Genomic DNA, 144,179 nt, shown 5'->3' on the forward strand with positions numbered 1-144,179 from the left:
GGGACTCAGGGGACATCATACAGTATGAGGGCTCTCTAAGGGGTCATCATCATACTATGTGGGGGCACTAAAAAGGCTTTGCTAGAGGCACTATTTTACTGACGGGACATCTTTTCTATTTTTCATACATGGAATGTTTATTTAGCAAATCTTATGGTAATTTACAGCAAAGATGGAATAAATAAAATCTCACCTTCCATTCAATATTATTGTGTCAGACACAATAGAGAGTCAATAAAGACAGTACAAGGGGACATGTTTACTGTGTCACTACTGGGAACAGGGACATAGGGGTAATGTTTCCTTTGGGGAGGCCTTAAGGGGTTAAGCATTGCAAAACTCGTGACCTGCTGGTGTTTTAGGGTGTCAGTCAAGTAGCAGTTAAGGATAAGACCTAATTCTGTTCCCATGGAACCAGTAGGGTGCTGAAGTATGGGATTTTCCAGACTATTAAATTAATGTAAATCATGTAAAAAATGTAATACATTTGAACTACTTCTGGGAGTGCTGTGGTATTTTTCTATTTTTTATAGTTTTTGGACGTTGGTCATGTCCTAGGCTGCATTTCTCCTGAGGACGCCGTGGTATGGCGAAACATGTAGGGAAGCAGTAGCCATATTTTAGTTCAAGATCTATGTGAATCTGACAGCCATGTGGTAAATTTCTTCCATATTTTTAAATATATGGCCGAGGTTACGGCCTTGCGGCTTTGTTGCAAGGTTGAAATTACCTTATCTGACAGGCCCTTTCTTTTTAGGATCTGCCTTTCAGGATCCAAGCTGTTAACCTCAGCTTCTCGAGGTTCGGATGTTCCAGGGGCCCCTGCAAGAGAAGGTCCTTCCTTCCCGGAAGAGTTATTGGATCCCTTATAAGCAATTCCTTCAACAGAGGGAACCAGGCTCTCTTCGGCCAGGCAGGAGCTATAAGAATAAGGGTCATTGAGCATGTTCTTAGCTTCTTCAGGACCAATGGGATCAGGGGAAATGGAGGAAAGACGTACACCAGGTCCATGTCCCAGTCCTGGGACAAGGCGTCTACACCTAGCGGTTTGTCTCTCGGATTTAGAGAGAAAAAATAATTCAACTGGGTGTTCTTTCTTGACGCAAATAGGTCTATTTGTGGGAACCCCCACTGGTGGCAGATCTGTAGAAAGACTTCCCGGTTTAGGTCGAGACTGTCTGTTTAGGAAGTCTGCAGTGGAGTTTTCTGCTCCTCTTAGGTGAACTGCAGATACTGAGAGAACTTCCTTCTCTGCCCAGCAAAATATTTGGTTTGTCAAAGCCTGTAGATGAGGGTTTCTGGTTTCCCCCACCGTTTTAGGTAACAAACCGCTGTCACATTGTCCGACAGGATTCTGATATGGTGGTTGGAGAGAATGTGCTCTGCCTTCTTCAGAGGCTCCCATACCGCCTTCAGTTCTCTGAAGTTTGAGGATCTGTGACTGTCCAGGTTGGACCATCTGCCCTGAAAGTAATTATCTTTCAGATGGGCTCCCCAACCCCACTGGCTTGCGTCCGTGGGAATGACTATGGACGGTGAAGGATTCCAGGCGACTCCTGTCCTTAAATTTTTTGGGTTGGTCCACCAGGATAGAGAAACTAGACTCTGCCTTGATAGCACTATCTTTGAGTTCAAGGAATGATGATCCCTGTCCCATATCGCCAGGATTGCGTTCTGTAAGATCCTGGAATGGAACTGAGCCCACGGAACCACCGAGATACAGGATTTCATTAGGCCCAGAACCTGCATAGCCTCCCTCAGTGTATGGACCCTTCTTTTTTGAAAGGTTTCTATCTTTTTCCTTATCTTTTCCCGCTTTATCCTTGGAAGAAAGGAATATTGTTTCTCTGAGTCTAAGAGAACTCCCAGGAACTGTTTCCTGGTACTTGGTACCAGGTCCGATTTGGCGTAATTTATTATCCAGCCCAGATCTTTGAAAAGGGCGATGGTCTGTTGGACACTGCTTTCTAGACTCTGCCTCATCTCTGCAATAAGAAGGAAATCGTCCAGGTACGGAATAATTCTTATTTGCTGCTGCCTCCACCACTTCTGTGATTACCTTTGTGAAAATGCGAGGTGCCGAGTATATCCCAAAGGGAAGACACTGGAACTGGTAGTGAAGAATTGTTCCCTTCTGGATGATTCTAAACCTGAGATATTGTTGGTATAGCGGATGAATTGGGATGTGATAGTAGGCATCCTTTAAGTCCATGGTACATAAGAGATCCCCTACCGAAATTAGTGGGATTGATGACTTTATGGATTCCATTTTGAATCTGTGGTATACCAACAACTTGTTCAGGGATTTCAGGTTGATAATCATCCTGAAGGTTCCATCTGGTTTCTTTATTAGAAAAAGCCTTGAATAATGGCCCAAGCATCTCTGATCCTCTGGGACCTGAATTATAGCATTTAGTTTGATTAGCTTCTATAAGTCCAGATTCAATTGATTTTGTTGATCCGCTGATTGGAATTTTGTAATGAGAAATCTTTGCGGGGGGGAAGGGGGGGGGGGGAACGCAAAATTCTATTTTCACTCCTTCCCGGATGGTGTTGAGGATCCACAGATTCTGGGTGACCTGGGTCCAGGATTCCCAGAATAAGCAGAGTCTGCCCCCGACTGGCCTGATGTCACTGTTTGCTTGAGCTAGAGTTTGGGTTGAAGAGGAAACCCCTACCTCTTTCTCCTTTGGGGTAACTCCATGTACCTGTCTTACCTTTCCCCCTCTCTGAGGTTGTAAACTGTTTTGAGGGCTTACGAAAGGGCTGCGATTTCTTTACTTTGTCCTCTGGGAATCCCTTCTTTTTATCAGCCGCACTTTTCAGAATGGAGTCGAGGACTTGACCAAAGAGATACGCTCCAGTAAAGGGGATTGCACAGAGTTTATTTTTAGAGGCAATGTCCCCTGTCCAGGATTTGAGCCAGAGGGCTCGTCTTGCCGTATTTGTGAGTGCGTCATTCTTTGCTGCGAACCGTATCGATTCTGCAGAGACATCTGCCATAAATGACACTGCCAACTTCAATAAAGGTAAGGATTCAAAAATTTCCTCCCTGGATGTCTTCATCTTAAGATGATTTTCTAGCTGATCTAGCCATAGACACATGGCGCGGGACACTGAGATGGCTGCAATATTTGTATTTATGGTGACTGCAGAAGATTCCCAGGCCTTCTTCAGAAGCCCATCCATTTTCCGATCCATGGGATCTTTTAATTGTGAGGAATCTTCAAACGATATGGACGTCTTCTTCACCACCTTGGCCACCTGAATGTCGACTTTCGGTATCTCGTCCCAAAGTTTTGTCTCTTCCGGGTTAGGCTACTTTCACACTTGCGTTCAGAGCGGATCCGTCTGGTGTCTGCACAGACGGATCCGCTCCTATAATGCAGACGATGGGATCCGTTCAGAACGGATCCGTCTGCATTATATTTCATAAAAAATTCTAAGTCTGAAAGTTAGTCAGACGGATCCGTCCAGACTTTACATTGAAAGTCAATGGGGGACGGATCCGTTTGAAATTGAGCCATATTGTGTCAACTTCAAACTGATCCGTCCCCATTGACTTACATTGTAAGTCTGGACGGATCCGTTTGGCTCCGCACGGCCAGGCGGACACCCGAACGCTGCAAGCTGCGTTTGGCTGTCCGCCTGCTGAGCGGAACGGATGTCAAACGGTGCCAGACTGAGGCATTCTGAGAAGATCCGCATCCACTCAGAATGCATTAGGGCTGGACGGATGCATTCGGGGCCGCTTGTGAGAGCCTTCAAACGGAACTCACAAGCGGAGCCCCGAACGCTAGTGTGAAAGTAGCCTTAAAGATCAGCCTCCTCTTAAATTCCCTAAGCACATAAAGCTTCTTGTCACCCTCTTCCCATTCATCCTTGATTAGATCTCACAGGTTAGAATTCACAGGAAAGAGTTTCCTCTTCCTGGCTCTTAAACCGCCTAACATCTCGTCCTACACCTTTCTCGTCTGTTCTTCTTCTTCTACCGCCATGGTTTGTCTAACCGCTGTTAGCAGCGAATCCAAATGCTCTGTAGAAAACAGATATCTTCTTGGTTCTTCCGCCAAGGAAGGGGGATGGTCTTCCTCCAATTCGTCTGAGAGGTACCCCGGTTCTTCCTCGGAATCCGAGTCTAACTGTATTCTAGATCGTTTGGAAGGTGGGGAAGAGGGGACCGGAAGGGAAGGGGGCTGACTCATTACTGCCGCCTGTACTTCTTCCCTCACTATGGCTCTTAGTTCCGCCAGAAAGGAAGGTTGTTCCTCCTTTAGGATTTTCGCTAAACAATCTGTGCATAAGGGTTTCTTATATGACTCTGCCAGCTTCCTAGTGCAGGTTCCACACTTTTTAGTTTTTTTCTTGGAGTCACCATGTGGTCTGTGTCCAGTCTCCTTTTCCACCTTAAAGACAAGGGGGAGATGGAGATATATAACAGGGCAAGCAGGAGCTAATCCTAAAGGGAGCACACTACTTACAATACCCTGGACGAGGGGGTCTGCAGAAGCATCTTGCTTAATCAACACCTGGGCCTCCATGATGCAACCAGCCTGCAGCTTAAACATCATCTTTTTAAAAGGACTTACCACCTTGGCCCTGCCGTCGTCGCCGCTCGGATCCGCCTCCTCTTCTGGGAGACTCATTCAAAGAAGAGTCGACCCCTTACGCGAGGCCTCAGAATCCTGAGGCCTCCAGCATGGAAGTATGTGACCAGAAGTGACGCGGAGAAGATGGCGGCGCGCATCCATGCTGGAGGCCCCAGGATTCTGAGGCCTCGCATGAGGGGTCGACTCTTCTTTGAATGAGTCCCCCGGAAGAGGAGGTGGATCCGAGCGGCGACATAGGAAGTCCGCGTCATCAGAGGCGCGCTGGAGCCGCCGCTATGCCCAGAGCTCCCACACCGGAGAAGCGGCAACAACGTCCCGATACCACGGCTTGGATCCAGTAAAGGAAAGGTACCAGGAGCGCTAGGGGACCCCTTCCCAGAGGGGTGCTAGCTTTAGGCCGTGTCTGAGGCTGAAGAGGAGAGGCAAAGGCCCCCGACCAGCCTTGGCCTAGTGTTCCTCCCTACTCCTACAGCAGGGATTCCTCCTCACTGCTCCTATCTCCGTAGGGACAGGAAGAACACTGGTGGGAGGGGTGGGGAGGGGCCTCTTAACCTCTCACGCTTCCTGTCCCTACAGAGATCCAATAGGACATCCTCCAGTGGGTGCTGTCATGGAGGGACGTCCTGGAGACGTCACCTTGTCGGCGGTTCTGCCTCCAGCAGTCCAAATGCAGGCTTTAGATGGCCTGGACTTCCAACACACAGGTCTTAGCTTTTCAGCCCAGCACAGGGCTCAGTACCCACACCAGCGATTGCCAGAGCTCCTCTGTCAGAGAGTGGTAACCACTTCCAGCTGACACTGCCAGCTGGGTTTTTATAGTCCAGTCAAGACCCGGACTGGAATGGGGGGAGTAGTCACCCACCCAGCACTTTTAACTACTCCCAGTAAGAGCCTTCCCGGATCAGCTATACAGCCATACTAAAATAGCAAACTGTCAATCAGCATTAGCTGCCGCTGACACCTGAAAATACTGTCTCTTACTTCACCGAGGCCAGGAACCTCGGTGACAAATACCTTCCGTCAACGACGGACCCTTGCGCATTTCTACAACTGCTAAACACACAGACATCCCATATGTCAGGGTTCCCCAACTCCAGCCCTCAGGGCCCACTTGCCACTCAGGATTTAGGAGTATCCCACAGAATGAATACCTGTGGTAAATCCTGATGGATGGACACTAATTATATCAGCTGCCCAATACTAAGGAAATCCTGAAAACATGACTGGTAGGTGGGTCCTGAGAACTGGAGTTGAAGACCACTGCCATATGTAACACATCAGCCTGGACCATAATATGACTACATACTACATCTATCATACTATTCAATATTGGGACGATATCAGCCACCATGATTAAGGACAATCATTTACAAAGAAATGTCTCAGGCCATGTGACCTAAACGTAAAAATGTCTCATGTTGTAGCATAGATTTCTAGCATTAGTTCTCATGACAAATATACTGTATATACTGTATATCACTGTATGGCACAATAACGCCTCATACACACGACCCTGTGCTGGCCAGGCCCGTGTTGCAGACTGCAAACTGCGGCCCGCAATGCACAAGTACCGACCGCGTACCCGCTGTCTGCGGATGCGCACTCATTCACTTGCATGCACTACTTTTTTGTGTTGGCACGGACAGAAAACCCACTACAATCTGTGTCTCCATTCCGTTCTGCACCACGCAGTATCTATGGGATTGTGGACCCATTTAACTGATGCACACAGCTGGTGCCTTTATATTTCGGACCGCAATACGGGCACGGGCCGCCTACGGTCATGTGCATGAGGCCTTAGCGACAGGACTTTTTTAAAATCCAAATTAACAAGAACACCACACAACATTTTAAACGTCTGTTATGTAACTGAACTGGCTCCATTAGATATACTAGCTGGCGCTGCTGACATCATAGTGCCCCCCAGTATAAGTAATGGCTCCTACCTTGTGCCCCCAGTATAAGTAATGCCCCCCCAATACCCTCAGTATATATAATTTACCTACATTGTGCCCTCAGTAAGTGTGTGAAGGAATTTCCTATTCAATATCATTTTATAAATCTATTGTCTATAACAGGGATCAGCAACCTCCGGTAATCCAGCTGTTCTGAAACTACAACTCCCAGAAGCCTCTTTTCATCATGGTGGGAGTTACGACAAATTGCTGAAATCAACTCACCTGTCTCTGCTTTATTCTGCCGTTAGTATGGACAGCGTAAAGTTGATGACAGGTTCTCTTTAATTGAGACAGCTACATGCTAGAAATTTGCTTTGAAGGAAGGCAAAATTCACCTCCAACTGAATCAATGACCATTTGTAGATACAACAAACAGTCAACAGTATAAACCGTGGCTCTAGGATACCAAAGGTCAAACAAATATTTACAAACAAATCTAATAGCTTAAAACAAACCAATAACAGGAAATCATCTAAATAATGAATCACAGCAGCACACAAAGACTTAAAGGGGTTATCCAAGCTATTTTTGTGCTGTATTTGAATTTGGCACTTAAGGGTACGTTCACACGGGACTGTGGTGCTGCAGAGATCAGTACCACTAGCACCTCATTAAAACCGAGTGTCTATAATAAACATAAAGATTTTCAGATTTTCCAGTGGCTCTTGTGCCCTTAGTATCATAAGGCCATTAAATGATTTTTTGAAAAGAATGCCCTAATTGCACCCCTATATAAATCTGATACAGGTGAAAATACTGCAGCGTGATATCATTTTACTTTCCTGACTGTATAGTTAGGAATCAACAAAAAAAAACAACTGCTGTTACTAGAGTGCACTTCAGGAATGTTCTTACTGTATAAACACTGCAAATATTTAGCCGTCCGTGCACAAGTAGAACTAATGTGTGAGTTCTTGTGTTATCATAAAAATGGTTCCCTGCATCCCTCCACGGAATACTTCACACATATTCACACGTAAGATCATTACAATGATAGATAGGCACGTCTTAAACTACTTATGCTTAGTCTGCTTTTTTCAGTGCATATATTTACCAATAAGGCATATAGCATGTGATAGATGACATTCGTGTGCCTCCCTTTAAATAACCCAGTCCTTGTGACAGCTGGAACTACTCAGGGTACGACCACACAGTCAGGTTTCTACATGCAGTTTTGGAAGCCAATATCAGAAGTGAATTAAAAAAAGAGGAGAAATTGTATCTGTTCTGTATACTGTCTCTCCTTTTATGATCCACTAATAATGTTAAAGAGGACCTGTCACCGCTCCTGACATGCCTGTTTTAATAGCTCCATGCATTCCCCATATAATAACAATTCTGGAACATCTAATCTTATGTCTCTATGTTGTGCCATTCCTTTATTATTTCTCCTAGAAGTTATGAATAAATCGCCAGCAGTCTGCAGTAAGGGTACAGAGGGGAGGTAACCAGTTGGGGCTGTGTACCTGTACAGTCTGAAAATGGCAGCACTGATTGGATAGAGTGAGTCTGCTGTGCAAATACACACCTCCAACTGGTTACCACCCCTCTGTACCCTTACTGCAGACTGCTAGCAATTCATTCATAACTTCTAGGAGAAATAATAAAGTAATGACACAACATAGAGCCATAAGAATAGATGCTCCAGAACTGTTATTACATCCAGAATGCATGAAGCTATTAAAACAGGCATGTCAGGAGCGGTAACAGGTCCTCTTTAACTTCTAAAACCGCTTGGAGAAACCTGATGGTGTGGCTGTGCCCTCAAGGCTTCTTTTTTATTGTGTGAGGTGTGTGGTTATAGACCAGGGATCAGCAACCTATGGTTGTTTTTTTTATTTTTTTGCTGTGTGAATCACACTTTGTGCTGGTCATCTAATAAACCTTATCTCTAAACTACTAAAAGGTCATAAACACTTATTTAAGTAACATTCGTATCAGTAAGATAAGAATTGACCTATACTGAGTGTTTATAATGTTGGAGATCAGAGATAAGGAGCTGCCTGATAGAACAGATTGAAAATTCAGATCCTGTTACTAGAGAAACTCAAGGCTGCACAAAGACAGTGGTTCAACATTTTTATCAAAGACCAATAAAAAATAAATAAAAATAAGCTGAAAATTAGTACAATGCAATAATAATAAAAATTGCCCCTAAAGGTGTTGTGGGAATTCGCTTTGGTAGGCAGGGTGAGCGGACGCAGAACAGAGACACCAAAAACAGTTCTTGCTCAAACTGCAGTGTTTTATTCACACAAGCAGGTTTAACAGCTCAGCAAACAACTTCACCTTAGTTGAAATTCCTGGTGTTCATTCACACCATGCTGCAGGTCCTGCATAAAGAATCCCAGTCCAGGCGTGTGTGTGTTCACACTTTGCAAACAGGTCCACACCAAAGTTTAAGTTCAGGATTTAGTCATCCAGGCACAGGCCTCATACCTTAAGGCCTCTTGCACACAAACGTATTTTCTTTCCGTGTCTGTTCTGTTTTTTTTTAAGGCCATTCACTTCAATGGGTACGCAAAAAAAACGGAAGCTACTCCGTGTGCATTCCATTTCTGTATTTCCATTCCGCAAAAAAAATAAAACATGTCCTATTATTGGCCGCATTACGGACAAGGATAGTACTGTTCTATTAGGGGCCGTATTTTTGTGGATCAGTTTTTTGCAGACTGCAAATACATACGGTCGTGTGCAAGAGGCCTAACACAGACAGCTATATCCCACACTCTAGCTGCCTTTAATAAGAGTTGGGCGTCCGTAAAGCCCGAACCGGCAAGTGAAATCTGGCCCGATGCTTGACCTCACCTTGCTGCAATCAGTCTTTGCAGCATATGCTGGGAGGAAAATACCTCCCATCAACTAACAGACCTTTCACTGTGTCACAGTGTACATAGCCTTGTATGTGTTATTTGCAGCAGTCTGTGGCTACTTGATTGGTCCCTATTTCCGGAATACCTGTCTTATCGTCCTATCCTTCTGTGATGAAATTCCTTGCAAATGTTTCTTTTCTTTTCTTACATTTACTCAGTGCTAAGCCTTGTACAGAATTTTTTTCATCAAGCAGGTGCTGAAGGGCTGTAGGAGAGGGAATCAATGGGATGGGAGAGGTCTGTTCTCATCTACACTTATTGACCAAAAAATAAATAACGCATTAAGAAGTTGTTGGAATGGAATAAAAGTTTATGTGTGTGAATGTAATGATGATATATGTAAGTGATTACAATATAACAGTGAAAGGAGGTTTAAAATGTCATAATGCCTAGCCCTGTCAATCAAAGTGCAGAGGATGCTGCAGTTGGAGAGAGCAGAGCCTCTAGGTGTAATGTCAACTTCCTGTTGCACCTGGAGGTTTATATGCATATATTAAAACATAATTTTTAAGCAATGCGGGCACATAAGAACATGGGACCAACAAAGATGCCTTCAGCTGCCAAGTGCACATGTAACAGGTCAGCCAGTGTCATAGGTACAAATCTGCTGACGGATACCACTTTAAAGCAAATCTCCTCCTTCTTTAGCTCACTTTACTATAAGAATCTATATGGGTACTATGGGAAATATGGGTACATGATACACTCTTTCCAATATGCAACCATGGGGTGGCCCTTCTGCACGACAGATTAAGTTCTACACCTTTTGTATGTTGCTGGACTCACAATACACAAATCCACAATCTCTTCCACAGGATGTGGGTCCTTCCACAGTCTGTCCTTAAAGTATGTTCAGGCACCTGAAGACATATCTCCTGAACAAATCAGCTATGGAGTCCCAAAGTTGTTTTAGATAGATTATATCCAGAGACTTTAGTTTTCTTCACACTGGAATACTATTGTCATTTTCTCTCTTTTTCCACTTTTCTCTGGCTGGTTTACTATCCAGGGCTATGTCTTCATTCTCCTCTCACTTCACTGTCTAGACACACACTGCCTTCTCTGGTCTAACTCCTCCTTTCTATGAGGACAGTGGAAACAGCCCCAACTAGCAACTTGTTACTAATGCCTATTAACTTTATGCCTTTTACACAGGAAATGCATAACATACATTAGCACAATTGTAACCCCTTTGGCAGTGGTCTACTGCCATAGCAGTAGGACCTTGCCGATGGTATATTAGACAGAATAGCTAATGTTGTATAATATTATCTATACATTAATATCTATACATTAGTACAATTGTAACCCTTTTAGCAGTGGTCTACTGCCATAGCAGTAGGACCTTGCCGATGGTATATTAGACAGAATAGCTAATGTTGTATAATATTGCATGTGGTATACACTATGGGGGAATGTATCATGGCACTTGCTCTAAACTTTGCAACTTTTTAAAATTTTCCATCCGCCTTGCCACTTTTACAAAAAGTGGGCGGACCATGCATGGTAGAGAACAGGCTTTTGGCGGGACCTCTGTGGCACAAAACATTTACCAATATATGCACTAGAAAACTGGCGCACATTACACCATTACACCTCCTGAAGATGTGCCAAAATTATTATTTTTGGCGTATCGTCCAGCAGTGAACTTTACTAAGGCCTCTTTCACACTTGCGTTGTCCGGATCCGGCGTGTACTCCACTTGCCGGAATTACACGCCGGATCCGGAAAAACGCAAGTGAACTGAAAGCATTTGAATACGGATCCGTCTTCAAAATGCGTTCAGTGTTACTATGGCACCCAGGACGCTATTAAAGTCCTGGTTTCCATAGTAGTAGTGGGGAGCGGGGGAGCAGCATACTTACCATCCGTGCGGCTCCCGGGGCGCTCCAGAATGACGTCAGAGCGCCCCATGCTCATGGATGACGTGTCCATGCGATCACGTGATCCATGCGCTTGGGGCGCCCTGACGTCACTCTGGAGCGCCCCGGGAGCCGCATGGATGGTAAGTATGCTGCTCCCCGCTCCCCACTGCACTTTACCATGGCTGCCAGGACTTTAGCGTCCCGGCAGCCATGGTAACCATTGAGAAAAAGCTAAACGTCGCATCCGGCAATGCGCCGAAACGACGTTTAGCTTAAGGCCGGATCCGGATCAATGCCTTTCAATGGGCATTCATTCCGGATCCGGCCTTGCGGCAAGTGTTCCGGATTTTTGGCCGGAGCAAAAAGCGCAGCATGCTGCTCTATTTGCTGCGGCCAAAAAACGTTCCGTTCCGGAACGGAAGACATCCTGATGCATCCTGAAGGACGGACTGTCCATTCAGAATGCATTAGGATAATCCTGATCAGTATTCTTCCGGCATAGAGCCCCGACGACGGAACTCTATGCCGGACGACTATAACGCAGATGTGAAAGAGCCCTAAGACTGTGAGAAACATCACTTTTAAAATATTTTCCCCAATGATTTCATGAAATGTAGATATAAGGCTTATCTATACATTTGCTATCAATACAAACTGGAATTTGGAAATATGATGATTTAGATAGTGCAGGACTCTGTGATGCATTGTGTATTGGAGTTTCTATTACTATTTTTGGATTATACGGGGGGATTATAAATGATTAGCATAATGTGTCCAGCCCAGTTGTTGACCTTTTGCCTCGAGAGTTAGCTTTTGCCAGTCTTAGATTAGTGAGCATTCTGTATAAGCCATGATCACAAGTTACTCATGATTCACTCTTTGTTGCCTCCCTGACCCTGTGAGTCATGTAGTCTCCCTGTGATGATCAGATCTTCCCATCGAGTTATTTGTCATGTGAGCTTTATTTTGTAAGAACCTAACATGGTGCTGGTCAGTCTGTCCTCCAGTGAACTACACAGCAATCCATGTAGTCACAAATACTAAATCCATGTAATATTCCCAGGCAGCAGCTATGCACTAAAATTAAACAGAAAACGAGTTATGAGCATTTAATGGATATTATAAGCAAACTTTCATTTTTACAAGTAATATTCGCAATATACATGAAGCCAACATGCAGCAGCGGAAGTGTTTTGGAGAGAGACACTTGGGTAGACTTCTGTGATGCCAATCGGTGCATTAGGGAAACTGCACACAAGTAGTACGTTTTTAACCCCTTAAGGACACAGGGCGTACCGGTACGCCCTATTTCCCGAGTCCTTAAGGACCAAGGGCGTACCGGTACGTCCTGACTTAAAATCGGCATTCCGGCGCCGCGGGGGTTAATCGGAACGGGATTTCGGCTGAAATCATTCAGCCGGCATCCCGTAACAACGCAGGGGGGGGTCATTTGACCCCCCCGTATCGGTGATCGCAGAAAACCGCAGGTCAATTCAGACCTGCGGTTTTCTGCGTTTCCGGTCCATTCGGGTGTCCGGTGACCCGATGAACCGGAAAAAGACTGCGATCGGTGGCGTAATTATACACCACCAATCGCAGTCCGAGGATTTGAGGAGGCGGTGCTGGCCCTGGTGCTGAACACTGCTGTCCAGGGTGCTGATTGGTGCAGGGGAGAGAGGCGCGAGATTCAAACTTCCTGCGCTCCTCTCTCCCCTCCTCTTCCTGTTCTGCACGAGCACCCGGCAGCATCGTCCAGCACCAGCTCCTGTGTCCCCCTAATCGCCATCCATCACCCTCCTGCACCCATCGCCACCCAGGTAGGTTAGGGTCAGTGAGGGAGAGGCATCGTTAGGCAGGGAAAGAAGGGAAAAGTTAGTTAGGAAAAAAAAAAAAACTTTTAACTTTTACACAAAACTTTTTTTGATCCATCTATCAGACCCCAGACCCCCCCTGCCACTTGCCCCCCCCTACCAGCCCCCCACCACCACCAGCCCCCCCACCCCCTCCACCCATCCCCCCACCACTCCCCCCAACCCCCCCCCCCCCACCACCACCACTAGCCCCCTCACCACCACTTTTTTTTCTGCGTTCGCTGACTGGTCGGCACTTTTTAGCGTCCGTCCACTGTTAGCGCATCGCCTGCCCCACCGCTGATCAGCGTTGTACCGCTAATCAGCAACTTTTTTTTTTTCCTAACACTTGCCCTTTTTTCCTTTTTTTAGTACGCGAACACCCGTTGCCCCCACACACACGCACATATAATAAAGTTTTACACACACGCACACCTACACGCACACACACCCATGGCCCGCCGGGTGTTCTCGGCCGAGGAGGCATATGCCCAGATTGCCTCCGACTCCGAGAGCCCCAGTGAGGATGAGGATGACCCCACATTCCTCTTATCATCAGCATCCTCCTCATCATCATCGGATGACGATGAGCCACCAAGGCGGCGGAGACGCCGCCAGGCGGAGCCAGGGGCCGCACATGCTAGGGATCCTGTGGCCCACCCTAGTACGAGCCGCCCTGGGGTTCGTACTGGTTTCCCGGCCCACCAAATAAGTTCACCGGAGACCCCTGCCGATGAACTTAGCTGGTGTCCCCCAGTGGACTTTGAGCCTGAGATTCCGGATTTCGCTGGCAATCCTGGAATCCAGATTCCCACAGTGGGGTTTACTGAAATTGACTATTTTTTTTTTTTTTTTCAGTAACCCACTGGTGAATTTGATGGTGGAGCAGACGAATCTGTACGCCCAACAGTTCGTCGCTCAAAACCCAGGCTCAGTTTTGGCTAGACCCGGTGGCTGGACGCCGGTCAGTGCAGCCGAAATGAGGACATTTTGGGGCCTCGTGCTGCATATGGGTCTAGTCCAAAAACCCAGTGTCAGGCAATACTGGAGTGGGGACGTCCTGTACCAGACCCCACTGTACAGTATGGTCATGACACGCTCCCGGTTTGAGGCCATCCGGAAATGTCTGCATTATTCCGATAATGCAGCATGTCCACCCCGAGGTGATCCTGCCTATGACCGGCTGTATAAGATACGGCCTGTCATCGATCACTTTGGGGCCACATTTCAGCAGGCCTACGTACCTGGAAGGGAGGTCGCGGTTGATGAGTCGCTCATTGCGTTCAAGGGGAGACTCAGTTTCCGCCAATATATTCCCACAAAGCGAGCGAGGTATGGCGTGAAGCTATACAAAATTTGTGAGAGTACCTCAGGGTACACTTACAAATTTCGTGTGTACGAGGGGCGAGATTCCCGTATTCAACCCCCAGAATGTCCCCCCACTCTGGGTGTTAGCGGGAAACTCGTGTGGGACCTTATGTACCCACTGCTGGATAATGGTTACCACTTGTACGTGGATAACTTTTATACCAGCATTCCCTTGTTCAGGTCCCTTGCCGCCAGATCTACGTTCGCTTGTGGGACCGTGCGGAAAAATCAGCGCGGCCTCCCTGCCTACCCCCTCCAGGTACCTATCCCCAGGGGTGAGACCCGTGCACTTACCAGTGGAAACCTGTTGCTGGTCAGGTATAAGGACAAGAGGGATGTCCTTATGCTGTCCACAATCCACGGTAACGGCACCACCCCAGTCCCTGTGCGAGGTACCGCGGCAACGGTCCTCAAGCCCGATTGTATCGTCGACTACAATCGGTATATGGGAGGAGTTGATCTCTCGGATCAAGTCCTCACGCCATATAACGCCATGCGCAAAACCCGGGCATGGTACAAAAAAGTTGCGGTCTACTTGGTGCAGGTTGCCATGTACAACTCTTTTGTACTATCCCGAAGCGCTGGCAGCACAGGGACATTCCTCCAATTCTATGAGGCAGTCCTCAAGGACCTGATCTTTTCGGACCGGGAAAGAGCAGGCCGGAGTACCTCGGGAACTGGAGGCGCCCGGATCGTCCCTGGCCAACACTTTCCAGGTGTGGTCCCCCATACTGGAAAGAAGGGACGAACCCAAAAAAAGTGCAGAGTGTGTCGCAGGAGGGGGATACGGAAGGACACCACCACTCAGTGCGACACGTGCCCCGATCATCCGGGCCTCTGCGTTATCGATTGCTTCAGGGAGTATCACACTTCCATGGAGTACTAAATTTTTATAATCCCCAACAGTTCACTAGAGAACATAAAACACTATGGCTCTCAGACTTTGGAGACACGAAAACTATTTTTCTTTCCCCCAAAAATATTAGTTTTAGTGCAGGCATCCTCAAACTGCGGCCCTCCAGATGTTGTAAAACTATAACTCCCAGCATGCCCAGACAACCTACAGCCATCAGCAGGGCATGGTGGGAATTGTAGTTTTACAACATCTGGAGGGCCGCAGTTTTAGGATGCCTGCTTAGTGTCTCCAAAGTCTGAGAGCCATACATATTGGGCATCGTCGCGTGCGTAAAAGTCGTCGCTATAAAAATAACTTTTGACCAAACGCCTCGGATGAACGGTGTTAAAAATATAAAATAAAAACGGTGCCAAAACACCTATTTTTGGGCAAAATTTCAATTTAAATCCATTTTGCCGGTAATAAAGCAAGGGTTAACAGCCAAACAAAACTAAATATTTATTGCCCCGATTCTGTCGTTTGCAGAAACACCCCATATGTGGTCGTAAATGGCTATATAGCCGCACGGCAGGGCATAGAACGAAGGGAACGCCATACGGTTTCTGGAAGGCAGATTTTGATGGACAGTTTTTTTTTTGACACCATGTCCCATTAGAAGCCCCCCCTGATGTAGCCCAGACTAGAAACTCCAAAAAAGTGACCCCATCTAAGAAACTACACCCCTCAAGGTATTCAAAAGTTACTTTACAAACTATGTTAACCCTTTAGGTGTTCCACAAAACTAAATAGCGAATGTAGAAACAATTTTAGATTTTAATTTTTTTGTTACATTGCCTCAAAAAAGAGTAATATAGAGCAACCAAATATCAAATTTACCCCAAAAATAGTCCCAAAACAACAACCACCTTATCCCGTAGTTTCCTAGATGGGGTCACTTTTATGGAGTTTCTACTCTAGGGGTGCATCAGGGGGCTTGAAAGGGTACATGGTGTAAATAAACCAGTCCAGCAAAATCTGCCTTCCAAAAACCATATGGCGTTCCCCTTCTTCTATGTCCTGCCGTTTAGCCAAATAGTAGTTTACCACCACATATGGGGTGTTTCTGCAAACTACAGAATCAGGGCAACCCATTTTGAGTGTTGTTTGGCAGTTAACCCTTGTTTTACTCCTAGAAAAAATTGATTATATTGGAAAATTTTCCAAAAAATTGAAATTTCATAATTGTTTCTCCATCTGCCATTAACTCTTGTGGAACACCTAAAGGGTTAACAAAGTTTGTAAACCCAGTTTTGAATACCTTGAGGGGTGTACTTTCTTAGATGGAGTCACTTTTTTGAAATTTCTATTCTAGGGGTGCAACAGGGGGCTTCAAATGGGACATGGTATAAACAAAACCAGTCCTGCAAAATCTGCCTTCCAAAACCCATATGGTGTTCCCCTCCTTCTATGTGCTACCGTTCGGCCAAACAGTAGTTTACGACCACATATGGGGTGTTTTTGCAAACTACAGAATCAGGGCAACCCATTTTGAGTGTTGTTTGGCAGTTAACCCTTGTTTTACTCCTAGAAAAAATTGATTATATTGGAAAATTTTCCAAAAAATTGAAATTTCATAATTGTTTCTCCATCTGCCATTAACTCTTGTGGAACACCTAAAGGGTTAACAAAGTTTGTAAACCCAGTTTTGAATACCTTGAGGGGTGTACTTTCTTAGATGGAGTCACTTTTTTGAAATTTCTATTCTAGGGGTGCAACAGGGGGCTTCAAATGGGACATGGTATAAACAAAACCAGTCCTGCAAAATCTGCCTTCCAAAACCCATATGGTGTTCCCCTCCTTCTATGTGCTACCGTTCGGCCAAACAGTAGTTTACGACCACATATGGGGTGTTTTTGCAAACTACAGAATCAGGGCAACCCATTTTGAGTGTTGTTTGGCAGTTAACCCTTGTTTTACTCCTAGAAAAAATTGATTATATTGGAAAATTTTCCAAAAAATTGAAATTTCATAATTGTTTCTCCATCTGCCATTAACTCTTGTGGAACACCTAAAGGGTTAACAAAGTTTGTAAACCCAGTTTTGAATACCTTGAGGGGTGTACTTTCTTAGATGGAGTCACTTTTTTGAAATTTCTATTCTAGGGGTGCAACAGGGGGCTTCAAATGGGACATGGTATAAACAAAACCAGTCCTGCAAAATCTGCCTTCCAAAACCCATATGGTGTTCCCCTCCTTCTATGTGCTACCGTTCGGCCAAACAGTAGTTTACGACCACATATGGGGTGTTTTTGCAAACTACAGAATCAGGGCAACCCATTTTGAGTGTTGTTTGGCAGTTAACCCTTATTTTACTCCTGGAAAAAATTTATTATATTGGAAAATTTTCCAAAAAATAGAAATTTCAAAATTGTTTCTCCATCTGCCATTAACTCTTGTGGAACACCTAAAGGGTTAATAAAGTTTGAAAAAACAGTTTTGAATACCTTGAGGGGTGTAGTTTCTAGAATGGGGTCATTTTTGGGAGGTTTCTATTATCTAAGCCTCACAATATGACTTCAAACCTGAACTGGTCCATAAAAAGTGGGATTTTGAAGATTTCTCAAAAATTTCAAAATTTGCTTCTAAACTTCTAAGCCTTGTAACATCCCCAAAAAATAAAATATCATTCCCAAAATGCTACAAACATGAAGTAGACATATGGGGAATGTAAAGTCATCACAATTTTTGGGGGTATTACTATGTATTACAGAAGTAGAGAAACTGAAACTTTGAAATTTGCTAATTTTTCAAAATTTTTGGTAAAAAATGTATTTTTTTATGCAAAAAAAATAACTTTTTTGACCCAATTTTAGCAGTGTCATGAAGTACAATATGTGACGAAAAAACAATCTCAGAACGGCCTGGGTAAGTCAAAGCGTTTGAAAGTTATGAGCACTTAAAGTGACACTGGTCAGATTTGCAAAAAATGGCCCGGTCCTTAAGGTGAAAATGAGCCCGGTCCTTAAGGGGTTAAAGGAAGGCCATAGAAAAATGCACAATTCGAAAGTCCAGCATCGTGAGGCCCATTAAAACTTGGCTTATTTTAATAATTTTAAAGGCAACTCACATGCACCCAACAAGTGATGTGCAGCAACTCTTACGCTGGGTTCAGACCTGAGTGTTCGCGATGGAGCGCTCTGTATGCGCGATTGTATGGGTGTTTGCAATCGCGCATACAGAGACAAGCGAACGCCCATTGTTGCGCGTTCCCGCTGAAGTCTATGGACGGGAACGCGCGACAAGACGCCCCAAAGAAGCTCATGTACTTCTTGGGGGCGTCGGGCGTTTTACAGCGCGATCGTACGCTCTGTAAAACGCTCAGGTGAGAACCATTCCCATAGGGAATCATTGGTTCTTGCCTGTTGTGCGTTTTACAGCGCGTGGGAACGCGCTGTAAAGCGCTCAGGTCTGAACCCAGCCTTAGATATCATGATGCTCTGCACTAGAGAGCCATAAGACCGCCATCTCCTGCCATACAGGCTGTGTATACACAAACTGGCTGTGTGCATTGGCCTTTAGCTCCTTCATGCTCAAAATGCATGAAGGGTGGATAGAATGGGCATCCGGGCTGAGCCTGCTCCATGCAGGATGGGAATGCTGGCTGTGAATACAGATGGAACCTGCCAGCAATGACTGGGATTGTCATTTAACCCCTCAGATGAGGCAGTCAACATAGCATCTGAGAGGTTAGTCAGGGATACTTGTCTGCTCCGATTAGATCCCCTGTTGTGAAATTGTAGGGTTTTGAACGTTGCTATGTGAAGGCTGTCAGGCCTGTCATAGCAACACAAAGAATTCCCATAAACTGCAATAGCTTACTAATACAGGTATAAGCCATCAATCACATGTTCAAGTCACTTAATAAATACATTGAAAAAAAACATCATTAGTATTGCCATGTTCAAAAATGTCTGGACTATTAAAAAATAAAGGTATTTTTCCTGTACGATGTAATTATGCTGTAATGAGAAAAAAAAATCAAAATGGCTAAATTGACATTTTAGGTTACCTTGGCCCCTGAAAAAATTGAATAAAGTGATCAAATAGTCATATGTACCACAAAATGGTACCAATTAAAAGGAACCTGTCACAATGAAAATGATGTCTGAGCTGCAGAGAGCATGTTATAGAGCAGGAGGAGCTGAGCAGATTAGTATATTGTATTATGGGAAAATATTCTGTATAATTTGTATTTTATTCATTTAAATTCCCGCTCATTCTGGGCTTTAATTTATTAAAGACCGGTCCTATTTTAGTTTTTGCATTTTTGATTTTTCCTCCATTTGCATTTTTTAATGTCACCATTTAATTTACCATGTCTGGTATTGAAAAAAGGGGAAAAATTCTTTGTGGGGTAAAATTTAAAAAACAAAACACAATTCTGCCAAGGTTTTTGGGAGTATGACATCACAGCATTCACTGGGCGCTGAAAGTGACATGACATCCTTGTTCTGCAGCTCTATACCATTGCGGCGATACCAGACTTGTATAGTTTTTATTTTACTTCTTTTTTTTTATAAAAACCTTTGAAAAAAATCTAAATTTTCTTTGCATCACCATTTTCTGACAGCCATAACTTTTTTATATTTCGGTCTACAGAGCTGTATGGGGACTTTTTTTGCGTAACGAACTTTAGTTTTTATTGTTACCTTTTTCGTGGTATGTATAATTTTTGGATCACTATTATTAATTTTTTGGGGGAACAAGATAACAGCTGTTCTGTTCCGCAAAATACAGAATGCACACTGATGTCATCCGCATTTTTAGCGGATCTGTTTTTTGCGGACTGCAAAATACATACGGTCGTATGCATGAGTCGTAGCAGTCACATGGTCTGCAGCTATGGTAGTTATGCCCCTGTCAGAGGGCCTGCCTGAATCCAGACAACCCCTTTAACCCTTTCTACCACGGAGGTTTTTTTGACTTTTAATTTTTCGCTCCCAGCCTTCCCAGAGCCATAACTTTTATTTTCCGTTCACATAGTCGTATAAAGGGGTTATCTTTTGCGAGACAAGTTGTACTTTCCAAGCCACCATTTAATATTGCATAGCATGTAGTGGGAAGTGGGAAGAAAATTCAAAAGGTGGTGGAATTGGAAAAAAAAAGCAATTTTGCCGCTTTTTTTGTAGTTATGTGTGCAGAGCTGTATGAGGGCTAGTTTTTGCGCGGCGATGTGTCCTTTTCATTGATACCATTGCGGGGCGTTTATGGCTTTTTAATCACTCTTTATTAAATTTTTTGTGGGAGGAGAAGCGACCAAAAAATGGAAAATCGGCCATTTTTATATTTTTTGGGTTTTGTCTTTTTCTGTATAGGATTAACACTCTTATATTTTTATAGTACGGGCATTTACGCACATGACGATACCCATGATGTGAATTTTTTTAAACATTTTTTATTTTCATTTTGGGGAAAGAGGGATGATTTTAACATTTTTTTTTAAAAAAATTTAATTTGTAAAAGCTTTTTTTTTTTTTTTTTTTTTACACTTTTCATAGTTCCCTTAGGGAACTATAACAATCAATTATCTGATTGCTGTTATCTGTCACGGTGCGGTTGACCATGACGTGGATTTCTGTGCAGGCTGGCTGCACGCCTTTTGCGTACTGGCTGCGGTGTTGCGTGCAGGCTGGCTGCTAAGGGGAACGTCCTGTATTGCAGCTAGGTAGGCTGTGGTTTCTGGTTACCCCTGACCTGATTTGGTACCTCCCAGTTTTGGTTCTGCTGGGGTTAACCCCCCCAGTTCAGTTCCTGGGTGTGTTCTTTCAGGTGTGCTCGTTAGGCTGCTATTTCTGCCTTTGAGCATGGAGTGTTGAGGTTAGTTTGAGTCACTCTTTGTCATGTCTTGTGGGTGTTTCACCCTTATGCTCTGTCAGGTCTGTCTATGTTTGCCTTGCCAGGTTTTGCCCTTTGCTGCTGACCCAGGGGGTCCGGCCATCTACGTCACAGTATGTGCTGCCTGGTTCTGCATTGTTGTCTTCTGTCCTGTACCATGCAATGCCCATTCCTTGCCTTTCTATGCCTTGTCTGTCTCTATGTCTTGTCCCTGTTCTGTACCATGCCTTGCCTTGCTCATGTACTGTCAGTACCTTGTCTGGTATCTCCTCGCCGCCGGCTCCTGCTGCCACTGACTTGGCTTACGCTCTGGAGTAGCCCCTGGCAACTACCATGGCTCAAGTCTATCCTCACCACCAAAGGTGCTAGTGAAAAACTGGTGTTTCTTAGTTACGCCCCTTTTGCTAGTCAGTGGCAGTGGCACAGTGGGTTCTCACCCACTGATCTGGTTCCGTACATTGAGGTCTTCTATTATTGTCATTGTCACATGTCTTGGTTCCTTTGTATGGTTATGTGTTCTGTGGTCCTTGGCCTGTTTTGCCTTGTCCAGCTCGTATGGTGTCCTGGAGGTCCCTCTTGGGATATCTGGCACATGACATTATCATAGACAAGTGCATTGGAGTCTATGATGATTTTACTACTTTCCTATGGAGCCCTATTACCGGAAAGGGCTCCATAGGAAATACTATCATTCACAAAGACAGGGGCTGCTGCGCACAAACTCTGGCTCTTCCGATCACCATACGAGGGAGTCAGAGCAGAGCGTTTTCAGCGCGCTCAGATGCCATGGTCAGGTTTGACCGTGGCATCTGAGGTGTTAAATGTCCGCGATCGGTATTACCGCCGGTCACGGACATTAGCCGCCAGTGTCTGCTGTAGGAAACAGCAAGGACCGCGTTGCTATGGTGCCTGCTCCGCTCAGGAGCAGGCACCATCTTTAAAGAGCCAATATGTGACGTAATAGTACGTCACATGTCGGGAAGGGTTAAGCATAATGGAAATATATAACGTCTTAGAATAAAATCCACATCTTGCATTTTTTTATTATGGTAACTTGGAGGTACTAATAAAGTATCTTGTTACTTGTGTCCTTGTCTGCAGTGTATATAAAAGGAATCTTGGCATCTATCCTTCTGGCAGATACAAATGTCTGAAAGGAAACTGAAACTTGTTACAGCAAAGCGTCTGCTGAGCATGGTCAGTTCACTATGCTTCATTTCACCTTGACCTGACCTGTTAGATTTAGGCCTCATGCACACGACAGTTTATTTTCACGGTCCGCAAAAACGGGGTCCGTAGGTCCGTGATCCGTGACCGTTTTTTCGTCCGTGGGTCTTCCTTGATTTTTGGAGGATCCACGGACATGAAAAAAAAGTCGTTTTGGTGTCCGCCTGGCCGTGCGGAGCCAAACGGATCCGTCCTGAATTACAATGCAAGTCAATGGGGACGGATCCGTTTGATGTTGACACAATATGGTGCCATTTCAAACGGATCCGTCCCCATTGACTTTCAATGTAAAGTCTGGAGTTCTTTTATACCATCGGATTGGAGTTTTCTCCAATCCGATGGTATATTTTAACTTGAAGCGTCCCCATCACCATGGGAACGCCTCTATGTTAGAATATACTGTCGGATATGAGCTACTTCGTGAAACTCAGATCCGACAGTATATTCTAAGACAGAGGCGTTCCCATGGTGATGGGGACGCTTCTAGTTAGAATACACTACAAACTTTGTACAAGACTGCCCCCTGCTGCCTGGCAGCACCCGATCTCTTACAGGGGGCCGTGATCAGCACAATTAACTCCTCAGGTGCCGCACCTGAAGGGGTTAATTGTACTATCATATCCCCCTGTAAGAGATCAGGGCTGCCAGGCAGCAGGGGGCAGACCCCCCCCTTCCCCAGTTTGAATATCGTTGGTGGCACAGTGTGCGCCCCCCATCGGGCCCCCCGTCCTCCCTCTAGTGTAATAAATCGTTGGTGGCACAGTGTGCGCCCCCCATCGGGCCCCCCTTCCTCCCTCTAGTGTAATAAATCGTTGGTGGCACAGTGTGCGCCCCCCATCGGGCCCCCCCTTCCTCCCTCTATTGTTATAAATCGTTGGTGGCATTGCTAAAGAACTGTCACTTACCAGTAGGAGGAGCTCCCGGCCAGTCACAGACATCGCAGCAGCAAGCAGGTAAGTATGAATCTTCTACTGTTGTACTATTGCTAAGTAACCATGGCAACCAGGGCTGCAGTAGCTTCCTGGTTGCCATGGTTACCGATCGGAGCCCCAGCGAATAAACTGGGACTCCGATCGGAACTCCGCTGCCACCAATGATCGGGGGGGGGGGGGGGGGGGGAGATGGGAGGCCGCACACTGCCACCAATGTTGATACTGCTATAGAGGGAGGGGGGCCGATGGGGGGCGCACACTGTGCCACCAACGATTTATAACAATAGAGGGAGGAAGGGGGGGCCCGATGGGGGGCGCACACTGTGCCACCAACGATTTATAACAATAGAGGGAGGAAGGGGGGGCCCGATGGGGGGCGCACACTGTGCCACCAACGATTTATTACACTAGAGGGAGGAAGGGGGGCCCGATGGGGGGCGCACACTGTGCCACCAACGATTTAACTATTTATAACAATAGAGGGAGGAAGGGGGGGCCCGATGGGGGGCGCACACTGTGCCACCAACGATTTATAACAATAGAGGGAGGAAGGGGGGGCCCGATGGGGGGCGCACACTGTGCCACCAACGATTTATAACAATAGAGGGAGGAAGGGGGGGCCCGATGGGGGGCGCACACTGTGCCACCAACGATTTATTACACTAGAGGGAGGAAGGGGGGCCCGATGGGGGGCGCACACTGTGCCACCAACGATATTCAAACTGGGGAGGGGTGCCGCACCTGACGGGGTTAATTGTGCTATCATATCCCCCTGTAAGTGATCGGGTGCTGCCAGGCAGCAGGGGGCAGTCTTGTACACAGTTTATAGTGTATTCTAACTAGAAGCGTCCCCATCACCATGGGAACGCCTCTGTGTTAGAATATACTGTCGGATATGAGTTTTCACGAAGTGAAAACTTAGATCTGAAAAAGCTTTTATGCAGACGGATCTTCGGATCCGTCTGTATGAAAGCAACCTGCGGCCACGGATCACGGACACGGATGCCAATCTTGTGTGCATCCGTGTTCTTTCACGGACCCATTGACTTGAATGGGTCCGTGAACCGTTGTCCGTCAAAAAAATAGGACAGGTCTTATTTTTTTGACGGACAGGATACACGGATCACGGCCTCGGCTGCAAAACGGTGCATTTTCCGATTTTTCCACGGACCCATTGAAAGTCAATGGGTCCGCGAAAAAAAACGGAAAACGGCACAACGGCCACGGATGCACACAACGGTCGTGTGCATGAGGCCTTAGGTTGAGTTCACTTCACCATTTAGCTTTCCGTCCTTCTGATCCTTCAGAAGAACAAATAAATGAATTGTTATTTTGAACATCAGTAGTGCTCAGTTTGCATTAGTTTTTGTCAGTTCCATCAGACATCAGTTATTTTTGACAGGAGAAATATATTTTAAGATGCCCATAACAGGCCCCCATGTTTAGACAGACAGCTAGAAAATTAATATTTTCTACTAATTAAAATTTCCTTAGATGTTTAATGAAGTCGAGGGGGCAATATTACTAATTCTAATAGTCTAGGGTAGAGAGGGGTTAATAGTTTATGGACAGCTCCTGTTAATCTTAGTGTCTCATCTTTTGACCATTGAAACAAACAGCAATGGGGCATCTGGTCACATGATAGGAGAATCAATGTCACGTTCCGGAGGACCGGCAGACCTCCACAACATCATGCAAACGGGACAAGACAGGTAGATTACAGACCAGGAACCAACAGAATACTTTACTACACATGCAATGGATGAACATGACAATAAAGAAAAGCAGGTTAGGCAATAGTGGTAGACCAAGTGCACCGGCAATGCAGGAGGCCAAACCCAGAGGGCGGAGAGCTAGCGAGCCCCTGGTGGTGGGGATGAACTTGGCCGAGGGATTACTGGTTGCACCTCCAGGAAGGTCCTGGTACATTTGGCCGCTACCTGCAGAGAACCACAGACAACAGGACTGGAACCCAAACAAACTCACGACATAGATCAGATGACAAACTGGAACCAGCACACAAGCAGATGCTCGGACCCCATGTGGAACAGAAGCATGGTGGTCTCAGGCAGAGCTGTACACAGGCTAGATATAGGATCAGAAGCAGTTAGGCACTGCAGTTAAGACATGGAACAGACAAGATCAGAAGCAGTTTAGCAGTGCCAAGCTATACATGGAATCAGACAGACATGGCACAACAACTGTGACAGTGAACCGCACCGTCACAATCAACATCACCGTAAACATCACACGTTAGGTGCACAGGCCAATACAGTGCCCACAGTCTGGGTTTGGCGAATACCAAGAGAATGTAGTTTGGTGGAGAAGGAATAGTGATATTTTGCTGATCTCTGAGGTTCCTTGAGGGCTGATGGTCTATTGCATTTATTATCTTACATATTCTGTAGCTCTGTACAGAAATTGCCATTACTCACATTTAAGTCGTTATACCCATACGTTATATATATTGTGCAAATGTACCCATTTGTTCTATTGTATGAAACCGGCTGTACAATGTAGAATTTGTGCAATAAAAAGAAAATTGACAAAGAAATTGCCATTACTCACATCAGTCCCTGTCCCCATTAGGGTTCACAATTAGTGTTGAGTGAAGTGGAATTCGGTCCAAAGTTTAGGAAAACTTTGATTTGCAACGAATTCGAATTTCCTCGTGCTTCGTGGTAACAAGCATGTGGCGGCTGCACGTGTTGCAAAGTGAAAGTAAGAAGCTTGGGAGCGCGAGATCACTCATAATGCCATGCAGCCAGCCAATCCACAGGTAGCCATCGCCTGTGAAGTCACAGCCCTATAAAACCCTCATCCCTCGCGGTCTCCGTCATTGTCCTGTGAGTTGAGCATAGGGAGAGATGTGGCAAGTGCTCTTGCGCTAGGGACAGTGTTAATGAATACGATTAATAGAAGAATATTGGACAGGGAGAGTGTAGGGAGGCTGCAGGGACAGTGCGGGTAGACTTATGCTGCGTCAGTTTACATATTCCTACAATCTAAACCTATATTTGTACAGTAAGGCCAGGTTCACACATAGTTATGTACTTTCTCTCAGGCATAGTACAGAAATGCTAGAGGGAAAAAGATGCCAGAACTGATCCTATAGTTTTATGTGGAATCAACAGGTGCATCAGTTTTGACACCAGATTTCAAATGGGTCCACATAAAAAAAATACAGGCTGCACGCAGTACGGTGCGTTTTTTCTGTTTGGCGCTTTCAGGCTATGGGCGACAGATTGGTGCCAAGTGCACATACACATCACTTGTGCTCTGTGTGTCCAGCATAAGACAACTGGCCAGACACAACTAATATGTGTGAGCCCAGCCTTAACAAGGCATGCATGACCAGAACTCAGTTGAATGGGTTCACCGATCATGCGGTTTCTTTTGTTTAGGCGTGCCTGTGTGTGCAGCCAAAACTATAGATCGTCAAGTAAAGCGAGGGTTGTGATGTAAGACGTCTATGTTAATTAGCAGTGTGCAGTGCAGCAGACGACATATGATTAAACTCTTATGTAACACATTAAAAACTGCTTACGTAGTTATTAAATAATCAGAGGAGGGATGTATGGCCGAGCTAGAACCTAGCTAAGTAAAATGATTTGTCCTATAATCAGTGTGGTGGGAACAACCAGTCGGCACTCTGAAGTATTCACACGGGGCTTGAGTCTAGGGCAGGGATGGTGAACCTTTTACAGACCAAGTGCCCAAACTGCAACCCAAAACCCACTTATTTATCGCAAAGTACCAACACGGCAATTTAACCTGAATACTAATATAGTGTACTTTATCATTTAGCTACAATAGCTCCCTACATTCAGTGCGCTGCCTGTGCTGTTAATAGTGCGCCCTGTGCTGATGAATGGCAGGAAACGTCTAAGGCATATTGGTACCATAGACTTTTTCCAGGGTGCAGGTGCCCACAGAGAGGGCTCCGAGTACCGCCTCTGGCACCCATGCCATAGGTTCTCCACCAATGGTCTTGGGTCAGGCAAACCCATAAAACTATGGCACAACTGCGTTTTTCTTTTCAATTCCACACTATTTAAAAAAAAAATCCAGCTTCTCACTACATAGTATGCAACATTAAATGGTGCCATTAGAAAGCAGAGCATATAAAGCAAGCTCTTATACATCTATGTGAAGGGAAAAATTAAAAAGTTATGGCTCTGGGAAGGCAGGGAGGAAAAAAACGAAACCGCAAAAACAAGTGTTCATAGATTAGTACAGTGGAGAACAGCCCTCTCCCCTGAGACCAAGCGGTAGCAGGAGAGCTGCATACTGAGCTTTAGGCTACTTCCACACTGGCGTTTTGGCTTTCTGTTTGTGAGATCTGTTCAGGGCTCTCACACGTGGTCCAAAACGGATCAGTTTTGCCCTAATGCATTCTGAATGGAAAAGGATCCGCTTAGAATGCATCAGTTTGCCTCCGTTCCGTTTCCATTCCGTCTGACGAAACTGAACTGAGCCAAACGGATCCGTTCAGACACACAATGTAAGTCAATGGGGACGGATCCGTTTTTTATGACACAATAGAAAACGGATCCGTCCTCCGTTGACTTTATATGGTGTTCAAGACATCTTGGTTATGTTAAAGATAATACAAACGGATCCGTTCTGAACGGATGCAGACGTTTGTACTATCTGAACGGATCCGTCTGTGCAGATCCATGACGGATCCGCACCAGAAGTAGCCTTATCTGTGTCCTGGTATTATCATCCCTGACCTAGATCTCCATCAGTACAATAGAGCTGTCATCAAATCCCCACTGAGCCACCTCATAATGATGAGATAAGTCAGTATGAAAGAACAATGGGGGTCAGTTACTATGTGATATACGTCAGTTTTCTGGCGTATATCTGTTGCAGATTGCAGCGCAAAGGTTATTTTCGTCTCAATCTGCGACTATTCCCCGCTCACGCCAGGTCTAAAAAAGGGGACGTGGCGTGGGAAGAGAAGGGGAGAGGCTGTCTAACGGACCAAGGAAGGTGGCTTACATTTAGACGGGTTGTGGATGTGCCAAAGTTATGTAGAGGCCGGTGCCGCTACATAACTTTGGCGAATCCACCGCCAGCGCAAGGGGTTATTCAGACCGGCGTCTAAAATGCCAACCTTAGTAATAAATACCCTCAATGTTTTATATAGATAGACATATAAAATACCATAAAAATAAAAGCTGGAGTAATAGGTAAATTTCTAAAGATACAAGACGGGGTAATTTCTTCCCATTACTTATAACATATGTCATACACACATTATATGGCTAATGCGTTGTACACAGGAACCTGGAGAACGCAGAGCGAGTCCTCACACACTGAGAACATGCAAACACAGACTAGAACCTAGTACCCCGGCTGTAAGACGAGAGCTTTGTCACCGATACTCTATCCTTCCCGCATTTGCGTAGGTCTCCTCCTGGTACTCCAGTTTCCTCCCACACTGTGCTTGCTGTAAAATGATGTGTCTGGGACTTCTGGGTGATGACCTGAGGCAAACGATGATGGCCACGGAGCTCACGCGAGCGCTAATGAATACCGTTACAAGTAAGAATATGTGTTGTGCACTGGACAAATAGATCTAATTTTGCTAATAAAGTGGCGAGTCCGGCTTCCACAGTAAACCCGACAACTCAGAGGGTTACATGATACCTGAGACTACTTTCACACTAGCGTTTTTTGTGGATCCGTCATGAATCTACAAAAACGCTAACCTGACAGATCCTCTGCCGCTGCTCCGATTCTCCCAGTAGGCTCTGTTTTCCTGGCTGCGATGGTGATCGCGGTCACAGTATGTCAAACCCGAACTTTGACCTGAAGTTTATCCGAACCCGAACTTCCACGAGTTCGCTCATCCCTATTTATTACATACAGAGTGATCTATTTCAAGAGTTTATTTCTTTTAATGTTTTCATGCTGATGATTATAGCTAGGGAGGAGCGAATCGACTTCGGATGAAACATCCAAAGTCGATTTGTATAAAAAAAAAATCTAATACTGTACGGAGCAGGAGCTCCGTACAGTATTAGAATGTATTGGCTCCGATGAGCCGAAGTTATTGCTTTGCGAAGTCTTGCGAGACTCATCTGAGCCAATACATTCCAATACTGTACGGAGGTCCTGCTCCGTACAGTATTAGAACAACGTTTTATGCGAATCGACTTCGGCTGTTTCATCCGAAGTCGATTCGCTCATCCTTAATTATAGCTTACAGCTAATGAAAACACAAAAGTCAGTATCTCAGAAATGTAGAATATTGTAAAAAAAAGTTGTAGTTTTGTAGACTCATGGTTTTCAGAGATTTTTTTTAACTGATGACCTATCCTCTGGGCCATGGCCATGTGATGTCATGTTCATCGGTCACATGGCCTAGGTGCAGCTCAGACCCAGTGAAGGGAATGGTGCTGACCTGTGCACAGTCACTGTACGACACTGTGCTTGGTGAGCTGAGAGAAAGCTGCGGGCTACTGATCAGCGGGCGTCCAGGGTGTCGGACTCCCACCGATCAGATACCGATGACCTATACAGAGGATAGGTCATCAGCAGAAAAGTCTCGGAAAACACGTATTATTCTCCATTGTATACTTACCCAGTAGCAATCCATTCCATAGAATCCATTGAATAGGATCTACAATCATACACCTGTAAACAGGAGAGATACTTTATTTTTCTTAAAGAAGGGTTAAAAAATAAATTAATCTCTATTACAGGTCCCCTACCACTGCTGCTCTGGACCCTGCTGTTTTTCAGTTCTTGCTCCCAGCTTCACACACATGCATTGGCTTGGATTGCCGGGATAACCAGTCATTGACTGCTGATCGACACAAAAAAGTTCATCATTTGTCGACAGCATACTACACGGAAGTCGAACAATTGTAGTAGTGATCATTCATCCCCATAAGACCAGATGAATGCTGAATGTAAATGCAGGTCCGAATGGGCAATGATAAGGCCTCTTTCATACGAGCGAGTTTGCCATCAGGGTGAAGCAAACACACAGCATCCGGACTGAATCCTGACCCATTCATTTCAATCGTTCATTTCTGCATTCAGGAAAAATCGCTGCATGTTCTGTATTCTGTGTTTTTCACGCAGCACTGTCTCCATAGAAGTGAATGGGGCTTCCGGGAAAACGGATTGTATCCGGATGCCGTGCATTTGTCACTGATGGTTACTAGCAGATGTAGATTGTTATTCTTCAGATTTTTTCACGTGTGTGAAAAACGCATTAAAAACTGGTTGCACCTGCTACGCCTTTGCCGGAATGTCTTTGGTGACTTGGGCACATTTGGAGGGTTTGGGGAGGGTGGGATGGGGACTTAGGTGGGGATTTCTATGCAATGTTACAACATTTGCTTCAGCATGGGCAATTTTAACGTGAGCTTTGATGGGACCTCATTTGTTCTTTGTTATGTACTGTATGTATGTTTTCTTTTCCTGAAAAATTTACTTTGCTATACCTCGCATTGTGATGTCACGCCATGATAGGCATGTATTGACTATATTATGCAAAGTATTCAATAAAAAATTATTGAAGATTAAAAACTGGTTGCACCTGCGCGGAAAAAAATGAAACACTGAACGTAATTGCAGACAAAACAGACTAAGGCTACTTTCACACTAGCGTTCGATCGGATCCGTTCTGAACGGATCCGATCATAATAATGCAGACGGAGGCTCCGTTCAGAACGGATCCGTCTGCATTATTTTTAGCATAGAACAGCTAAGTGTGAAAATAGCCTCGGACGGATCCGTCCAGACTTTCAATGTAAAGTCAATGGGGGACGGATCCGCCTGAAGATTGAGCCATATTGTGGCATCTTCAAACGGATCCGTCCCCATTGACTTACATTGTAAGTCTGGACGGATCCGCACGGATCCGCACGGCCAGGCGGACACCCGAACGCTGCAAGCAGCGTTCAGCTGTCCGCCTGTCCGTGCGGAGGCGAGCGGAGCGGAGGCTGAACGCCGCCAGACTGATGCAGTCTGAGCGGATCCGCTCCATTCAGACTGCATCAGGGCTGGACGGCTGCGTTCGGGTCCGCTCGTGAGCTCCTTCAAACGGAGCTCACGAGCGGACCGACGAACGCTACTGTGAAAGTAGCCTAAGACCTCTTTCACACTGGCTTGTGCGGCCCGTTGCCGTATTGTGGCCCGCAAAATGCGGGACGCAATAAACGAGCATGGTCCGTGGAGCAAAGTACGGGACGAAACCCCACGGAGGCACTCTGTAGTGCTTCCGTTCCGCACCAAGTGAATGGGTCCGCATCCGTGATGAAGAATCCCCACGGTGCACACACGCCAGTGTTAGAGGCCTAAACCTGTGTGCAAAACCATCAGTTTTTTCCTGAACAGAACTTGGAGAATCCGTAACACTTGTGCGAAAGAGGCCTAAAGAATGAACATTTATTCCCGATCATTGCTCAGTGTATCGGGCGATGTAATCGGGCCCTAAATTCAAGGTGTGACCTGGTCCACATTGTATTATTCCTGCATACAGTGTTATTGTCTTCCCATGTGTAATGATGTAAAATGCTATTGCAGGATACAAGAAATATCTCGCTACTTGGAATTCACCCAAATATGTTGATGACAGAAGACTAAAAAAAGTAAAAGTGTAATAGAAAATAATTAGATATAACTGCAATAAGTCCTGGTGTGTAATTATAGGCAGTTATATCAGCACGCACATTCACCCAGCAGTAGTTCCACCATGTAACATGTTTCCTTCAGTTACGTTAAGATATGTATACCTTTGGAAGCAATTTTTTTTTTCTAATTGTATTTTTATTGAAATACAACAAAACAATTCTGTTTCAACTGTATGAACAATCGTTCAAGGTACAGTGAACAAAGCAGTATGCACGACATATCCAACAAATGAACATATACTATAACTTCACGTTTATGTGCCATGTAAATCAGACAAGAGCCAATAAAGGTTACATGAGAATCCAGCATCTTGTCGTACTCATTTCTTTGATAAAGATGGATATGGAAAAAAAAGAAAAACAAAGAAAAATAACAAAGTACGTGAAAAAAGAAAGACAATTATCAATGGCGTCCCAACATATAAGTTAGGCCTCTTTCACACTACCATTTTTTTTTCCATTTTGCGGGCTGTTTTTTGCGTTCCGTATACGGAGACATTCATTTCAATGGGTCCGCAAAAAAAACGGAATGTACAGCGTATGCTTTCCGTTTCCGTGTTTCCGTATCTCCGTTCCGTGCAAAGATAGAACATGTCCTATTTTTGGCCGCAAATCACGTTCCGTGGCTCCATTAAAGTCAATGGGTCTGCAAAAAAAAAAATGGAATGCATACGAAAATGCATCCGTATGTCTTCCGTATCCGTTCGTTTTTTTGCGGAACCATCTATTGAAAATGTTATGCCAGGCCCAATTTGTTCTATGTAATTACTGTATACTGTATGTGCCATACAGAAAAACGGAACCGAAACGGAAACACAACGGAAACAAAAAACAGAACAACGGATCCGTGAAAAACGGACTGTAAAACACTGAAATAGCCATACGGTAGTGTGAAAGAGGCCAAACTCTCATGAGGGAGTAGCTACATTGATCTAATATTAGGGTGTGAGTGATCTAAGCTGAAACCTATTTGAATAACACTATATCAACAGAATAAAGAAAGACGTAGACAATACAGATGACACATCAAGGGGAGGGGAGGGGGGATTATACTATACCCTCGGGCTCTTCTCAGGGTTGCCTAGTAGCCAAGTAATTGTCCCAAACATCCCAAATAGCATGAAATAGATCTATTTTGTCCTGGAAAATTGCAGTCGTATATTCTAGGGTCCGGATTTCCGTCTCCCTGGCATATAGGTCGGAGACCTTTGGGGGGTCAGGGCGTTTCCAGAAGCGGGAAATAAGGCAGCGGGCTGCAGTCAGTACTTGTATTAACAGTTTAAGTGAATGTTTCCTTAAATGGGCTGGAGTGATATTAAGTAAGAAGGATATGGGGTCAGGAGGAATACTACAAGCAAAAATGTCAATCAGGAGAGTGCTGACTCTGGTCCAGAAGGGATGTATTAGAGGGCAGTCCCAGAAGATATGGGGTAACGTACCCCCATGTGTCCCGCATCTTCAACAGACCTTGTCAACTGCAGAGTTCAATCTATGGAGGAGATCAGGAGTATGGTACCAGTACATCAGGATCTTATACTGGTTCTCTTGGCAGAGCACTGACATTGAGGATTTCGCTGCTCTCCTCCATATAAGGTCAACCAATATTAACCAGACAGAATAAATATCAAATAATTCGAAAAAACGGACCCCCAAGGAGTCATAATAATCACCAAAAAATGAAACTGACTTTCGTATATATGAAAATACAAAACACTTTATTATAAATATATATGAACAATACATACATGCATAATAAAAGAAGGCAGCACAAGGCAGGACACACAGATGAGGAGCAGGACCCAAGGAGAGGCCGGGAGATCAGTGCACGAAAATAACAACAGGGTATAAAAGAATGCTAGCTAAAAAAGCATACCTCAAAACCTCATGACAGCCACGCCCCAAACAAAGTGCAAAGGAGGCAATAGTAGAGATTGAGGTTGGAGTACAAGGACAAGATTAAACATACCCTAAGTGGTGCAAAGATCTCTCGGCCGACCCCTGACCCAACGCCATTTCGCCAGTAAACCTGGCTTCTTCGGGGGGTATGGAAACATGTAAAAACCTCTCCCATATATAGTGCCCACCCAGGTGTGTGGAAGAAAAGTAAGATTGCAGGACCTGAATGACGCCAACACCAATGGAGTTGAAGCTCCAGTAATTGAGGGCCAATCAGTGGAGGTAAAAGTACCTAGTAGGGGCGGGACTAGACTGACAGGGAGATCATGTGAACAAGCACATGACCGGAGTCTCAGAAGTGTGTCAGAGGGCACGCCCAGACTCCACCAGAAGAGCCAATCAGTAGCCCATATAACCATATGGAGGAAGAACCAGGGGCGGTGCGGTACGCATGTGCACAACGGTCAGGAGTAATTCTTGACCATTCCTCTTTACAGAACTGTTTCAGTTCAGCAATATTCTTGGGATGTCTGGTGTGAATCGCTTTCTTGAGGTCATGCCACAGCATCTTAATCGGGTTGAGGTCCGGACTCTGACTGGGCCACTACAGAAGGTGTATTTTCTTCTGTTTAAGCCATTCTGTTGCTGATTTAATTATATGCTTTGGGTTGTTGTCCTGTTGCAACACCCATCTTCTGTTGAGCTTCAGCTGGTGGACAGGTGGCCTTAAGTTCTCCTGCAAAATGTCTTGATAAACTTGGGAATTCATTTTTCCTTTGATGATAGCAATTCATCCAGGCCCTTACCAGGCAAAGCAGCCCCAAACCATGATGTCTCCACCACCATACTTCAGTTGGGATGAGGTTTTGATGTTGGTGTGCTGTGCCTCTTTTTCTCCACACAGTGTTGTGTGTTTCTTCCAAACAACTCAACTTTGGTTTCATCTGTCCACAGAATATTTTGCCAGTACTGCTGTGGAACATCCAGGTGCTCTTCTGCAAACTGTAAACGTGTAGCAATTTTTTTTTGGACAGCAGTGGCTTCCTCCGTGGTTTCCTCCTATGAAATCCATTCTTGTTTAGTGTTTTACGTATCATAGATTCGCTAACAGGGATGTTAGCATATGCCAGAGACTTTTGTAAGTCTTTAGCTGACACTCTAAGATACTTCTTCACCTCATTGAGCAGTCTGCGCTGTGCTCTTGCAGTCATCTTTACAGGACGGCCACTCTTAGGGAGAGTAGCAGCAGTGCTGAACTTTCTCCATTTATAGACAATTTGTCTTACCGTGGACTGATGAACAGCAAGGCTTTTGGAGATACTTTTATAACAATTCTTAATCGTATTAATTCTTCTGAGAGCTCTTTTGTGCGAGGCATCATTCACATCAGGCAATGCTTCTTGTGAAATGCAAACCCAGAACTGGTGTGTGTTTTTTATAGGGCAGGGCAGCTGTAACCAACACCTCCAATCTCTCATCTCATTGATTGGACTCCAGTTGGCTGTCACCCCACTCCAATTAGCTCTTGGAGAAGTTATGAGTCTAGGGGTTAACACACTTTTTCCACCTGCACTGTGAATGTTCCCATGCAGATGTGCCAGAGTACTGGGAGGAAGTGGCTTTAACTTCCTCCCAGTGCTAGGCAACTGCATGGGACTAGAAACACCGCTGCACAGAAGTCCCACCCCCAAGCCGATCAGCTGGGACACGCTGCCGTCCCCACGCTGATCGGCTGGGCGCAGCGTTGCCGCCTGGAAGAAGATGGGACACACCGCCGCAGCAGCTGATCTGGGCCATGAGGTATTGGCCGTGGTATCGGCGACATTTGCACGAGTACAAGTACTCGTGCAAATGTCCGGTATCGGCCCATGGTGTGGTCAATAAAAACATGGTAACATTTAAGTCTTTGTGTGTTATTAGTTTAAGCAGACTGTGATTGTCTATTGTTGTGACTTAGATGAAGATCAGATCACATTTTATGACCAATTTGTGCAGAAATCCATATCATTCCAAAGGGTTCACATACTTTTTCTTGCAACTGTATATACACAAACTCCCACAAAAGCTCCTCCCCCAATAACAAATTTAACACCTCAATCACCGTATGCTCATTTGCAATCAGACAATAGCAAAAATCTGTCTAACAAATTCCTTACCTGTTTTGAAGCACAGTGTCTGAGTAGCCACCACAAACAAAGCTAAAGTTCTGCTGTTTTGAAGCACAGTGTCTGAGTAGCCACCAAAAACACAGCTGAAGTTCTGCTACAGTGGAAGAGCTCTAAGTTAGTCTCCTAAATATCTCAGATGCACTTAGCAATGCTGCACTTTGAGAATGCTGTATGGGCCACTCCAAATTGCTATATGCCCTTTCATGTAATCTTGCATAAATCACTGTCATTTCCTTTGTCAATGCTGCTAAATTCCTATTACAGGCTGGTAAATGCATTACACACTACCAACAATAGAGGACACTATAACACCATTTATATAGGTCAGCCACAGGAAGTTAGAGAAGAGATTAGAAGTAAGGAGTTAGGAGGAGAGGAGACAGACTTGTCTCTGTTCTTCTTGGTCTTGCCCAGGAGGTAAGTACTTGAACTTTTGGAACCCAGAGCAGGATTTAGTAATTCTACATTATAGAGTCAAGGCCAGGCACTACTTGGACTATAGCTCAGAAAACTTTTTTAAAGAATGGAGCAGAGAGTTTGCCTGCCATGAGGGAGACAGCCCTTGGGTTGTATACTTTTAGTACCAGAGGATCCATATTATTGCAAGACTGAATAGCCAGAGCAAGATTAGGAACCAAGTAAAGTATCATCATCACTCCTGCATAAGTTGACCTGGAACCTACATACATCACCTCACAGAGCCTGCTAATTGGGATTTGCAGCTTTATCATCTTTACTAACTTCATGTAAGACAAAGTACTGTTATTGAATGCTACGTATTGCAAGACTACAAGTAAAAATCCTGTTTAGTTCAACTACTGCCTCTTTCATCATTCTACTTCATCTCCTAATTGGCGTCACGAACACAGGGGCCCAGCCACCAAAGCACCTTAAACACCTATACCATCAAGGGCATCTCAACCTCCATCTGGCTGGTGTTGCCTGCAACAGAGAGTGCCCCGGAGGATTTATTGCTGTCTTCCCCTCCACTGCACGCCAGCCCAGGGAGCTACAGAAAAGTGAGTACAACTACTGTACCCACTCGGCACATTATCACCACTTTCACCGTGCACTCATTACACTACTGTGGCCCAGCACGTTGCACTCCCACAGGAGATTTGGAAGGTCTTATGTGCCCTTTAGCCAAACTATCGGTAATATACTCTCTCAGTGCCATTCTTTCAGGTCCAAAAAGGTTATGCAACCTAGATTTGGGCAACTTAGCTCCAGGAAAATTGTTGATAGAACAATCATATTCCCGATGCGGAGGTATCCACTTTCAGAAAATACATTGGTAAAATCAGATATAAAAGAGGGTAATGTTTTAGTGGTTTAAGCAGAAAAAGACGTATTTAGACAATTATCAACACAATAATCACCCTAATCCAGAATCTGTCTCACTTGCCAATCGATGGTTGGATTATGCTTGCTTAACCACGGTAAACCCAGAACCAACGGGGCAGGGAGCCTCTTAATCACAAAACAAAAGATGAACTAATGATGAAAGTCACCCACTCTTAATTGGATGTCATGCACCATCTGAGACAAAAACTTCTGAGTTAGAGCTGCAGAATCAATGACAAAAACTGAAATGTTTTTCTCTAATGTACTCGGTGACAACCCGTGCATACGGACAAACTGACCATCAATCAGATTCACCCCTGCCCCACTTTCAATAAACACCTTAATCCCTACAGTCTTGGACTCTAGCGCAACCTCAGCAGTCAGGATAAATGAGGAAGAGATAAGCTATCTGTCACGGACGGTGTACTGGAAACAAGACAAAGCAACATGCATATATGACTGAGTGGATCCAAAGCTAAGGAACCAAAAGGGAGACCCCTGCACAAGACCTGAGACTTTCCCTGGCTGCTCAGCCTATGCAAAGATCCCAGAGGTGGATGGTTGCATATCCACGTACCTCGACTATATAACCCCTGAACACCCTACAATAGTGAGGGGACACGACCGCCGACTCCCTACACCAGACACAGAGGGAGTCAGGGTCACCTGGGATCCAGCAAACAGAAAATAACAGATAAATGTTCAGCACTTAACTTTGTAGCAGACTGGAAAACAAGATCAGCATGCACACACACTCCAGGAAGTAGTATAAGCTGCCCAGTAATGCACCATGGGGAGGAATTTAAAGGGAAGCAATCAGTCCAACTAGATGACAGCTGAGAGAGGCTAACGAGATGAGGAACTGAACAGCACAACAAAGAGAACTCAAGGAGGAGGTTCTGAAAGGCTTCTGTCAGAGCTTCTCAGCTGTCTGGTTGTGACACTATCTCGAAACGCGTCTGCGTGAACTCGACTGATATTCTTACATGGCCATTTATTGAAACCAACTACACAAGAAAAAGTTTCTGTTTGACTCACGAAAACCTACAGACAGACCAAGTCCTGTGATATTCTGTGACGAGGTCCTGAGAGCTGCTGCAGAGGGAAACCAACACTGCTGGACTGGGATGTGAATGGTGGGACGCCACCTGAAATAATTCCCATGTAAAGAACCTCTCGATCAGCGCCAAAGGTTGCATTTGTTAACTATGCAAGCCTGAAAAGGCAAAACCATGTCTCTTATATAAAGCTCTGAGGACACAGCTTTGATTACTTCCACTGGGACACAGCTTTGATCATTTCCACTGGGACTCACCCATATAACATGGGTTTGTTATACTGGGACTTCAACTGAGAAAAATACTCAGGTCTCCAGAAAAATCGAGTATCTATCGATTAAGGATATTGGTTTTTATTTGTATTTTTATGTATGAATTTTAACCTATTCGATTTTATTGGATCGATTCATTGTAGTCGATTTTTTATAATCGATATTCCATCGATAAAATTGTATTTCTGATGCCAATATACACACTTGATTTATTTTATTGTACTTAAATAAATAAGTTTGGATCCACATTCCTCTGGGTGTTTTGAGTGCCTGTCCAATTTCACTCACCAATTTATTTTAACAAGAGCAAGGGGTGGCTCTTTTTGTCCAGAGCACCTAGCATGATTACTCATAGTGAGCCATCTGTTCATTCTCTCCAAGTAAATCGGGTTCTACCAGTCAAAGACAAATGCACATTCTCTGACTCCCCTCTTACCCCTCCAAGAGTCAGATGGGAATTAGATGTCCCCTTTTCTTTTTTATGCTGAATACATGGACATACGTTGATAAAATGTCCCTTTTGTCCGCAGAAATAACACACACCCTTTCTACGACTAATACTCCTGAAAGCAGATCCAGGAGTAGCTCCCCCTAATTGCATGGGTTCGTCCCCAAATATAAACTGAGGAGTATCTTCAACCAAATTGTCAGAGGAAGACGACATGTTATATGATAGTACAATTAGTACGTCCTGAGAGTGGGGGCCCCTAGATCTCTCCCTCAAGTGACTACGGAGAGCCGGATCGTTCCACTCAGTATCCGTAGCCCAATAGATCTCAGCAGAACGCTCTCCTTGACGAAGGCCACGTAACTTGGTCTCGTCCAGGGAGGTCCGGTCTGGGTCATCATAAATGAGACCCAGAGCTCTGAAAAATTCAACCACCGACCGGAGGGACTGCGATCCAGTCGGCAGACAAAAAGCCCAAGACTGCGCATCCCCTTTAACCCCTTAAGGGCATAGGACGGACTGGTACGCCCTGTTTCCCGAGTCCTTAAGGACACAGGACGTACTGGTACGTCCTAACTTTAATTCGGGATTCCGGCGCCCCAGGGGTTAATCTGAACAGGATGCCGGCTGAAATCACTCCCTCCCTCTGCACGGACCTTGAAAAATATTAAAATAGAAAATCTGCCCAAAAAGTGAAATTTTGAAATTGTATCTCTATTTTCCATTAAATCTTGTGCAACACCTAAAGGGTTAACAAAGTTTGTAAAATCAGTTTTGAATACCTTGAGGGGTGTAGTTTCTTAGATCACTTTTATGGAGTTTCTACAGCCACATATGGGGTGTTTCTGTAAACAGCAGAGTCAGGGCAATAAAGATACAGTTTTGTTTGGCTGTTAACCCTTGCTTTGTTAGTGGATAAAATGGGTTAAAATGGAAAATTAGGCAAAAAAATTAAATTCTCAAATTTCATCCCCATTTGCCAATAACTCTTGTGCAACACCTAAAGGGTTAATGAAGTTTGTAAAATCAGTTTTGAATACCTTGAGGGGTGTAGTTTATAGAATGGGGTCATTTTTGGGCGGTTTCTATTATGTAAGCCTCGCATAGTGACTTCAGAGCTGTAGTGGTCCCTAAAAATTGGGTTTTTATCAATTTCTGAAATTTTTCAAGATTTGCTTCTAAACTTCTAAGCCTTGTAACATCCCCAAAAAATAAAATATCATTCCCAAAATAATTCAAACATGAAGTAGACATATGGGGAATGTTAAGTCATCACAATTTTTGGGGGTATTACTATGTATTACAGAAGTAGAGAAACTGAAACTTTTTGGTAAATTAGGTATTTTATTATGCAAAAAAAATACAAAATTTTGACTTTATTTTACCAGTGTCATGAAGTACAATATGTGACGAAAAAACAATCTCAGAATGGCCTGGATAAGTCAAAGTGTTTTAAAGTTATCAGCACTTAAAGTGACACTGGTCAGATTTGCAAAAATAGGCCTGGTCCTTAAGATTAAATAGGGCCGTGTCCTTAAGGGGTTAAGCAACAAAATAACCACACCAACTCTCTGATTCTCATCCCCAGATGAGCGTTGACGTAGCTTAAAATTCAATTTGCATGCCTCTCTGGACAAAATAAAATTATCACTTCCCCCAGAGAATCTGTCCGGGAGGGCCACTTTTAGTTCAAGATAGGCCTGGTAACCACCACCACCACTGGGACCAGCAGCCTGTGGTCTCAGGATCTGTGAGACGGTCGTGCGGAGGTCAGCTACCTCCAAAGACAACCCCTGCAGCTGTTCAGCCAGTGCAGCGATAGGATCCATGACTGTACTGACACAAGCAAAAAATAACGGTTTGGCAGTTTATAATGTCACGCTTCGGTGTGGTAGGGAAACCTGCACCGAACGTAGGAGGGAAAGGGGTGAGGGAAAAAGGCCTGGAAACTAGGGAAAGGAGTCGGTCACCTCCTAGAGAAACCCTAATCAAAGTCCTGACTGACTGCCAGTATGAACTGACCCCGAAGGTAGGTGAGTTCATACACTGGAACCTAAAGTCCTAACTCACCCTGTAGGACCCTGGTACTAATGTCAGGACAAGAGACAACCTGTTCCTCCAAATGGTAGGACGAACAGGAGTCTCCCTTAGGCCTAAACAAAAACGACAGGGAAAAGAACAACAAAGGAATCCACAAGGAACCTGTCAGATCAAACCATGTGTTGCTACTCTCACTGATTTCCTGGCACCTGTCTCGGGAACGTCCGTGACAGCAACCTCTGGCACTCCAGCAGAAACTACAACTCCCAGAATGCTTCATTCACTTCTATGGGAGATAGAAGAAGAGCTGAGCATGTTTGTAGTTTTGCAGCAGCTCAAGTGCCGAAGGTTGCTGATCCCTGGTATACAGTGTTAGAGCACAGAGATAAGGAGCCCGTCAGCTCCCCAACTGACGGATAAGACAGAAAATCCACAGTCAGCTACTACAGCATTTCAGCTCTGTACACAAAAAAGGATTCTATATTTTTTTTAATAAAGACCAATTGAAAAAATGATTTTTAGCTCAAAATAAGTACAATGCAATAATAAAAAAAAATATGTCCCCAAAGGTGTAAATAGCCTTTAAACCATGGAGCATAATGGATATTTTGTATGTCAGTTTGTTTGAACTTGGTAAATTAGCGCAGTAGACTGACTACACAATTCTCTCTACTAAAAAATCCAGATCCTGAATGAGGTTAACTGATGGACATCAGAAAATCCCACTGAAGTGTATGGGACATTAAAGGGGATGTCCAGGATAAGAAAAACATGGTTGATTTATTCCAAAAGCAGGTTTACACCTGTCCATGGGTTGTGTCTCATACTGCTGCTCATCCTTATTAAAGCGAGTGGTGCTGAGCCAAGGGCAGATTGGCCATAGCCCTACAGGAAAATTTCCTGATGGGCCAGTTCCCATGGGGCCAACCAAGCTGTCCTCACCACCACTAGTTGGGTACATAATGATCTATCCTCTCAGCGATACCATATGTACCTGGCTGGCAGCCACAGGTGCCCTCCTGAATTCAATTGTATCATTGCTCAGTTGAATATTGTGGTGGGACATGGGGTTCTACAGCTCCCTGCCCTGCTGATCACCCTCATAGGCAACAGGCAGTGTGCAAATGGCGCAGGGACACCGGCGTTTCAGGCCACCTGTTTTATTTTTTTATTATTTTATTTTTTCCTTCTTTCTTCTATTTTTTTCTTTTTCACTATGGTTTATAGCTGGCCCTGCCTAATCATGTTGTCCTTCCTTCTGTCAATTTGGACCTGCCTACAACATGGGGCCACTTTTTTTAGAGTTTTTTTTTCAGGACCACTTTATGTTCCCAGTATGCTAATGTGCTGAACTGTAATACCACACAGAACCTGTGGACAGGGGTGGTGCTATTTTTGGATTAAAGCAGCCATCTTTATCTAGTTCTGGACAACCCCTTTAACCGAACAGTTTTTCTATGTTTTCTGTAAAATCAAACAGGATGGAATAATGTAGAAGAACCTAAATTGACTACAGCCTTAGGCCTCTTGCCTCTTTTTTCTTTCGTTCCGTATACAGTCTGTATACAAAACCATTCATTTTAATGGATCCGCAAAAAAAAAGGAAGGTACTCTGTATGCCTTTTGTTTCCGTATTTCCGTTCAAAGATAGAACATGTCCTATTATTGTCCGCAAAACTAACAAGGATAGTACTGTTCTATCAGGTACCAGCTGTTCCGTAAAAAAAGTAATGCACACGGACGTCATCCGTATTTTTTGCGGACTGAAAAATACTGAAAAAGCCATACGGTCGTGTGCAAGAGGCCTTAGTCCACTTTTATACGTTCAGTATTTTGTAGTATTTGCAAGACAAAACCCACGGTGAGTCCAGAACACAGAAGAAGACACACATCGGGCCACCGGTTCAAATGTCTCCACTCAGGTCCTGACCAGATGTGTTCCTGAGTTTTCCTGTTCAGCTTCATATGCCGTGTATACAGCTGAGCAGGAAGACTCGGGAACACATCCGGTCAGGACCTGAGCAGTAGAGCCCACAGCCAGTGTGAACGAAGTGGTCCGATGGAGAGGTAAGTACTGACCAGACTATCTTCCCACAGCAGGGCAGGAGGCAACCAGATTTCTGTTTAAAGGGGTATGCCGAAATGCCGTCAATGTGTGATATGTTCCGATGTTGAGCTTTCCAGCTATCAGATAAAGGGGATTTATAGGCACCACATAATGATGACCTATCCTCAAAATAGGCCATCAACATCTGATTGCTGGTAGGATCAGGTAGCATGGCTGTATTGGCTGTGCCGGGCTGCTGTAGCTTAGCTCAGCTCTCATTCAAGTGCCCTGATGGCTGTCAAAAAGATCTGATTGGTGGGGGTGCCAGTTGTTGGACCCCCACCAATCTTATATTGAAGACCATCAATATCTAAGTACTGCCGGAGAGTGCGCCTCATTTATGATGCTGTGTGTGCCAACGCTGCCCTGCACATCCGGGCCAGGCTGAATATTCTTTCCTAGAAACCCCCACCCCAGTGTCCTCCAGATTTTAGAAAAAGTATTAGAATATATATTTTTTTTTATTCAAGGAAAAAAATAAAAATAATTATACATAAACAGAAAGCATCCACCCTCTTTGTCACTTAAAGACTCAACGTTTTCTAATAGTTCTCCAGCAGTTCAGTGTGAACACGTTGTCTGGGAAGTGCAGGAACAGAGAGAGGTGAGTATGTACAGAATGTGGCACTCCGGAGGTTTTTTCCTAATTTTCCAGGAGAATTTCTCCTTTTTCTGGTTGTCTCCTGGACATTCGGGAAGCCTTGACAAATTAAACACTTGCCATGACTAGATCTGGCTGGATCTTGCTATCATACTGATGTCCAGAATCTTAGCTTTCAAATGATACCAGGCACATTATTCTGGGTACAATATTTGGGGTGCAGCGCTTGAAGGTGGGGAGCAGCATGAAAAGCTTTACTTCCTGGTTCTGTGTGTGTAGGGGTACGGTCACACACCTGTATGTCTTTTGAGGTCCACAAAACAAAAACCGTCTGTTTGCTTTCCGTATTTTGTTGAATGCACACAGCCCGCCCTATGATGGAAATGCCCATTCTTGTCTGCAATTGTGGACAAAAATAGGACATGCTCTTTTTTGTAGGCCGTGGAACCGAAGTACAGATGGCGGACAGCACACGGTGTGCTGTCTGCTTCTCTTGTGGCTCCATTGAATTGAATGAAAATTGTGAAATGGATGCGGAAGGGTGGGGAGAAGACCCCAGCCTGGTGCTGTCATCTCTCCCCGATACAGTGACCCCCCCAAGGAGCGAGACGGGGACTTTTATTCATGTTATCACCCCCTCTTACCAGTGAAAGCCTGTGCCCATTAGTGGTCCCACAGCGCTGATGTCCCCTTTGCAGCATTGTAGTTGGTAAGTTTGGGCAAGTAAGCCCCAAACACCAGGGAACAGCCATGTAAAGTGCTGGGAGGCATTTTCATAACAGTAGTGTACTATTATTTATTTGTTTTGAATGGGGAAACCTACTCCTGACATCCAAAGGGTTAATGCAAACATTAGTGTACATTTTTGAGTATATGTGACAGTAAATAGGCCAGGGACAGGGGTTGCTATGGGCAGCAGTGTGACTCTTCCCCTCAGGCTGGGGGTGAGATGTAAAACCTTCCCCGCCCAATCTCCTCACAAGATGGCGGCGGGGAGGCTACCTGACTCCGTGTAAGCTGTATGGCCCCGCCCTCCTTTCAGACCAGCCCCGCCCCGCCCCGCCCCGCCCCCTTGCCCGGTGGCCGCGCTGAGTGACAGACTGAGACGGGTGCAGCTACAGAGCGGAGATGTCTCCGGCGGTGAAGTTTCCTCTGCAGCCCGAGCCGTTACCGTGGCGAATAGTCCGCAGCGCCGGTAAGAGAACGCCGCCGCCCTCAGCGCACGGGAAACTTAGAGCAACTCTGTAAACTTCGCGGCACCTGAGCCTCGCGCCCCTCAGACTGGCGCGGAGCCAGCTATGCCCCATGTATGATGTATCCACAGCCCGGGGCTGCCCTCTGTCCGGTGCTGCCCCCGGGACAGCTGTGTGTGTGCAGCTACAGGCAAAAGTCAGGGTGTGGTGAGGAAGGCTCATATCTGGTGTGTGCACAGGTGGAGGGAGAAGATTATTTATTATACACTTATAGCGCTACTATATACCGCAGGGCTTTATAGACATCACACTGCCCACAGCCCCCCAGTGGGGCTCACAATCCAAGCTACATATCACTATGTCTCTGGAGTGTGGGAGGAAACACGGGGAGAACATACAAACTCCAGGCAGATGTTGTCCTTGGTCGGATTCAAACCCAGGACCGCAGTGCTGTACGGTATATCTCTGTATATAGGTGGCGGAGGAGCGATATGGGTCTGTATATAGGTGGTGGAGGAGCGATGTGTCTGTATATAGGTGGTGGAGGAGCCATATGTGTCTGTATATAGGTGGTGGAGGAGCCATATGTGTCTGTATATAGGTGGTGGAGGAGCCATATGTGTCTGTATATAGGTGGTGGAGGAGCCATATGTGTCTGTAGGTGGTGGAGGAGTGATATGTGTCTGTATATAGGTGGCGGAAGAGCGATATAGGTGGTGGAGGAGCGATATGGGTCTGTATATAGGTGGCGGAGGAGCGATATGGGTCTGTATATAGGTGGTGGAGGAGCCATATGTGTCTGTATATAGGTGGGGGCGGAGCCATATGTGTCTGTAGGTGGTGGAGGAGCCATATGTGTCTGTATATAGGTGGCGGAGCCATATGTGTCTGTATATAGGTGGCGGAGCCATATGTGTCTGTATATAGGTGGCGGAAGAGCGATATAGGTGGTGGAGGAGCGATATGGGTCTGTATATAGGTGGCGGAGGAGCGATATGGGTCTGTATATAGGTGGTGGAGGAGCCATATGTGTCTGCATATAGGTGGTGGAGGAGCGATATGTGTCTGTATATAGGTGGCGGCGGAGCCATATGTGTCTGTATATAGGTGGCGGAAGAGCGATATAGGTGGCGGAAGAGCGATATGGGTCTGTATATAGGTGGCGGAGGAGCGATATGGGTCTGTATATAGGTGGCGGAAGAGCGATATGGGTCTGTATATAGGTGGCGGAGGAGCGATATGGGTCTGTATATAGGTGGCGGAGGAGCGATATGGGTCTGTATATAGGTGGTGGAGGAGCCATATGTGTCTGTATATAGGTGGTGGAGGAGCCATATGTGTCTGTATATAGGTGGTGGAGGAGTGATATGTCTCTGTATATAGGTGATGGAGGAGTGATATGTCTCTGTATATAGGTGGTGGAGGAGCGATATGTCTCTGTATATAGGTGGTGGAGGAGCGATATGTCTCTGTATATAGGTGGTGGAGGAGTGATATGTCTCTGTATATAGGTGGTGGAGGAGCCATGTGTCTCTGTATATAGGTGGTGGAGGAGCCATGTGTCTCTGTATATAGGTGGTGGAGGAGCCATGTGTCTCTGTATATAGGTGGTGGAGGAGCCATGTGTCTCTGTATATAGGTGGTGGAGGAGCCATGTGTCTCTGTATATAGGTGGTGGAGGAGCCATGTGTCTCTGTATATAGGTGGTGGAGGAGCCATGTGTCTCTGTATATAGGTGGTGGAGGAGCCATGTGTCTCTGTATATAGGTGGTGGAGGAGCCATGTGTCTCTGTATATAGGTGGTGGAGGAGCCATGTGTCTCTGTATATAGGCGGCGGAGCCATGTGTCTCTGTATATAGGCGGCGGAGCCATGTGTCTCTGTATATAGGCGGCGGAGCCATGTGTCTCTGTATATAGGCGGCGGAGCCATGTGTCTCTGACCTCAGAAAGTGTCCGACCTGCTGTGAAGTTCATACTTACCTGGTCCCCGTCGCAGAGTTCCGTCTCCGTTGCTCCACGGCCGTCTCTGCAGCCAATCACTGGACCGCATGTTGATGCCAGAGTACTGCGGAGCTGCAGATGAGGCTGGGGGCAATGGAGCCAGAAAGCAGCGGTGGGGACCAGGTAAGTATAAACCCCACCTCAGGTTAATAATGCTGTAAGACCCTAGATCTGTTACTTGTGGCACATAGAAGTCCTGCGGACAGGATATTTTCCATCACGAAAAACAGCAGAAATCTAACGCTGCTGAAAACCACTGATTTAAAGGAATGGTGATGAATCTGGATGCTTTTTTCACCTTCTTCCTCTGACGGATGCAGATGTGAACATAGCCCGAGCATCTTGTATGAAGACTGTGACGGATGTGAGCGCCGTCTCCCTGCTGACCTGTCATTCCTGCTGGCCTCCGGTTACATTGTCCACACGCTTTGTCTCAGGTCCATCATGTGGAAATTTGCAGCATTCTGACTTGTTCCCAGGGCCGGTGCTACCATAAGGCAGACCAAGCGGTCGCCTTAGGGCGCACCCTGGGGGAGGGCGGAAAAATGTGACACGGAGGGGGAGAAATGTGACATGGGGGTCTGATGGCTGACATTGGGGGATGATGTCTGACATGGGGTTCTGATCTGAGGTCTGATTGGGGCTGTGAGCTGAGGTCTGATTAACATTGGGGGTCTGATTGCTGGTATGACCTGAGGTGTTATGGAAAATATTTTTTTCTTATTATCCTCCTCTAAAACCGAGGTGTGTCTTAGAGGGCGAAAAATATGGTCCTTAAACCAGCCATTGTCCGAAGCAGAGAGAAGATACCAGGACCACAGAGAGGAGAAGCGTGGGGGGGCGCCAAAATGTAGCTTCGCTTGTGTTGGCAAAAATCCTTGCACCGGCCCTGCTTGTTCCTCATGTCCTGAGGGGAACCTAAGATGTCTGCTGACATCTCGTACATCAGGAGATCAGCAACCTTCATAACTCCAGCGGTTGTAAAACTACAACCCCCAGCTTGGAGCTCCCTTAGAAGTGAATAGAGCATGCTGCAGTTTCATAGTGGCCGGAGGTCGGAGACTCCTGATAGACATGGTGGATGGTTTCACTTGACGTAGGTTTATGGCTTAATTGCACTAAAAACGATGATGCTGAGAACCAGATTTATCATGTCCTCGGACCTTCCACTTGTGTACCTGGCGTCCTTGTAAGTGACCCCATTACACTCTGGAATGTGTGCACGCCACCCTGAAGACCCCGATGTCTGCTCGGGCGTAATACTGCCCATTGTTCTCATATCTGTGAAAGATCCTTATTACAAATAAAGGACAGAATGATCGATGGTCCCTCGTGCACACATCTACGTCTCCTCCATGACAGGATGTGGACATTGACCTTTACATATTCCACAAGATCAGTCTGATCAAACACTGCCCCAGCCCTGTCCCTTTTAACCGGTCAGACCTGTTATCTGGTCCCTATTTACTAGGAGGCCAACAATATATTGCATCTGGACATAAGAAGAAAATCTGCTTTGTACCTTTGAGTAATACTCTGAACATACGATACGCTATGGAGGACTTCCTGGTCAGAGCGATGTGAATCATGGTGAATGGAGAAGAGATAAAAGCACCTGTAAACCTCGAATGCCGTGACTAAGCTGCAAAATCCAATTTAAAGAGGACCTTTCATCTGTTTTGCTTATAGGAGCTAAATACCTGTACTTGCAGGGTGCTGATGCTGCCACCCGTTTTTTTTTTTTTAAACATCGCCTCTATGCCCCGCTGCGCCCTCCTGAAGTTTTCCCGCTCAGTATGCTAATGCCGAGCATTGGTACGGGGAGGAAGAGACGCCAGGGTTTCTCAATGGGCGTCTCCATCTCCCTGGCTTTGCCGCGATCCAATCACATCGGAGAGCGTCACAACCAGGTACAAGGAGACGCCCATTGAGAAACCCTGGTGTCTCCTCCTCCCTGTACCGATGCTCAGTATTACGGTAGCATACTGAGTGTGAAAACTTCGAGGGCACAGCATCAGTGAAGGGGGGGGGGGGGGGGGTACCGTGCAAGTACAGGTATTCAGCTCCTATAAGTAAAACACTTCCTTTTTTTTTCTGATTCAATTTTTATTCAGGTTTTTAGTTGATGTGATACAAACTTGTAATAAAGATGCGTTATGAGAGAGCAAACCTGACATTCAGTGCTCAAAAATGGTAAACCATGCAACAACGTGGATTAGCACAATTAAAGAAACATGGAACATAACTGATAAAATAACTTAAAGAAAGAGAGCGACAAATAAAAAAGTTAACAAAAAGACAGTGGTGGGGGAGGTAAAGGGGGGGGGGTTAGGAGCTAAATATGTAGAGTTTACACCTGTATGTTCCGGAATGTCTCCGATGAGCAGAACGTGTCTCGCAAACCCCAGGTCTTCAAGAATCGTGAGGAATCTAGGGCCCCTTGCAGACGAGCGTTCCCCCCGCAGCGAGTCCGCATCCGCAGAACTGAGAGATTCACGTTGTATTATATTGATTTATGATGCTATGTAACCCCTACAGTTCTGGAATGTATTGGTTGAAGGGCTTCTACCACCAGAAATACTGTTATGTAGCGGACTGACATTAGCGATGCGCCCATGTCAGCATTACATAACAGTATGTTTCTAACATTTGTCCCCGCTCCTCTTGATTGATGCCACGGTCCACCGCATCGTTGACGAAATCCCGCCCCTGCGCAGTTCACTTCTGTCTTCGGCGCAGTGAGTCGAGGCCGCTCTCCTGATGCCAGCTTCCTCACTGTGATGTAATCGGCGCTGGCGCAGTGAGGAATCCGGCACCTGGAGCGCATCATTCACTCACTGCGCCGAAGACAGAAGTGAGCGGCGCAGGGGCGGGATTTCGTCAACGATGCGGTGGACCGTGGTGTCAATTAAGAGGAGCTGGGCGGGCAGAACAGGGGACCTGCCCGGGATATACTGTGAGTAGACGGAGCCTCTAGGTGTTGATTTTACGCCCACATAGCACCTTAGAGGCTCATTAGCATATAATAAGTCCTTTTTTTTTTTTTTTTTTACGAAAACGGCTACAGGGACAAATGTTAGAAACATACTGTTATGTAGTGCTGACATGGGCGCATCGCTAATGTCAGTCAGCTACATAACAGTATTTCTGGTGGTAGAAACCCTTTAACCAATACATTCCAGAACTGTAGGTGTTACATAGCATCAGAAATCAAAATAATGCTATGTGACCCCTGGCAGGGATGGGAGGTCAGGCACGGCGCTGAGATGCGGACTCGCTGCGGGAGGAACACTCGTCTGCAAGGGGCCTAAGGGTGTCGCATAATTAGGTCCTCCATTCTCTGGTATAGAGTGATCTCCTCGAACCATTCCTCCGGTGAAGGAGGGGAGGGGGATTTCCAGTGTTGTGGAATATCTGCTTTTGGTGCCTGAATCATGTATTTCAGAAGTGAGTTCTTGTAGCTTCAGGGGAGTTCCGTACAGGGACGCCTGTCACTTCTCTGATTGTTTTGTGTACAAAGTTCCAAAAGGGCGTATGACAGTACAATGCCACCCAATATTGATCATCGTACCCTCGATCTGACACTGTAGGAGACCATTTGTGGAGAAGCGTGGGCACCCTGTACCATCTGGATAAGATTTTATAGCTAGTAGAAATCAGCTCTTTATGGGATAAGAGAAAGCTCCTATTCCACTGAGATGGGGTGAGATGTTTACCTATGTCATGCTCCCTGACCTGACAAAAAGGGGGGAGGTGTGAGGAGCATGGATGTAGTAGTAGTTTGTATACAGTTGATATGTTTCTAAATACTGCCAAGGGGGCTATGCACATTTGTTCGAATGTTGAGGTTTTGATTTAATGTATGGGTCTTATTCATAGAAGAGTAGAAGTGCTGGAGTTAGTATTCAAAGGAGTTGCGTGTTAAAGGGAGGGGGGTCCATAATAATTGAGATAGGGACTTCAGGGAGGATCCCGAAAGGACATAGCAAAATCTAATTGGGCGAGTTTTCGTACCCTGGAGAAAAGGGTAGGTGCGTGCCCTGGAGGACTAGGGGACCTTTAGGATCAATTGGAGAGGTGTGGCGGTTTATGGACACTATTATCGCAACTGTGTGGTGGGCCGTGAAGGAAAGCTTAGGAAAGGTAGAGTGTGAGGTACCTATTAGCCATGGAAGTACTGTTAAAGAGCAGGGAGAAGAGTATCGTGCTATGTGTACCCAAGACTTGGAGGTATCAATGTGCATCATGTCTAAAAGCCGGGCATAGGCAGTAGAATGGTAGAGGCAACAGTCCGGGAAACCAATTGATCCGTGGTTTACCAGGTGACCATACAAATTGCGTGAAGCATTGGCGTATTTGGGACCAGAATATGGAAGGAATACTGAGGGTGATGATCTGCAGGAGATAGAGTAATTTTGGCAGCAAAGTCATCTTCAAAATATTGATTCTGCCAAATCAGGATAAATCACATCGACGCCAGGCCTCCAAGTCTTTCTGGAATTGCTGGAGAAGAGGGGTGAAGTTTAATCTAAAAAGTCAATATAGACAGGTTAGCGGTGATTTTTATACCTAAATGTATTATCACATTTGAGTAAAAGTAGAGGGATGGCACTCGGAACAATTGAGGTATATGGAAAAATAATATTATTTAATATGGAATAGCTGATGATAAAAATATCAAATATAATGTCTGTATATAAAACGCATGTGGAAATATAATCAATATTAAATATAAAAAGTACATGATAGTAATAAAGATAAAAAGATAAATATAAAAATGATGGTGGTTGAGTAATGAATAAATGTCAATTTAATACAATCCTTCTGGAAAAGAGACAATCTTATAGGCCTGTTGGAAAAGAGTCTTATCTTATATTGTAATTACCAATATTATCCTGGTACAATATAATGTCAATAATGTGGAATCCTGCTGGAAAAGAAAAGTGCTCCTGGTATAGGAGGAGGAGAGACAGTCTCGTGAGCCTGTTTAGGAAAAAAAGGGAAGGTCCATTCTCATATATTCCGGTATGGAGATGGGGTATCCTGATGTATGCTGAAGAGTGGATACCTTTCTATAAGGGTCTAATTATAGATCCCAAAATTATGGGGTGGAGACCGATAAATCCGATTCCGTTTTTGGTTGTTATTCACAGATCCAGTATTGGTAAGCTGTGGAATAAAGACTGCTAACAACAGCCTAACGTCACTCCTAGACTGTAAATTTTAGACTGCCACACCATTTTCCTGCTCTATGACCGGATATATATTCATTCAAGGGATCTATCCATCCATTTTATTATATTATAATGTATTGTATCTATATTTGTATTTATCTGAATCTTCACATACTGCTATATACATATACACCTTGTATATTTTTATTCCTCTATTGTATATTCCTCCATTTTATATTCTCATTTTATATATCTTTTGTATCCGATAAACTGTCCACCCATTATGTTGGATTATCCATTTCACTGTTTCTCCTGAAGATTTATTACACAACCTATCCAAAGAAAAGAAGAAAAAAGTAAAGAAAAGTAAAAAAAAACTTTGACCACTCCCATATCTTGAAAAAAAACTTTGACCACTCCCATATCCACTAATTGGACTCAATCAGATGCATATATATTCCCAAAAAGAAATAAGCTACTTATTCCCACTGATGGAGCAGTACGCTCTGAAACGCGTATGGGGCATTAAGTAAGCCTATGTCATCTAGCTAGCAACGAACAAGAAGGATCCTACAACTATAGATCAGCTCCGGAGCTATCTACCCACTTCCCTCCTAAAAAAGCTGCAGCGTTTCTGTTTCCCGCCACCAGCCTCCACGTGGCAAGCTCTAACAGCACTGAGCGGGAGATCCTAGGAACGCAGGTGACGTCACCGGAAGTGACGACACCTAGCAGCAACCAACGGCCTGAGCAGCCAGCGAGCGGGAACGGCACACGTGGACACCGCCGCCCAGACAGGAACCGCTGACCAGCTCATCAACAGCCGCAAGGAGGGTAATGTACCTGCTTACAAAGCAGTCTTTATTCCACAGCTTACCAATACTGGATCTGTGAATAACAACCAAAAACGGAATCGGATTTATCGGTCTCCACCCCATAATTTTGGGATCTATAATTAGACCCTTATAGAAAGGTATCCACTCTTCAGCATACATCAGGATACCCCATCTCCATACCGGAATATATATTATGAGACTGGACCTTCCCTTTTTTTTCCTAAACAGGCTCACGAGACTGTCTCTCCTCCTCCTATACCAGGAGCACTTTTCTTTTCCAGCAGGATTCCACATTATTGACATTATATTGTACCAGGATAATATTGGTCATTACAATATAAGATAAGACTCTTTTCCAACAGGCCTATAAGATTGTCTCTTTTCCAGCAGGATTGTATTGAATTGACATTTATTAATTACTCAACCACCATCATATTTTTATATTTATCTTTTTATCTTTATTACTATCATGTACTTTTTATATTTAATATTGATTATATTTCCACATGCGTTTTATATACAGACATTATATTTGATATTTTTATCATCAGCTATTCCATATTAAATAATATTATTTTTCCATATACCTCAATTGTTCTGAGTGCCATCCCTCTACTTTTACTCATATTCCCTCACCACAAGCGTTGGGTACGCTCTGTTTGGATTGAGCACCATACTCCATCCTCTTGTCAATAGAGAGCCGCCTCACTTTTACTCTTCTATTATCACATTTGATGGCCAGGCAAAGGGGAAAGAGGTTTTAAGAGAAGAGAACAAGGCATTGGGTAGGGAGACATTGAGGGCCTCAGACTTGGTAATATTGATTTTAAAATTGGTCCAGTCACCAAAGTGGGAAATCGAACCAAGCAAAGATGGCAGGGAAATGTGGGTATTGGTTATATAGAGCAGGATCCGCGAAAGCCGCACATTTATATTCATGGTGTGGGGAAACAGCCAGAGAAGAGCAGTCCTGCTTCATTCCCTGTCGAAGTAAACTCAAATCGATATCACCAACTGCTGAGAGGGAGCAATTAAAACAAAGAGGTGCAAGGCGTAAAGAAGAGAGGAGCCGTTGTGGCTACGGGTTATCAGTCCCAATCAGGAACAGCAAGCAGTCCTTCAGGTGACGGTTAGATGGGGATCCTCGTCAGGGACCAGCAGATCGTCGCTGTTGCCGTCCACGAGGAGTTGACATGATCGGTCCAGGGGTCTTGGTGCTGGCGGTCTGGGAGGAACGAGGTTGTCTGTGTTGTTGGAGCAGGTGGGAGGATAGATGGCCAGGGACCCAGGTCGACTGGTGGCAGGTCTAGTTGTTACTACAGTCTCATCCCAGATGAGAGGTGGGCACAATAGGACAGTAGTCCTGATGTGTCATGTTGCGGGGAAATGTCCCCTATGTACCGCCGCCTCACCGTTGATTTCAATAAGTAGGGAGAGCGCTGGCTTATGCCCGATCCCTCCTTTTAAAGTGCGCATTGCTTTACAGCCCCTCCTTCCCGCTTCCTGGAGGCATGCAATAACGTGCTCCTGGAACGCACAGCATGCGTACCACAAACCGGAGGTCGGGGTCAGACAGCATTTGGGTGTGTTGATAGAGATTCAGTCTTTTGTTGATTTACTCACTGTTCTTTTGTTGTTTATTGATAATTTTATGTCATATGTAGTAAGACTTATATTTTATGTTGTTAAGGATACCCGTTCCACAGAGTATATTGGTAGTTTGAGTGTGTCCCTTACCTCGGCACCCTTGACCATAGTGCACTGGTCTTCGTAATTTTCTTATCAATTTGACACCTGGATATGGCTGGTTTTCTCAGCACAGGATTTAGGTTTTTTCCCGATAAAAACTTTTGCCCAAAAAAGTATACACCATCCTTCAGGGTAGCATTCAAAGAATTCAACAAAATCTATAGGGAAGAAATAGTATAGTGGTGGGAGGTTCAGCGTTTACAAAATTACCTAGAGCACAACATTGTTCCAAGAGGTCTCGGAATAACTAACTCCAGCGGCGAGGTGTAGCAATGCTTCTTTGACTGTGGGAGCAGAAGGCGACGAGCAGCTCTCTTCGCTTCATGAAAATCCTACTTGAACAGGAACGTTTAACCTTAGAGAATCTTGATAATAAGTTGAAAGAACAAATCACTATCACTCAATCCTTTTCTCAGGAAGTAGAATTTGTAGCGAAAGAAAAACAACTTCAATCTGCACTCGAACGTTTCCAATATCACTTAAAAGAAAGAAAGCACAAACAGTTTATACGCGATTTGGCTGACTTTAGGGAAAATAGAGCCTACACACTCATTAGTGTAAGAGGGAGGACAGAGGATAGGGACACTGAGTTATCCACTACAGAAACAGAACATTCAGACTCTAAGAGCTAAGTGCAAATCATATTAATAAAAAATATTCAGGAGAAACTCCAGAGCCAACAATAGAAGTATACAGAATTTTTAAGACCCAAGCCCATCCTACCCACTATGCAATCGTACTCAACAAGTACCAATAACTCAGGCCCAAAAATAATTAACGCTTCCTCTAACTGCACTATGGATGAACTAAAGGCCCTAAAAGATCTAGCTAACAATAGTAATATTGTTATTAAGCCCTCGGATAAAGGGGGCAACACTGTTATTCTTGATACATCTCAATATAAACTGATATGTGAAACACTATTAGCCCCACAGGACAGTTATGAAGTATTAACGAGAGATCCCACAGTGGAATATAAACGGGAATTAAAAAAATCTAAACACAGCCAAAATGAATAAAATCAACAATCGGGATGAATATGATTTCCTCTTTCCGCAGCACCCCCGGATAGCTACCTTTTTTTATTTCCTTCAGAAAGTGCATAAAGAGTATAAACCGCTGAAGTGGCGCCCGATTGTCTGAGGAGTTGATAGCTTAGGCCAGAATTTAGGCATCTATATTGACAAGATATTGTCTCCCTTTGTACTTTCCCTTCCATCTTATGTTAGAGATACGGGTGACCTTTTTAAAACAGATTGAGGGGATTTAATTGGAAGAGGGATGTATATTGGGGAGCATAGATATCGAGGCCGTATACTCCTCAATTCCACATGCGCATGGCCTACGTGCAGCAGCATATTTTCTATCCTCGTGTGGACGGCAGTTTGAGGCACACAATCAGTTTGTCCTCACAATAAAATCGGATGGTACACTAGACACGTCCATTTTTCGTAAACCAACATCTACGAATTCCCTCCTGCAGTGGGAGAGTAGCCATCCGTTTCCACTGCGGAAGGGGATTTCACGAGGCTAGTACTTGAGGATGCGGCGTAACTGCTCTCAGCACTCCGATTTTCTAGAAAAGTCTGCTGACTTGAACTAGTTTCCTAGAGCGTGGTTATCCCCTAGGTACACTAAAACCGGCGTATCAGGCGGCTCGGGACCGGGACGTCTCTACTCAATCACACTAATTCACCAACTGTGGGGGCCCAAAACAACACACGGGAGATTTGCCTGATCAGCACTTATGATGAGGCCTCGACCAGTGTAAGGGAGGTTATCCGCAAATGGCATGTCCTGAGAATGGACCCTGACATCTGTGAGGTAACTAACGAACATCCCAGTATCTCCTACAGAAGGGGACAGAGTGTACGGGGCCATCTGGTTAAAAGCCTTTATGGCTTCTCCAACACTGAGAACCTGGTTGGAGAAACGGCTGTGCGGCAATTACAGATGTTCCGGGTGCCTAGCCTGTAAATACCTGAAATGTGGGAAGACGTTTGTAAGCAATAACACGAGGATTGTATGAGATCAGGGATTTCATAAACTGTAAATCCAAAGATGTCCTATACAAAATAACGTGCGTATGTGGTAAAACTACACGAGAGCTGAGGCGGAGAATAGGAGAACGCTTGGGTGATATTGCAAATTCAAGAGATACCTCCGTCTCACGCCATGTGAGGAATAAACATGAGGGCAAAATGGAGCGTCTCTCGTTTATGGGCATTGAGTTGATTAAAAGACCGATAAGAGGAGATAACTGGGATGAGAAAATTCTCCACTGTGAGGCTAAGTGGCTCTATTACCTTAAAACCGTATATTCCAAAGGATTAAACGAACAGCAGAATTTTAGCTGCTTTATATAAAGAGGTCTTTATGTGAAATTGACCCTGAGATAGAAATAATGTTGCTTCCACTTTTTGAAGGGTGATGTATTATCCTATCAGTTATCATCTTATCATGGATATGTAGCTGTGTCCGTGGGTTATATATACGTACGTTGTGGTCTTAAGTACACTATAATTGTGACCATATGATACTTTAAACCAGGGATGTCAAACTTGTGGCCCTCCAGCTGTTGCAAAACTACAACTCCCATCATGCCTGGGCATACTACAGCTATCAGGGAATGATGCGAGTTGTAGTTTTGCAACATCTGGAGGGCCATGAGTTTGACATCCATGCTTTAAACACTAAACACGGTGAATATACAATACTTTAGGCATGACTTACCTCTGGTTCGTCTAGCTAAGTTTGTTAAATTGTATATACCAATAATTGTATCTGAATTATCCAGTCCCTTTAAATCCATTGAGTCTGTTCTTGACTCCAGGTTATTGTAGAATGGCTGTCCAGTATCTGTGACTGCAAGTGGCTGGATCCGGCGCCCTTCCAGTCACTTGGCAACGGAGGACGCCGCGTTCAGGCTTCACTGTGCAGCGTGCGGCCCCGCGATCACATGACCCGACTTCCGGTTTGTGGTACGCACGCTGTGCGTTCCAGGAGCACGTCATTGCGTGCCTTCAGGAAGCGGGAAGGGGCGGTAAAGCAACGTGCACTTTAAAAGGAGGGATGGAGCGTAAGCCAGCGCTCTTCCTACTTACTGAAAATAAACAGTGAGGCGGCGGTACGTAGGGGACATTTCCCCACATCAGAGACGCTGTAATCTACCTGTAAGTAGCAGTGGTTTTATTTTGTACCATTTCTTCTGATCTTAGTATGACCTGAATTTTGAGTAGTGACGAAGCAATATGTTTGTTTCCCTTTGTGTTTTTCAGTTCTCTTCACTAGGCTAGGTCCCCTGATGAGTCCCAAAGCAGGGATGAAATGTGGCATGTAGGGACATAGTGAGGGTAAGCATAGGGAATAGGCCCCAAGTGAGGGACAGGTTCCATTAGGGGTCGTCCCTATCGGGGTTGGTGCTCTGTGTCTGTCAGGCAGCCAATGAAATAGCCCCCCACCCTGCTTAACGAGGGCACTAGGGCGGCATAGGTGAATATTTTTGCGGTTTACCTACAGAGCACGAGTCATCAATATCCTTGGCCACTGTATATTAGGATATATTCCAATCACACAATGGCTGCTTGTCCATGATCCACATGTCTGAAAGTGGTAAGATTTGACCAGACAGCATTTGGGTGTGTTGGAACTCAGTCTTCTGTTGATTTACTCACTGTTTTTGTTTTTGTTTTTATTAATAATTTTATGACCTATCTAGTAAGTTATATTATGTTAAGGATACCCGGTCCACAGAGTACATTGGTAGTTTATTTGGGAGTATGACCCCTACCTTGTCACCCTTGACCATAGTGCACTGAGGGCTTCGTAATTTTTGATTCAATTTGACACCTGGATATGGCTGTTTTTTTATATTTTTTATTCAGGTCTAGTTTCTGTAGAAAGTGCGGTAAGTCCGAAGGATGACTGAGAGCAGCAACATGTTCTTTAGGACCTGCAAATAGGGTGAATGGGTATCCCCAACGAAAACTCCACGGTCCCTGAGGAGATCCAATAGCGGGCGTAGAGCAGCTCGTTATGACAAAGTGTATATCCAATAGTGTGTCCTGCAGTAACGTGATGGGGACCCTTTCATGAGACATTGGGGAGGATTGCCGAGCTTTGTTCAGGATTTGCTCTTTGATGACGTAGAAGTGAATTCTGCAAATGACATGGTTTGGCGCCATCAGGGTTAGGAGGTCTATGGGCTCTGTCGCTCTCTATGTGAGAGTTTGGCGGGCGTCCCAGGAATGCTATTAAATATTCTCACGATCGTGGGCAGTAGATCCGCCGTTGTTATTGACTCTGGAAGGCCTCTAATCCATATATTGTTGCGGCGACTAAGGTTTTCTATATCGTCTAGATGTTGTAAGACATAAAGTTGCGCATTGTGAGTTTGGGCCTTATCTTGTAGAGCTTGAACAGTTGCAGACAGAGTTGCATGGTCTTGTGTGACCGAATTAACTCTGGTTTAAAGCGCAGCCAGCTCAGATCGGACCTGGGGGAATTGCTGTTTACATTCTTGTAGAATGTTGGTAGCAAAACTGGACAGGTCTGCTTTAGAGGGTAGAGAGCAAATAAGGATACACGCAGGTCTGCCATAGTTGGCGCTCTGTAGGCCTCCATCAAATAAATCTGCGGAGGGTGAAAGTCTCAAGGAGAGGTGCAGGGGAGATCCGTGAAGGGGCATAGCTGCAGGATCGGTCGTGACCTTATGACAAAGTGGGGTTGCTCCAGACAACTGCGGATGGGAGTCGTCCCATGAGGATCCAGTGGACCAGCATGGAGACGCTGCCAAGGACGGTCCAGGGAAAGGGTTCTTGTGCAGTGGGAGGGGAAGGGACATGGTGTGGATCGGTTAGGGGACCTTTGGTGGTGGTCCAAGTGCTGTCCCTGGAGATGGAGGCCAGGGTGTGGCGATGACTGGTCAGAGAAGGGCCCCTGGTCGATGTCTGGGTTATTTAGCACTGCAGATGTTTTAGGTGTGTTCCCTCTTGGCCAGAAATAATTAGCGCAAGGCCTTAAAGTAAAGTCCACTGGAGTGGCAGGGCTGGTAACTGTTGGTGCTGAATCCTGTGAGGAGGGAGTGAGCCCCCCGAACTGACTTGTGGTGCACCTATGAACAGTGGTGCTGCAGAGGAGTGCAGGGGTTCCGGCAGGTGGAGGGAGGCAATGCTTGTGTGCGCATGTGGAGAGCGTGATTCAGATGCAGCCGGGGAAGTCTGGTCCAGGCTGTGGAGCCGCTCATGGTGCTCAGCAGAGGCAGGTAGGGAGGGCACCGATGCTGAGCGGCACCTGCATAGTTGTAAAGATGGTCTCCTGGTGCGCTTCTGACAGTGCTTCTGAAGACTGCATGGCCTGGACACCTGCACCAACTTGAGAGCGCATGGCGCGGTCGCCCAGAGCGAGGCCCGGTAAGGTGGATTGCTGGGCGAAGAAGCTGGGAAGATCGCCTTGCGAGAACGCCAGGGGAGCCGGTGGTCTGGCTGTACCCTTTTTTAATGTCTTGCCCATCAGGAGTGCTGGTATGAGGGGAATCTCGCCAGGGAGGCAGCGAAGCTCTAGCAGAGCACGTCCTCACTTGCTCATGGCTGGCCATGCCTCCCTCTCTACACTTCCTTTTTGAATATATGCCAAGAATAGGGGAATTTTTTTAAGGGGTTCTCCCATGACTAATGTAAAAAATGAAAATGAGACATCATATTGTACATGACAACCTCTTTCTAACAAAGCTATAACCAGCCCTGTACCTGACATGGATCCAGAGATCTCCCCATTCATTGCTCTGCTAGATTTATATCAAGCTGGCTGCTCAAGGGGAGTGTCTTCTCTGTTGCAGCTAAGGGGGCGTGTCCATGCTCTGCCAATCACTGGGCTCAACGGTGACATGTTCCCAAGTGGTAAATCACTGCTACTGGTTAACATACTGCTTGGGAACACGTCTGCGCTGAGGCCAACAATTGGAATCTGGGGTGCCCTTGACCCTGTCCAGGCATTAAAGGGAACCTGTTACCGGGATTTTGGGTATAGAGTAGAGTTGTTGCGATACCAAATTTTTGATTCGGTTTCGATATCATGGAAAAGTATTGCGATACTCGATGAAGCGCAGCCCAGTATCGAAAAAAACGGAAATCGGGACAAAAGTATCGATTGGGTATCGAAATTTCGATACCCGCAACAACCCTAGTATAGAGCTAAGGACATGGGTTGCTAGATGGCTGCTAGCACATCCGCAATACCCAGTCCCCATAGCTCTGTGTGCTTTTATTGTGTAATAAAAAACGATTTGATACATATGCAAATTAACCTGAGATGAGTCAGAGCTTGAAAATATGACTCTTCTCTGGTCACCTAAGCAAGATATGACTCTTTTATGTTAATTTGCATATGTATCAAATCATCTTTTTACACAATAAAAGCACACAGAGCTATGGGGACTGGGTATTGTGGATGTGCTAGTGGCCATCTAGCAACCCATGTACTCAGCTCTGTACCCAAAATCCAGGTGACAGGTTCCCTTTAACTGGCTAGGGACCAGAAGGAGCACAAATCAGGCCTTCGGTGCTGGAACGGTCATGTGGCCACGCGTCTAACCGGATGTTGACGTAGATAGACCAGGATCTGCAGAGGATGTTGGGAAATGATGGAACTGGAACCCAGCAGTGGGGATTAGGTAAGTATGATAACCATCTTGGGTCTGAAGAAGGACTTGCCAAAGCTGAACAACCTTTTAAATGTAAATGCGTGGTGACTTTTTGCATTGTATCTATTGCACCCCAGTGGAGGTAAGTAGTAGGTATTCTGCTTGTGCTGGGCACCAGGGGATTTAGCAGTTGGTAACATAGGCATGTTTCATTAGAAGCTGTGTGTTATATAATGTCCTGTGTAGGGATCCCATGCAGGGCAGTGAACACCTATCCATTGTGTACATTTTCGGAGTAGGCTTGCCTTCTTCCTTGTTCTGCCCTTACGTCATCTGTTCCTGCCAACTGCAGAAAACCTCTGGGGCACAGGCCCAAAACGCCTGTTCCAGGAAGCATCACAACTCCCATCATGTGGGTAATACTGTGGGTAAAATATACAATCCCTGCAGTCCAGTGTTCTTCTGTGAGCTGATATGTAAGGTACAAACCTGCTGGTATAATGGCCGCGTTCCTGGAGTCCTTCTGTTATGTTCTATTTTTCATTTGGTATTTAGAAGTATTACCCATGGCCTGGACTTTCCAGAATGCCAATTGTACCCCTATAAAACAGGGGGGGGGGGGGGTGTTATTTCAAGTCCTGCACCCAGAAGGCTTGTCGCAAAAAGTTGAAAGTAGTTTTATCTTTTTATTTTCTTCTTCTTTTGAGCACTGAGGGTTCCAGCAGCACCTACAGATTTGGAGTGAATATTCAGACATAATGTCAGATTAGATAACTTCAAGGGGTTATCTAATAGTACAAATACCCTCCATAATGCCCGGACCCCATACCAGCGGATCATCTGAAGTGCGCAGTTTGAATATAAATCCTTCCACTTTCTCTAGATGAGTGTTTACATGAGCCGGGTAGCTGCTACTTACTGATAAAGAACTGTGCAGGAGGGGGCGTTACTCCACATGCATCACCCCCCTTCCCGGCCCCACATGATGAATGGATGATGGGAGCAGCTTCCCTTCTGTATTGTATATCAGTGCACAGGACGTGGGACGGTCACTGTATACAGTAATTCTACATGTCTACTAAGCTGGAAACTGACCGGTGAGGGGCCAAGAGTGTCCTTTTTTTTTTTTTTTTTTTCTGGGAAACCATATCATCCAGCTATTTATTTTTTTACATTTTTTTTTTTTTATCCCCTATTTTATCAAGTAAAATTTTTAAAGGGTCACTAACTTTTCACTAAACTGTTGATAGTCTCATAGAGTTTAGATTGGTGGGGGTCTGAGCGCTGAGACCTCTACGATACCTAGAACCAGGGGAGAGAAGAATAGAGATGGGCCCATAGACTTCTACCGAGCCTGTCTTGTGCGGTGAGGAGTGCCGGCCTCGTTCTAGGGATCGGCACGGGCCTCAGCACTCAGACCCCCTGATCTAAACTTTTGGTATGTCTCTGACATATCCAGAGTTTTGTGAGAAGTGAGTGACCCTTTAGCTTGTGAAAAGGTGATATATCTGTGTATTTTATCTTTTTAGAAAGGTATTTGAAAAGAAACGCAAGAGGAGATTTACCAAAACTGGTGTATAGGAAAACTGTCTTAGTTACCCACAGCAACCAATCAGATTCCACCTTTCATTTTTTACAGCTCCTTTGGAAGATGAAGGGTGGAATCTGATTGGTTGCTGTGGGCAACTAAGCCAGTTTTCCTATAGACCAGTTTAGGTAAATCTGCCCCATTGGGTTTAGCTTCGGGGGAATGAGGGCCACTTGTCCAGTATAGTTACTGCAGTCGTACATAATTGCTTTTGAAGACCCATCTTTTATTAGTCTGTAAAATATCTGGGACCCATCTGTGATGTCTGTATTCCTATTGGTAAGGGGTACGTCTGCGGCAGCCTGCCGGATTTCGCAGGATCCAGCATTGCCATATCCCCATTGACTATAATGGGATCTGTCAGTGATCTGGCCACTTTCCAGCATGAATGCTGTGTTTAGGCCGCACAGAAACGGTTGCATTTGAGCCGGATCAGACATGCCGCCAATGCGAACATACCCTAACCCGTGCCTATGGAAGCGTCCTCCACTACATGCCTGTCTAGTGCCTCCTTCATTTCTCTGCAGACCTGCTCTCAAGCTCGCCATGAGCTTTTGTTGGCGGACAGACCATTCGCCCTCCGAGATAAACAACCCCAGTATCTGGCAGCAGATTTTCTCCCCTCTTTCGTAAAGAGGCCCTGTCCCCTCTCGTGTCATGTCTGTTTTATTAACCACGTGCATAACAATTCTGAAGCATAGTTTCTTATAACTGTTGTGTTCTTCTATTATTCCTGCTAGAAGTTTATCAATGAAGTGTCTGCGGTTTACAATAAAGCTCGTTCCATTTGGGGGTGTGCACAGTCCGACATTATCCAGTCATTGCTGCCAGTGTCACTGTGCACGGACACACCCCAAACTGGTAACACCCAGGATGACCTTTAATGCAAACTGCTAGCAATTCATTCACTCAAATTTCCAGCAGGGCTAATAGAGGAATGGCACAACCAGAGGTCGCAATAACTCCTGTACAAGTGTCATAGACGTTTTACCAATACACCTTAGACTGTTCCCCTACATTCAGCAGCGCTGTGAGCGGCACAGGCAGTGCACCGATGCTGCCTGTGCCTGAAATAAAGAATAGCAAAGCTCCATACAGTGAGGAGCTTTGCTATTGGATAGTTTGGGCAGGCGCCGGAGTGATGCAGCACCCTGCAGCAGGGCAAGCCGGCGGGAGCAGAAAGGAGGAGGGGCCGGCTCCTGAGTCCTGATGTATGAGGAGAGCAGGGGCAGCGCTGCGCCGGCAAACATGGCGTGGAGCTGAAGAGGAATGAAGTGTTGGACGACTGCAGGGGAGCCCGGACATCCCGTCTGACCTACACCACAAGGTGAAAGTGCAGCAATGTATCCATATGCAGGGCTCCAGATGGCGACCAAAATGGTCGCCAATGCGACTTAGAATTGCTAAATGGCGACTTTGTAGTCTTGTCACCATTTGCGCCTAGACCCTCCGCTGCTCTGCCTCTCACACACGAGGAACTGACATGGGATGCGCCATGTTCTTCTCAACAGCACAGGGGAGAAGGAGGCAGTCCCTCCCCCCTGCACCGCTGCCACCAATGGGCTGATAGCAGGGAGGAGCTGTGTCCACTGCGCCACCAATGAATATAGTTTATGCTGCGGATGCCGGACATATCCCATACCCGGCACCCAGCTTCTATGACTGCACGCTACGATCCACCGCTATTAACCCCTCAGGTGCCGCAACATTTTGGTATCGTGACAACCCTAGGTAAGACGGATGTGTTTTTTTTATTTATTTTTTTATTATACCGTAATTATATGTATTTTAAATTTGGCTCCTACATTTTTCAGGTTAGGAGCCAATGGCTCCTTTATATTTTTTATTTTAGTCTGGAGCCCTGGTATGTGTAATGTATGTAGTGCACCCTGCACCACCCGGATGTATGTAGTGATGTGTGTGTTGCAGTGTGTAGTGAATGCAGGCAGGCTATTATAGCCAAGTGATAAAGTACAGGGAAGATCCGCCATATTGGACTGGACTTCATCACTTTGCCATAACTGCTTCATGTTATTTAGACAGTAATGCATACCCACCTCTTAGGCCCCGTTCACACCACCACTATTTATTTCTGTTGTTCTGCTCTGTTAGATGAGCAGAACAATAAAAATAATGGAAGGGTTGGATTTTTGTCATATGTTTAACGTATACAAAAAAACCTGTATGTTAATGGCCGTCTCAGACAGAGGCCATACTGTGGCATCCATCACCATAGAGTTCCATTGTAAAACGAAACCTATATACCAATGTATATTTATTTATTTTTTACAGGATGGGAAATCGTAGTGTACCACGTCTTCCCATCCTGCAAAGTCCAGAAACAAAAATACATTGTACAATGGAATTCTATGGTGACAGATGCCACAGTATGGCATCTGTCTAGTATAATTTTTTTCATGTACGTTAAACGTATGACAGCAGCATGATGTGACCCGAGCTGAACAGACTCCAATGACTATGATGGGATCCGTTCAGTTTCTGTTTGGGATCCTCTCTTTTTACCAGACATCCTGCATGTAAGGCTGTTTTGTCCTGTCTTTAACAAAATCTGTGACGGAGGCTCCAAACGCAGACGTAAACAAGTGCAGGCTACGTATTATGTATTTAAAATGACTTCAACTTCCGTACTCCTCCTCGGCTACAAATGCTCCTCCAAAGGGGAGTATTTTTGCTCTTCCAGAAAAAATGTAGCGCGTCCTCTGGGCACAACATGAAGTTATATGTAAAGGTGCTCCAGAATGTTTGTGGGGAGGGCTCGTCTTTTAGTCCTGGTGCACTCTGTGGCCACACATTTACTGCAGATATTGCGGTTTTGCTAGCACTGGAGCCTCACTTATGACTTGCTTGTATTATTTGCCCTAAAGCCGTATCCTTTACTGGTATAATTTATCTTATACGCTGTGTGCAGGTCTTCCGCCTGCGTGGTTCTCTCCTACGTGTCTGCACTGCACAGATGAATGTGATACTACCTTGTAGAAGCGTGTCATGGAGTAATATATTACATTTAATAAATGGCACGTAATCAAACCTGGCTGCGGTCTTACAGAAACTGCGCCGCGCCTGTCTGTGGATTGTCTGGTGTTTCAGCTTCGCCCCACAACCATCGTTATGACCTCCCCAAAAACCTTTGTCTCAAGCGAGCTGTTCTCACTGAGGGCTCATGCACACAAACATCTTTTTTTCCACATCTGATACGCATTTTTTGCGGGTCAGACGTGGACCCATTCACTTCAGTGATGCCACAAAAGATGCGGGCAGCACTCCATGTGTTGTCCGCATCCGTATGTCTGTTCTGCGGCCCCACAAAAAGATGGAACATGCCCTATTCTTCTAACCGTTCAGAAAGAATAAAATAATATTATAAATATGTAGAATAAAATATATATGAAATATGGCAATTCTCTTCAGACGGGTATAATCATTAATCAGAATTCATCAATATAGTGATCGAAAATTCGTCCACAATTCGGCCAAGTGAAAGCAGTAGATGTTATCCACAGTGGGACCAGAAGATAAAAATAATGAAAACACAAACGTGAGGTATATAATAAAACGTGAAACCACCAAAATATTATAATAAATTCATAAAGTGAGTCCACCTATGGAGAAAAATCATTCATTTGGATATAGGATGTTTCCACCTATATATGGAAAGTTTTACCTGTAGAGTAAGGCCTCATTCACACAGTCAGTGTTCGGTCAGTGATTTCCATCAGTGATTTTGAGCCAAAACCAGGTGCGGCTCTAAACACAGAACAGGTGCAGATCTTTCCTTTATACCTTATCTCTGTGGAGGCTCCAATCCAGGTTTTGGCTCACAATCACTGGTGGAAATCACTGACTGAACACTGACGTGTGAATGAGGCTTAAGGGGGGAAAAAAGAGGGAGGATTCCACCTCTATATGATAGAAAGCTGTGTGTAAAGATCGCAGTACAGCGGAGGGTCAGCCAGTATACTACGTGTCTGCCGCAGGTGGTATTTTTGTTGTCCCGGTGTTTAGAGCGGTAGGTTAGTGCTGTTTGTGCCTGTGGCCACGGCGTCTCAAATCTGTTTTTATACTCAATAAAAGCACACAGAGCTATGGGGACTGGATATTGCTGACGTGCTAGCGGTCATCTAGCAGCCCATGTCCTCAGCTCTATACACAAAATACTGGTGACAGGTTCCCTTTAAATGTCCTATCTTTGTCGGCAGGCCGTGGAACGGACTTATGGGTGCGCTGTCCTCATCTTTTGCGGCCATGTTGAGATGGGTCCACATCTGATCTGCAAAAAATGTGGACCAAAACCAGGATTGTGTGCATGAGCCCTTAGGGTGTCTGCACACAAGGCGGATTATGCACGGGTTTTCGGCGTGGCTTTTCATTTGGAAGAACTGCAGTGACCATACCAGCAAAGTGACTGAGATTAGACAAATGTCACGGACACTTTCCTCAGTGTCAATTGTGCGTTTTTCTTGTGCAAATTTACCCCTTTTCAATGGAAGGGTGGTATCTTCGAAAAATCCGCATCAAAAGCCGCACAAAAAAGGCACCAAACACACAATTAATAGGGTGGATTTATGTGCGTCTTTTATGTAGATTTCCTGCACATAAATCTGCAGCCACCCGTAGGGTCCTCTTTCTAATACATCAGAGTTGCTGGAGGGCTTTTCTGTAATTGTTGGGTCTGACCACGTAGTCTGAATGTCCAGATGCCCTTGTCCGCTGTATAGATCACATTAAGAGGGGTTCCTATATTTAGGACCCCTTATCTTGAAGCCAAAGCTGTAGAAGAATGGCTCTCGCTCTGCCAGCATTTTATTTTTGTGTACTTAAAGGGAACCAGTCACCGGGATTTTGTGTATAGATCTGAGGACATGGGTTACTAGATAGCCGCTAGCACATCCGCAATACCCAGTCCCCATAGCTCTGTGTGCTTTTATTGTGTCGAAAAAACGATTTGATACATATGCAAATTAACCTGAGATGAGTCCTGTCCCTGACTCCTCTCACATACAGGACTCATCTCAGGTTAATTTGCATATGTATCAAATAGTTTTTTTTACGCAATAAAAGCACACAGAGCTACGGGGACTGGGTATTGCGGACGTGCTAGCGGCCATCTAGCAACCCATGTCCTCAGATCTATACACAAAATCCCCGTGACAGGTTCCCTTTAATGTATGACTGATCTAAAAACCCCCCCAGATGATATGGGACAGAAATGGAGCCCCCAGAAATCTGCTGTGCGCAGTGAGCGGGTTGTCCCTCGAACCCCCTTTAGTCTTCTATGTATTTTAGACACTTTTATGCAGTGTTTTTATAAAGGGACGTGACTGAGGGGAGTCTTGTGCCCCATTTTGTGTATTCGTGTGCGGCAGCCATGAGGTGAAGAAGGAACATGGATGCGTCTTCTGAGCTATGTGTCAAGCCTTTTGTGCCATTTTCACTTCTCATTAAAGGGGTATTCTGGCTATAGTGTTAGCGGATAACTATTAGATTGGTGGGGTCCTACCGCTGGGATTATAACCAGAATACCCCTTTAATTCACCCATCCTACCCCTAGTAAAGAGGTTTTATGAGAATAGGATGGCGCGACCATTGTCCATAGGCAGTGTCAGTTATTACTGCCCAGTTCTATTCACATGACTATAAGGGCTCCCGCACGCGAACATATTTTTTTTTTGTCTGCATCCGATCCGCATTTTTTTGCAGGTCTGATGCGGACCCGTTCACTTCAATGACACTGTGTGCCGTCCGCTTCTGTCCATGGCATCCACAAAAGTATTGAACATGTCCGAATCTTGTCCGCGTTATGGACAAGGATAGGACTGTTCTACTATGGCCCAGACAGTCTGTTCCCCAAAATGCTGAATGCACACGGCCGATATCCGTGTTTTGCAGATCTGCAGTTTGCATGAACCCTAGGTGAGTGTTCTGGTAAAATCTTTCCGCTATGTTCTAGATGGTTGCCATTCATTGTAAGGCTGGGTTAAAAAAAAAGTGTGTGTGTATATATGTATATATGTATTGTGTGTGTGTGTGTATGTATATATATATATATATATATATATATATATACACACACACACTCACCTAAAGAATTATTAGGAACACCATACTAATATGGTGTTGGACCCCCTTTTGCCTTCAGAACTTCCTTAATTCTACGTGGCATTGATTCAACAAGGTGCTGATAGCATTCTTTAGAAATGTTGGCCCATATTGATAGGATAGCATCTTGCAGTTGATGGAGATTTGAGGGATGCACATCCAGGGCACGAAGCTCCCGTTCCACCACATCCCAAAGATGCCCTATTGGGTTGAGATCTGGTGACTGTGGGGGCCATGTTAGTACAGTGAACTCATTGTCATGTTCAAGAAACCATTTTTCCAGTCTTCAACAGTCCACTTTTGGTGAGCTCGTGCAAATTGTAGCCTCTTTTTCCTATTTGTAGTGGAGATGAGTGGTACCCGGTGGGGTCTTCTGCTGTTGTAGCCCATCCGCCTCAAGGTTGTGCGTGTTGTGGCTTCACAAATGCTTTGCTGCATACCTTGGTTGTAACGAGTGGTTATTTCAGTCAACGTTGCTCTTCTATCAGCTTGAATCAGTCGGGCCCATTCTCCTCTGACCTCTAGCATCAACAAGGCATTTTCGCCCATAGGACTGCCGCATACTGGATGTTTTTCCCTTTTCACACCATTCTTTGTAAACCCTAGAAATGGTTGTGCGTGAAAATCCCAGTAACTGAGCAGATTGTGAAATACTCAGACCAGCCCGTCTGGCACCAACAACCATGCCACGCTCAAAATTGCTTAAATCACCTTTCTTTCCCATTCTGACATTCAGTTTGGAGTTCAGGAGATTGTCTTGACCAGGACCACAACCCTACATGCATTGAAGCAACTGCCATGTGATTGGTTGACTAGATAGTCGCATTAATGAGAAATAGAACAGGTGTTCCTAATAATTCTTTAGGTGAGTGTATATTACACACACACACAGGGTGGGCCATTTATATGGATACACCTTAATAAAATGGGAATGGTTGGGGATATTAACTTCCTGTTTGTGGCACATTAGTATATGTAAGGGGGGAAACTTTTCAAGATGGGTGGTGACCACGGCGGCCATTGTGAATCCAACTTTAGTTTTTTCAATACCAAGTTAAAACCAAGCACACCATTGTTTTTCTTGTGAAATTCCCAATAAGTTTGATGTGTCACATGACCCTCTTCCTATTGAAAAAAAACAAAAGTTGGATTCTAAATGGCCACCATGGTCACCACCCATCTTGAAAAGTTTCCCCCCTCACATATACTAATGTGCCACAAACAGGAAGTTAATATCCCCAACCATTCCCATTTTTATTAAGGTGTATCCATATAAATGGCCCACCCTGTGTGTGTGTGTGTGTGTGTGTGTATATATACACACACACACACACACACACACACACACACACACACACACACACACACACACACACGATGGTGGCACTGGATGAAAAAAGATGGCGGGTGCTAGGTCCAAGGGTGTAGCTGCTTACCCAATATTATAGACCGGAAACTGGAGGACAGCACTCAAGATAAAAAAATATATGGTTGGTTTATTCACCCATGTGGTGTAGGCAACGTTTCAGCTCATACAAAGCCCCTTTTTCAAGCAATGCAGTCCTGTAAAAAAAAAATATATATAACTGTTAATGTATACTTTATTTTTATTTTTTTATACAGTGGTAGGGTCCATTCACACATTCGCAAATGGGTCCGCATCCGTTAATAATTAAAAAAAATTTTTTCAACATATCACTAGAACATGATGTGAACCCAGCCTAAGGCCCCCTTCACACAGTCCGCAATTTCATTCCGCATTTTGTGGAATGGAATTACTGACCCATTCATTTCTATGGGGATGTGCCTGGATCTAGAAATGCGGACCCGCACCTCCGGGTCCTCATTTCCGTTCCCCCCAAAAAATAAAACCTGTCCTTTTTCTTGTCCGCAATTGCGGACAAGAATAGGCATATTCTATTAGTGCCGGCGATGTGGTGTCCGCAAAATGCGGAACGCCAGTGTCAGTGTTTTGTAGATCTGCAAAACACACTATGTACGTATGAGTGGAGCCTAAGAGGCGCTGTGTAATACATTTCTTTCATTAGATTTCTCATAGAGGTTGCGAGCAGGGTTTTCAGCTGGTGGGTGTTTTATATTGTGGGGTGTCTTTTTCGGGGAAATGTCATCTCTGGTTGTTTAATTTTAAATTTTTTATTATTTTTTTTCCTGCAGAGTTTCAGCCGTCTGTTGACCCTTTGCCGAGTACAAGTGACAACGTTAACACCTCTTCTGGTGGCCATCCAGAATATGTTGCCTTCTACTTGGTTCCTATTTTCTTCATCATGGGTTTGCTTGGCGTACTCATCTGCCATATTCTTAAAAAGAAAGGCTATCGCTGCACCACAGAAGCCGAGCCCGAGGAGAAAATCACTGTAGAGAAAATCGGTATGTACCAGCAATGAATCGCTGATGTTTATAGCCATGCTGAGTGCTCTACTTGGACTAGAGCCTCGTGCACATGGCGTAGGAGCTCCGTGGAGGCTCCTTACAGTGCTTCTGGTGGAGAAAAGCTCTGTATGTAAGGGCTCTTGTACATTGGCAGAAGAATTTCCCATAATTAGTGTGTCGATGAACGGTAGAAGAAGTTGACTTCTGCCAGTTTACTTTTTATTTTCCTAATACATGTAAGAAGGTACAAGGAATCATTGTGGATGACAGGTACGTGTCACCGAGGTTCCTGGCCTCGGTGGAGCAAGAAAAGGTTTTTATGTGTCAGCAGCAGTTGCTGTTTGACACCTTAATACTTAGTATGGCTGTAATAGCTGATCCGGGACGGCTCTTACTGGGAGTAGTCAAAGTGCTGGGTGGGTGACTACTCCTAATGTTCCAGGCCGGGTTTTGCCAGCACTGCCAGGTGAGGAGGATTACCTCAGTCTGACAGTGGAGCTCAGGAGGTGTGTTTGCTGGGATCTGAGGCTTGTGCCGTGCTGGAGGGCTGAGACCCATCTATAAGGGAAACAGGCCCCCTAAAAGCCTGCTATGGACTGCTGGAGGCAGAACTGCCAACAAAGTGAATTTTGCTATGTGGACTTTCCATTGTGTGTGAACTAAGACTGCAAAGTCGCGTTTTGTTTTTGCTTTATGTGTGAATAAACACGGAAGTCTGATTTAAGAACTGGTAATTTGCTTCTGTACTGTGTCCGCACACCCTGTCTACCAGAGCGACTCCCCACATACATTATACTGTATGTATGCCAAAATGGTGCCATTTAAAAATTAAAAAGATAAAAAAATATATAAATCTGTAGGTTTGTATTTTATGCACTTTTAGCTTATGTTCACAACTTCACATACCGTATTTTTCGCCCCATAAGACGCACTTTTTCTTCCCCCAAAATGGGGGAGAAATGCCCCTGCGTCTTATGGGGCGAATGCTGCCAGTTTTACATCGCAAGCTGCGATGTATGGGCAGAGCGGGGACTCGGGGAGGGACTGTGAGGAGGAGCTGGTGGCCGGCAATAGCGGCGGGGCGGTGCAGTCAGTGTAGTATAGCACCGCCCCGCCGCTCCGGTATAAGATCTTAAATTCAAGTAATAGATATTAACCACTTCAGCCCCGCTAGGTGAAACCCCCTTCATGACCAGAGCACTTTTTACACTTCGGCACTACACTCCTTTCACCATTTATCGCTCGGTCATGCAACTTACCACCCAAATGAATTTTACCTCCTTTTCTTCTCACTAATGGAGCTTTCATTTGGTGGTATTTTATTGCTGCTGACATTTTTACTTTTTTTGTTATTAATCAAAATGTAACGATTTTTTTGCAAAAAAATGACATTTTTCACTTTCAGCTGTAAAATTTTGCAAAAAAAACGACATCCATATATAAATTTTTCGCCAAATTTATTGTTCTACATGTCTTTGATAAAAAAAAAATATGTTTGGGCAAAAAAAAAAAAATGGTTTGGGTAAAAGTTATAGCGTTTACAAACTATGGTACAAAAATGTGAATTTCCGCTTTTTGAAACAGCTCTGATTTTCTGAGCACCTGTCATGATTCCTGAGGTTCTACAATGCCCAGACAGTAGAAAAACCCCACAAATGACCCCATTTCGGAAAGTAGACACCCTAAGGTATTCGCTGATGGGCATAGTGAGTTCATAGAACTTTTTATTTTTTGTCACAAGTTAGCGGAAAATGATGATGATTTTTTTTTTTTTTTTTCTTACAAAGTCTCATATTCCGCTAACTTGTGACAAAAAATAGAAAATTCTAGGAACTCACCATGCCCCTCACAGAATACCTTGGGGTGTCTTCTTTCCAAAATGGGGTCACTTGTGGGGTAGTTATACTGCCCTGGCAATTTAGGGGCCCTAATGTGTGAGAAGAACTTTGCAATCAAAATGTGTAAAAAATGACCGGTGAAATCCGAAAGGTGCACTTTGGAATATGGGCCCCTTTGCCCACCTTGGCATCAAAAAAGTGTCACACATCTGGTATCGCCGTACTCAGGAGAAGTTGGGGAATGTGTTTTGGGGTGTCATTTTACATATACCCATGCTGGGTGAGAGAAATATCTTGGCAAAAGACAACTTTTCCCATTTTTTTTTTTTATACAAAGTTGGCATTTGACCAAGATATTTATCTCACCCAGCATGGGTATATGTAAAATGACACCCCAAAACACATTCCCCAACTTCTCCTGAGTACGGCGATACCAGATGTGGCACACTTTTTTGCTGCCAAGGTGGGCAAAGGGGCACATATTCCAAAGTGCACCTTTCGGGTTTCGCAGGCCATTTTTTACACATTTTGATTGCAAGGTTCTTCTCACACATTTGGGCCCCTAAATTGCCAGGGCAGTATAACTACGCCACAAGTGACCCCATTTTGGAAAGTAGACACCCCAAGGTATTCCGTGAGGGGCATGGCGAGTTCCTAGAATTTTATTTTTTTTTGTCACAAGTTAGCGGAAAATGATGATTTTTTTTTTTTCTTCTCTTTTCCTTACAAAGTCTCATATTCCACTAACTTGCGACAAAAAATAAAAAATTCTAGGAACTCGCCATGCCCCTCACGGAATACCTTGGGGTGTCTTCTTTCCAAAATGGGGTCACTTGTGGCGTAGTTATACTGCCCTGGCAATTTAGGGGCCCATATGTGTGAGAAGTACTTTGCAATCAAAATCTGGAAAAAATAACCGGTGAAATCCGAAAGGTGCACTTTGGAATATGTGCCCCTTTGCCCACCTTGGCATCAAAAAAGTGTCACACATCTGGTATCGCCGTACTCAGGAGAAGTTGGGGAATGTGTTTTGGGGTGTCATTTTACATATACCCATGCTGGGTGAGAGAAATATCTTGGCAAAAGACAACTTTTCCCATTTTTTTACACAAAGTTGGCATTTGACCAAGATATTTCTCACCCAGCATGGGTATATGTAAAATGACACCCCAAAACACATTCCCCAACTTCTCCTGAGTACGGCGATACCAGATGTGTGACACTTTTTTGCAGCCTAGATGCGCAAAGGTGCCCACATTCCTTTTAGGAGGGCATTTTTAGACATTTGGATCCCAGACTTCTTCTCACGCTTTAGGGCCCCTAAAAAGCCAGGGCAGTATAAATACCCCACATGTGACCCCACTTTGGAAAGAAGACACCCCAAGGTATCCAATGAGGGGCCCTGCAAGTTCATAGAAATTATTTTTTTTTCGCATAAGTTAGCGGAAATTGATATTTTTTTTTTTTTTTCTCACAAAGTCTCACTTTCCGCTAACTTAGGACAAAAATGTAAATCTTTCATGGACTCAATATGCCCCTCAGCAAATACCTTGGGGTGTCTTCTTTCCAAAATGGGGTCAGTTGTGGGGTGTTTGTACTGCCCTGGCATTTGAGGATCTCCGCAATCATTACATGTATGGCCAGCATTAGGAGTTTCTGCTATTCTCCTTATATTGAGCATACAGGTAATGAGATTTTTTTTTCCGTTCAGCCTTTGGGCTGAAAGAAAAAAATGAACGGCACAGATTTCTTCATTCGCATTGATCAATGTGGATGAAAAAATCTCTGCCAAAAAAAAAAATGGAGGGGAAAGGCGTCTGTCAGGACATAGGAGCTCCGCCCTACATCCATACCCACTTAGCTCGTATGCCCTGGCAAACCAGATTTCTCCATTCACATCAATCGATGTGGATGAATAAATCATTGCCGGGATTTTTTTTTTTTTTTTTTTTTTTTATATATATATATATATACAAAGTGCTTGCCAAAGCATAGGAACGCCGCCTCCTCCTCAGCTCGTATGCCTCGGCAAACGTATCTGTCACTGCAGAGGAGAAAATCCCGTCTTGCAGCGCCGCATACACCGACTTGCGTGTAATCTGACAGCAGCGCAATGCTTCTGTCAGAATGCACATCGGTGCTGCAGCTAGTCGATCGGTTGGTCCACCTGGAAGGTAAAAAGACAAAAAAAAATAAAAATTAAAAAACCAGGCCACAACGCAATAATTTTATTAACTTTGGAACAGAACATGTAACTTTAACTTTTTGAACTAAACATTAACCTGTTTGCTTACCTGTTTTTTTTTTGTTTTTTTTTACCTTTATAGAACAAACCTCTCCTTCCCCATGGGTCAATGTGCAAAGCGCAAATCGCCCAAAGATGTGGCGAAGTGCGTTATGCACTTTGTCCCATGTGAAAGGAGACGTTTGCAGCAGCTGTGAGTGAATGGGCCCTAATAGCCCTGTGTGCCTATCCTGGTGAGATGATCCCTATGCTAATAGTGTACCTGTGAGTGGTACTTCCGGAAACACTCTCCAAAGCATAGGGCAGGGTGGTCAGGGCAGTCAGGACAGAAATAGCGGGTGTCACGCCTTATTCCACTCCTGCTACAGACACATTTTTTTCGGGGTGGCGGTCGGTTTGAGGTACCAGCAACGACACTGGGGAAGTGTCGCTCGTGTAGACGGCTAACTACACTGGTGGATGGGGCCACGGAACCTCCTGGATACAGGAGGTTCGCGATGATCTCTTCCTGAAATTTGAGGAAGGATCCAGTTCTCCCAGCCTTACTGTAGAGAACAAAACTATTGTACAGAGCCAATTGAATTAAATATACAGACACCTTCTTATACCAGCGTCTGGTGCGTCGGGAAACTAAATACGGAGCCAACATCTGGTCATTGAAGTCGACCCCTCCCATGTGGAGGTTATAGTCGTGGACTGAGAGGGGCTTTTCAATGACACGGGTTGCTCGCTCAATTTGGATTGTCGTGTCTGCGTGAATGGAGGAGAGCATGTAAACGTCACGCTTGTCTCTCCATTTCACCGCGAGCAGTTCTTCGTTACACAGTGCGGCCCTCTGCCCCCTTGCAAGACGGGTGGTAACGAGCCATTGGGGGAAGCCCGCGCGACACCACAGGCGCCAATCCGTTCTAGAAACAAATGCCTAAAGAGGGCCACACTTGTGTAAAAATTGTCCACATAAAGATGGTACCCCTTGCCGAATAAGGGTGACACCAAGTCCCAAACTGTCTTCCCACTGCTCCCCAGGTAGTCAGGGCAACCGACCGGCTCCAGGGTCTGATCTTTTCCCTCATAGACCCGAAATTTGTGGGTATAGCCTGTGGCCCTTTCACAGAGCTTATACAATTTGACCCCATACCGGGCGCGCTTGCTTGGGATGTATTGTTTGAAGCCAAGGCGCCCGGTAAAATGTATTAGGGACTCGTCTATGCAGATGTTTTGCTCTGGGGTATAAATATCTGCAAATTTCAGGTTGAAATGGTCTATGAGGGGCCGAATTTTGTGGAGCCGGTCAAAAGCAGGGTGGCCTCTGGGACGGGAGGTGCTGTTATCACTAAAGTGCAGGAAACGCAGGATGGTCTCAAATCGTGTCCTGGACATAGCAGCAGAGAACATGGGCATGTGATGAATTGGGTTCGTGGACCAATATGACCGCAATTCATGCTTTTTTGTCAGGCCCATGTTGAGGAGGAGGCCCAGAAAAGTTTTAATTTCGGAAACTTGGACTGGTTTCCACCGGAAAGACTGGGCATAAGAGCTTCCCGGGTTAGCGGTTATAAATTGTGTGGCATATCTGTTTGTTTCGGCCACAACTAAGTCTAAAAGCTCCGCAGTCAAGAACAGCTCAAAAGATCCCAGGGCCGAACCGATCTGAGCTGTCTCAACCCGAACTCCAGACTGGGCAGTGAAAGGGAAAACTACGGGTGCGGCGGAAGTTGGGGACTGCCAATCAGGGTTTGCCAGCACCTCTGGGATTCTAGGGGCTCTACGGGCACGTCTTTGCGGTGGCTGCGACGGGGTCACTACTGCACGTGCCACCATACCAGCTTCAACTGCCCTTCTGGTGCTCGCTACTTCACCAGGTTGTACGGCAGTGCTGGTACTAGGTCCAGGAAGGGCTGGGCTGCTGGTGTATGCCTCACCACGTAATCCGACAGCACCAGCCCCACTCTGCTGCTCTTGAAGCGGATCCTGCGCAACCTGCGGTCTAGCGACACGGGGCCGGGTACGCCTGGTGCTATCAGGGACCTCAGCCTCCTCGTCCGAACTTTGGGTCAGAGAGCCACTGCTTTCTACAGGTTCGTATTCTGACCCGCTGGATTCATCAGATGAGGGTTCCCACTCCTCATCCGACTGGGTCAGAAGCCTGTAGGCCTCTTCAGAGGAATACCCCCTGTTAGACATGTGGGCAACTAAATTTCGGGGTATTCCCTGAGACTACCCAAGAAAAAAAAGCAAGCCTGTCTTACAAAGGGGAGGCTAGCGAAGTACCGGAGGCCGCTGCGGTTGATAAAAAATATCAAAACTGATTTTATTATCGCCGCAGTGCGTGTAAAGTGAATGTGCAGTGATCAAAAAAAAAATAATTTTTGTCACTGCGGTGGGGCGGGCGTGGGCGAATGCACGTGTGGGCGACCGATCAGGCCTGATCGGGCAAACACTGCGTTTTGGGTGGAGGGCGAACTAAAGTGACACTAGTACTATTATAGATCTGACCGTGATCAGTTTTGATCACTTTCAGATACTATAAAAGTACAAATGCTGATTAGCGATATGCTAATCAGCGAATAACGGACTGCGGTGCGGTGGGCTGGGCGCTAACTGATCGCTAACTACCTAACCAAGGGACCTAAACTATACCTAAAACCTAACGGTCAATACCAGTGAAAAAAAAAAAAGTGACAGTTTGCACTGATCACTTTTTTTCCTTTTCACTAGTGATTGACAGGGGGGATAAAAGGGGTGATCAAAGGGTTAATTGGGTGCTGGGAGGTGATCTGGGGGCTAAGTGTAGTGTGGTGGGTACTCACAGTAATGATGTGCTCCTCTGCTCCTCTCCTGGAACCAACCGACCAAAAGAAGGAGCAGAGGAGCACAGCAGCCATATAACCCCATCATATTTACTAATATGATGGGTTATCTGGCTGCTGATTCGTTTTTTTGAAAATCATCAACCTGCCAGCCAATGATCGTGGCCGGCAGGTTGATGACGAACTTCTTCTTTGAATTTTGCCGGCCCGCGATGCGCATGCGCGGGCCGGCATACCCGGAAATCTTGCGTCTCGCGAGAGGACGCACCGGCGCGTCCACCCAGAACAGCACGACCGCCGCGAAGACGCAATCCTGCGTACGGCGGTCGTGAGGAGGTTAAACATGCCCCCCAACTGCTATTACTACCTTACATCCTAATCCTTCTGTAGAATTCAGGCCGGGCGGGCGGCAGCGTAACTCGTGTCACTGTGCCTGCGCCGCCTACTTTATGAATGAAGTAGGCGGCGCAGGCAAGTGACGTCAGTGACACGCGCCGGCCGCCCGGCCTGAATTTTACAGAAGCGATTACCGTAGGATGTGAGGTAGTAATAGGAGTTGGGGGGCATGTTTAATATCTATTAATTCAATGTGACATCTTATATTTGTATGGCGGCGGGCGGGGGGGGGATGGGGATTCGGATCGCGATCTGTGGATGGCACTGTTACAGGGTGGGGGGTGATCTGTGAATGGCACTGTTATGGGCTGGGGGGTCTGTGGATGGCACGTACGGTATATAACAGTGCCATCCACAGATCCCCCTGTAACAGTGCCATCCACAGATCCCCCCCTGTACCAGTGTCAGCCACAGATCCCCCCCCCTGTAACAGTGCAAGCCACAGATCCCCCCCCATAACAGTCAGTCATCCACAGATCCCCCCATAACAGTGTCAGTCATCCACAGATCCCCCCTATAACAGTGTCCGTCATCCACAGATCCCCCCTATAACAGTGTCCGTCATCCACAGATCCCCCCTATAACAGTGTCCGTCATCCACAGATCCCCCCTATAACAGTGTCCGTCATCCACAGATCCCCCCTATAACAGTGTCCGTCATCCACAGATCCCCCCTATAACAGTGTCCGTCATCCACAGATCCCCCCTATAACAGTGTCCGTCATCCACAGATCCCCCCTATAACAGTGTCCGTCATCCACAGATCCCCCCTATAACAGTGTCCGTCATCCACAGACCACCATTAGTTCCAAACCCACCAAACACACAGCACACCTTTTTGGTTAAAAATATTTTTTTTCTTATTTTCCTCCCCAAAAACCTAGGTGCGTCTTATGGGCCGGTGCGTCTTATAGGGCGAAAAATGCGGTAGATGGGGCCCATGCTTCCAGTAGATGAGCATTTTTTTTTTTTTTTAAAGGTTTTATCTAAATTTAGTTAGTATGACTCTAATATTTTACTATTTAAAGAGGACCTCTCATTTCTGACATGTCTCTCTTAAAGGTGTTGTCTCATCACAGACAATGAGGACATACCACTAGGATTTGCCCCTATTGCCTTATAGGTGCGGGTCACACCGCTGAGATCCGCACCTATATCTAGAACGGAGCCCCGAAAGTGGTGGAGGCCGCACTGTGCATGCACAGTCACCTCTATTAATTTTCTATGTGGCTGGTGAAAGTAGCTGTGCATTGGCTCGGCTATTTCCATCTGGCCCATAGAAGTGAAAGAAAGAGGTGGCCGGTCATGCGTGGTACGCTCCCATTCACTTCTATGGGGAGAGCACTTGGTGGTGGCCGAACCAGAGTCCTCCAGCCACGGCTTTGCAGGGCTCTGTTCTCGATATAGGTACGGATCCCAGCGGTGGGAATGCACATATAAAACAAAGGGGGCGTATTCTAGCGATAAGCCCCCATTGTCTGAGATGAGGCAACCCCTTTAATAACTCCCATCTGGACCTTTATTGCATACTGCTATTAATTAATTCCTAACTTCTAGAGGGAATAATAAAGAATGGCACAACAGTCATATGTTGGGATGGAAGTAGTTGTTAAAGCAGACATGTCAGGAGAGGTGACTGCTCCTCTTGAAGTGCCCTGCTGTCTCCTGCTCATCCTATAAGCCAGGCCAGGTCTCTGTGTGTTCAGCCATAAGTCATGTTCTCATGATCAGGGGACCAGCAGTGATCGCATCTCACGCTCCACTTCTGCTTGTAAAAACAGTTTTTGGATGTTATCCACCAGCTGAAGGCTCCTGTGAAATCCTGGGGTTAATAGTTTCACAGCCACAGTGTGCCCTGTGGCTGATGTATAAGACCAGGGAGATAAAATTGGTTTAGTTTAGACCTAATGGGGGAGATTTAACAAGACTGGTGTTCCCAATGCGCCACACACATGACTCTTAATAAATCTGGCTAATCTCCGGCCCTCCGTGAGCCATAAACTCAAATTTCCTCCAGCTAGGGGCTGGGGGAGACTTGATGCCACCTTTTCTCTCTAGAAAAGTGTTGAGAAGCTCTAAAAGCCCCAAATACTGCATGGGCCACATTTTGTGATTTTTGAACAGTACCGTGAAAGTGATGTTAAATCTCCCCCAATATCAATTCCTCCAAATCTTTTGTTTCTAATCCTTAAAAATGAATAATTTTTTTAGGCCTAGACTAGGGGTAGGCGATATAGATGATATGCGATATAAACAATATAAATCTGGCCAACGATAGAGATTTAGTTTATTGTCAGATCGCAGTAGAACATGGCATGCGCCGCTCTCGGCACGCACCGTGTTCTCCTGAGCCTGCACAGTGGAGAAGGAGAGAGTCCCTCCCTCCCCACTGTGTGCGGCTGCCGCTGACCACCAATGGGAACAGACTAGGAGGAGGGGAGGGACTGTGGCCACTGCACCACCAATGAGATGAGGAGGAGGGGAGGGACTGTGGCCACTGCACCACCAATGAGAGGAGGAGGAGGGGAGGGACTGTGGCGACTGTGCCACCAATGAGAACAGAAAGGAGGAGGAGGGGAGGGACTAAATACAAACGTAGACCTCTAGTAGTGCTCACCGTGATCTCCGGCAATTAACCCCTCAGGTCCTGAGGGGTTAATTGCGGCGGATCACGGTGCGCACTACTAGAGGCCAGGTATGGGATATGGCCAGCACATGCAGGCTACATTTCTATTCTGGCATATTAACCATATTCATTGGTGGCGCAGTGGCCACAGTCCCTCCCTTCTACTCCCCCTCTTCGAAGTATTATATTAATTGCACCCTTCCCTCCACACGATTAAATCATTGGTGGCAGTGGCCCAAGGGTGGCAGCTTCTGATTGTAGCCCCAGCAGTGTAATCGCGGGGCTCCGATCGGTTGCACACCTATGGGATGAGGTTTTCGCCCTGCACAATCGTGTATATATATATAGAACGAATGTGGATGCTTCACCTGCCATAGCCCTACTATCAATTTTACCAGGGCGTGTGGCTCAGGTCAAAAAAGGGTCCCTGTGATTGTTTGTTCTAGCCGTAAAACAAATAATCACACGCAAGTGGAGATCGGCCGAGAGCTTGGAGAGGTCCCAATGGGTTGTTGCTCTTGACTCCCTGGTGCACATGGAGGAATTGGGCGCCACGGATCGAAAAGCCTCACAGGCCTTCTTTAGGATATGGGACCCCTGACACCTCTTTTGCTCTTCAGTGGTGTTCTCAACCTGGGTAGCTTCTGGTACCTTACCCTCAGACTCACCTTACCCCCCCCCCCCCCCCCCCCATATGTCACGTGTAGGTTGTTGTTGTGTTCAGACGTTAACAGCAAATATACACTCACCTAAAGAATTATTAGGAACACCATACTAATACGGTGTTGGACCCCCCTTTTGCCTTCAGAACTGCTGCTGATAGCATTATTTAGAAATGTTGGTCCATATTGATAGGATAGCATCTTGCAGTTGATGGAGATTTGAGGGATGCACATCCAGGGCACGAAGTTCCCGTTCCACCACATCCCAAAGATGCCCTATTGGGTTGAGATCTGGTGACTGTGGGGGCCATTTTAGTACAGTGAACTCATTGTCATGTTCAAGAAACCAATTTGAAATGATTCGAGCTTTGTGACATGGTGCATTATCCTGCTGGAAGTAGCCATCAGAGGATGGGTACATGGTGGTCATGAAGGGATGGACATGGTCAGAAACAATGCTCAGGTAGCCTGTGGCATTTAAACGATGGCCAATTGTCACTAAGGGGCCTAAAGTGTGCCCAGAAAACATCCCCCACACCATTACACCACCACCACCAGCCTGCACAGTGGTAACAAGGCATGATGGATACATGTTCTCATTCTGTTTACGCCAAATTCGGACTCAACAGAAATCGAGACTCATCAGACCAGGCAACATTTTTCCAGTCTTCAACAGTCCAATTTTGGTGAGCTTGTGCAAATTGTAGCTCTTTTTCCTATTTGTAGTGGAGATGAGTGGTACCCGGTGGGGTCTTCTGCTGTTGTAGCCCACCCGCCTCAAGGTTGTGCGTGTTGTGGCTTCACAAATGCTTTGCTGCATACCTCGGATGTAACGAGTGGTTATTTCAGTCAACATTGCTCTTCTATCAGCTTGAATCAGTCGGCCCATGCTCCTCTGACCTCTAGCATCAACAAGGCATTTTCGCCAACAGGACTGCCGCATACTGGATGTTTTTCCCTTTTCCCACCATTCTTTGTAAACCCTAGAAATGGTTGTGCGTGAAAATCCCAGTAACTGAGCAGATTGTGAAATACTCAGACCAGCCCGTCTGGCACCAACAACCATGCCACGCTCACAATTGCTTAAATCACCTTTCTTTCCCATTCTGACATTCAGTTTGGAGTTCAGGAGATTGTCTTGACCAGGACCACAACCCTACATGTATTAAAGCAACTGCCATGTGATTAGTTGACTAGATAATCGCATTAATGAGAAATAGAACAGGTGTTCCTAATAATTCTTTAGGTGAGTGTATATACATGTTACCAGTCCTTTACACTCAATTGCTCTGTTACGTGTAATAGGTTTGTTTTGATTTGATTTATTATCATATATCATACCTGATGGGGGTTGATTTAACTCACCGCTCTCTTATTTGGAATACTTTGATGCATATGCATTCCCTGATATCAAAGTCCCTATATCACAAAATTGTATAAGTAGCTAGATATGCATGGTAACGGGAAGTTTTTCTCCTCCATATACCTGCAATGTATGGCATTATACTTGATTGTGCTATTGTGTACTCATACAACACTGGAGAAGTGTCTTGATTCAGATCGCTCCATGACTTACAAATGTTTGTAAAGCTTATTGTTAAAATGCTGGGTAAAGCCTTTGAATAATTTTGAGAAATTCCGTTTATTTTTCGCTCTTCCATCGCATTTTGCCTGCGACCCAACGTTTTGTGTCTGGGCGGAGGAGGATGTGCTGTATCTTGTGTGGCATCGCGGAGGGGAGTTTGCTTTTTGCAGACAGTAAACTATTTGGATGACATAGCTGATGCAGAAGGGCATGTGATATATACAGATGTATATCTACAGGATGGCCTGTCTCCAGCCATAGTATGAGAAGACAAACTGATGGATTGTGAGCCTTTGCTCACAGTTGGCTCCTTCATGAACCCGTGCCAGTGAGGTGCGGCAGGTTGCCTCATCTTGTTGGAAAAAAGCAGGGCATGTTTTCTTCTGCAGCATCACAAGCGGCATCGGCCGACAGAATCCGACCTGCCCAAAGATGCACAGATGTGAACGGGGACCACTGTCTGCTTCTTCTGTGACTTGTGGGTAATTTAAAAACCACAAACAAAAAAACAATCTACTTGTTTGTTTAACTTGTCACACCATCACTATCACCGGAGGCGGCTACTTTTTCCCAGTATGTGTGCGTGTATATATATTTTATATATCTCATATATCTCTAATCTTACTGAATGTACAATGAAGCACCGTCGGCTACTTGCCACTGATGAGATTTCGTGTGCCTCCTAATACGAGGTCTGTAACTGGAGGTGTATATGCAGATCATACACATCTCTCCTGATCCCCACTATAAGACTGAATGCTTTAGGCCCCTTTCAGACTCGGGGGTCCTATAGCATGATATTGATTTATAATGCCATGTAACCTTTAGTGGTCTGGTATGTATTGGATAACACTAACATAATGCTGTCAGTGTTATCCAATACATTCAAGACCTCGAAGGGTTACATAGCATCATAAATCAATATCATGCTATACGAACGACGGCAGTGCTGGGAGGTCAGGACGGGTGCTGCACTGCAAGTCCGGAGCGTGACACTCTCTCGTCTGAAAGGGGCCTTAGAAGAGTTTGGGATCAGCTGCTGGCAATGGGGGCATTCACAAATTACACATATGTTGCCTCTAAAATTGGTTGATAATTATTTTTTTCTCTCCCTCAGAGACACAAGAAAGTGTCCGAGACACAAATAATGACACTGTCGGGCAGATTGTGAGCTTTATAATGAACAATGAAGGTACGTTCTGCTTCATACAATGCAATATAGACTTCTGATTACATCCAAATCGTATTCACTCCAATGTATCTGCAGTGGTTCTCGGACACTGGCTACTTGTGTCATGTCACAAATAAGACTGTACAGTGATAGAGGTCACTTATGTATGAACACGGACAGGAGAAGCCTTATACAGCGCATCTGTCAGCAGATTTGTACCTATGACACTGGCTGACCTGTTACATGAACACTTGGCAGCTGAAGGGATCTGTGTTTGTCCCATGTTCATATGTGTCCGCATTGCTGAGAAAAAATTAAATATATGTAAATGAGCCTCTAGGAGCAACAGGGGTGTTACCATCACACCTAGAACTTCTGCTCTCTGCAACTACTGCGCCCTCTCCACTTTGATTGACAGGGCCAGGTGTGATGATGTAAAAGTGCCATACTAGTGCCGCCATAACAGCCATACACAGTGCTTCTATAACAGTGCCACTATAACTGCTATGCAGTGCATCCATAACAGGGCCGCCATAACAGAGCCATACACAGTGCTTCCATAACATAGACATATATACGGTGCTACCATAACAGGGCCGCCACAACAGAGCCATACACAGTGCTTCCATAACATAGACATATATACGGTGCTACCATAGCAGAGCCATACACAGTGCTTCCATAACAGAGCCACCAAAACAGAGCCATACACAGTGCTTCCATAACAGGGCCGCCACAACAGAGCCATACACAGTGCTTCCATAACATAGACATATATATGGTGCTACCATAGCGGAGCCGTACACGGTGCTACCATAGCGGAGCCGTACACGGTGCTACCATAGCGGAGCCGTACACGGTGCTACCATAGCGGTTGCACAGAGCCATTTTTGGTTGTTAATTTTCACTCATACCTAATATAATCCAGTGCCTACTTGCTCAGTCTTTCTCTATCCCTTATAATTGAGAGAAAGCGGAGCAGAAATTCTAAGCATCTTTAGGTGTGGGTCAGTCTTCACATATAGGCTGATGTGGGTATCTAATGTCCTATATGTATAGGGTCTGTCCGTGTGTCCCTGCCGCTCTATACACAGTGATGGCGCCATGCCTTCTCCTGCACAGCCCCGGTCACTGCGGTGCTGCGCTTCTCCTGCCTGTGCTGGGTCAGTGCCACCGCTTTCTTGCTAACATGCCGATGTGTAATAGAACGAACTGGCCCCACAAATGCCTGCCTGGCTGGCTGGCCGCCCCTATCTTTTACCAAATTAAAGAGCTGCCATGCAAATTCAACTCTTCCCTGATGTATCCCTAAAGGCAGAGCACCCACCCCGAAAGTGGCGACCCCACCTCTCGGCGGCAGAGACTTCTAGTTTGATTGATGGCACAGGCAAACCTGTGCCTGCGCGTTCCTACAGCGGCTAGTTTTAGCTTCCTGATGATGGCAGCTGGGTAATGAGCTCCCAGGGCTAAAGCGCAAGCCCTGCAAGTTTATTACATGTCGTCAGTCACATGACAGCTTGCTGTAGTAATGTGTATTACAGATCCCGGACCTGTAATGCTTTCTGTCTGTGAGCAGCTAAGAGCTGCCGGGGAAGTACTGCGCATGCCCAGAAGCAGTTCTATACACAATGCCAATGATGATGGGAGGTGGCCGGGAGCTTGTGCGTCTGTGCGCCTATGCGCACTCCCAGCCACTATAGAGGACGGAGACATGTCTGGCGGTGCGCAAGCGCGGCCACCACAGCCAGATTTCAGCGGTGGCCGTAACCCCTGACAACAATCGATGAATAAAGGGGTTGAATTATTAAGAAATTAGCCAAAAGGAGGAAGTTTGGGTAAAGGACCTATATTAGCAAGTGGCTTCTATTGACAAGTTGGACATTCTGGGAGCCATTTTATAAGGTGAGAGAACCCCTTTAAGCTGGCTGACATTAGTGATGTGCTAATGTCAGCTGAACATAACTATATTAGTGCCATCTCACTGCCTAAAGCCTTTATTGAGAAAAACTAACTTTTATAATATGCTAATTAGCCTCGGGGTGGCGTTACACCTGCTCCTAGAAGCTCCGTTCACCCACCTCTTTTCACGCCCTTCTTCTCTTGATTGACAGGACCAGGGCAGTGCTGCTCTCCTCCCGCCGGCCGTGTCTGCAGTGTAAATCTTCAGTGAGGGAAGGACGCTCGGCGGCTGCGGAGTTCCTCACCGCGCCTGATTTACACTGCAGACGCGGTGTTTCTCCCTCTTCTCTGACCGTCTTTATGGTGATCTGCTCATCAATCCTTTGAAGCTTAGGATCGCCTGCCTCACATCGAACCGAGATTGGTTCATATACATACATAGTGATCTTCTGTGATGGGGATCTGAGTGGGACGTTATTTTGTGTCCCCACAGATTTATATCCATCCCCTAATATTGGGACAAGCATTTATCTTATCCACTGGCAGGGTCACAGTAGGTGACAGCAAGGGCTTAGCCGCAGAGAGGTGGGGTCGCCCCTTTCAGGGGTAGCCTTTAGGGATACATCAGGACCTCACTTCTCGTATGCCAAGTATCCGAGCCCTCTGTTGCATCTTTGTTTATTTGGATGGTATTATTCTGGAAATATCCAAAGTAAGACGTGGCCTTGTTTATGTGGCACAGTATGTTTTATTTCTTACATGTTGTGGGGTATTATTTTGATATCTAGAAGTAAAAGTTAAGTTTTATATGAAAAGTCATTTCTCTCTGTGGTGGATGGAGAATGGGCCTCACTACAAAGGCTTTTATGTGGCCTTTTGCACACAGGGGACATTAGCCTAAGTAATTGCATCTACAACAGGCGCCTCTCCCTCTGTGTGGGGGTGGATCTTCCATGTTCCCTGCAGAGACATTGGCGCCTACGGCCTTGCCCATAGTGGTTGGCACCTAGGACATGTGGCATTGTAGTCTGCAGGAGGCTGTATGTATGTGCGCTCTTCAGGCTGCCCCTGTAGCGGATGCTAGAAGAGGTTACGACACCTATGGCAGATATGGTCACAGATTTCTTTCTTACAATGTGGATTCATTTATCTTTGCAGCGAATGCTGATGTCCTGAAAGCCATGGCTGCCGACATCTCAGCGATGGGAGATAACAGCATGTTTGATCCAGAAAGGTAACAGATCTACTTCCTATGATATATTTCATGAAAAGAAATGACGCTGTGTTAGGCATTACTGTTAGGCTGGGTGCACATTGTGCTTTTGTCCCTCCACTATACTTTCCATCTGGGGTGTACATTTAAATACCCGAAAAATGATACTGTGATGTAAACGGCAACACGTACATTCGCTTTAATGGGTCAGCCGGAGTTTGAAGGATTCATCTTTGGACTCTGACCTTCTTTCTGTCCAGCTTTTTTGCAGTACGGAGTGGCTCAGTCTACCACGTTATTGATGTACTAAGCATTGTTAGCTACACATAGCGGAGATTTATCAAAGCTGGTGTAAAAGAAAACTGGTTTATTGCCCATAGCAACCAATCCGATTCTGCATTTCATTTTCCAAAGGAGCTCTGTAAGGTGGAATCGATTATCTTGCTTGTTTAACAGGTGATCAGCGGCGCTCTTGCACGTGTTCATAGGAATATTCCTTCCTGATAAGTGGTTTGATACTTGTCTAGTGTAAATGGGCCATTCACCCAGTCACCCACTGCGCAGGAAAGCTCAGCACAAGTGACCAGAACTGGGCTGCATTACTCTGCCCAGCCTGTGAGCAGGAGCACCAATGTGTAGATGACTAGTTCTGGGACCTGGTCTTGTTTGGGATCAGTGGTGTCCCATAAGGGCTCATGCACACAAACGTATTTTTGGTCCGTATCTGATCCACATTTTTGCGGGTCGGATGTGGATCATTTCACTTTAGTGGGGCTGCAAAAGATGCAGACAGCACACCGCGTGCTTATCCGTATGTCCGGTCCGTGGTCCTTTGCACAGCTGCAGCCATTCATTGTCCTCAGCAGTTATTTGTTCCTGAGTGGCTGCAGTGGTGAATGTGACATCACACGAGGCCTTGTTTATGGGAAGTTTAGTTTTAGTTTTTTATTGTAAGCACATTCTAGCACTTTAATAATTAAGGTAGGGGTTGCTTTTAAATTGGGCTACTTTCACACTGGCGTTTTGAAATCCGTTTGAGATCAGTTTCAGGGCTCTCGCAAACGGTTCAAAACGGATCAGTTCAGCCCCAATGCATTCTGAATGGATAAGGATCTGCTCAGAATGCTTCAGTTTGGCTCCGTTCCGCCTCCATTCTGCTGTGGAGGCGGACACCAAAACGCTGCTTGCAAAAGATGCGACAGCACTCCGTGTGCTATCCGCATCCGTTGCTCCATAAAAAATAAATGTCCTATTCTTGTCCGTTTTGCAGACAAGAATAGGCATTTCTACAATGGGCCAGCTGTTCTGTTCCGCAAATTGCGGAAGGCACACGGGTGGCTTCCGTGTTTTGCGAATCCGTCTTTTGCGGTCCGCAAATTCCAGAACGGTCGTGTGCATGAGGCCTAAAGCTAAGAAATTGACCAGTAGTGTGTGTGTTTTTTTTTTTTTTCTGTCTGCAGTTAATATACTGTCTTTTTTCTGGCTGTTTTCTGTGTCTTATTTTTCGTGTTAGCAGCCATATTTGATAGTAACAATTAGGCTAGGGCTACACAGCGACATTTGTTGATTGACAATAAAGTCGCTTATCATTTCATGTGATGTATTTTAATAGTGTTGCCATGTGACATGCTGCTACTGTGACACCACAGTCGCCAAAACAAAATCAGACTTGGATGTTTTAAAAAATATATATATTGCATGAAACATTGCGTGACTTTTTAGTAATGTAGCCCTAGCCTTAAAGGCGATATCCAACCCGGGCACCTCATAAAAGTCATACTTAACTCACTCCCTGGCACCCGTGTCGCTCCTGATGCCCGCACAGCCGCAGCTTGTTGCGGGGATGAAAAGATCCAGAGGGTGGGGGAGGTTCGGCGTACTAGCCAATAGCAGGCCCTTAGGGGAAAGAGCCTCCCTAGCGCCACACGTGGCAGTAGGGAGGCTTGTTCCTGTTGCAGACTATTAGCTACCAACCCCCCTCCCGTCACCGGATGTTTTGATCCCCCTGACAGGGAATGCAACGGCAGTCGTGCAGGAATCAGGAGTGACGTGGGTGTCGGGGAGCGAGGCAAGTATAATCTGTATGAGGTGTCGGAGCATTTTGGGGGGCGTTATAGGGGTTGGATAACCCTTTTTAATATTCCAGAATAAACATACAAGCAGCACGCTCACGTAGATTTGCCAAGTCATTTATCGTAACACTGTTTTTAATCTTAGATTGTTTGTTTGTTTTTTCTTTGCTGTTCCGTTGGAAGACTTGGTAAGTGTCTTTCCTTTCTAGAGGGGGGTGGGGGAGGACAGTCATGAGGCTTGCACAAGGCACAGCAAATTGCCTGGTTACTTGCTTCTCTTTCCAACAACCTGGGATACATATACATTGCTCTTTTGAGGTCTATCCACAGATGTTCAATGATGAGATCAGGGAACTGTGAGGGCCATGGTCAGCTTGCACCTATTGAGATAGTCTCTTGTGGATTTTGAGGTGCGTTTAGAATGATTATCCATTTGTAGAATCCATCCTCTTTTCAGCTTCAGCTCTTTTACAGTTGGTGTTTGCTCCCAGAATTTGCAGGAATTTGATTGAATCCATTCTTCGCCCAAAGCATGACTGATCCACCCCATGCTTAATGGTTGGAGAGTTATTCTCATGAAATTCTGTGCCCTTTTTTCTCCAAACACAGCTTTGCTCATTGTGGCCAAATACTTTTATTTTAACCTCATCGGTCCACAGGACTTGTTTCCAAAATGCATCAGGCTTGTTTAGATATTCTGTTGTAAACATGTGATGCTGAATTTTGAGGACGCAGGGAGGTTGTCTTCTGGTGACTCTTCCATGAAGACCATATTTGTGCAGTTTTTGCGCAACAGTAGAACAATGTACCACATCTCCACAGTCTGCTAAAACTTCCTGAAGGTCTTTTGCAGTCAAGCGTGGGATCATATTTTCCTTTCTAGCAATCCTGCGAGCAGCTGTCTCTGAAATTTTTCTTAGTCTTCTAGACCTTCTCTAGACCTCCACTGATCTTGTCATTTCTTAATGACATTTCAAATTGAGGAAATGGCAACCTGAAACTACCTGAAAAGGCACAAGCTGAAGGTTTTACCATGGCCCTCGCAGTCCCCCTGATCTGGACATCATTTAAAATCTGTGGATAGACTTCAAAAGAGCAGTGCATGCAAAATGGCCCAGGAATCTCACAGAATTGGAATACTTTGGCAAGGTAGAATGGATGAAAATCCTTCAAACAATGGAATTGGAATCGAAAGACTCTTGGCCAGCTACAAAAAGCATTTACAAACTGTGATACTCGACAAAGGGGGTTCTACTAGGTATTAACCATGCAGGGCTCCCAAACTTTTGTGTTGGGCCTTTTTTGTTATTTTGAAAATGAAAAAGATGAAAAAAAAATAAAAAAATTTTGCTTAAAGTACAAAGGGAATGTGTCATCTTTAAATTTGTCTTTTGGAGATCACTTTATCCTGAACTTGCTTAACTTTTCACATTAACAGCAATTGTGACATATATATATATATATACACATATATACACACACACTGTATTTTTCACCCTACAAGACGCACCTGTCCATAAGACACACCAAAGTTTGAGGAGGAAAATTTTCATCAGACCCCTAATGTTAATCAGACCACAAAACACCCCCAATGTTAATAAGGCCCCTGTTCAGACCTCTGATCAGACCCCCAATCAAATCTTAGAGCAGATGCCCAATTTTTGTAAGACCTCCAATCAGACCTCAGATGAGACCTCCCAATCAGAGCTCCATGTGAATAAGCCCCCACGTGAAGCAGACCTAAGATCAGACCTCCATGTTAATAAGCTCCCATGTGAAGCAAACCTCAGATCGGAGAGAAAAAAAAAAAGCTAACTTACCTCTTCTGCCCGGATGCTGCCACTCCTAATATTCAGCTTTCTTCCTGGTCTTCTGTGCTGTGATCCAACTTCACCCAGTGTGTGGTCACAGAGCACCAACATCCTCGCTCTCTGTGTGTGCAGTCATAGCACTGCGGGTGACCGAGGACCAGGAATCGTTGAGTACAGATCCCGGAGAGCGCTGCATTCACCACTTCATGGTCCTCCTGTACTAATGAGTGCTTACATAATAGGAGTGCTCATTAGTATTTGCCCCATAAGACGCACTAACATTTTCTGCCCAGGTTGGGGGGGGGCGAGAGAGAAAGTGCGTCTTAGAAAGTGCGTCTTCACTCGACCTTAGTGTTTTTGTTGATCCACAAAACAGATTCCGGCCTGTGTGCGTTCTGCAATTTGCGGACCGCACATGGCCTCCACTATCATAAAAATGCCTTTCCTTGTCCGCAACTGCTGACAAGAATAGGACAGGCTCTATCTTTTTGCGGGGCCGCGGAACGGAACTACGGATGCAGACAGCACACAGTGCGCTGTCTGCATCTTTTGTGGCACCATTGAAATTAATGGGTCTGCACCCGTTCTGCAAAATTGCGGAATGAATGTGGACTCATTCATACGATTGTGTGAATGCACCCTTATAGGGTGCAAAATACAGTATATATAAATACATACTTGTCTTTGTAGCCACAACCAGTCCCAATCTTTTTATAGCTCATTGCTTTTTGTAACCAGTTTACCAGTGTCCATACGTGGCTTATATTGTTGCGGATGGCACCTAATTATAAATGCTTCTTGCCCAGAACTGCATCTTCTGTACCTTCTATTGCTTTAAATGCATAATCTAAAAATGAAGGTAACATCTGCCCCCTAGTGGATGTTTTTGGAACTGCAAAGGTCTGCAGCGTGTGTGCCAGATCAGTATAGAGTAAAATGGTTAAATTTTCAGGATATTTCATTGTGGGCTTGCAAACCCGTAGAAATTGATGGTTCTGTGTGCTATCTGCAAAAAATGCGGATCGGAGCCCGAGACAAAATATGGTTGTGAAGCCTTACAGCCATTTCCCCTGATGCCAGCCTATGATTATACTGATGTTACCATTGATTTACTATACGTGCAAAGTATAGGTTCACCCTCGATAAACCTACACTTATGCATCAGGAAACTTCTTATGAAGCAATTCCTTAAATTCTGCATTTGGTCTTTCTTGATGCTTCTCTGTTCTGTGATTGCTGTGTTCTGCCTCCAAAAGGGGAAGAATCTGAATACTTTGGATTACTGCTCTATATACTGCTCCCTAATATATAGATATAGGTTTACTACTTTAATAGTGTTACAAAAAGCTAGAAAAACTGGAGCTCATAAACAGCCAGTTTATGAAAAAATACTTTATTGTTGCATAATAAATATTAGGGCTGCAACGATTAATCGATGTAATCGATTATATTCGATAACTGCATTCGTTGTCGACGAATCCAGTTATCGAATAATCGCCGATTCGTTGCTATGCGGGCGGGCGGGCGGGCGGTCGCTGCATCTTTATTTTACCTTTTTACAATGACGCTCTTGTAACAGCCAGGCAGAGCGGACGGCGGCGTAACGTCACTCACTCACATGACACGCCTGCTCCGCCTCCTTCATTCATGAAGTGGGCGGAGCAGGTGCGTCACGTGAGTGACGTTACGCCGCCGTCCGCTCTGCCTGGCTGTTACAGGAGCGTCATTGTAAAAAGGTAAAATAAAGATGCAGTGATTAGTCCGACTTATAAGCATCGGGGCCGGGGCTGTTATGGGGAGGGGGGAGGATCTGTCTATGGCACTGCTATGGGGAGGGGGGTCTGTGTATAGCACTGCTATGGGGAGGGGGGAGGATCTGTCTATGGCACCTCTATGGGGAGGGGGGGGTCTGTGTATGGCACTGCTATGGGAAGGGGGATCTGTGCACTGTTATGTGGAAAGGGATCTGTGCACTGTTATGCCCATAACAGTGCACATATCCCCCTCTCCATAACTGCGCCACCCACAGATCCCCCTCTCCATAACTGCGCCACCCACAGATCCCCCTCTCCATAACTACGCCGTCCACAGATCCCCCTCTCCATAACTACGCCGTCCACAGATCCCCCTCTCCATAACTACGCCGTCCACAGATCCCCCTCTCCATAACTACGCCGTCCACAGATCCCCCTCTCCATAACTACGCCGTCCACAGATCCCCCTCTCCATAACTACGCCGTCCACAGATCCCCCTCTCCATAACTACGCCGTCCACAGATCCCCCTCTCCATAACTACGCCGTCCACAGATCCCCCTCTCCATAACTACGCCGTCCGCAGATCCCCCTCTCCATAACTACGCCGTCCGCAGATCCCCCTCTCCATAACTACGCCGTCCGCAGATCCCCCTCTCCATAACTACGCCGTCCGCAGATCCCCTCTCCATAACTACGCCGTCCGCAGATCCCCCTCTCCATAACTACGCCGTCCGCAGATCCCCTTCTCCATAACTACGCCGTCCGCAGATCCCCTTCTCCATAACTACGCCGTCCGCAGATCCCCTTCTCCATAACTACGCCGTCCGCAGATCCCCTTCTCCATAACTACGCCGTCCGCAGATCCCCTTCTCCATAACTACGCCGTCCGCAGATCCCCTTCTCCATAACTACGCCGTCCGCAGATCCCCTTCTCCATAACTACGCCGTCCGCAGATCCCCTTCTCCATAACTACGCCGTCCGCAGATCCCCTTCTCCATAACTACGCCGTCCGCAGATCCCCTTCTCCATAACTACGCCGTCCGCAGATCCCCTTCTCCATAACTACGCCGTCCGCAGATCCCCTTCTCCATAACTACGCCGTCCGCAGATCCCCTTCTCCATAACTACGCCGTCCGCAGATCCCCTTCTCCATAACTACGCCGTCCGCAGATCCCCTTCTCCATAACTACGCCGTCCGCAGATCCCCTTCTCCATAACTACGCCGTCCGCAGATCCCCTTCTCCATAACTACGCCGTCCGCAGATCCCCTTCTCCATAACTACGCCGTCCGCAGATCCCCCATAATAGTGCCGTCCGCAGATCCCCCATAATAGTGCCGTCCGCAATTTGTTTTAATATGGCCTTTGAACATAATTTTTCAAGTAAGATCATATAAACCTCTCTGTTTTGTAATTTTGTCGTTTTTCCCGATTAATCGATTAATCGTAGAAATTAATCGGCAACTAATCGATTATTCAAATAATCGTTAGCTGCAGCCCTAATAAATATTGTTATAACCGAAATACTTCTCAAAAACAATGAGAAAACAATGTGTGAGCAAAACTCAAATGGATCCGATAAACAACAACACACACATACGTAAATCAAAAAATATGTTTTCTCGCCCAATTTCCTTGGGGGACACAGAAGACCTTGGGTATAGCTCATCTCCCTAGGAGGCGTGACACTAAGTGAAAACTGTTAAGCCCCTCCTCCACAGCTATTCCCTCAGCCTGGAGAGAGAGACTGCCAGTTTTTGCTTAGTGTCCAAGGAGGCAAGACACTCCCTGCTACTGCAGGGCTGTTTTCTCCTTGTTTAAATTTTGATTTTTACTTTTTTCTTTTCTTTTTGTTCCAGATCATCAGGGACAACAGAGTCGCACTAGACCTCTCTGTTTCTCCCGGGGTTGAGCTGCGCCAGTGCCGGTCATCCGCACTGCTGCCTCCCCCACAGAAGACAAGGTGGATCAGGGCAGCCCAGCTCCCCTACATCCCGCCAGCGCAAGGGTCGCCCGCACGCCAAGTCCCTCTCCCAGCGTCCTGCCACTGCGGTGCCAGTAGCTGAAGGGGCGACCCTGCTGGAATGGACTGAGGGTGAAGACGACTATGGTGAGAGAGTGGCTTCTCCAGCCCTACGTCCCCCACCCCCCACCCTGGTCTCCTGCGTGCCTGACCCCCCATACTTGGACCCTTCGGTCACTGCTGGACCTAGGCTGGCCCCTGGGGTGCTGCGGGGCGACATTCCACTCCCTGCTCCCTCTCCTCCCTTCTGGCCCTCATGGGACATTTTAGCAGCAGAATGCTGCGAATAGGCAGTCTCCCTTCACTTATCAGCGTCCCTCCTGGAACGCTGTGCTCGCATCCTCACGGGCACCCGGTCTCAGGGTCCCCCCATCCCCTCACCGATGCGCTGCTCTGGACCGGGGGCCTTTTCCTGAAGGCAGTGCTGCTTGGGCGCCCGCACCTCCGGCGCTTCTTCCCGGCCTGCTGGGCCGTACCTCCCAGCTGGGCCGCACTCTCCCGGCCCCCGACTGTTCCGGCCTGCGGGGTAGACTCCCGCGGCCGGCATTGGCTTGAGCACGATGCTCCTACGATTCCGGCCGGCCGTCGGCGACTTCCGGCCGGCCGGGCGCCGTAAATTTAGGTCCAGGCTCCGGGCCTACTGGGCCGCATTCCGGCGCTCCACCCGGGCCTCTGACGTCCGGTCCGCGGGGTGGGCTTCCGCGGCCGGTTTGTCCAGGCAGTCCGCTCCGGTTTCCTGTGCGGCCCCGGTCAGCCGGGTGCCGCAGAAACTTTAGGCCCCGGCTTCACGGCCTGCTAGGCCGCAAACTTCCGGCCTCTGTTGGAGGGGGCGGGAACTTCTCCGGGCGCGAATTCTTCCCGCCTGGAGGTTCCCCGCCCCCAGGGGATCGCGGCGTCGCCTCCTCCTCCCTTCCAGGTTGGTGGCTGTTAACCCTTCGGGTACCGGCCCCCGTGTTTTTGTTTGTTTTATTCGGCTGATGGGCCTATATGGCTGGCGCGCCCCCCCCCCCCCCCTCTACTTTATGCTGGGCACCTGTATGGTGGCACTTCTTTCTGCCTCAGTGAGGCTATTTTTTATTTGGGAATGCATGACATGGTTAAGTTAATGGATTTCTTGTGCGCTGCACAGGACGCTGCAGCCTTATCTCAGTAGCGCCGCCTGTATGCGTGCTCCTTCCATGAGCGGCATGGTGTCGCACTCCCCGGCTGGTGCATGCTTCCCTTCTTTGGCCCTCTCCGGGATGCAGCGCTGGCCAAGTGCATGCGCCCTCCAGCTATGGTAATTGCCATGTGCAGACAACCCCTTCCTAGGCGGGAGGATACTGCACTCTCTCGGGCTGCAGGCTTGCCTGGTGCATGACCCCCCGCTTAGCTGGAATACTGCACTCTCACCGAATACGGTGTTGGCCATGTGCACGAGAACGCTGCACTCGTTGGATTCGCTGCAGGCCATGTGCACAACCCCCTTCCATAGGCGGAATGCTGCACTCATTGGATTCGTTGCCGGTCTTGTGCATGTCCTCCTTCCATAGGTGGACTCTGCACTCTCACCAGATACGGTGTTGGTCTGGTGCACGACCCCCTTCCATAGGGGACCGCTGCATTTTTACTGGATTCACTACCGGCCATGTGCGTGATTCCTTTCCATAGGCGAAATCGCTGCTCTCACTGGATTTGATACCGGCCATGTGCATGACCCCCTTCCATGGGCGGAATGCTGCACTCACTGGATTTGATACCGGCCATGTGCATGACCCCCTTCCATGGGCGGAATGCTGCACTCACTGGATTCGCTGCCGGTCTTGTGCATGACCCCCTTCCATAGGCGGAATGCTGCACTCACTGGATTCGCTGCCGGTCTTGTGCATGACCCCCTTCTATAGGCGGAATGCTGCACTCACTGGATTCGCTGCCGGTCTTGTGCATGACCCCCTTCCATAGGCGGAATGCTGCACTCACTGGATTCGCTGCCGGTCTTGTGCATGACCCCCTTCCATAGGCGGAATGCTGCACTCACTGGATTCGCTGCCGGTCTTGTGCATGACCCCCTTCCAGGGGCGGAATGCTGCACTAGCTGGATTCGCTGCGGTCTTGTGCATGACCCCCTTCCTCTAGGCGGAATACTGCACTTTATTGGTTATGGTGCTGGGCAGCCGGCCGTGTGCATTACCTCCTTCCATAGGCGGTATGCTGCATTCTCATTGGATTCGCTGCCGGCCTTGGGCATGCCTTCTTCCCTCAAGCGCCATGCATACTCCCTCACTGACTGGGGTCGTTCTCTCGCTGATAAGTTGCTGGCCGCGTGCAGGACCCCCTTCCATGGTGGGATGCTTGCAACTCAGTAAATCCACTGCCGGCAGTGTACATGTTCCCCCTTCCGTGGGCGGTGTACGGCACTCTTACTGGATTCGCTGCCGGCCATGGACATGTCTCCTTTCCTCAGGCAACATACACACGCTCTCACTGACTGTGTTTGTTCTCTCGCCAGTGTGCTGCTGGCCAGGTGCCTGACCCCCATCCATGGCGGGGTGCTCGCATTCTCCCTGGTTGCAATACTGGCCATGGGCATGGCTCCCCCTTCTGGGTAGCATACTGCACTCTCACCAGATACGTTGCTGGCCTCTAAGTTGGGTGAAATGCTTGCACTCCCATTGGATACGGTGCTGGCCTTGTGCGTGACCACCCCTCATTCCATGGGTGGACTTTTTGTACGCTCACAGGACTCACACCTGTCCTTGTATGTGCTGTGCTGGACTTGTTCTTGTCCCCATTCATTGGCGAAGTAGTTGTACTCTCACAAAATTCGGTGTTTGGATTATTGCACACTCACTTAATGCTAGGCTTACCCTGTACATGTCCCCTTTTCTCTAGGTGGACGTCCTGCTGGATGCGGTGGGGCCATGTGCATGGCCCTCTTCTGGGCGGAATATGGTATGTCTTCCTTCTCTGAAGTAGGTGCTGGTCTTGGGCATCACCCCCTAGTTGGGCGGGCTTTGCACGCTTGCTGCCCGCACTGTTTGCCAAGTACATTGCCCTCTCTTCTGGGCAGACTGCTTGCGCTCCGTCGCATGCCATACTAGTCTTGTGTGTGTCCCCCCTTCCGGTTGCACTTTGCACTTCTGTGGGGCTCTGTGGCTGGCCCTCCTTGCTGTATGACTATTTCGCAGTGGGCGGACGCTCTTGGGGCTGCTACTCTGTGCGTTGTTGGGCCGTGTATGCCTTCTCCTTCCGTAGGTGGGTTGGCTTTCTCACTGCTTATGGGGCTGCTTGTACATATGCCTCCATTCTTCCTGCGACTTGTCGTTTTTCTCTTGGGATACGGTGATTGCCGCCGGCCTGGCACTCTTCTCTGAGGAGATCTTTCTGTTCACCTGGCCTGGACGGGCTCTATTGTTCTCTACTGCAGCGAGCTGGGTGGTATCCGTTCTCTGTTCAGAGGGTATATTTGGTGTTTCCGTTGTGACGGTATCCACCATATTCGTTGGCCCTTCCGTCTGGGGAGTGTTTGTGGTTCCTGGATGCGTACCCATTAGTTACCCTGTGGCGTTGCTTCCCAGCGCAAGCGGTCACATGGTCGAGAGTGCTGTCTCCAGCGTCCCTCGCAGTCTACGTTGGCTCTGGCCGGATTACGGTTCCCTCGCCTGTTGCCATTCCTCCTCTTGGATGCGTTTTGGTTTGAGTCCTTCCTGTTGGCACCCTCCGTGCTTCAGTTTGTTTTGCTACCAGGTTCTAGCCGCTCTTTTTGAGCAGGTCACCCAACTTCTCTTGGTTGCTCGATTACCGAGGTCAGGGACCTCCACTTTCGATTCGTTAGGGTATTCGCCTCCTGCGAATTGGTGAGCCGGACATCTCGGAGTAGCGGAGTTCTGCTTTTTGAGCGGTCCTGTGGCTTCCCTGTTGCCCACTTCTCCTTGCGGTTGGAGGGTGTCATCCGTCTTCTCGGCTATATTTTCTCTCGACGGCTCTGTTTTGGCTTCTCCTGGGTCAGTTTCACTCTGATGTGGCTTCTGCCCGGCCAGGCTTCAGGGGCTGTTCCTTCACTGCCCTCCCCCCCTGGGGAGACCAAGGTTGTTCATATGGATGGTCCCGGTGTTCCTTATGACCTCGTACTGTCTCCATTGTTCACACTGGCTGTACTAGCTGTGTACCTATTACTGGGTTTGCCGCATTCTGTCCTCCGGCTGGGTGCAGATTGCTTTTACCATTCTGGGCGCTGGTCCTGCTTGGACTTTACCTTCTCGGTAACCTGGCGTGCCTACTTTCTTCTGTCAGGATTACCCTTCAAGCCCCCTCTTCGGGTCGGTAGAACACCTTCCTGTGGTGGCTACAACGACAAGGACTTTAGCCTGACTTGTCCTGGAGTCTGTTGGGAACTGGCCGGGTCCCTTTCGGTTCCTTCCGTTTGTCCATCTGCTCCCCCACTCCGCGTGGATTCGGGACGGCGTTGCTCGGGGCCGACGGGACCAGTTTTCCCAACCTTTTTGCCGTGTCACTGATTTGCGCTTACTCGCATTGGATTTCCTCCCGTCTGCCCAGACGAGTCCAGCGAGCACACTAGTGTTCGCTCCCGGCCGTGCTTCGTCCAGGTTCTGTTGTCTGACTTAGGGTCTTCCCTGGGGTTCTTTAGGAAGCTGGGCATTCACCCAATTCTGCCTTTCTCTTCCCGTGATTCGGTCTTCTCCAGTCTGACCTGGACCTGCGACTGGGACTCTGTTACTTGAAGTGTCTGCAGTTTTTTGCTTGGACATCTCCGACTCTTGTCGACGCTCTGTCTCTTGTTTCCAGGAGGTCCGCGCCAAGGTTCACGGCTCCTGGGTGCTTTCCTCCGCTTAACCACGTGGCTATTGCTGTGGTTACTGCTCAAGGGCAGGGCTCTGTTTTTATGGTGTCACCGTTCATTTCACCAGAGCGGTTGGTGCCTCCGGGGCGGGAGGCATGGGCTTCAGCCATGTCATTGTGCAGGGTGGCCACGGTCTTCCTTGCACTCTTTACCAGGTTTACCTGGGTGCGTACTCTGGCTTCGGCGGCGGTTGCTGCCTTGGGCCGCCTGGTTTTTGCAGGTGGCATTTCCTTGCTGCCTTCGGGTGCTTCGCCTTGGTGCTGTGGTCCCTCCCCTCTTGGACTGCTTTTGAACGTCCCAAGGTCTTCTGTGTCCCCCAAGGAAATTGGGCGAGAAAACGAGATTTTTGTATAACTTACCAGTAAAATCTCTTTCTCGCTCTTTCCTTGGGGGACACAGCACCCACCCATTCATTGGTTTTTTTCTGCACGGTTTCCGAGTTTTGTTTACCCGTTGGGTAGTTGGCTTGTTGTTTCCACTGGTTGGACTTTGCCTTTTCTTACTACTTGGACACGCAACTGGCAGTCTCTCTCTCCAGGCTGAGGGTATAGCTGTGGAGGAGGGGCTTAACAGTTTTCACTTAGTGTCACGCCTCCTAGGGAGATGAGCTATACCCAAGGTCTTCTGTGTCCCCCAAGGAAAGAGCGAGAAAGAGATTTTACTGGTAAGTTATACAAAAATCTCGTTATTAATTCATCACATAAAAGACTTCTTCTGAAGAAGCTGAGCGAAACGCGCGTCAGGGGTCACCAAGGTTGGTTCCTCTTTACTTGTTTTTATGTGTGTTTTCCATTCTGGTTGTGTAGTGTTATATGTTGGATGCATATTGCATGCTATTGTGCTGCTGCTGGGGTGGATGACCCACACACTGCATCCACTTATATTTCCATTACAGCTAGCATGGTAACAGCTGTATTGTTACTGAAAGCCCACGTTTCCACCTGGCCTGTGTATGAGAACTTTGTTCTCGTTTTAGCCATGCGGCTTGCTCAGGCTAGCAGGTGATGTGCGCTTGGGGGATAGATCTATATTGTAACCTTGGTGGGGCGCTGATTCGCAGTGCTGCCACATTACTGCTGCTATCTATATATTTATTCATGTTTACGGTTTTTGTCTTTTATGTGATGAATTAATAAAATATTTTGTGATTTATGTATACAGGTCCTTCTCAAAAAATTAGCATATTGTGATAAAGTTCATTATTTTCTCTAATGTACTGATAAACATTAGACTTTCATATATTTTAGATTCATTACACACCAACTGAAGTAGTTCAAGCCTTTTATTGTTTTAATATTGATGATTTTGGCATACAGCTCATGAAAACCCAAAATTCCTATCTAAAAAAATTAGCATATCATGAAAAGGTTCTCTAAACGAGCTATTAACCTAATCATCTGAATCAACTAATTAACTCTAAACACCTGCAAAAGATTCCTGAGGCTTTTAAAAACTCCCAGCCTGGTTCATTACTCAAAACCGCAATCATGGGTAAGACTGCCGACCTGACTGCTGTCCAGAAGGCTATCATTGACACCCTCAAGCAAGAGGGTGAGACACAGAAAGACATTTCTGAAGGAATAGGCTGTTCCCAGAGTGCTGTATCAAGGCCCCTCAGTGGGAAGTCTGTGGGAAGTAAAAAGTGTGGCAGAAAACGCTGCACAACGAGAAGAGGTGACCGGACCCTGAGGAAGATTGTGGAGAAGGACCGATTCCAGACCTTGGGGGACCTGCGGAAGCAGTGGACTGAGTCTGGAGTAGAAACATCCAGAGCCACCGTGTACAGGCGTGTGCAGGAAATGGGCTACAGGTGCCGCATTCCCCAGAAACAGCGGCAGAAGCGCCTGACCTGGGCTACAGAGAAGCAGCACTGGACTGTTGCATGTCATTTGGAAATCAAGGTGCCAGAGTCTGGAGGAAGACTGGGGAGAGGGAAATGCCAAAATGCCTGAAGTCCAGTGTCAAGTACCCACAGTCAGTGATGGTCTGGGGTGCCATGTCAGCTGCTGGTGTTGGTCCACTGTGTTTTATCAAGGGCAGGGTCAATGCAGCTAGCTATCAGGAGATTTTGGAGCACTTCATGCTTCCATCTGCTGAAAAGCTTTATGGAGATGAAGATTTCATTTTTCAGCACGACCTGGCACCTGCTCACAGTGCCAAAACCACTGGTAAATGGTTTACTGACCATGGTATTACTGTGCTCAATTGGCCTGCCAACTCTCCTGACCTGAACCCCATAGAGATCAAATCTGTGGGATATTGGGAAGAGAAAGTTGAGAGATGCAAGACCCAACACTCTGGATGAGCTTAAGGCCGCTATGCTAAGCATCCTGGGCCTCCATAACACCTCAGCAGTGCCACAGGCTGATTGCCTCCATGCCACGCCGCATTGAAGCAGTCATTTCTGCAAAAGGATTCCCGACCAAGTATTGAGTGCATAACTGAACATAATTATTTGAAGGTTGACTTTTTTTGTATTAAAAACACTTTTCTTTTATTGGTTGGATGAAATATGCTAATTTTCTGAGATAGGAAATTTGGGTTTTCATGAGCTGTATGCCAAAATCATCAATATTAAAACAATAAAAGGCTTGAACTACTTCAGTTGGTGTGTAATGAATCTAAAATATATGAAAGTCTAATGTTTATCAGTACATTACAGAAAATAATGAACTTTATCACAATATGCAAATTTTTTGAGAAGAACCTGTATGTGTGTTGTTGTTTATCGGATCCATAATAAATATTGTGTATAATGCCATTAAAAAAGGGCGCGTAGGAAACACCATCCCGGCATACTACAGATCACTAAACACAAGTAAAGTGCATGTAGTCAAACATTCAGCAATCAAGTACATTGCATAATAATAGATTATAAAGGTGAGCCCTCAGCAATCAATGATGTGAAAAGGACAGCAGATGTGCATGAGCCCTTAAAGTGGTATTCCCTTCTCAGATATTTATGGCATATGCACAGAATAAGTGGGGTAACATCTCTGGGACACACATCTGTTTTGTGAACATGGGACCCCCAACGTCTGATGAGGTGGCTTTTCACATGTCCTGGAGTTAGGACCCATATCTGTTTTTTAACCCCTAAATGTTTGAGGTTGGAGTACCTCTTTATGACCGATCCCAACGCTAACCGTCCTTAAGACCTCAAAAGCAATAAATCCAGGCCTCATAATGAATACAGACCCCTCGCCCAACATTCCCCAATTGTTTATGGAAGCTTTAGGAGGGTTTCCACTCCATGCCTGTTTGGTAGCCAAGGACTCCTCAGGCATCCATGCTCCCTCCCTGCCCACCCACCCACCCACCCACCCACCAGAAATCACAATCAGGTTTGTTTGTCGGCTGTCTGCAAAGTTACAGATGGTTGGCAATCCTGGCGTGATTCTGGCCCTATAAATGCCTATTCTACAGGCAGTGCTTCGTCTGTGTGTAACCTGCCATGCTCTGGGGTCTTGTGATTGGCACATTTAAAAATGTGTGTTACTAAGGGTTATTTTATTTTCTTCTAGCCCAACAACACCAAACACTCCTGTGAGCCCGACGTCTCCAACTAGTCCAGCCTCTCCGGGCGGAACACCATCCAAGCATTCCTGTCGCGGGCACCATCTTCATACTGTCGGGGGAGTGGCAGAGAGAAACGCGTGCAGTCGATGCAACAACAAACGCTGGAATTTAATCAGGTCGCCACTGAAATCTAAAGAGTCAAAGAAAAGCAGACAAGGAGCCGTCACAGTCCTTTCTGTAGGGAGGTAATTAAATCGGGATCAGTATAGCGATGTGTGTATGTCATTCATCTTACCGCTAAATATTGTTCCTACAATCATAATGGCCTTTAAGGAGTTGTCTGGATCGGGGGTGGGGTGGAAAGTTGTTTTTTTTCTTTCTTTTTTTTTATAGGCTCCCAGCAGATTGGAAAAATGTGAAAAGTAACTTGTACGGCACCTACTGAGTAAAGGTAACATCATTTTTAGCACACAGTAGAAACCAAAAAAATAAACAAACAGCATTTTTTTTTTTCACCCTACAAAGAATTTTTCCCCCTTATTTTTTAATACAAGATATGAAGCATTAAATGACACCATTAAATATATAACTTGTCCTAAAGTGTCCTTTATATATACAGCTAAAGTGAAAAAAATGATGGCGCTTGGAAAAAAGAAAGTCCTGTCCTGCCTCGGAGCTGACCATCCAAATGCAAAAATAAAAAACAAAATAAAATCACATTGACCTGTCTGCAGTCAGAGCATTTGGTTGTTCAGTTCCTATGCCATAAGGGCTATAGCTTCTTTCGCATTCCTCCTCACAGAGTCGCAGCAGAAAACTTTTATTTATTTATTTTGCACTACAAGTATTTTTAATGGCACCATTTAATGTACCATATCTTGTGTTATAAAAATAAATGGGAAAAATCCCTTAATTTTTTAGTTTTTGTTTGTATGTTGTGCACTGTGTTCTAAAAATGCCTTTACCTTTTATTCAGCAGGTCTGTATGCTTACAGGCATACCAAATTTGTAAGGTTTTTTGCATGATTTACTTCTTAAAAAATTGTAAAAATTAACTTTGACACTATATTCTAACACTTATAATTTCCATCTACAGGGCTGTATGAAAGTTTGTTTTTTTGTTGTAGGGTGAGCTGTAGGTTTTATTGGTACAATTTTGGGATCACATTTACATACTTTTTTTTTTTTTCATACGTTTTTCATATTTATCATTTTTTACTTTTCATTTTAGTACCCTGTAAGGAATTTACATATATGATAATTTTATCATTTATGCCATAGACTGTAATACTATAGTATTGCAGTCTATGGCAATTATGGAGTCCCTCTAATATGTCCTGCTAAAGGCAGATTAGTAATACAGGTTGAGTTTGTGGTTGACAGGTTTTGCCTGTTTTGAGGTTTTGTCCAAATTTTCAATTTCTCATCAGAAATGGGCATGTTTCACACTTAAGTTGTGACTTTCCAGTTTTGAGATCCTGCAGAGGACTTAAAAACTGGAACTAAACAGATCCGTGCCATTTAATACATCTGGATGCAATCGTTTCGGACGGATCCGGTTGTATTAAATCTAAATTGAACAAACCAGATCCGGTATGAAAATCATTGTAAGTAAATTTTTTTTTGCTAGCAAATTGCAGCAGTTTTGTGTCCAGCCAAAAAAAGGAACGGAATGCATCCTGATCAGTTTTGTCCCCATTGACAATGAATGGGGACAAACCTAATCTGTTTTGTCCCGGCTTTGAGATTCTCTGCCGGATCTCAAAACTGGAAAACCACAATGCAAATGTGAAACTGGCCTTAGGCTGGGTTCACACGGGCGTGTCCGGATTAGGTCCGGATGCGTCCCGGTGTATTGCGGCAAACCCGCGCGATTAGGTACGCTATTGCAGTCAGTTTTGACTGTGATTGCGTTCCGATGTCCAGTTTTTATCGCGCGGGTGCAATGTGTTTTGCACTCGCGTAAAAAACCGACTGTGGTACCCAGACCCAAACTTCTTCACAGAAGTTCAGGTTTGGGTTCGGTGTTGTGTAGATGTTATTATTTTCCCTTATAACATGGTTATAAGGGAAAATAATAGCATTCTGAATACAGACTGCTTAGTAGGTGATCAATTGAGGGTTAAAATAAAAAAGTTAACTCACCTTCTCCTCTTGATCGCGTAGTTCCCGGTCTCTCCTTTACTTCTTTAATGATGAACTACCGGCTAGGACCTGTGGTGACGTCAGATCACATGCTCCAATCACATGGTCCATCACCACGGTGATTGGAGCATGTTATCTGACGTCACCAAAGGTCCTTTAGCCGACAGCTCATCAGAAGAGACCGGGAACTACGCGATCAAGAGGAGAAGGTGAGTTAACTTTTTTATTTTAACCCTCAATTGATCACCTACTAAGCAGTCTGTATTCAGAATGCTATTATTTTCCCTTATAACCATGTTATAAGGGAAAATAATACAGTGAATAGACTGTCACCTAGCAACCATGCATGAAAATCGCACCGCTTGCGGATGCTTACGATTTTCACGCAGCCCTATTCACTTCTATAGGGCCTGCGTTGTGTGATAAACGCACAATATAGAGCATGCTGCGATTTTCGCGCAACGCATAAGTGATGCATGAAAATCACAGCTCATGTGCACAGCCCCATAGAAATGAATGGGTCCAGATTCAGTGCGGGTGCAATGCGTGCACCTGCGCGGAAATCTCGCCCGTGTGAACTCGGCCTTAGTCTTCCAATGTCAGATCAAAAGTAAGTCCGGACAGGATGACATGCATTCAGAGGAATGTGTTCTGTATTGTGATGGGCCTTTTAATCTCGCCGCCCTGTGAGCAGATGTGTCCTGTGAGTGGATCGTGGTGACTTGAGCAGTCTGCGCATATCTAGCCTTTTTTTCTTCATGTCTAAAAGTTTTTTTTTTTTTTTTTATGCCTAATCTATGATTTCTCTTCATTGCATTTGCAGGTTCAGAGTCACAAAGGTAGAGCCCAAGTCTAAAGAAAGGAAGCGGTTAATGTCTGACGGAAGAGACGCAACAAATGGTGAAGTGCCATCTACACCCGTCAGTGTGGACACCAGGCAGAGAAGCAGCTCAGAGACAGAGGTGGGGACACCGGGGCAGTCAGTGTGCCCTCCATTCCCATCTTGCAAAGAGGTCTTTTATCTCAGGAACCATTCCTCCGAAGTGATGGCATAGCAGCCGCGCATGCACGGCACCCCTTCCTTCACCTTTATGGGAGTTCGGAAAATAAACGAGCGCTGGCTTGTCCATTTGACGCCAGTCCCATAGCAGTGAATGGGGAGACGGCCATGCATGTGTGGCTTGCTTTCCATTCACTGCCGTGGGACCTTTTAAGAATAGCTGAGCTTTTGGAAGTATTATGGCAGTGAATGGAGAGCACACAGTGCATGCGCAGTATGCTCTCCCTCATTTCAGAGGCCCCATTCTCCAGGTGGTATCCTACAGGTGGAACCCGCACCTATTTGACGTTTGTGGCATATATTCTAGTGATATCCCATAAACGTTTCGAAGACTCCTTTTAATAGTAATGTTAATTATTCAGTGTATAACGCACTAAACGCTTTTTGAATGTATGTTCATGTTTGGACACAGTCTTGCAGATAGTGGGGATTTATATAATTGGATGTATGACTGTCAAAAAGCCACAAATGTTTGCTTAGACTGCATTTTTGTAGAATTTTGCCATTTTACCCAACTTTTTATCCAATTGTGGATTAGCAGGAGGAAGAGTGGCCTCCTTTGGCCACACACTGGCTGAAATTCTAGTTCAATTCTAGAGCAGCAGATTATCACTAATGTAGGTTTGATTTTGTGGCACATGGACAGCCAGAAGACGTACTGAATTTCTTAAGCCTCTTGATTAGGCTTGTCTTACTCCAGCTCACTTGAGAATGGTGTATGGAAAGGCTGCCTTAATAAATCCCTCTCCATGTGCCCATATGCATATACAGGTGAAACTCGAAAATTTTGAATATCGTGCAAAAGTTCATTTATTTCAGTAATGCAACTTCAAATTTGAATTTTGTGAAAAGGTTCAATATTCAAGGCTCAAAGTGTCACACTCTAGTCAGCTAATTAAGGCTACTATCACACTGGCGTTTTGGCTTTCCATTTGTGAGACCCGTCATGGGCTCTCGCAAGCGGTCCAAAATGGATCAGTTTTGCCCTAATGCATTCCGAATGGAAAAGGATCCGCTCAGAATGCATCAGTTTGCCTCCGTTCTGTCTCCATTCCGCTCTGGAGGTGGACACCAAACCGCTGCCTGCAGCGTCTGTCTGACGAAACTGAGCCAAGTACTGAGTTCTGACCCCGAATATAAGTCAATGGGGACGGATCCGTTTTCACTGACACAATGCAAAACTGATCCGCCCCCCAGATCTGTTTTGGCAATGTAAAAGATAATACAAATGGATCCGTTCTGAACAGATGCATGCGGTTGTATTTTCGGTGCAGATCCATGACGGATCGATATCAAACGCGAGTGTTAAAGTAGCTTATTCCATATTCTCTGAACAAAGGGGACCTGAGATTGTGACTTTGGGGTTTCATAAGCTGTAAGCCATAATCATCCAAATTTACCAAATAAAGGCTTGCAATATCTCGCGTTTCATGTAATAAGTCTATCTCATATGTTTGTTTCACCTTTTTAAGTTACATTACTGAAATAAATTACATTTGCACAATATTCAAATTTTCTAGTTTCACCTGTAAAAATCAAATGATAGAAATGACGTATTAAGTTAAAAGCTGTTAACATCTTTTGGGCATTTTTAATTTTTATTTGTGCTTATTGTGGGCCAATGTTACTTTTTTGATAGTTTTATATAAAAAAAAATCCAGTTTTCATTTTGCAGTACTGTGCAGGTCGTTGGCTGCAGAATGAAAAATGTTCCGAATTTTCTATAAAACTGTTATAAACATTCTTAGCCCTTCTTGTGGACGAGATGAAGTAAAATTTAATTCACTTTGCTTGGACTGTAAAACGCTGCAGATTTTCTGCTCCCACACCTGCAGCAGTTCTTCTTGTGAACATATCCTAAGTATGCACATAAATAGTCAGTCTTGCAGATATGACCTAAAGCGGGTTTGTAAAAAGTTGCCATCTCCGGCTGTGTTATCTTAAGAATGTTACTATGTCTTGTTTTAAGTCTGGTGATGAAGAGATGTAAAGCTGCACATTTCTGCCTTCATTACAGAATCCGAGCACGGTGGACACCTGAAGCGTTGCGGGTATGTAATGATTTATGTCTGACACGGGAGCTGGGGCGATACCGTTTAGGCTACTTTCACACTAGCGTTTTAGTTTCTGTTTGTAAGATCCGTTCAGGGCTCTCACAAGCGGTTCAAAACGGATCAGTTTTGCCCTAATGCATTCTGAATGGATAAGGATCCGCTCAGAAGGCATCAGTTTGCCTCCGTTCCATCTCCATTCCGCTTTGGTGTCCGTCTGATGAAACTGAGGCAAACAGATCCGTCCTGATGTCCCGTTTTCTCTGACACAATCTGGCACAATAGAAAACTGATTGACTTTCAATGGGGTTCATGACTGATCCGCCTTGGCTATGTTACAGATAACACAAACAGACCCGTTTTTGACGGATGCATGCGGTTGAATTATTGTAACTGATCCGTTTTTGCAGACCCAAAACGCGAATGTGAAAGTAGCCTTACTTAGACTTCCATGTTGTGCAGATCTCACACTGCTTAGCCATCTTTGTGGAATAGTCCCTCTCCTTTGGGTAGAATCTCTCTACCATCTACCCTTGTGAAGAAAACGGAGGAGTGTATGAAGTCCATTCATAAAGGTTGCATACACACGACTGTATCCGTTTTGCTGTACGAAAATCTCGGATCCGCAAAATACGGATGCACTCCTTGGTATCCTTCATTTTTTGCAGACTCCTTTTGTAAAAATGCCTAGGTTATGATGTGGTCCTGCCTATGATATGCCACAATGGCTGAACAGCCCAACAGGATTGTTCACCAATGTGTATTATGTGCAAGTGCCAGATGTTCAGTTATTCTGGGGCCAGTACACCACGGCATTATTGTTTTATAACCCTCCCTTTCTTTACCTACATCTTTTGGGTCTCAAAACCCCCCTGGAAATGGTTAGAGCTAAGTTGTTACATGCTTTCTCTTCAAATATGAATGGTACAGGAAAATGTACCCGAAAACATGTACATGACGAGTGAATTATGGGCAAAGATATTTATTGTGTTATATGGATATAAGCAGCACTGCTGCTGCTCAAGAACAGATCTACCCCATCATCCCTCCCTATCAGACCCAAACAGGACTTGGTTTTTCCTTCATCTCTGGGGTTCCGCAGAAGTGCAATTTGGGCCTATATGCAACATTTTTTATTTTATTTTTTCAAATACATTTTTCTCTTTTTTTTTTTTTTTTTTTTTTAGGCTAATGTGAGCAGCCATCTTGCCCCAACTGCTGCACATCATTTCCTGGAAATATAAAAATCATGTCCAAAAGTGTTGTGGGTATGCCCTGCGTCATTGATCAGAGGAGAGGGAAGTGAGCTGCCCCATTACCTGTTAGTGGTGAAGCCAGGATGGTCATTCTGCCCTCTTATATCAATGAGATACCTGCTGACCCTGCCTCCTGTGCTCCTGTGCACACAGCCCAAGAAGCTAAAATGTGACTGGGAGTCTTCCCCTCTGTGAGGCTCGGTGTAGGAAGTGCAATATAATGGGTTTTTAAAAAAAATAGATGGCAAAGAACAACCAGAATTTGTTTTCGATACATATTAGCACGAAAGTACAGTACGAAAAAGTGGGATGAAAATCCCCCAGGACGCTGACCCAGAGGCCTCATATGTAGATATTCCAGAAATGAGGCAACACATCCAAAAATGGTAAAACAAAAAATGGAAGAAAAAAAATCCCACTTCCATTTTTTTTCTTCACATTTTGGGATTTTTTTGTTTTGTTTTTGTTCTTTTGTTGAGTAACTTTAGTTGTCTAGTATTACATTGTTCACCGCTCTTTTACAATCACACGACTGTATTTTTTATCTCCTTCATCTTGTGTCAGCAGACATGTGAGCCCAGACACGTTTTTTCCCCCCTCTGCTCTGGTTAATGTAACTGGTCCTATCGGTAGACGAGCCGTTATATGCATCCATACTAACGGGCACAGAGCCCGCACTGCAGTGTTCCACATAATGACGAGGTGCCACACTTCATGTTGTTGTGGCTCTGGGGAAATGCTTACGTCACAGGTAGTGAGATATGAATGGCGCAGGCAGAGCATTGACCACATTCCCTCCTTTGTTTTTCTTGCAGTTCTTCCAAGGGATCAGCAGCACTTGGGCCATTTGAGAAGAGACTGAGGAGGAGGTTTTAGAAAATCATTTCAAGCGGAGTTGTCCTGGCGCACGGCCCGTGTTCAGAACGCGTCAGTCTTCTCTTTTGAGTAGTACATCGATTTTGGATAAATAAAAGGAAATGTATACATTTTTAAATAGGATGCTTCTACGGAGGAAAGCACATTTTTACATTGTATATAAATGCTGTCTAGTAGTACAACACTACATGTATATATATTAATCAGAATTAGTGTATAGTAACGTTCTGGACTATTACATTGTGTAGAGTTCACGCTTCTGGAAGTAAACTTACTGCTGTCTTAGGCTGTGTTCACATCAGGTTAATGGCCTCCATATAACATATCCGCCAGGACGTGACGGGGGTATCTGTCGTTTTAACTAACTGCTGACATGTCATAATGACATTACAGAAGTTTTGATCAGTGAGGGTCTGGGTGAGAGAGTGTAGAGAGCAGAGTGCTGCTCCACGGAAAGTGTATGGACGTTCCATGAGGCCTCGTTCACACTTCAGTGTTTAGTCAGTGATTTCCATCAGTGATTTGTGAGCCAAAACCAGGTGCAACTCTAAACACAGAACAGGAGCAGATCTTTCCCTTCTACCTCATGTCTGTGGAGGCTCCACTTCTGGTTTTGGCTCAAATCACTGATGGAAATCACTGACCAAACACTGAAGTGTGAACGAGGCCTGAATCTGTAAGCTACTTGCAGAAGAGCCGAGCATAGCTCAACAGAAATGAAGGGCCACAGCTTTTGCATCTTTTATTTTTTTTTATTTTTTAGGCCAGACACAGACCAAAGACTTCACTGTGAGAAAACTCCCTTCCTCTTCTGACCGGATCACACAGCATTATATTAATTTATAGTGTTGCATGTCCCTATTAGACCTGGAATTGATTAAATTGCACTGACATAATGCGGTCATTGTAATTCAGTAGAAGCAAGACCATACAGCATTGTGAATCAGTAAAATGCTGTGCGGTCAGCGGAGCAGAAGTCAGAAAGACTCGCACTGAGACGCAGTGAGTTTCTCACATTGAACTCGTTCATCTGTATCTGGCCTTAACCATTGGTGGGGGTCTCGGCACTTTAGAAATGTCAGAAGTTTGTTAAAATGATAGTCAAGCTTGAAACTTATTTTTTATTTTTTTCTTTCAATATCACTATTTGCCATTGAATGGAATAGTGTTGTCTACTTCACATTTCCAACTATTGTTTTTGTTCTACGGTATATTAGTTTCGTGGAATACTGATGTGTACCAGCCAAAAGACCACTCCCAACATACATGCTGTGCGGATATCACAACCCTGTTGTGAACCATGCCTTAGACAATCACCTGGAAAAGCTGTATGGAATAAAGCTGCCATTCAGTTTGAAAGAGGTGCCTTTTTTAATGTAGCATCCTGCCAGAAAATATGATTTATAATTAAAGGAGTTGTGAAGCCTGATTAAAAACAGAAAACAAAAAAACTAATGGGTGGCAGGAGTGTGTTCAAGAATGTGTTTTTTTTTTTTTTTTTTTTTTTTTTTAAGAATAGTCTTTCAAAATGCCATCCGCTCTAGTGCTGCAGAATCCCTCGTTCCCTGCCGGACCTGGGGTGACTGGGACCTGTTTTTGGTCACGATCGCTAAAGCCACTCGCTGGCCTCAGTGGTCACATTTGGGAGAGTGACTCGTCATTAGAAATGATGTGCTTTTCTTGTGCTTGTTATTGCTGAGGCCATTGACACAGCGATGTCATAAGCAAGAATCGTGGGACCATTGGGAGCCGCAGCTCTGGAACGGAGGGCGCTTTAAAAGGTGAGCGAGTTTTATCTATTTTTGGACATAGTCCTGTACCCATTATTAATATTATATATATTTTTTTTTATGTTAATTAGTGAAAGTGTGTAAATATATATCTTACACCTGCTTGGTTTTGGATTTTTGATAATGTGAAAGTATTCTGGAGCAGTTCCAATTAGGAGTTCTTTTAATAGTGTTTTTCTTTTGGATGTAGTTTTTTCTATTTTTCCTGTAATTTAGTTTGTGTCACTGTAATTTAAAGGGGTTGTCTCATCTCCCAGTTCTCATTTGTGCTCCTGTGCCTACCACTCCCTTGTTATTCTGTGACAGTGAACCTCAGATGTGATTGATAGCGCAGGCAAGCAGCGCTATGATGACAACATAACTCCGCTTGCCAGTATGAGTGAGCTGTCAATGCTGCTGTTAGATTAAATTTCAGGGATGCTCAACCTGTGACCCTCCAGCTGTTTTAAAACTACAGCTCCCAGCATGCCCTAATAGGTGTAGACTGTCCAGGCATGCTAGGAGCTCTAGTTTTTCAACAGCTGGAGGGCTGCAGGTTGCACATCCCTGGTATATTTCATTAGCAGCTTTGGCTGTGCAGGACCTAGGGCTGCAGTAAACGATTATTTGAGAAATCCAGTATTCTACTGACTATTTTTACGATTAATCGAGTACTCTAATAAGAAAAAATGAATTAATAGACTGTTTTCCTTTATAAAAACTCATCAGACGCCTTGCCATCAGTCCTCAACACCCTTCGTTTCCTCCTGTGCAATCAGCCCAAGTGCATCAGCGCCACTATCCCCCGGTGCCATCAGCGCCACTATCCCCCGGTGCCTCCATTGCCATCTGTCACCCTCCCCCAGTGCCATCAGCGCCACTATCTCCCAGTTCCTCCATTGCCATCTGTCGCCCCCTCCCCCAGTGCCTCCATTGCCATCTGTCGCCCCCTCCCCCAGTGCCTCCATTGACATCCACCATGTCCCCTACTCCCACAGTGCCACCAGATCAGCCCCTCCATGCCATGTCGTCCAGTGCCATCTGCCCCTCCAGTGCCTCCATGCCATCCACCATGGCCCCCACTCCTCCAGTGCCATCAGATCAGCCCCTCCATACCATCCATTGCCATGTCATCCTCCCCCAGTGCCTCCATGCCATCCATTGCCATGTCAGCCTCCCCCAGTGCCTCCAGCCATCCACCGTCTCCCCCACACTCCTCCAGTGCCTCCAGCCATCCACCATCTCCCCCACTCCTCCAGTGCCATCAGATCAACCCCTCCGTGCCATCTGCCCCTATTTGCCATGTCATCTTCCCCCAGTGCCTCCATGCTATCCATTGCCATGTCCCCCTCCCCCAGTGCCTCCTCGCCATCTGTCCCCCTCTCTCAGTGCCTCCATGCCATCCACCATTTCCCCCAGTGCCATCAACCCCTTCAAATCACAGGTGACCCCAACCCCCTTTTTCCCCCGGCAGATTTGGTCCCCTGATAACTTGTACGTACTTTTCCTGGCAGTGCTCTGACATGAAGTCCGCAGGAGACGGACCGCATCGTCTTCCTACTTCCCGGCATGCACTGGGCGGGACCTGACGTCGCACACAGCGTCAGCCATCGCGCTGACGATGTGTGCACGTAAGGCCCTGGCAGCGCGGTGCGGACGGGAAGCCACGGAGCAGTGAGTGAGAGGCTTCTCTTCACTCACGCTCCATGGTCACGTGATTTAAACTAATTGTTGATGAATCGTTGCAGCCCTAGCAGGACCCCCTTGCGTCACTCTTTCACCCCCATTCTGCTCTTCAGTAAGTGTTGTGGCCAAGCCCTTTGTTTTACAAAATTTTCAATGCTCCCCCTGCAACCTCTCCAAGTTGTGATTAGTGCTGCCATCTGGTACAGTGTGCGTATTCCAATATCGTACTGTTATCTCTGTACTTACATATAGAGATAAGTGCCCTCATATAACCTTATCAGGCTTAGCAGCTGTGGACGCTGTATGCAGACTTGTCGGGAGCACTGTGTATGTCCTGGAGGTGCCCCTCAGATATCACTGGGGTCTCAGAGAGGTGGCCAGGATGGGTGCATGAGAATGAGAAAGTGAGTAGGACCCTGACAATGAGCGGTAAACAGGGAGGGGGCAAAGATACCAAGGAAAGGAATATGCTTCCAGTGGGTAAATGCATTATTTGGACATGATGCACGTTGTCAAGGTTTACCGATTAGAGGCCAATAGATGTCCTTTAAGATCTAATCGGCTGACAGAAAGGAATGTTCCTTCGCCCTATCAGTGTGGTGGGGGTGGCATTGAGACTTCTCTGGTGCATACATATGGCATCTGGCAAGAAGTATCCAATGTGTGTGACCAGTTTTACAGATGTAAATCTGCCATATCTCCTCTGTCCAGATCTTTCATGCCGCCAAACAGCTGTGTGGCACTGCCATCATTGTTTGCTAGTCTTAAAATTGTAGATTTGGTTGCCCCTCAGTCCACTGATCAGTAGGAGTCGCATCTCCACCAATTTGATATTGAAAGCCCGTACTAAGGATATAGTATTACAGTCCTGGAAAACCCCTTTAACTATTGCGGTTCCAATCACTGCAGGCTTACACATTTTTTTTTATTTTTATCCCAATATGTCAATTCCACTGAATATGCAGTATCCTCATCTGTATTAGGTCTCATGCACATGACCGTATATATTTTGCCATCTGCAAAAAATACAGATGACGTATGCATTCTGTATTTTGCGGAACGGAACGGCTTGCCCCTACTAGAACAGTCCTATCCTTGTCCGTAATGCGGACAATAATAGGACATGTTCTATTTTTTATTTATTTTTGCGGAACGGACATACGGAAACGGAATGCACACGGAGTAACTTCAGTTTTTTTGCGGACCCGTTGAATGGTTCCGTGTACAGTCCGCCAAAAAAAAACAAAAACTGAACGGATACGGGAAGAAAATAAGTTTATGTGCATGAGCCCTTATGGGGACTGTCGAGCCATGAGCTCATAAAGGATATGTTGACCCCTTCAGGACCCTGCCATTTTTCACCTTAAGGACCAGGCCCTTTTTTTTTTTTAGCAAATCTGACATGTGTCACTTTATGTGTTGATGACTTTAAAACGCTTTTACTTATCCAGGCCATTCTGAGATTGTTTTCTTGTCACATATTGTACTTCATGACACTGGTAAAATTGAGTCAAATTTCATTTTTATTTATAAAAAAAATACCAAATTTAAAAATAATTTGCAAACTTAAATTTTTCTACTTTTAAAATGGTAATAGCCCCAAAAATAGTTATTGCTTCACATTTCCCATATGTCTACTTTGTTTGGATCATTTTGAAAATCACATTTAATTTTTTGGGCAAATTAGAAGGCTTTGGGTACCTGGAGTCGGAGTCGGCAAAAATGAACCGACTCCTACTAAATTTAAATTGGAGTAAATAAATAAAGCAAGTTTAAATGTCCCAATTCACAAAAAGTTATAATTACTTATCTACTGCAAGAATAAAGGCCAATGCATTCAGTGCGTCACGTTACTGCAAAACAAACACGTTAAGTGACCATGAAGAAGCATGCTTTTCATAAGCGTCACTATATGGAACGCAACGCACAGTTAAGGAGCGGCAATACTTGCTTTCCATTGTGTTAACCTAGCCTCACTGATAACTGATTAAGTAAATATGTTTTTTAAAGTACTAAAAGAAGTTGAAAAGTATGATCGCTCATCAAAACTTACTGTAGAAGAAGCCATCCTTGTTTATCCAGAGATCATTAGTGATGTGGCCAGAATTGTTACTGCAATGCCACCCACCCAAGTCAGTGCTGAAAGATTATTTTCAGCTCTAAAAATAATAGTCTGATTTAAGAGCCTCTATGAAAGAGGATCTGGCAGAGGCAATTCTCTTCCTTAGAACTCTACATTGAATTGATTTTAAATTGCATTTGCTAGAACTACATTCCAAGATTAATATAAACCATTTCTAGGTTTTACAGATTTTATTTTTGGTTCATATAGATAAGCTTTGTTTTTGTTCTAAAACAACCAAATAATGTGGTTTGCATTTTTGAACTGGTAAAGTTCCTGTTCCTGATGTTTATGCCTGCTGCTACTATCCAGCCACTGGATAAAAAAATAAAATTAAACTTTGTTTTCATTGCGTTTGTGTTTTTGCTTAAAGGGACTCTGTCACCACTTTCTAACCCCCACTTTTAAAACTATAGTTCTGTCCATGGAGCCCCTGTGATTACAATGGTGTTGTTATATGCGAAATCTGCCGTCTCGTTTTGATAAAAAAAAACTTTTATCTAACCTGTCAATCATGAGGATAAGGTGCCCAGGGCGTTTCTCCTGGTCTGAACATGCCGCCCGCCGCCGCCGTTGGTGCCCAGCTCCTCCTCTGATCCTTTCAGCGCCGCCTGAATGTGAAGAAATACGCCTCCGGCTCTCCCTCAGTCCCCCCTCCTTTTCTAAAATTCCGCGCGTGCGCACAGGCCTGTGCCTGATGCGCCCGTGCGGACTTTTCGATTCAGCCTCATTGAGCGAAGTGCGCATGCGCAGTTCGCTCAACCTCCCGATAACGCGAACACTGCCGCACGCACGGGATCTTAGAAAAGAAGGAGGGGGGACTGAGGGAGAGCCGGAGGCTTATTTCTTCACATTCAGGCGGCGCTAATTCAAGGCAGAGGAGGAGCTGGGCACCAACGGCGGCGGGCGGCATGTTCAGACCAGGAGAAACGCCCTGGGCACCTTATCCTCATGAGTGACAGGTTAGATAAAAGTTTTTTTTTTATCAAAACGAGCCTGCGGATTTCGCATATAACAACACCATTGTAATCACAGGGGCTCCATGGACAGAACTATAGTTTTAAAAGTGGGGGTTAGAAAGTGGTGACAGAGTCCCTTTAAACTGTTTAATACAGTAGACTGTTGACTTTCTAGCCAGTAGTTCTGTGGTAATGACATGTATGTAAGTTTTTTTTTCATAAAAAAATGGCTTTACACCCACATTTTTCACTTTGCCACTTTCAGAGATATAAAGTAGAAATAGTACAGGGAGCATAAAGGATTAAATTAATAATCCATGGATGTGTGGTAGATTCGAAAACACTCCTGCATGCACAGGGCAGGTTTCGCAGTGGTAAATGGTATCTATCCTGATCCCCCTTTTTGAAACCGACCCTGCATCTATTTTGGGTCCTTCCCTTCCTTTGTAAATGTGTGCCAATGTTTTCTAACTTTAAAGCGAACCTGTCTCCACGAATTGCAGTGTGATGTGCAGGCAGCATGTTGAGAGCAGGAGAAGCTGAACAGATTCATATATAGTTTTATGGGAGAAGATTCTGTAAAATTTGAAAATTTATTTCTTTAACCACCTCCGGACCGCCTAACGCACATGTGCGTTCCGGAGGTGGCAGCGCTGCGCACAGTCACGCATATACGCGTCATCTCGCGAGACGCGAGATGACGCGAATATGCGCGCGCGCATGCGCAGTTCGCGCCGGCATTTCGCACAGCAGTATTTCGTCAGCAACCTGCCAGCCAATGATCGTGGCTGGCAGGTTGCTGATTTTTAAAAAATCCAATCAAAGTGCCAGATAGCAGATCATATTTGTAAATATGATCTGTTATATGGCTGCCTGCTCCTCTGCTGGTTCTTTTCGTCGGTTGGATCCAGCAGAGGAGCAGGCTTCACAGTGAGTACACCAAACACTACACTATAGCCCCTGATCACCCCCCTGAACCCCAATTAACCCTTTGATCACCCCTGTCAATCACAAGTGAAAAGAAAAAAGTGATCAGTGCAAACTGTCACTTTTTTTTTTCACTGTTATTGACCGTTAGGTTTTAGGTATAGTTTAGGTCCCTTGGTTAGGTAGTTAGCGATCAGTTAGCGCCCAGCCCACCGCACCGCAGTCCGTTATTCGCTGATTAGCGTATCGCTAATCAGCATTTGTACTTTTATAGTATCTGGAAGTGATCAAAACTGATCACGGTCAGATCTATAATTGTATTAGGCTGGGTTCACACGGGCGTGTCCGGATTAGGTCCGGATGCGTCCCGGTGTATTGCGGCAAACCCGCGCGATTGGGTACGCAATTGCAGTCAGTTTTGACTGCGATTGCGTTCCGATGTTCAGTGTTTATCACGCGGGTGCAATGTGTTTTGCACTCGCGTGATAAAAAACCGACTGTGGTACCCAGACCCGAACTTCTTCACAGAAGTTCAGGTTTGGGTTAGTTGTAGTGTAGATTGTATTATTTTCCCTTATAACATGGTTATAAGGGAAAATAATAGCATTCTGAATACAGAATGCTTAGTACAAGGGCAATTGAGGGTTAAAAAAATAAAAAATAAATTAACTCACCTTGTCCTCTTCATCGCGCAGTTCCCGGTCTCTTCTGATGAGCTGTCGGCTAAAGGACCTTTGGTGACGTCAGATCACATGCTCCAATCACATGGTACATCACCGTGGTGATGTACCATGTGATTGGAGCATGTGATCTGACGTCACCAAAGGTCCTTTAGCCGACAGCTCATCAGAAGAGACCGGGAACTGCGCGATGAAGAGGACAAGGTGAGTTAATTTATTTTTTATTTTTTTAACCCTCAATTGCCCTTGTACTAAGCATTCTGTATTCAGAATGCTATTATTTTCCCTTATAACCATGTTATAAGAGAAAATAATACAGTGAATAGACTGTCACCTAGCAACCATGAGTGAAAATCGCACCGCATCCGCACTTGCTTGCGGATGCTTGCGATTTTCACTCAGCCCCATTCATTTCTATGGGGCCTGTCCTGCGTTACAAACGCAGAATATAGAGCATGCTGCGATTTTAAAGCATTGCAGAAGTGATGCGTGAAAAAAATCGCTCATGTGCACAGCCCCATAGAAATGAATGGTGCCGGATTCAGTGCGGGTGCAATACGTTCACCTACCGCATTGCACCCGCGCGGAAATCTCGCCCGTGTGAACTCAGCCTTAGTGTCACTTTAGTTCACCCTCCACCCAAAACGCAGTGTTTGCCCGATCAGGCCTGATCGGTCGCCCACACGTGCGTTCGCCCACACCCGCCCCACCGCAGTGACAAAAAAAAATTTTTTTTTTGATCACTGCACATTCACTTTACACGCACTGCGGCGATAAAAAAATCTGTTTTGATATTTTTTATCAACCGCAGCGGCCTCCGGTACTTTGCTAGCCTCCCCTTTGTAAGACAGGCTTGCTTTTTTTTTCTTGGGTAGTCTCAGGGAATACCCCTAAATTTAGTTGCCCACATGTCTAACAGGGGGTATTCCTCTGAAGAGGCCTACAGGCTTCTGACCCAGTCGGATGAGGAGTGGGAACCCTCATCTGATGAATCCAGCGGGTCAGAATACGAACCTGTAGAAAGCAGTGGCTCTCTGACCCAAAGTTCGGACGAGGAGGCTGAGGTCCCTGATACCACCAGGCGTACCCGGCCCCGTGTCGCTAGACCGCAGGTTGCGCAGGATCCGCTTCAAGAGCAGCAGAGTGGGGCTGGTGCTGTCGGATTACGTGGTGAGGCATACACCAGCAGCCCAGCCCTCCCTGGACCTAGTACCAGCACTGCCGTACAACCTGGTGAAGTAGCGAGCACCAGAAGGGCAGTTGAAGCTGGTACGGTGGCACGTGCAGTAGTCACCCCGTCGCAGCCACCGCAAAGACGTGCCCGTAGAGCCCCTAGAATCCCAGAGGTGCTGGCAAACCCTGATTGGCAGTCCCCAACTTCAGCCGCACCTGTAGTTTTCCCTTTCACTGCCCAGTCTGGAGTTCGGGTTGAGACGGCTCAGATCGGTTCGGCCCTGGGATTTTTTGAGCTGTTCTTGACTGCGGAGCTTTTAGACTTAGTTGTGGCCGAAACAAACAGATATGCCACACAATTTATCACCGCTAACCCGGGAAGCTTTTATGCCCAGCCTTTCCGGTGGAAACCAGTCCAAGTTTCCGAACTTAAAACTTTTCTGGGCCTCCTCCTCAACATGGGCCTGACAAAAAAGCATGAATTGCGGTCATATTGGTCCACGAACCCGATTCATCACATACCCATGTTCTCTGCTGCCATGTCCAGGGCACGTTTTGAGGCCATCCTGCGGTTCCTGCACTTTAGTGACAACACCGCCTCCCGTCCCAGGGGCCACCCTGCTTTTGACCGGCTCCACAAAATTCGGCCCCTCATAGACCATTTCAACCAGAAATTTGCAGATATTTATACCCCAGAGCAAAACATCTGCATAGACGAGTCCCTGATACATTTTACCGGGCGCCTTGGCTTCAAACAATACATCCCAAGCAAGCGCGCCCGGTATGGGGTCAAATTGTATAAGCTCTGTGAAAGGGCCACAGGCTATACCCACAAATTTCGGGTCTATGAGGGAAAAGATCAGACCCTGGAGCCGGTCGGTTGCCCTGACTACCTGGGGAGCAGTGGGAAGACAGTTTGGGACTTGGTGTCACCCTTATTCGGCAAGGGGTACCATCTTTATGTGGACAATTTTTACACAAGTGTGGCCCTCTTTAGGCATTTGTTTCTAGAACGGATTGGCGCCTGTGGTACCGCGCGAACTAGTCGCGCGGGCTTCCCCCAACGGCTCGTTACCACCCGTCTTGCAAGGGGGCAGAGGGCCGCACTGTGTAACGAAGAACTGCTCGCGGTGAAATGGAGAGACAAGCGTGACGTTTACATGCTCTCCTCCATTCACGCAGACACGACAATACAAATTGAGCGAGCAACCCGTGTCATTGAAAAGCCCCTCTCAGTCCACGACTATAACCTCCACATGGGAGTGGTGGACTTCAATGACCAGATGTTGTCTCCGTATTTAGTTTCCCGACGCACCAGACGCTGGTATAAGAAGGTGTCTGTATATTTAATTCAATTGGCTCTGTACAATAGTTTTGTTCTCTACAGTAAGGCTGGGAGAACTGGATCCTTCCTCAAATTTCAGGAAGAGATCATCGAGAACCTCCTGTATCCAGGAGGTTCCGTGGCCCCAACCACCAGTGTAGTTAGCCGTCTACACGAGCGACATTTCCCCAATGTCGTTCCTGGTACCTCAACCCAACAGTCACCCCGAAAAAGATGTCGTGTCTGTAGCAGGAGTGGAATAAGGCGTGACACCCGCTATTTCTGTCCTGACTGTCCGGACCACCCTGCCCTATGCTTTGGAGAGTGTTTCCGGAAGTACCACTCACAGGTACACTATTAGCATAGGGATCATCTCACCAGGACAGGCACACAGGGCTATTAGGGCCTATTCACTCACTGCTGCTGCAAACGTCTCCTTTCACATGGGACAAAGTGCATAACGCACTTCGCCACATCTTTGGGCGATTTGCGCTTTGCACATTGACCCATGGGGAAAGGAGAGGTTTGTTCTATAAAGGTAAAAAAACAAAAAAAAAAAACAGGTAAGCAAACAGGTTAATGTTTAGTTCCAAAAGTTAAAGTTACATGTTCTGTTCCAAAGTTAATAAAATTATTGCGTTGTGGCCTGGTTTTTTCTTTTTTTTTTTTTTTTTTTGTTTTTTTACCTTACAGGTGGACCAACCGATCTACTAGCTGCAGCACCGATGTGCATTCTGACAGAAGCATTGCGCTGCTGTCAGATTACACGCAAGTCGGTGTATGCGGCGCTGCAAGACGGGATTTTCTCCTCTGCAGTGACAGATACGTTTGCCGAGGCATACGAGCTGAGGAGGAGGCGGCGTTCCTATGCTTTGGCAAACACTTTGTGTATATATATATATATATATATATATATATATATATATATATATATATATAATAATCCCGGCAATGATTTATTCATCCACATCGATTGATGTGAATGGAGAAATCTGGTTTGCCAGGGCATACGAGCTAAGTGGGTATGGATGTAGGGCGGAGCTCCTATGTCCTGGCAGACGCCTTTCCCCTCCATTTTTTTTTTTTGGCAGAGATTTTTTCATCCACATTGATCGATGCGAATGAAGAAATCTGTGCCGTTCATTTTTTTCTTTCAGCCCAGAGGCTGAACGGAAAAAAAAATCTCATTACCTGTATGCTCAATATAAGGAGAATAGCAGAAACTCCTAATGCTGGCCATACATGTAATGATTGCGGAGACCCTCAAATGCCAGGGCAGTACAAACACCCCACAACTGACCCCATTTTGGAAAGAAGACACCCCAAGGTATTTGCTGAGGGGCATATTGAGTCCATGAAAGATTTAAATTTTTGTCCTAAGTTAGCGGAAAGTGAGACTTTGTGAGAAAAAACTAAAAAAAATCAATTTCCGCTAACTTATGCGAAAAAAAAAAAAATTTCTATGAACTTGCCAGGCCCCTCATTGGATACCTTGGGGTGTCTTCTTTCCAAAGTGGGGTCACATGTGGGGTATTTATACTGCCCTGGCTTTTTAGGGGCCCTAAAGCGTGAGAAGTCTGGGATCCAAATGTCTAAAAATGCCCTCCTAAAAGGAATTTGGGCACCTTTGCGCATCTAGGCTGCAAAAAAGTGTGACACATCTGGTATCGCCGTACTCAGAAGAAGTTGGGGAATGTGTTTTGGGGTGTCATTTTACATATACCCATGCTGGGTGAGATAAATATCTTGGTCAAATGCCAACTTTGTATAAAAAAATGGGAAAAGTTGTCTTTTGCCAACATATTTCTCTCACCCAGCATGGGTATATGTAAAATGGCACCCCAAAACACATTCCCCAACTTCTCCTGAGTACGGCGATACCAGATGTGTGACACTTTTTTGATGCCAAGGTGGGCAAAGGGGCACATATTCCAAAGTGCACCTTTCGGATTTTGCAGGCCATTTTTTACACATTTTGATTGCAAAGTACTTCTTACACATTTGGGCCCCTAAATTGCCAGGGCAGTATAACTACCCCACAAGTGACCCCATTTTGGAAAGAAGACACCCCAAGGTATTCTGTGAGGGGCATGGTGAGTTCCTAGAATTTTTTATTTTTTGTCGCAAGTTAGTGGAATATGAGACTTTGTAAGGAAAAAAAAACAAAAAAAAATCATCATCATTTTCCGCTAACTTGTGACAAAAAAAAAAAAATTCTAGGAACTCGCAGTGCCCCTCACGGAATACCTTAGGGTGTCTTCTTTCCAAAATGGGGTCACTTGTGGCGTAGTTATACTGCCCTGGCAATTTAGGGGCCCATATGTGTGAGAAGAACTTTGCAATCAAAATGTGTAAAAAATGGCCTGCAAAATCCGAAAGGTGCACTTTGGAATATGTGCCCCTTTGCCCACCTTGGCAGCAAAAAAGTGTGACACATCTGGTATCGCCGTACTCAGGAGAAGTTGGGGAATGTGTTTTGGGGTGTCATTTTACATATACCCATGCTGGGTGAGAAAAATATCTTGGTCAAATGCCAACTTTGTATAAAAAAATGGGAAAAGTTGTCGTTTGCCAAGATATTTCTCTCACCCAGCATGGGTATATGTAAAATGACACCCCAAAACACATTCCCCAACTTCTCCTGAGTGCGTCGATACCAGATGTGTGACACTTTTTTGATGCCAAGGTGGGCAAAGGGGCACATATTCCAAAGTGCACCTTTCGGATTTCACCGGTCATTTTTTACAGATTTTGATTGCAAAGTACTTCTCACACATATGGGCCCCTAAATTGCCAGGGCAGTATAACTACGCCACAAGTGACCCCATTTTGGAAAGAAGACACCCCAAGGTATTCCGTGAGGGGCATGGCGAGTTCCTAGAATTTTTTATTTTTTGTCACAAGTTAGTGCAATATGAGACTTTGTAAGAAAAAAAAAAAAAAAAAAAATCATCATTTTCCGCTAACTTGTGACAAAAAATAAAAAGTTCTATGAACTCACTATGCCCATCAGCGAATACCTTAGGGTGTCTACTTTCCGAAATTGGGTCATTTGTGGGGTGTTTGTACTGTCTGGGCATTGTAGAACCTCAGGAAACATGACAGGTGCTCAGAAAATCAGAGCCGTTTCAAAAAGCGGAAATTCACATTTTTGTACCATAGTTTGTAAATGCTATAACTTTTACCCAAACCATTTTTTTTTTTGCCCAAACATTTTTTTTTTATCAAAGATATGTAGAACTATAAATTTAGCGAAAAATTTATATATGGATGTCGTTTTTTTTGCAAAATTTCACAGCTGAAAGTGAAAAATGTCATTTTTTTGCAAAAAAATCGTTACATTTTGATTAATAACAAAAAAAGTAAAAATGTCAGCAGCAATAAAATACCACAAAATGAAAGCTCTATTAGTGAGAAGAAAAGGAGGTAAAATTCATTTGGGTGGTAAGTTGCATGACCGAGCGATAAACGGTGAAAGTAGTGTAGTGCAGAAGTGTAAAAAGTGGCCTGGTCATGAAGGGGGTTTCACCTAGCGGGGCTGAAGTGGTTAAAGGTGTTCTCTCTCTAAAAATTATTCTGCAGTTTTCAAACCAGCACCTGGATCTGAACACGGTTGTAATTGCATGTAGTAAACATTTAGTATAGCCACTGAGTTATTCAATGAAATCCCTTCTGTATAGGGCCACCAGCTGTTTGCTCCTTTTGTAATTTCTGTGTCCACTTCACAGAGGTGGACGCACATGCTCAGTTACATCCTACAACTGACATTGGTTGTGTCAGACAGGACCCTTTCCCGAGCTGCCACCTTGCAATACATCTAGGAGAGCAATTGCAGCAATGAATGTGTATACGGAGGTAGCAGCCATTCTTTGATAGCTGTACATGGGGGCAGTCTAGCGTTTTCTTTCAGATCCCACAGAGTGCCCGGAGCCGCGGTGGTTATCATACTTATCTTGTCCCTGCCGCTGGGTTCTTGCTCCATCGCTGGCTCTGCACCTCCAGGGTGCACTCGCATCAACATCCTGTTGGCGAGGTCACATGACCCAGTGGCGTGCCACACAACGGAAACATGACCGATGCGATTGACTGCAGTAGTCATGTGCCCCCTGCACACCAGGGAGCTGCAGAGCCACAGTTAGTCTGGAGCCAGAACCCAGAGGCAGGGACCAGGTAAATATGACCACCACCAGGGGTTTGACCACCCCTTTAACTATAGAAAGAGCAGAGATAAATGTATAAACTACAAGTTCTGCTGAATCTTTTCCCACAAAACAATATATCAATCTGCTCGGCTCCTGCTCTATAACAGGCTGCCTGCAGATTGATCTCCATTTCGAGGCGACGTCCTCTTTAAAGGGGGAGATCAGATTTTTTAATACATTTAAGTTGCATTTCTTAAGCACTACAGAAGATAAACTGGCTACCGGTTACGGGGATGTACAGGAGAAGTTGCCAAAATGAATCCATCTTCTACAACATTTCCTGCTCCGCAGCTATTGGCTCAAGCTGTTCCTCACATGAATCCCGTGCTGCCTGCCCCCGGCATGCACTCTACACATTATACTGCCAATACTGACTGCTCTCTGCTCCTTTCCCCGTATCTCGCTCTACTTTCTGGTCCAAATGCAAGAAAAAAAGCAGCTAAGGGGTAAACGGCTAGAATAAGAGTAATCTGTCATCCTGGATATTAAGCAGGATTTCAGCTTTATTTTTACAACTGACGGCATCGGTGATAAACGTCTCTGAGAATGGAGGCTTTCAGAGTCCTCTGTCGCAAGTTACACTGCACATATTGATCCCCTACTCCAGTCACTTCTATTTCTACGACAGACTGAAGAAAATAGAGTGGTGGATCTGATATGCGCACTGCTACTCTATATAAAGCAGGGGTGTCAAACGCAAATTCATCGGGGGCCGCATCAGCAGTTTGGTCACCCTCAAAGGGCCGGTTGTATCTGTAGGACTATGTGTGCACTCTTTATTATCATAAATTGTCACTGCATTCAATTATTACTGTTTTTTGTAATAATGTAAGTAATAACTAGCTCTGAAAGCTTGACCTGCAAGCGCTGACTGGGGTCACATAGCATTATACTGATTTATGATGCTATGTAACCCTTACAGTTCTGGAATGTGTTGGATAACACATTCCAGAACTGTAAGGGTTACCGTATTTTTTGCCCTATAAGACGCACCGGCCCATAAGACGCACCTAGGTTTTTGAGGAAAATAAGAAAAAAAATATTTTGAACCAAAAGGTGTGCTTTTGGTGGGTTTTGAACTAATTGTGGTCTGTGGGTGGCACTGTTATGGGGGATCTGTGGGTGACGCACTGTTATGGGGGATCTGTGGGTGGCTCTTATGGGGGATCTGTGGATGACACATACATATATAGCATCTTATGCTATGTGTCATCCACAGATCCCCTCCATAAGTGTCCCTGTAGTGAATGACCCTCAATACACGGGCTAGGGGCCGGCATCTGCTTTTATAATGACAGCGGGGCCCATGCAGTGACTTATTCTACTACACGGGCCCCGCTCACTGTATAATCGTATCTCTAATAGTTAATGGTTACCGTATGTATATAATCGCATAAGGAGCGCTGTGTATTACCGGTACTTACAACTAAAAGCGCTCGCCGAGTTGAGGGAGGAGGCAGGACGGGCGCTGGCAGCGTGAGTCATACGTCATGCGCCCACGCCGCCTGCTTCATTCATAAAGTGGGCGGTGCAGGCGCGTGACGTATGACTCACGCTGCCAGCGCCCGTCCTCCCGGCCTGCCTCCTCCCTCCTCTCGGCGAGCGCTTGTAGTTGTAAGTACCGGTAATACACAGCGCTCCTTATGCGATTATATACATACGGTAACCATTAACTATTAGAGATACGATTATACAGTGAGCGGGGCCCGTGTAGTAGAATAGTCACTGCACGGGTCCCGCTGTCATTATAAAAGCAGACGCCGGCCCCCAGCCCCTTCTCCCTCACAGCTGATACACCCGATACAGGAGCCGGGAGGAGCGGGGACCGCCTGCAGGAAGTGATAATAAAAGGTGAAGGCTGGCGGCCGGCGGCGGCTACGCGGGCCACATGACGAGGTCTGGCGGGCCTTGTGTTTGACACCCGTGATATAAAGAGATGAACATCAGACATCATATAATACATGACAACCTCTTTCTAACAAAGCTAGAACCAGCCCTGTACCTCATGGATCCAGAGCTCTCCCCATTCATTGTTCCTATTGTTCTGCTAAATGTATAGGAAATACATTTAGCAGAACAATGAATGGGGTTGTGTCCTTTCTGCTGCAGTTGGTCGCATTTGAAGGCTGGAACTGAGCATGTTTCCTTCTCGGTAAACAGGACAGAGAAATTACAAAAGGAGCAGACTGCAGGTGGCCCTATACAGATAGATTTCATTGAATAACTCAGTAGCTATAATACATTTTTATTTGCATGCAATTACAAAAGTATTTGGATCCAGGTGCTGGTTTGAAAACTAGAATATTTTTCGTGGGATAACCCCTTTAACCTAGGGTACTTGGGGAACCATCTGTTCTCTGGATCAGAGTCATTCATGCTAGCAAGAAGCTGTGCTTTTTACATGTCACCAAAAGCATCTTTCACATGAGCGAGTTTTCTGTCCAGGTGCGATGCATGTTGTGAACGGACTGAATCCTGACCCACTCATTTCAATGGGCCTGTGCACATGAACACTTTGTCACAGCTAATCTTTGCATTCAGGGAAGATCGCAGCGTGTTCTATATTGTGCATTTTTCACGCAGCTCTGGCTCCATAGAAGTAAACGGGACTTGTGTAAAAAACGGAAGACATCAGAATGCAATGTGTTTTTTTTTTTACCAGTGATTAACCCCTTCCCGACCAGCGCTGTAATAGTACGGCTCTGTGGGAAGTGACTTCCCGACCAGCGCCGTAATGGTATGGCACGTTGATCAGTCGGGTGCAAGAGCTGTGCCCACCCGATCAGCTGCAGGGGACTGGCTGTTCCCGTTAGCCGGACCCCTGCTGTATGCATCTGCATCGGTGAAAACCCAGATGCCGACGCATTAGCCCTCACTATGCCGTGGTCAGCGCTGACAGCACTGACCACGGGGTGTGTGGAGAGAGGGAGCTCCCTCCCTGTCCCCATTGGCTCCCTGCGCTTCTGTGACTGGGACCTAATGGCAGGGAAGGCAGCCCAATGCCTTCAACAGGCATCGGGACTGCTTTCCATGTAAGCCTGTACAATACAGAAGTATTGTAATGCATTGTACAGGGGATCAGACCCCCAAAAGTTGTGAAAAAAAAAAGTTTAAGAAAGTTAAAGTTAAAAGTTAAAAAATAAAGTTTAGAGTAAAAAAAAAAGCATTCTTTTCCCAAAATTAAGTAATAAAAAAAATTGAAAAAAAAGACCGACTCTATAATAATATCACATGATCTACCCTGTCAGGTGAATTCCGTAAATAAACAAAAAATGGCAACATAAAAACAAGATTTAATTCTCATCAAAAATGCATTTACTGTGTAAAACTTAACAAAAATATAAATGATAGACATATTAAGTATCGCTGCATCCGTAACAACCTGCTATATAAAAATATCACAAGTTGAATTATGTAAAAAAATAAAAATCTTGCCTCACAAAAAGTGTAACACCAAGTGATCAAAAATTATGTGCCCCAAAATGGTACCAATCAAACCGCCATCTCATCCCCAAAAAATGAGACCCTACCTAAGTAAATCGCCAGAAAAAAAATAAAAATAATAGGGCAGTCAGAAAATGGCAACACAAAAACAAGATTTCATTCTGTTCAAAAATGCATTTACTGTGTAAAACCTAACAAAAATAAAATTGATACACACATTGGGTATCATCGTGTCTGTAACAACCTGCTCTATAAAAATATCACATGATATGCACCCTCAGGTGAATACTGTAAAAAATTACCAAGTAATCAAAAAGTCTTATGTTCCCTAAAATGGTACCAATGAAAAGGTTACCTCATCCCACAAAAAATTTGACCCCACATAAGACAATCACTCAAAAAATAACCAAAGGTGCCCATAAACCAATCCATCAAAATCTGCACTGTAAAAGCCATATGGCGCTTCTTCCATTGTCCTGGCATGTGCCCCCACAGCAGTTTACAACCACATATGGAGTGTTGCCATATTCAGGAGAAAATAGGTAACAAATTATGAGGTTCTTTTTCTCCTGTTACCCCTTGTGAAAATGAAAAATTTGGGGCTAAAGCAACATTTTATTGGAAGAAATTAAACTTTTCATTTTCACAGCCAAGTGTTTTCAAATTCCGTAAAATGCTTAGGGGGGTCAAAGTGCTCAGTACCACCCTTAATATATTCTTTGAAGGGTGTAGTTTCCAAAATGGGGTCACTTTTTGAGGGTTTCCACTGTAGGGGTACTTCAGGGTCTCTTCAAATACAAAATGGTGCCCAAAAACCATTCTAGCAAAATCTGCCTACAAAATCCATATGGTGCTCCTTTCCTTCTGACCACGTGCCCATAGAGTAGTTTACCTCCACATATGGGGTATTTCTGTAAACTGCAGAATCAGAGTAATGGATATTGAGGTTTAGTTTGCTGTTGACCCTTGCTGTGTTGCAAGAAAAAATTGATTCACATGAAAAATCTGCATAAAAAAATGAAATTTCCATCTCATCGACTACGACGACCTCAAGTGAGAGGTGACCCTTGACCTCTGTGTGGCAGGAAATAGACAGAGAGAGTTAAAATTGCCTCCACCCCTCCTCACCCTCAGTGTTTTTCCTGCCCCTACGTGGTCAGCAGGCAGACGCCTCTCTTTGGGAGGTGAAGATTTTACCTTCATCTTCCCCTGCTGCTCTCCCGTGGCAGGGGCTAAGGCTGGGCAGCGGGGGCAACATGGATGCTTGCTCCGGCTCATGCTGGGGCCTGCGCTTCCATTTCAGTTCGGGTCTCATGGGGCACTCGCTCCGGCTCATGCAGTGGCCTGCGCTGCATCCTTATCGCGACCCGGCTTCCACAGCATTCAGGAAGCAGACCGTGGATGCCAGTAGTCACGTGGGAAGCACAAGTGCTGTGTGGCGCAGCTACGGCACACAAGGTTGACATTAGATGCTGGCAGCATCACCGCCACCATGTCAACACAGGAAGCTCCAGCATCCCATCAGGAGGCCACTGATACCTGTTCATTTTATATTGTGTATCTATGTTTCACTATGTGATATTTGGTTGCTCCTCTCTGTTCCTTAGGGAGCTAAAGAAAGTCTAAATCCAGACCTCTAAAGTGCGCTACTTGTGCCAAGAGACTTCCGGATAACTACAAAAAGAAATTATGTAAAGTCTGCATATCGGATGTACTGAAGGAAGAGCAACCATCTATCTTTTAAAGCTTTTATCCAGGAGGAGATCAAATCTTCCATGGCCTCGCTCAGAGCCCCTAGTCCCATCCCGAGACCCAAATTATCAGTTTAATCCTCTAAGCCAGAGGACATTGATGAGGATGCCTCTACCTCCAGATGAGGTTTTGAGGAAGATCTCATGTCTGAGGGTGAAATTGTTGAAGATGACAAGAAATACTTCTTCTCCTCTGATGAGATGGAAGAGTTACTTAAAGCCATAAGGTCCACTATGGGTATAGAGGATACTCCCAAACCACATACAGTACAGGATGAAATGTTTTGGAGATTATGAGCTAAAAAAATCTAACGTATTTCCCATCAATAAAAACATTAAGGATATGATCCTGGATGAGTTGATCGAACCTGAATGAGACTAGGGGGTATCAAAGGAATTCAGGAATAGATTAAGATTTGATTCAGCCGAATGTAAGATATTTGATGAGATCCCCAAAATCGACATTCAGGTAGCAAAGGTAGTTAAAAAGACGGCCTTACCGTTTGAAGATTCTTCAGAGTTAATACATACGATGGAACGCAAAGTAGACTCCCTGCTAAGGAAATCTTGGGAAGCTGCAATGTTTGGCATCAAGACTAATATTGCAGCCACAGCGGTAGCCAGAACTATGTATTTCTGGTTATCAGAATTAAATGAACATTTAAAAAATAAAACTCCCAGGGAAGACATTATAAATTCTATTCAACTATTAAAGTCTGCAACTGCTTTTCTGGCTGACGCATCGGCTAAGTTGGTTTGTTTTTCCGCCAAAGACGCAGCTTTGTCTAGCGCAGCTAGAAGAGCCTTGTGGATGAAAGCCTGGTCGGGGGACAAGGACTCTAAGGGTACTTTCACACTAGCAGCAGGACAGGCTGTTCACCCTGTCGGATCAGTCCTACCGCTATTTCGCTGGACTGCCGCCACATCCCCATTGACTATAATGGGGATGGGGGTGGAGCTCCGGCGCAGCACGGCAGTGACAGGCCGCCGGACTAAAAAGTCGGACATGCAGTACTTTTAGTCCGGCGGCCTCTCGCCGTGCTGCGCCAGAGCTTCGCCCCGTCCCCATTATAGTCAATAGGGACGGCACGGTGAAATAGCGGAAGGACGGATCCGACAGGGTGAAAAAGCCTGTCGGATCCGTCCTGCCGCTAGTGTGAAAAGTACCCTAAGGCCAAATTATGTTCAATTGCCTTCTCAGGTGAATTTGTATTTTGGCCAGTGTTAGATAAAATACTGGAAAAATCTGCGGACAGAAAGAAGAGGTTTCCGGAAGAAAAATAAACTAGAAAGAGACATTTTCGTCTATTTTCTTCCCAGTCTAGACCCTATAGAGAGAAGGATAAGACAGGTCGTTGGAGCTACAGTAAGGGAGGCAAAGGTAGGGGTTTATCCCCATGACTCCAGAGTGGGAGGAAGGTTGAAGAATTTTCTAGAAAGATGGGAACTAATCATATCAAATCCATGAAAAGAAAAAATATTTTTGTGTAGCAGCACAATGATCGAAAAATAAGGTAAATACAACCTTTTAGTGGTGGTGCCAGCGGTGTTGGGTGTCAGTCTGAAGCTCCCCGAACAATACGTAGAACTTGTAAGGAGACCGCAGCACTCACTTGATTGAAAAAGACCATGACGGTTGAAACGTCGCACTAAGGCCTCATGCACACGGCCGTGGCGTTTTTCTTTTTTTTTTGCGGTCCGCCTGTGTTGCCTTCCGCAATTTGCGGAACGGAACGGACGCCAGCAATATAAATGCCTATTAATGTCCGCGCTTAGGACATGTTATATTTTTTTAGTGGGGCCGCGGAACGGAGCCACGGATGCGGACAGCACACAGAGTGTGAATGGGTCCTCATCCGAGCCGCCAAAACGGCGGCTCGGATGCAGACCCAAACAACGGTCATGTGCATGAGGGCTTAGTTGGTTAATAAAGTTTGGATCATAGAAGACAAGTGAGTGCTGCGGTCTCCTTACAAGTTCCACATGTTAAATCCCTGGGCATTAAAAATCTTAGTACAGGGTTACAAGATAGAATTTTCTTCAACCCCTCCAGAAAAATTCATAATTACAACCCACAACAGGACCTAACCAGATAAGGAGTCATAATAAAAGTACCACATACTGAAGTAGGACTAGGTTTTTTCTCAAGTCAAAAAACCTGACAATTCTTACCGCACAATAATACATCTAAAACCCTTAAAGGGAACCTGTCACCGGGATTTTGTGTATAGAGCTGAGGACATGGGTTGTTAGATGGCCGCTAGCACATCCGCAATACCCAGTCCCCATAGCTCTGTGTGCTTTTATTGTGTGAAAAAAAACGATTTGATACATATGCAAATTAACCTGAGATGAGTCCTGTACATGAGATGAGTCAGGGACAGGACTCATCTCAGGTTAATTTGCATATGTATCTAAATCGTTTTTTTTACACAACAAAAGCACATAGAGCTATGGGGACTTGGTATTCCGGATGTGCTAGCGGCCATCTAGCAGCCCATGTCCTCAGCTCTATGCACAAAATCCCGGTGACAGGTTCCCTTTAAACAGGTTAATCATGTACCGGAAGTTCAAGATGGAGTCAGTTGCTTCTACCATTCCCCTGATTCCAGAGGGCGCCTTTTTGGCATCGATAGATTTAAAAGACGCCTGCTATCATATTCCAATCCATCAGGCCTCTCGAAAGTATTAAGGTTTGGGGTAAGAGATCCCAGGGTTCCCTCCACCATTTTCAGTATGTGGCACTCCCATTCGGCATTTCATCAGCCCCAAGAACCTTTACCAAGCTGGTGGTGGAAATGGTGGCATTTCTACGGAAAAAGGGGTTAAATATCCTCCCCTATCTGGACGACTTTCTAATAATTGGAGGTTCAAAAGAAGAAACTTCCAGGGTAATAAGAGATTTCATGGACACCCTTTCAGAGCTGGGTTGGTTGATAAACCTAAAGAAATCTAAACTCACCTCATCCACAAGAATAAGGTTTCTGGGCGTAGAGTTAGATTCTGTATATCAGAAAACTTATCTACCACATTACAAGATAAGATCCCTCAAACACAAAGTAACAAAGTTCCAAAACCCTTATAAATGCTCCATCTGAAAGGCGATGAGCCTACTAGGTACTCTAACATCTTGCATCGGTTCAGGCCCACACCAGACCCTTGCAAAATTGGATACAAAAAAATTGGAACAAGAAATATTCATCCCTGGACAGGATAATCCACATCCCATCGGTAGTCAAAATAGACCTGAACCGGTGGAAAAACAAAGAGAAACTTCTTATAGTCATTGACTGGCTCAGGATACAAGAAGTCCAAATAGTGACTGATGCCAGCGCTTCAGGTTGGGGCGCAAAGATAGGAAGTTATTACTCCCAGGGGTGGGTATGAAGAAACCAGCACTCGCTCAGGTGCCCGGGAGAAGAGCGTACTCCGCGATAATCAAATAAGAAAACTCCCAGCAGCTGTGTCTCTATGCAGGTAAACCTTTTTTATTCCATTTGTAGGGATGGTCCTATAACCAGGACGCGTTTCGGCAATGTGCCTTTATCAACAGGTGTATCCAAATGTAGTGAGAGCAAGATATATATACAAAAGGTACCGCCCACAGGTACGGAAGGCCCAACCCACAAGGGGAGTGGCCGCAAGAGGATACAAAACATCAATGTGAACATAAACAAACATACTAGAATAACAAAAAGCGCTAGGATAAGAGAACCGCCTTACATGTTGTAGTCTAATCCCGTAGTAGATAATTAAATAGTTGACGCCCGAAAAAAATAAACAGTAAATCAGTTGTGATCAATAAAAATGTTACAAATGCATAATCTGATATTCCCTATTTAGGCCTCTAGGGTGCAGTGTATACAGCGTGTGGATCCAGAAGGCTTCTCTTTGTAAGAGGATTTTCTTAATATCGCCCCCTCTGCGTGGTCTAGTCACCTGTTCCAGAACCTGGAACTTCAGCTGAGCTATGGAATGTCTACATTTGTCGAAGTGATTTGGTATAGTTAACAACAAATTTTTTGTTCTGATAGTTGACTTATGTTTATTGATTCTGTCTCACTGCCTGCATTGTCTCTCCAATGTATAGCAGACCACAAGGGCATTTAATGAGGTAAATAACATTAGAAGATTCACATGTAAAGAAACCCTTTACTTCAAATGAATGTCAAGTATGTGGATGATGAAATATACAAGATGTGCGAACATTGGAGACAATGCAGGCAGGGGAACGTGCCATTACGTGGAGTTGACAGTACACTCTGGTGTGATATACATTGGGTGCCTCCTACTGTATGTTTGCATTAACTAGCATATCCCTATAGCTAGGGTTCTTTCTATTGCAAATTAAAGGTGGTCTTTTAAACTCCATAACCTCTGGATAGGCTTTACCCAATAGGTGCCAATGTTTCCTGACAGTATTATCAATCTGTTTGTTAAAAGGATGAAATGTATGTTTAAATGCTACCCTAGAGGTGTCCCTTTTACTAGGGTTAGTTGTCATTTCAGATTAGTCAACACTACTACTGGCTAGTAGGGGATATCCTCGTTTCTTGAATCTTATGGTCATTTCTTCAAGTCTCTGGTTCTGTGTAGATGGATCCGAGACAATCCGTTTCACCCACTGATATTGGAATTTAGGTATTGATTTCTTTAAAGATGGGGGATGTGCACTCGTATAGTGTAAAATGCTATTTCTATCTGTGTCCTTCCGTGTATAAACTAACTACGTCGATAGTCACTAGGAGGCTGTCTCCAGGAACATGACCCAAATCATTAATAATCCTTAAAAAATGAGGCGTGTCCAGTAAGAACGACTTCGTGTTTTTTACAAGTGGCGTTAAGGCCTTCTCTAGTACCATGGCTAATGGACTTAAAATAGAGTCAACTGAGGACACAATTGGGTGTCCTGGGGGGTCTATAAGGGTCTTGTGTACCTTTGGTAGTATATATAGCACCGGGGTGATTGGTGACTGATTTATGAGATATCTACTCATATTTTGGTCAATTGTTCTAGCTATCTCAAAATACTTGACCATAGTGGTAATGTTCTCTTTAATTCTTAAGACCGGGTCTGTATCAAGGAGTTGGTATGTTTGAGAATCAGACAGCTGTCTCATGACCTCACTTGTATATTTCTCCTTATCCAACACCACAATTGAGCCGCCCTTATCAGCAGGTTTTATCGTTAAAGAATTATTCTTCATGAGGGCCTTAATCGCTTCTTTTTCTTCTCTTGTTATGTTATGTGTCATAAAAAGTCCACCATTCTTATTCTTGTCACAATGCTCCCTTACTTCTTTAGTTACCAGCTGTATATATGTTTCCACTTGGTGATGTATTTTGGGTGGCATAAATGTGGACTTATTGCTCAGTCCTAGATCTTTTAAACATAGACATGTCTTCTTCGACTCAATATCGGTACGCTGAAGAGATGTGGCCGCTTCAGCAAAGTGGACTTTCAGCCTCACTTTGCGAAAAAATTGTTGTATATCAACTATCGAATCTGGCTGAGGGGCTACAACATGTAAGGCGGTTCTCTTATCCTAGCGCTTTTTGTTATTCTAGTATGTTTGTTTATGTTCACATTGAGGTTTTGTATCCTCTTGCGGCCACTCCCCGTGGGCCTCCCGTCCCTGTGAGCGGTACCTTTTGTATATATAACTTGCTCTCACTACATTTGCGTACACCTGTTGATAAAGGCACATCGCCGAAACGCGTCCTGGTTATAGGACCATTCCTACAAATGGAATAAAAAAGGTTTACCTGCATCAAGACACAGCCGCTGGGAGTTTTCTTATTTGATTACTTCCAGGGGGACTGGCCGATTATCATAAGAAATAGGTCCTCAAATTACAGAGAACTGTACGCAGTCCTCATGGCTCTTACAAAAGGCCTCTACTAAATAAAAACAAACATCTGAAAATTCTTTTAGACAATATCACAACAGTCGCATACCTAAAACATCGGTGCAGCACAAGATTTAGTCCTCTGGCAGAGGTAGCAAGAAAAATATTCTCTTGGGCAGAGTCAAATGTTCTCTCCTTAACGTCTGTTCACCTAAAGGCATCAGAAAATCTAGAGGCGGACTTCCTTACATCCAGGAGAATGCATGTATCTTGCTATAATTGTATTGTATCCACCTGCACTACCATTCAACTCGTGATGCAATTTCAACTCACTTTTATTGATTAGTGTTTTGTGGCATATTTTTCGATTCAGGTTTTTCACTGTCCCTTCTTTCCTTTTTTTCATCTAATTGGGCTTTATGTCCAATTGATGCATGTGCTATGAGTACATCCATCTTGCTTGCCTGGTTTTTAATTACGTTCCGATCATGCACTTTAAATTGCCAATCGTGGTCTTTTAATTTTTAATTTTATTTTTTCCCCTCGTCTTATTTTTTCCAATCATGTGACTTATTTTTATCTTTCTAATTTATCGAGCTGTTCCGGTATGGTGCGTTTATTAGTAATTATTACTACCTTTGTATTACCCTTTTATACTATTTATTATTATTGATTTCTTTGTTTATATTATAATCATGCCATTCCCAATGAGTATATTACCAGTAGATTCATGTTATTTTCTATGTGTTCTATTAATTATCTACACACTATATTTTCTATAATTATGGTATCTTTAATGTGTCTTATCAAATTATTTATATGGTTTGACTATGAATTCATGAGATGTGGCTGTTATATGTATATAGTCGCTCAGCTGGCCCCCTGCAAGCCTTTCTATGCTCCTCCTCATAGTTGGTCAAGTTGCCCTCACCTAATGGGGCTGCCGCGGCACACTTGATCTACTGCGCATTCTCTGCTGTGTGATGTCATGTCCTCCGCTCCGTGGTGATGCTGGTCGCGCAACCCACTCTTCCGGACCGGAGGACTGGCACGCACATGCTGGCACTTTGGCAGGGATACATCCGCCATATAACGAGCGGCGCCCATTACTAGTCTATATACAGGTAAGAGGGGGTCGTGCATGGGTGGAGTGGGGCTAGACTATTAACCTTCCACCTATCCATCGACTTATTACGACTGGAGATTTAGGCCAATCCATGAATACCAATGTAATTTGCTTTGCATAGTGTGTTCCCCATATATACCCAGAGTCGACACCATTGTAGCCACTTCCCTTGAGAAAGCAGCATGCGAAACACGCGTTGGGGAGTGGACTGGTGGTGCCTGGATGGCTTGAGGTCTCAATCGTGGTCAGTATACATTGCAATATTGCCTTCACTGGTCCCTTTTTTCTCTATATATCACTAATTGCTGGTGATTCATATTAAGTTTCATCCAGCTCTGGTTATTTATACTGTATGACTATACGCCCTCTGTGTGCCACAATGTGACTTCAGTGGTATACACTGTCTTGGTAAAAAAAAATCCCTTTCCTTTTTCCCATTGATCAAATCAGTGACTACATCATTGTTGATGAAGATATGGATTTTTCTATTTATTTTTGTTGCTGATCGCACTTTGCGCTTGCACTTTATCTTCTGACCCACCAATCATGCACCACCAGCCCTAGTGTCTTTTTTAATTGTGTTTTTAACTTTGTGTTTTGTCAATCGTGAGTATTTTTGTGATTATAATAAAATTGTGTCTGGTTTCATTATATTTTGTGTTGGTATATTATTTTATACGATTCAGTGGGTATCCATATATTACTTTTGGTTGATCCAGGAGAAAGGACTTTAAGCAGGAACAATTTTCAGGAAAACTCTTCCAGATGGGGACTACCACAGATAGACCTGTTTGTGTCCAGAAAGAATGCCCAGGTCCATCAGTTTTGCTCTCTAGACCCCAGGGACAAACCATGGGCAGTAGATACCCTATCAATAAAATGGACATGGGACCTTGTTCATGCATTTACACCTTTTCCTCTGATCCCCAGAGTAATACAGAAAATCCAGAGGGATCCAACAACAGTAATCCTACTAGCTCCTCACTGGCTGAAAAGAAGCTGGTTGTCGGCTCTGAAACGTATGGCATTGGAAGAACCATGGAGAATACCCTTCCAGGAGGATATTCTTTCTCAATGACCAATAAAACATCAAAAACCACAGATTTACAACCTAGCTGTCTGGATCCTGAGAGCGAGTTACTCAGAAGACAGGGTCTCTCAGATAGAGTAATTCTCACTTTCAGAGCAAGTAGGAAAAAGGTTACATCAGCCATATACCTTAAGATCTGGAGGAAGTTCTGTAGCTGGTTGATTCACTGAGTAGGGATGGACGGTTTAAAAAAAAACTTTATCTTTTAGATTAATAATTATACCCCCTCATCAATATGTTGTCAAGGCTAGAGTAGGTGGGCAGCATGTGAGTGTGAGCATAAATGGTTACCTCCCACTTGTGTTATGGACATAAATTTAGCTGTGCAGGCAATGTACACTGAGTTTGTTCACTTTCATGCCCACACTGTGCCACTGTTCAATATGATGACTGTATCCAAACTGGGGTTTATGTAGTGTACTATCCCAGCTGTGTCACCACCTTATTATTGATGCAGGGTCCTTGTCCGTGTTGAATAGCGATCTGTGTGTACCTAAATCAGCCAGGACCCTACCTCCGCTAAACTACAATCTGGCTACATAAACTAAAGCCCTGCTCTGCTCGATGCATTTCTAATGACCCTGTAACGGGTCTTTCATCAGGAGCAACAAGGGGCAAGAGCACAGAGGTATCGCCTATAAAGCAGAGAGAGTTAGCGTTCAGGCTGCACGTGGGCAGCGCGGCAGCACCGGCACTAGTATGGCTGTAGCTGGTTGGAAGAAGAACACCCAGACACTTCTTCTCCAATCATAAATAAAACTCTAGATTTCTTGCAAAATGGGTTAGAACTAGGATTAAGACTGAGTACCCTTAAGTTCCAGATATCGGTGTTAAGCACATTTTACGATACTAGCCTTGCCGAACACCGCTGGGTAAAGAGATTTGTTAGGGCAGCCTCTAGACTAAGACCAACTCTGAGCTCTAGGATTCCTTAGTGGGATCTTAAAATTGTACTAAATAGTCTGTCTAAACCCCCATTTGTTCCCTTAGCAGAGATTTCTATAAAACACCTATCCTTCAAAACTGCTTTCTTGATAGCCATAACATCTGCTAGACATATAAGTGAAATTCAGGCCCTTTCTTGTAGAGAGCCATACTTGAAGGTTTTTGAGGATCGTGTAACATTGAGACTAGATCCAGGCTTCCTCCCCAAGATGGTATCAGATTATCACTGAGACCAAGAGATCGTTTTACCATCCTTTACAGTCCCTCCAAAGGATGAGGCTGAAGAAGCATTGCATCCCCTTGATGTTAGAAATACAATTCTACAATACCTAGAAGCATCTAAGACCTTTAGGAAAGACGATAATCTTCTAGTTCAGTTTGCAGGTCGAAACAGGGGAAGGAAGCTTTCTAAAACCTTTATAGGTCACTGGATCAGAACTACTGTAGGTTGTTGTTACTCCCTTCGAAACATTCCTTGTCCTAGGGGTATTAAAGCTCACTCTACCAGGGCAATTGCCTCTTCTTGGGCAGAAAAAAGAGGGGTTTCGTTGTGCAAAGCTGCTATGTGGTCTAGTTTCAACACCTTCGTGTAACATTATCGCCTTAATCCGGCTGCCTCTGCAGATTTAGCATTTGGCCAAAAAGTACTGCAGGCGGCCTCCCACCCTAATTAATCCATACGCCCTGCGCAAAGGGTACCTGAGATTGTGACTTTGGGGTTTCATAAGCTGTAAGCCATAATCATCCACATTATAACAAATAAACACTTGAAATATCTCTCTTTGCATGTAATGAGTCTATATCAAATATTAGTTTCACCTTTTAAGTTGCATTACTGAAATATATGAACTTTGCACGATATTCTAATATTTCGAGTTTCACCTGTAAATCTCCACCCAAAAAAGAAAAAAAAAGTATCTATAGATACATTATTCACATTCACATATCTAGTTTGGGTATGAAGAAATAATAAAAAAAAAACATATTGCTCACCTACCTTGGTAATTAGGAATAACACTGAGCGTGAGGAGGGGTGGGGGCAATTTAAACTCTCTCTTTTTCCTGGCCCACAGAGGTCAAGGGTAATCTTTTACTTGTGGCCGCCATGGTGTAGTCAAGGAAACAGAAATACCGGTAAGTCTAATTACGGTTTTTGAAATTTCTCCTCCATTTTCCTTTAATTTTTGTGGAACACCTAAAGGGTTAACAGTTTGTTACATCAGTTTTGAATAATTTGAGGATTGTAGTTTCTAAAATGGGGTCATTTATAGGTGGTTTCCATTATGTAAGCCCCTCAAAATCACTTTATTACTGAATTGGTGCTTAAAAAAAGGGTTTTGGAAATCTTGTTGAAAAACTTCTAAGCCTTCTAACGTCCTAAAAAAATAAAATGACATTTACAAAATAATGCCAACATAAAGCATACATATTGGGAATGATGACTGATAATTATTTTATGAGGCATTACTATCTGTCTTAGAAAATTTAGAAAATTTAGAAAATTGTAAATTTTTCCAAATTTTTGGTAAATTTGGGATTTTTTTTATAAAAAAAGGAAAAATATACTGACGCAAATTTACCACTGTCATGAAGTACAATGTGTCACGAGAAAACAATCTCAGAATGGCCTGGATAAGTAAAAGTGTTTCAAAGTTATTACCACATAAAGTGACACATGTCAGATTTGCAAAAAAATGGCCTGGGCAGGAAGGTGAAAACTGGCCTGGGGTAGAAAGGTTCAATAGGAGATGCTGGGTGTTATTCTTCACATCAAAACCTGATTGCATCTGTGCAGAAAAGACTGAAACTGTCACGAGGGTGTCAAGAGCCACGTCTGACTCCGTTATACCCGGGGTCAGGAAGTCGCAGCGGGTGGCTGCGCGCTCTATGTCTAAAGATCACGTTGTTTCTTAGTGATTGTTTTCTGTGTTTGCCTTGCAATCCTTTTTGTCTCACTCAGGGATCCGTAGCTTCTCCTCCTCAGCTGTTTCTTGTCTGCCACTCCCAACCTCCTTATATTCTCCTCTCACACTTCTCTAGTTGCCAGTTATAGAGCTTCCTGCCTGGACTTCTATACTGACCCACTGGAGCTGTGAATCCTGGTTGTTGTTCCAGAGTGCTACCCTCCGGATCCCTGTTGGGCTTTTTGTTGTCTCCTGTTGTCGCCCACCTGGGATTATATGTTGAGTCTGTATTGTCTGTCCTCCCCTTGGTGTTTTCCTTTAGAGCTAGTGGTGCGGACTAGTGTTCCCACCGCCCTGTTCACTATCTAGGGCTCATCTTAGGGAAAGCCAGGGTTTTAGGCACGTGATCGGCGTACGGGTGAGGAACCCGTCTAGGGACGTCAGGGCAGCCAGGTGCCAGCCGCAAGGTGAGTCAGGGGTCACCACCTTCCCTCTCACTTGGGCAGGGCCTTCCTCTTTCCCTCCCTCTGTGTCACGTATGTGATAGTCACGCCGATCGTGATATTATAACTGGCCCTTATTTTTTGGGGGGGAAAAAAAATAATAATTTTTTTTTTTTTTTTCCTCTCTCTACTTAGAATCCAATATGGATCCTATTGCTGCTTTGGCAAAACAGCTTCAAGGCCTGTCTTTGGAGGTGGCAGGATTGAAGGCGTCTGTCCTCCAACAACAGCAGCAAATGCAGCAGACCGCAAGCCCAGCGGTTGCTATGGGTAACCAGGTTGTTACAGAACCCAAGGTTGTTCTTCCTGACAGATTTTCTGGGGGAAGGGACAAATTTGTGACGTTCCGTGAGGCCTGCAAATTATATTTTAAGCTGCGCCCTTACTCCTCAGGTAATGAAGAACAGCGGGTGGGGATTGTTATTTCCCTGCTTCAGGGGGACCTGCAATCCTGGGCGTTCTCGTTACCCCCTGGTTCCCAGGCTCTCCGGTCAGTGGAGGGATTTTTTGGGGCTTTGGGTCTAATATATGATGACCCTGACCGAGTCGCCCTGGCTGAGTCGAAGTTACGGAGACTCCTACAGGGAGATCGGCCAGCAGAGGAATATTGCTCAGAGTTCCGTAGGTGGGCTACGGATACTCAGTGGAACGACCCGGCTCTCAGGAGTCAGTTCTGCTCTGGGTTATCTGAAAGGGTTAAGGATGCGCTGGCGCTGTATGAGACCCCCCTTTCCCTTGATGCTGTTATGTCCCTCTCTATCAGAATAGATAGACGTCTTAGGGAGAGATCGAAAATTCCTGAGCAATTGGTTACCTCTCCCAAGCAGCAGTTAGTCTGTACTGACTTAGATGAGCCTATGCAGCTAGGAGGAACTTCTCGTCAGGTCCGTCCTCCTGAGGTTCGCCGTAGGGGGGGGGCTTGTTTTTTCTGTGGGGGGAGGGGTCATTTCATTAATGTCTGTCCCTCCTTTCTCAAAAACAAAAGACCGTCGGAAAACTACTAACCCCAGGCTGTGCGGAGGATGTCAGCCGGGGGGTATACATTTCCTCCATACGAACATCTCAATTTGTGTTGCCAGCGGTTATTGTTTTTGGTGTTAAGACGGAGTCTATTTCTTTTTTTCTAGACAGTGGAGCAGGGGTAAATTTGATAGATGCCCATTTTGCCCGCACTATGG

At 45.4% G+C, this 144,179-nt stretch overlaps 1 protein-coding gene across 1 annotated transcript; it reads left to right on the forward strand.

Annotated features, from left to right (window-relative positions):
- The first annotated feature begins 45,074 nt into the window (after positions 1–45,074).
- RELL1 (RELT like 1) lies at positions 45,075–113,439 on the forward strand. Its single transcript, XM_044296660.1, has 8 exons — positions 45,075–45,198; positions 71,478–71,690; positions 84,973–85,047; positions 88,084–88,159; positions 104,165–104,404; positions 107,128–107,266; positions 109,382–109,415; positions 111,487–113,439. The coding sequence occupies exons 1-7, from the start codon at positions 45,132–45,134 to the stop codon at positions 109,403–109,405; spliced, it is 834 nt and encodes a 277-aa protein (XP_044152595.1). The 5' UTR covers positions 45,075–45,131; the 3' UTR covers positions 109,406–109,415; positions 111,487–113,439.
- The last annotated feature ends 30,740 nt before the right edge of the window (positions 113,440–144,179 follow it).

This window comes from Bufo gargarizans, chromosome 1, assembly GCF_014858855.1.
Source record: "Bufo gargarizans isolate SCDJY-AF-19 chromosome 1, ASM1485885v1, whole genome shotgun sequence".
NCBI classification, from domain to species: Eukaryota; Metazoa; Chordata; class Amphibia; order Anura; family Bufonidae; genus Bufo; species Bufo gargarizans.

Excerpts from the sequence above, each read along its gene's own strand:
- RELL1 (XM_044296660.1), top strand. The coding sequence starts at position 45,132 with ATGTCTCCGGCGGTGAAGTTTCCTCTGCAGCCCGAGCCGTTACCGTGG. Across the intron at positions 85,048-88,083 it reads CTTTATAATGAACAATGAAG|CGAATGCTGATGTCCTGAAA; the intron begins GTACGTTCTGCT and ends TTATCTTTGCAG. Across the intron at positions 107,267-109,381 it reads GAAGCAGCTCAGAGACAGAG|AATCCGAGCACGGTGGACAC; the intron begins GTGGGGACACCG and ends CCTTCATTACAG.